This window comes from Eucyclogobius newberryi, unplaced genomic scaffold, assembly GCF_026437365.1.
Source record: "Eucyclogobius newberryi isolate DKJ021-1_F unplaced genomic scaffold, fEucNew1.0.hap1 SCAF_6, whole genome shotgun sequence".
Classification (NCBI taxonomy): Eukaryota; Metazoa; Chordata; class Actinopteri; order Gobiiformes; family Gobiidae; genus Eucyclogobius; species Eucyclogobius newberryi.
In genome coordinates this window covers 14,487,085-14,631,263 of record NW_027316278.1, presented here as the reverse complement: position 1 = coordinate 14,631,263, position 144,179 = coordinate 14,487,085, and the positions used below count along the sequence as shown (strand labels likewise).

General features: G+C 40.7%; 7 protein-coding genes across 10 annotated transcripts in view; 3 read left to right on the top strand and 4 right to left on the bottom strand.

The window, feature by feature from the left end:
* The window catches only part of klhl22 (kelch-like family member 22), a 6,928-nt gene extending 6,791 nt beyond the window's left edge, over positions 1 to 137 (top strand). For 2 of the 3 annotated variants that reach the window (XM_072433029.1, XM_072433030.1), the window contains exon 8: positions 1 to 137. This exon is cut by the window's left edge and continues 416 nt beyond it. The gene's annotated coding sequence lies outside the window, so the exon portion shown is untranslated. The other variant, XM_072433031.1, reaches the window with a different exon arrangement.
* Positions 138 to 7,201: 7,064 nt separating this feature from the next.
* On the bottom strand, positions 7,202 to 10,806 carry tbx16 (T-box transcription factor 16). Its single transcript, XM_072433972.1, has 9 exons — positions 10,200 to 10,806; positions 9,971 to 10,127; positions 9,764 to 9,866; positions 9,153 to 9,317; positions 8,849 to 8,995; positions 8,704 to 8,774; positions 8,526 to 8,611; positions 8,241 to 8,445; positions 7,202 to 7,669 (listed from the first exon to the last, which is right to left on the bottom strand). The coding sequence occupies exons 1-9, from the start codon at positions 10,213 to 10,215 to the stop codon at positions 7,231 to 7,233; spliced, it is 1,389 nt and encodes a 462-aa protein (XP_072290073.1). The 5' UTR covers positions 10,216 to 10,806; the 3' UTR covers positions 7,202 to 7,230.
* An 8,872-nt stretch (positions 10,807 to 19,678) lies between these two features.
* cabin1 (calcineurin binding protein 1) lies at positions 19,679 to 51,040 on the bottom strand. Its single transcript, XM_072432488.1, has 37 exons — positions 50,953 to 51,040; positions 50,763 to 50,876; positions 50,529 to 50,663; positions 50,264 to 50,444; positions 50,062 to 50,191; positions 49,820 to 49,969; positions 49,445 to 49,755; positions 49,205 to 49,364; positions 48,722 to 48,852; positions 48,431 to 48,648; positions 47,640 to 47,712; positions 47,374 to 47,561; positions 47,127 to 47,264; positions 46,157 to 46,345; positions 45,810 to 46,052; positions 45,240 to 45,393; positions 45,046 to 45,161; positions 44,773 to 44,931; positions 44,362 to 44,568; positions 44,139 to 44,284; positions 43,792 to 44,053; positions 43,202 to 43,372; positions 40,311 to 40,400; positions 39,996 to 40,156; positions 39,626 to 39,837; positions 38,381 to 38,437; positions 37,754 to 37,933; positions 35,841 to 36,235; positions 34,820 to 34,933; positions 29,876 to 30,039; positions 29,681 to 29,777; positions 28,951 to 29,604; positions 27,376 to 27,450; positions 23,639 to 23,903; positions 22,449 to 22,622; positions 21,754 to 21,956; positions 19,679 to 21,026 (listed from the first exon to the last, which is right to left on the bottom strand). The coding sequence occupies exons 3-37, from the start codon at positions 50,658 to 50,660 to the stop codon at positions 20,883 to 20,885; spliced, it is 6,444 nt and encodes a 2,147-aa protein (XP_072288589.1). The 5' UTR covers positions 50,661 to 50,663; positions 50,763 to 50,876; positions 50,953 to 51,040; the 3' UTR covers positions 19,679 to 20,882.
* A 1,463-nt stretch (positions 51,041 to 52,503) lies between these two features.
* LOC140347397 (neurofilament light polypeptide-like) lies at positions 52,504 to 56,171 on the top strand. The gene is made up of 6 exons (XM_072433831.1): positions 52,504 to 53,567; positions 53,860 to 53,984; positions 54,170 to 54,462; positions 54,529 to 54,570; positions 54,729 to 54,764; positions 55,072 to 56,171. Exons 1-6 carry the CDS (start codon positions 52,509 to 52,511, stop codon positions 55,284 to 55,286), a joined length of 1,770 nt encoding a protein of 589 aa, XP_072289932.1. The 5' UTR covers positions 52,504 to 52,508; the 3' UTR covers positions 55,287 to 56,171.
* Positions 56,172 to 63,821: 7,650 nt separating this feature from the next.
* On the top strand, positions 63,822 to 118,679 carry dock5 (dedicator of cytokinesis 5). 2 transcript variants are annotated; one of them, XM_072432444.1, is made up of 51 exons: positions 63,822 to 64,001; positions 76,804 to 76,887; positions 77,084 to 77,124; positions 77,193 to 77,248; positions 77,664 to 77,760; positions 79,187 to 79,335; positions 79,469 to 79,619; positions 79,784 to 79,926; positions 81,616 to 81,697; positions 82,435 to 82,564; positions 83,165 to 83,237; positions 84,482 to 84,624; positions 84,793 to 84,918; positions 88,804 to 88,928; positions 89,071 to 89,169; positions 89,361 to 89,433; positions 90,523 to 90,626; positions 90,868 to 91,048; positions 92,644 to 92,741; positions 92,871 to 92,960; positions 93,154 to 93,254; positions 93,389 to 93,523; positions 93,954 to 94,065; positions 94,627 to 94,697; positions 94,882 to 94,988; positions 98,683 to 98,819; positions 99,701 to 99,796; positions 100,700 to 100,798; positions 102,943 to 103,113; positions 103,229 to 103,329; positions 103,407 to 103,465; positions 103,715 to 103,869; positions 104,005 to 104,090; positions 104,354 to 104,510; positions 104,582 to 104,622; positions 104,864 to 104,954; positions 105,049 to 105,168; positions 107,414 to 107,503; positions 108,363 to 108,467; positions 108,741 to 108,882; positions 110,328 to 110,409; positions 110,512 to 110,596; positions 110,755 to 110,841; positions 111,984 to 112,160; positions 113,087 to 113,170; positions 113,259 to 113,396; positions 114,456 to 114,622; positions 115,269 to 115,401; positions 116,307 to 116,463; positions 118,128 to 118,246; positions 118,377 to 118,679. In XM_072432444.1, exons 1-51 carry the CDS (start codon positions 63,959 to 63,961, stop codon positions 118,476 to 118,478), a joined length of 5,595 nt encoding a protein of 1,864 aa, XP_072288545.1. In that variant the 5' UTR covers positions 63,822 to 63,958; the 3' UTR covers positions 118,479 to 118,679. The 2 variants fall into 2 exon arrangements, with proteins under 2 accessions (XP_072288545.1, XP_072288546.1); XM_072432445.1 differs by having other exon boundaries at positions 63,840 to 64,001; positions 77,064 to 77,124.
* A 6,485-nt stretch (positions 118,680 to 125,164) lies between these two features.
* LOC140347360 (uncharacterized) lies at positions 125,165 to 126,360 on the bottom strand. The gene has a single exon (XM_072433781.1). It carries the CDS (start codon positions 126,317 to 126,319, stop codon positions 125,333 to 125,335), a length of 987 nt encoding a protein of 328 aa, XP_072289882.1. The 5' UTR covers positions 126,320 to 126,360; the 3' UTR covers positions 125,165 to 125,332.
* Positions 126,361 to 129,864: 3,504 nt separating this feature from the next.
* vsig8b (V-set and immunoglobulin domain containing 8b) lies at positions 129,865 to 139,778 on the bottom strand. The gene is made up of 8 exons (XM_072432972.1): positions 139,760 to 139,778; positions 139,000 to 139,069; positions 135,061 to 135,230; positions 133,916 to 134,117; positions 132,871 to 133,023; positions 131,803 to 131,925; positions 131,541 to 131,679; positions 129,865 to 130,466 (listed from the first exon to the last, which is right to left on the bottom strand). Exons 2-8 carry the CDS (start codon positions 139,058 to 139,060, stop codon positions 130,238 to 130,240), a joined length of 1,077 nt encoding a protein of 358 aa, XP_072289073.1. The 5' UTR covers positions 139,061 to 139,069; positions 139,760 to 139,778; the 3' UTR covers positions 129,865 to 130,237.
* Between the last annotated feature and the right edge of the window lie 4,401 nt (positions 139,779 to 144,179).

Below are 144,179 nucleotides of genomic sequence, written 5' to 3'. Positions count from 1 at the left end.
GTCAACATGCTAGCTGCTGCTGGGCGAATGTCTTTAACTAAAGAGAAAATCATAAGCTTCACTGCACAGATACAAGCAGCACCTCATCTTCGAGTAGAGACACATTTGACTTCTGTTGCAGGGTGTGGGTGATGTTATATCTGCTTTATTTACATAACAAAAAAAAATGTTTTAAAATAGTTTTCTCGCATGTTTACTTTGATCGCCTTGTGAAAATGCAAAATTCAACTTTTTATTAACTTCCCATATTATGATTTAATCACTGATGCCTGACACTCAACGGTTTTATTTACTCTATGTTGCCCATTTTTTCTTCTTGTGTTATTTATTTGTGTTATGAAAATATGATTTTAAAATGACGTACTAAAAATTGTTGGCTATGCAAATATAACTGCAGTTTCTTTCACATGAGGCTGTATTAAGTGTCTCATCATTTTACTGTTTGATTGTTGTTGCCGGTTCTCGGGTCAGTTTAAGGTGTAGTAATGTAACCAGAGGATCGACACGCTATAAATGTATCATTTTACAAAAACAACTGACTTTTTTATTTTGTGCCTTTTGTCCCTACAGAATGATACTTTTAAGGACGTGTAAGCAGTTCTTTTACGTCACCATGTTTGTCATGTTATGACATGTCATAACATATTATTCATCTTTATCTTTATTATTAACACAGTAACACTTTTAGGTACAGTATCTGTACTTTACTTACATATTTCAGTGGATACTTTTTACTGTTACTTTATCAACTCTTCTATATTTTTAACTGGACCGAAATTCAGAAAGTAATGTCTATTTGGTTTGAGGGGTTTTTAGCACATGGTTCATGGTGACGTCTTGTGTAAAGTTTTACAGTTCATGTCTCGGCTTTGAGCAAACAAAAATTTACACATACATTTTAAAAAAAATATTTGAACTTTATGGACCAAAGATTTATATTTATATATATATATATATATATATATATATATATATATATATATATATATATATATATATATATATATATATATATATATATATATATATATATATATATATATATGAACCGACACCTTAACGTGGTGGAGGGGTTTGAGTGCCCGAATGATCCCGGGAGCTATGTTGTCGGGGGCTTCATGCCCCTGGTAGGGTCTCCCAAGGCAAACAGGTCCTAGGTGACGGGTCAGACAAAGATCGGTTCAGAAGCCTCTTATGACGACGACACAATCAAGGCAGTTCACGTCGCCCGGATCGGCGTCACCGGGGCCCCATCCTGGAGCCAGGCCTGGGATGGGTGCTCCATGGCGAGCGCCTGGTGGCCGGGTCTTACCCCACGGGGCCCGGCCGGGCACAGCCCGAAAGAGCGACGTGGGGCCGCCCTCCCGTGGGCCCACCACCCGCAGGAGGATCCATAAGGGGCCGGTGCAGAGAGATCTGGGCGGCAGTCGACGGCAGGGGCCTCGGCGACCAGATCTCCAGACACAGAGACTAACTCTGGGGACATGGAATGTCACCTCGCTGGGGGGGAAAGAGCCTGAGCTTGTGCGGGAGGTTGAGCGATACCGACTAGATATAGTCGGCCTCACCTCCACGCACAGTTTGGGCTCTGGAACCCATCTCCTCGAGAGGGGCTGGACGCTCCACTTCTCTGGTGTTGCCCGCGGGGAGAGGCGGCGGGCTGGTGTGGGCTTGCTGATAGCCCCTCAGCTCAGCCGCCACGTGTTGGAGTTTACCCCGGTGAACGAGAGGGTCGCGTCCCTCCGCCTTCGGGTGGGGGACAGGTCTCTCACTGTTGTGGCGGCCTACGGGCCGAACAGCAGTGCAGAGTACCCGGCCTTCTTGGAGTCCTTGGGAGGGGTACTGGACAGTGCACCGACCGGGGACTCCGTTGTTCTACTGGGGGACTTCAACGCCCACGTGGGCAATGACAGTGACACCTGGAGAGGGGTGATCGGGAAGAACGGCTTCCCCGATCTGAACCCGAGCGGTGTTCAGTTATTGGACTTCTGTGCTAGCCACGGATTGTCCATAACGAACACCATGTTCAAGCACAAGGGTGTCCATCAGTGCACGTGGCACCAGGACACCCTAGGCCGGAGGTCAATGATCGACTTAGTTGTCGTGTCATCAGACCTCCGGCCGCGTGTCTTGGACACTCGGGTGAAGAGAGGGGCAGAGTTGTCAACCGATCACCACCTGGTGGTGAGTTGGATCCGCTGGCGGAGGAGGAAGCCGGACAGACTTGGCAGACCCAAGCGCATTGTGAGGGTCTGTTGGGAACGTCTAGTGGAGCCCTCTGTCAGTAGGGTATTCAACTCGCACCTCCGGGAGAGCTTCTCCCATGTCCCGGGGGAGGCTGGGGACATTGAGTCCGAGTGGACCATGTTCTCCGCCTCCATTGTTGATGCGGCTGCTCGGAGCTGTGGTCGCAAGGTCTCCGGTGCCTGTCGTGGCGGCAACCCCCGAACCCGGTGGTGGACACCGGAAGTAAGGGATGCCGTCAGACTGAAGAAGGAGGCCTATCAAGCCACTCTGGCTTGTAGGTCTCCGGAGGTCATCGACGGGTATCGGCAGGCCAAGCGAGCCGCGGCTCGCGCTGTCGCAGAGGCAAAAACCCGGGCCTGGGAGGAGTTCGGGGAGGCCATGGAGGAGGACTATCGGTCGGCACCAAAGAAATTCTGGCAAACCGTCCGGCGCCTCAGAAAGGGGAAGCAGTGTCTCACAAACACCGTTTACGGTGCGGGTGGAGGCCTGCTGACCTCGACTGGGGATGTCGTCGGACGGTGGAAGGAATACTTTGAGGATCTCCTTAATCCCTCAGTCACGTCTTCTGAAGAGGAAGTAGAGACCGGGGACTCGGAGGCTGGCTCATCCATCACCCAAGCTGAAGTCACTGAGGTTGTCCGCAAACTCCTCGGTGGCAGGGCTCCGGGGGTGGATGAGATCCGCCCTGAGTACCTAAAGTATCTGGATGTTGTAGGACTGTCTTGGTTGACACGTCTCTGCAACATCGCGTGGCGTTCGGGGACCGTGCCTCTGGACTGGCAGACCGGGGTGGTGGTCCCTCTGTTCAAGAAGGGGGACCGGAGGGTGTGTTCCAACTACAGAGGGATCACACTCCTCAGCCTCCCGGGTAAGGTCTATTCCAAGGTACTGGAGAGGAGAATCCGACCGATAGTCGAACCTCGGATTCAGGAGGAGCAGAGTGGTTTTCGTCCCGGTCGTGGAACACTGGACCAGCTCTATACCCTCCATCGGGTGCTCGAGGGTTCATGGGAGTTTGCCCAACCAGTCCACATGTGCTTTGTGGATCTGGAGAAGGCTTTTGACCGTGTCCCTCGGGGTGTCCTTTGGGGGGTGCTCCGGGAGTACGGGGTCCGGGGCCCTTTGCTCAGGGCTGTCCGGTCCCTGTATGACCGGAGCAGGAGCTGTGTTCGCATTGCCGGCAGTAAGTCAGACCTGTTCCCAGTGCATGTTGGACTCCGCCAGGGCTGCCCTGTGTCACCGGTTCTGTTCATAATTTTTATGGACAGAATTTCTAGGCGCAGTCAGGGGTCGGAGGGGGTCCGGTTTGGGGACCACAGGATCTCATCTCTGCTGTTTGCAGACGATGTTGTCCTGATGGCTCCATCAAACCCGGACCTGCAACATGCACTGGGACGGTTTGCAGCCGAGTGTGAAGCGGCTGGGATGAGAATCAGCACCTCCAAATCCGAGGCCATGGTTCTCGACCGGAAAAAGGTGGCTTGCCCTCTCCAGGTGGGTGGGGTGTCCTTGCCCCAAGTGGAGGAGTTCAAGTATCTCGGGGTCTTGTTCACGAGTGAGGGAAGGATGGAGCGTGAGATCGACAGGCGGATCGGTGCAGCGGCTGCAGTGATGCAGTCGCTGCATCGGACCGTTGTGGTAAAGAGGGAGCTGAGCCGAAAGGCAAAGCTCTCTATTTACCGGTCGGTCTACGTTCCTACCCTCACCTATGGTCATGAGCTTTGGGTAGTGACCGAAAGAACAAGATCACGGATACAAGCGGTCGAAATGAGTTTCCTCCGCCGGGTGGCTGGGCGCTCCCTTAGAGATAAGGTGAGGAGCTCGGCCACACGGGGGGAGCTCGGAGTAGAGCCGCTGCTCCTCCACGTCGAGAGGAGCCAGCTGAGGTGGCTCGGGCATCTGTTCCGGATGCCTCCTGGGCGCCTCCCTCGGGAGGTGTTTCAGGCATGTCCCACCGGGAAGAGGCCCCGGGGAAGACCCAGGACACGCTGGAGAGACTATGTCTCTCGGCTGGCCTGGGAACGCCTCGGGATCCCCCCGGAGGAGTTAGAGGAAGTGTCTGGGGAGTGGGAAGTCTGGGAGTCCCTGCTCAGACTGCTGCCCCCGCGACCCGGCCCCGGATAAAGCGGCAGAAGATGGATGGATGGATGGATGGATATATATATATATATATATATATAACAAAACAGCCATACATGAAACCTTGAGCAGTACTTTTAAGTGAAACAAGTTTCAAAAACATATTTTATGTTTTTTTTTTAATTTGTCATTTGTGCAGTATTTGTTTCACTCATTATATTGACCTTAGACTGGGCTCAGTCTGGACTGCGTCTCTGTGTCTCGGTAGTAACTTTCATATTTACGTTCATCAACAACCAATCAATTGAAATACTCCCAACCAATTGTGTGTATTGACTTTGTTGACTTGTAGTCATGTTTTTGTAGTCTCTCTGAGTTCCTCTCCATTTGGCGCTTTAGTTTTATGCAGGTTGTGTCTAAAGCTTTTTCATGACCAGCTGTTACTCCCCTTCAGTCCTCTTTCACACTACAGTGCCAGCCCCAAAGCTCCTCTGCAGGTATAACCCACAAGGCCTTCTTCTGCTGCTGCTGCTGCTGCTGCTGCTGCTGCTGCTGCTGCTGCTGCTGCTGCTGCTGCTGACTGACTGACTCTGGACACAGAGGACCATCCCATTACTGGGTTTTATGTTGGACCTTTTCGCTCAGTATAGGGCCATCTTGGGGACACTTAACACAAAAGCCTTGCACTTAGATGTCCAACTGCAGCTCAATGTAAGGCTTTTTGTCCAGTCATTATCAAGGAAATTAAAAGCTCACCTTTATTTAGTGATGATGGACTTTAAAGTGTGAAGAGTATCTCGGGATTACTTGGGCATTATTTTTTTAATGACATTACTGAAACATCTTTCTAGACAACCTGTCCATTTCATGTAAAGAGCTCTATTTTACATGCCCAGGCAAACAGACACAGAAATATTATTATAAAATGATTAAAACTGTTTGTAGTCATACAGGGATATGAGCCTAAAATAGATATGGGCTTAGCATAGGGCAGGGATTATGTCCCAGCTGCATCACACTTTTTCTTATTTGTTTGTCTGTCAGAATGTCAGAATGCAAAATAGGAGTTTTGTTTCTTATACAGTGTTTATAATAGTTTCAATTATGTTTTTCTCAGCTCAGTTCACGATGGAGGCAATTTAGGCTAGGTATATATATATAGATATACATAGATATGTACCTAACCCATAGATAACACCAGCCTAAATATGTTGAGGTCAATCCCAAAGAGCCATTAAACCTCAATTAATTCTGCGCACAAATTGCAAAAGCAAGAGTTCAACTGCACTTGTGCTGCCAATAAGCTGCCTCGGCCGCCCTGGGTTGGCTGCTACTTGTGGCTTGTGCTCCTTTTGGGTCCTGGACAAGCTTCACACTCGTCTCCCTGGGCTGAGCAGAACTCCAGCTATCAACCTTTTCAGGACCAGAGATCTAATTGAACAAAACAACTCATTCAACACTTTCTGCCACCATGGATCTAGGATTTTAAAATAATTTAGTTTGTCTTAAATGTTTACACCAAGTGTGAGGCATCAAGTGTCTGAATAGGCTTCACACTCCAATTAAATAAAAAATGCATCTTTTTGCGCATGATCATGCCTGAAGTTAAGTACATCCTGTGTGGCTCAGGCCTTGGGTCAGTCCTCAGTCTTCTGCAGGATCAGCACTGGTAGAAATTTCAACCGAAGTTGGAAACCTTTGTCTAAAACTTTCTTCATATCGTCATGTGTAACTCAATCTCTTCATCTCATGGCCCTGATGCTCTTCAACTGGAGGAACACTCTCTACTCTAGATAAACTGCTCTTCATCTGCCTGGAGGAACTGCCTGGCCTGAACCATCGTCTCTCTTCCTGAGTGGCTCTGGCTTCACAGGTGATCTAAATGGAAGTCCTGGACCATCTGCAGCCGGTCCGTCCGTGGGAGCAGGATCTCTCCTTCACTGTGGTTCACCCTGAGGTTTTTACTTTTTCACACAGGGTTTTGTAGTTTTTCCTTGTCAAGATGGAGGGTCTAAGGACAGGGGATGTTAGGACATTTATCCATTTGCTAATTTCTTGTGATCATTGGCACAACCAGCCCAGCCCCCGCCCCCAGCCCCAGCAGGTCTCTTTACAATGGTCATTAGCAGCTCACACGTAACAAAGGCTGGAGGAGATGGCTCAAGCCACAGCTGAAAGACAGAGCAACGCCCCTCGTTTTCATGCTTTCTAAAGATCATTGAGATGGAGAAAGCAAAGTGTGTTGTTCTTTATGATGTTGTGGGTAAACATCAGCAGGTGAGCTATTCTTTGGCCAGCCGTGTCCCAGCCCCAAAGTGGAGCCATGAATTGTACCTTGTTGAAAGAGAGACAAATCCAGTTGGGCGATGTCTTTCTAAACTATTAATTCACAACTTTGTCACCAGAGTTAAAAAGATTTGAACACAGCCCGATCAAAGAAAATGTTTTAATACACGCTGTAATACAGAATCAAACAATTAGAAGACACTTTCCTCTTCATTATCTGAAAAGACTGGACAAGTGACTAAATCCAACATTGAAGTCTTCTTTACCGCCACTTGTGTCTCCATATGGGTCACGCATATGCACCAATAGAATTTTTTTTTTTTTAAACAATGCCATATTCAAATCACATCACAGGTTGCAGACAGACATAAATTGCACACTTAACTTTATCAGTTTTATAAAAATAACATTTACACCTGAAGTTGAGCTGAAATACTAAATAAATAGACCACAATAAGACAATCATACTTCATAGTAAAGCTCTCTGTTTGCTCCCATCATCCTGAGCGTGGATCTTCTGCTCCGTGCAGCCTCCAGCTTCTGTTGGGGACATGCACCGTCCACTGAGCCTCTCTGTGCAGTGTGAGCGTCTTTTCATTCAGTCTTTTCAGAGTCCATTCACCAGCACGAGTAGGAGAAAAGAGGGTACTGGCTCCATTCTGCCACATTGCTGTGATGGTAGCCAGGGTGCACCGCCTGTGTGGGGTAGTCCGCTGTCAGGTGGTGGGGCGCGGGGTACTGGGAGGGTGCTGCATTGCCCCACTGTGCCAGGGGCTGCTCCGCCGTGCTGTAAGGGTTGTAGATGTGGTGTCCGACCATGCCGGGTTTGCCAGCTGGGCCCATGGTCATGTTGAGAACCCCTGTGTTGTCCTGGGGTGGATTCTGAGGGGCACAGGAGGAGGAGGAAGCCACTATGTCTTGTGGTCTTGCGGCTTTGGAGGAGTCGTGGTCCGGGACAGTGGCGACGTCCGGGACTCTTGGTTCAAAGCGGTTCGAGCCAACGCTGCTTCTGCCGGCGGAGGAAGAGGGGGATGGGGACTTTCCAGGGCACTGGAACCTGAAGAGGGAAGAAAAAGTGGTTAGATTTAGTGAAAACAACACTAGGTCAGCGGAAAGTAACAAAGTACAAAAAGTAAAAGTAAATTATTTTTTTTAGCTATCTGCATTTTACAAGAGGTTTTTTTTTTTTTTTTTTACAATGGGTACTGGATTGTAAAGTAGAAAGTGACAATTGTCCTGTGTGTAAAGGTTTTGAGTTCAAACCACAGCTTTGGGCAAACAGAAACATATACATACAATTCACAAGAAAAATAAATACATTTATTTGAACTGCTTCAATTAACCAAAGGCCAACAAAATTATGTATTAGATGCCCTACATTTAACAGTTCTCAAAGTCTGTGTGAAATAGTTCGTTTTTAAAAGTTACTTGTTTAACTATGCATCAGATCTTTGAGCCCTTCCACCACAGCAGATAACTGTCTGCCAGAACTTGCACATTATATTTTTTCTGATCAACAGTTCTCTAAATAATACATTTTAACCCCATATATGAGAAACATAATTGAAGTCATATTTCGTGAGGACGTCCCCTTCACAGTATTGTGATGCATGGTTTAAAACATTCACCTGTAGGGCTGGTAGGAGGCAGGAGTCGGCACTAGCTGTTCTGCATTATACATGTCCCGAGTGTCTGTCCCATTTGGAGACTCCGTCCTGGTGCTGTGCTCCCGATCTGCAGCCCAGGGGGAGTAACTCTCCTCTTTCACACGGTCCTCTTTCCTTTTGTCCACCTGCTCACCATCAAAACCTACAAAGGACTGCCTGCAGAAGTCTGAGGATAGGACCAAGATTAGATCAATGTCCAAATACAACTAAATATTCTTTATAGTAATACGAGTTTGAGTCAAATACCTTGGCTTTCCTCTTCTGAGTCTCTGGCCAACATGTCCTTCGTCTTGGATTTCTTCTCTGCACTATCTGAGCTCTTGTTAGCACGCCTAAAGACAAATAACAAGGTTATTTATTCAATATATTTTGAAAAGGCCCAACAATTGTACCAGTACATGTTTATTGTGATGGCCATATGCACCTTTTCTTGTTAGTGCCTTCATCTCTGAATCCTTTGGCAAATGGGTTGTGGTCAATCTTGAGTTTTGTGATCTGTGCAGACAAAAACATGGTTAAAATCTTGCATGCATTAAAGTCATAATGGTTTACAGGAGAGGAGGCCTGACCCTAGTGTTTTGGTAGGCAGTGACTGCTGTGAAGGAGGTCTCTGGGAAGGTGAAGGTTTGGAACACGCTCCAGCGCACACTGAAGAGGTCATCAGCCTGGACAATGTGGAAGCGCGGGTAATACCGGTGCATGGAGTGCAGAATGATCTAAACAAACAAAAAAGGCTCAATTAGAAGTGCTCTATTTAAGGAGGATTGCATGGGCGTCAAATGATTAATTTGATGTATAATAAAACTGTAGTGGAAGTACATAGTCTGTCTTGTCTGTTTAAAATGGGACGAGTATTTAAACAGAGTAAATTACATGTCCGTGCTGGTCCAATGTGTTGTTGGTGAGCTTGAGCTTGAGGAAGGACACAGACTGCTTCATCCAGTGACTCCCGGGGGCTGGAGAGTCTGGGTGGAGGTAGGTCCTGCACGGCGGCTGAGGCTCCGCTTTGCCTGCCACCTCCCACTTGTCTTTATTCCACTAGAGGAAGCACACAGTTGGGCATCATTAGGCTAATCTGTCGTTGGAAAAAAAAAGTGATTTCTTCTGCTTCCCACGATGACACTACAGTAGACAAGGCAGGAGCTGAGAGTGATGGTTGGCCAGGGACTCCCACAGAGATAGGGTCTGGTACAGTGGGGTCCCAGCGGGGGATAGAAAAACAGGATGAGATAGCACCCCTTTGATGTCCACTGTCAGGACAAAGGGGGGCAAAGGGTGTCTGGGGTACCGACTGACCACTTGACGGCATGACTCAGTTCATTTGCAATAGTGGCTCAAATAGTTGTATTCATTTTTAAATTACTGGTAATACCGCTTTTTACTTGAATTACTATTTAACCTGTATTTGAAGCAACATTGAAAACTGTGTGCATGAAAATGACATTGTGGATATTTAAAAGAAGGCTTTTGTAACAATGTCTTACTTTATATCTGAATCCATCCTCAGGAACCATGTCAACCAGTAGAATATACTTTGCACATGGGATAAGGCCAGAGAGGTTGACTTTGCAGTGTGGAAACATCCGCCTAAAAAGATAAAGTCAAAGTGAGTTTTGCATCAGATTTATTTTTATTGAGACTTTCTTCAACTAAGCCAAATGTATTTCTGGTCAGCAGTTTGGTCATCTTACCTGCCAGGTTTGGTGATGATCATCTCAGTTCCTATTTCATGAAAGGACTTCCACAGCTCAGGGTCCTCCAGGGTCATTCTGATGTTGCCTTGGAGGTAGGCATCAGGGCCAGCAGCCATGGAGGGCGGCGGTGGGCCAGTGAAGTTGGGCTTAAGGTCTTCGAGACGAGAGAAATGTGTGTTGAGGGAAATGTTTCAACAAGCCAGGAGAAAAGGCAACGGTGGCTTACCTCGAATGGGCTGCATTTTCCAACAAAATCAATAAAATGTGAAGATGGACACGCAAAGGACAATCAGTAAAAGCATCCAAGTATAGAATTATCCAGATGGTTCGCTCCCTTGTAGATTCCTGGTTGTAGATAAAAAATATCCAAAAATCAAGTCAGATGTTGCTCACTGCCTGTCCTGGTGCCACTTGTGTCACAGTTGCTTGGTCCTTCAGGATGATGGGGCGACCATGACTTTTAAGGGGACTCCTTTGTGGGTGTGGCCAGCAGAGCCATTCCCAGGCTTTGAAGTGGCACATTGATGAGCCAGTTCCCCGCTGTGATTGGAGGGCACTGGAAATCAAAGAGACTTAACAGAGCCTTGATACCGTCCCAACAGGAAGGACCAACTGGAGGAAATGCATGTTTATTAACTGCTAAGAGACTTTAAAAACAAATATGGACCATGCACTTCCCTGATGCAGAGCCGAGGAGGCCCCTTAGCGGCACCACTGTGTGTGTACTTACCATTGACATACAGGCTTCACCAAACTGGAAACATTTAGTGGGTTTGTGCAATGATAGTGGTTATTTTCACAAATGTTAAAAAAAAACAATTTAAACATTATCAACCAAGTGATTAAAAAAAAATACATTTCATCCTAATCTTCCAAATTAGTATGTCATGTCAAATTAGTATGTCATGTCATTTTACATCTGCAACTATAGCCATTTCATCACAAACCACTAAACTATGTGCAGGCAGAAAAATATATACTTTTTAATATCAGAATAAAATGTTCATTTAAAATATAAATTTTTACTTTTCACTATATTTATTTTATTGCCCTGGATCAATGTAATGTGTATTTCTACAGAACTAACTACAGAATTAAACATACTTTCCCACAATACTTAATTCACGTAACACAGACATAGAAGTACAAAATATTATAATTTTATGCAAACAAATCTGCTTAATAGTTTTATTTTGACCATCAACGATCCTGCATCCCTCATATCTGATAAATGGCAGAGGATGAGAAAGTCAGTAAAGCCATAATGGTCTAATGAGTACATGCAGTGTATTTTCTGCAGGTGACTTTCACCTGGGCCTCCTGGGGCACAGCAGAGGTGCAGATGAGGGAGGGGTTGTGTATTGGTTGTCTAGACAGACCACTGCTCTAATAGATAATCTCATTAGGCCAGTTTCCCTTGAAGAAGCTGGTTTCTGCATGTGGAGAAAGTCCTGGCAATTAACAGCCAGTTAGCACCACAGGGACAAGTATGCCTTCTATGGGATGAGAGGGAGGGGGCGATAAGGACCTACAAGCGTCCTATCCACATCCAGAGCCATCTACGTCTGTCTGACCCGATCGTGATACTAAAGACCAAACAAAGAGGCATTAGCATAGAGATTTAAAGTATCTTTTAAATCATGGGATTAAGGTGTTTGTCATGTTTCTTTTTTTCTCATTTAGCCACATCTATGGTACATACTGAACACCTAGATATAAATATGACATACTTCATACAGTTTCTGTCAGAATATGGAATAAAAGTGTGGCCTTATTGTAGTGAAGTGGATCAGATTCTAGGATCAGAGTAGAGTTTATCAGAGTGAAACATTGTAGTGTCATACTTTATTCAGTTTTTAAAAAAAATCGTTTTTCATTCATTTTACAACCAAATGATTTTGAGTAAAACAAATATTTATATAAATATCTATTTCACATTTTTAAATATAGGTAATTAGCAATGTTTATTTTAACCCTGTTACTTTTGGGTCAATCCTCAAGGGCATAATGTGGTCCTACATTTGAAGCAGATGCTTTACAAAGCCATTTCAAGCATCAATAGTCCATTGTAAAATTGTCTGTGTGAAAGTATTGACTGGTTAAAACGTTCCGTCGAACAACAAAATGCATTGTAACACTGACATAATGGTGCACTTAAAGATGCAGAGTGCAGTGTTTATGGCCGAGATGTGTTAAAAGTCGTGATGCAGGAATCCCACTTTGCTGAGGGTCAATTCAGAGGCACAACTTTGGCCTTGAACAAGTGTTTTATCTGCCTTATGTGAACCAACTGTTGTCAGGGAGATATGAATCGCAGCTTCAGTGTGGCTTCTGACACTTGGGATGTAGCTGAAAGGATAGCATAGGCACAGGAAAGAAACGTTTAAAAATTATTTGTTACTGAACAAACAGTGTTTAACCAGTCAACTTTCTATTATTATTTTGTATTTTTCTCCAAAAAAATGAAAAGAGCCTTTTATTCAAATCTAAACTAAATCCTGATACTATTTGCCAATTCTATTAAATGCTTTGTCTGAAGTCTTCCATGTTTTAGTGATCTGCTTGATATTTGCTTTCCATGGTCCATAGGTCTTAATAACCACGACCTACGTACATTGCAAATGTTGTAAAAGAGAAGCTCTAAAATAGCCTTTGATGTTCCTAAAATTCTATTTCAAACAATTAATTTGGAATCTAAACTTGTAAAGGACATGAGTGGGGTGTTACAGCGAAGGTGTACGTTCCACCAGCAGCAGTGTCGACCCCATTACGCATCAGTCCCAGAGGTGACAGGTGTGACTGCTACACAGCCTCAGCACACTGCCCTGAGGGGGTCTTATGTAACGCAATCTGACCCTTCAGGGGGGAGCTACCTGGGAAAACCTGAAATAACCTTTTCCTAAACGTTCTTTTGGAACTTCAACTAATTACGATATATAAAATTGTAAATATATTACTTGAAGGGTATATAAAAACATTTGTAATAGTTTAATGTGCAGAGTTAATGTCAATCTGGCCCTCCATTTCATCCTGCAGCACCTGGACTCCCTGGGAACCTACGCCAGGATCTTGTTTGTGGACTTCAGCTTCACTAAGCATCCTCCCTGCTCTGCTCCAGGACAAGCTCTCCCAGCTCAGCGTGCCTGACTCCACCTGCAGGTGCATCACTGACTTCCTGACTCCACCTGCAGGTGCATCACTGACTTCCTGACTCCACCTTGCAGGTGCATCACTGACTTCCTGACTCCACCTGCAGGTGCATCACTGACTTCCTGACTCCACCTGCAGGTGCATCACTGACTTCCTGACTCCACCTTGCAGGTGCATCACTGACTTCCTGACTCCACCTGCAGGTGGATCACTGACTTCCTGACTCCACCTGCAGGTGCATCACTGACTTCCTGACTCCACCTTGCAGGTGCATCACCGACTTCCTGACTCCACCTTGCAGGTGCATCACTGACTTCCTGACTCCACCTGCAGGTGCATCACTGACTTCCTGACTGATCGGAGGCAGTGCATGTGGCTGGGGAAGAATGTCTCAGACACTCGGACTATCAACACAGGAGTACCACAGGGCTGTGTAATTTCTCCTCTGCTCTTCTCCCTGTACACAAACCTCTGCACCACCAGCCATGACTACGCAAAACTGATCACGTTTGACAGGTCTACTACAGGAAGGACCGGCTGGTGTCCTGTGCAGAGGCAACAACCTGGAGCTCAACGCCGAGAAGACGGTGGAGATGATAGACTTTAGGACAGTCGCAGCCCCCCCGCCCTTACCTGGCCCTGAGACTCCAGCACCGCTGTGGACTCCTCCTGCTCCCTCCATGGACACAAATAAAGTGTATACACTAATAAAGCACGCACATATTTTGTCCCTTAATTTTGTCTCTTCATGTAGTAGTCCAAATGAGGGGTTCTGATGTTTTTGTTGTGGATTTTAAATATTAATACGCTAACTGACATAAATGACAAATCATAATCATCATTGTCATGCTTTAATTTGCCAAACTTGTGTTAGTTGCATATGTATTTAGGTTTTATTACAGTTTAAAAGTGTGAAGCTATTCTAAAGTGGCTAAATTTGAGCCCCGGTGACATGAGTGTGCCGCGGCCTCTCGTCTATGTGCTTACCACACTTCACCTTGAGGCAGCGCTGTCCCTCGCTCCCAGGTGTCAGTGTCTGTAGCCATTTGCTTTAAGTGCACAACAGTTAACAGCTGCCAATATACAGCCAGGGCCAGGGATCAGACGGCTCTGCAACAGCCCCATAAAGGGCCCCCGGAGTGGACTGACGAGAAATCTCACACCTATCGCCCACACTAGCCATGCACCATGCCCTTTTGATGCTTAACTGGTCACTTTCAGGAGTTTGTGTGTATATTACATCGACTGCAAACCATCGACACTGAACATAATTGAACACAATAAGACTAGTCACGTGCCCACTGACAAGAAATGTTAAGTTTATGTGTAACATTTCTTGTGATAAAGCAATAACCTCTTCCTGAATATAAGTATGTTCAACAACTTCTCTGTAATAAATACCAATGATTGTCTTTTGTCCTTATCCCTCATAATTACAGGCCAGGGCGTGTGAATGAGCTGTGTAATTTATTTTACATTTGAATGATTTCAAACTATTTTAGTGCAGCCTAAACATATTTTTAAATGTAATATTTTTACTGCAGCAGCAGCAGCAGCAGCAGCAGCACATGCAGCACATGCAGCAGCAGCAGCAGCAGCACGTGCAGCAGCAGCAGCAGCACATGCAGCAGCAGCAGCACATGCAGCATCAGCAGCAGCACATGCAGCAGCAGCAGCAGCAGCAGCACATGCAGCAGCAGCAGCAGCACATGCAGCAGCAGCAGCACATGCAGCAGCAGCAGCACATGCAGCAGCAGCAGCACATGCAGCAGCAGCAGCAGCAGCACATGCAGCAGCAGCAGCACATGCAGCAGCAGCAGCACATGCAGCAGCAGCAGCAGCAGCAGCAGCAGCAGCACATGCAGCAGCAGCAGCAGCAGCAGCACATGCAGCAGCAGCAGCACATGCAGCAGCAGCAGCACATGCAGCAGCAGCAGCAGCAGCACATGCAGCAGCAGCAGCAGCAGCACATGCAGCAGCAGCAGCACATGCAGCAGCAGCAGCACATGCAGCAGCACATGCAGCAGCAGCAGCACATGCAGCAGCACATGCAGCAGCAGCAGCACATGCAGCAGCACATGCAGCAGCAGCAGCACATGCAGCAGCACATGCAGCAGCAGCAGCACATGCAGCAGCAGCAGCAGCAGCACATGCAGCAGCAGCAGCAGCAGCAGCAGCAGCACATGCAGCAGCAGCAGCAGCAGCAGCAGCACATGCAGCAGCAGCAGCAGCAGCAGCAGCACATGCAGCAGCAGCAGCAGCAGCAGCAGCACATGCAGCAGCAGCAGCAGCAGCAGCAGCAGCAGCAGCACATAAAGCAGCAGCAGCACATGCAGCAGCAGCAGCAGCACATGCAGCAGCAGCACATGCAGCAGCAGCAGCAGCACATGCAGCAGCAGCACATGCAGCAGCAGCACATGCAGCAGCAGCACATGCAGCAGCAGCAGCAGCAGCACATGCAGCAGCAGCACATGCAGCAGCAGCAGCAGCAGCAGCAGCACATGCAGCAGCAGCAGCAGCAGCAGCACATGCAGCAGCAGCAGCACATGCAGCAGCAGCAGCACATGCAGCAGCAGCAGCAGCACATGCAGCAGCAGCAGCAGCACATGCAGCAGCAGCAGCAGCACATGCAGCAGCAGCAGCAGCACATGCAGCAGCAGCAGCAGCAGCAGCAGCAGCAGCACATGCAGCAGCACATGCAGCAGCAGCAGCAGCACATGCAGCAGCAGCAGCAGCACATGCAGCAGCAGCAGCAGCACATGCAGCAGCAGCAGCAGCACATGCAGCAGCAGCAGCAGCAGCAGCACATGCAGCAGCAGCAGCAGCAGCACATGCAGCAGCAGCACATGCAGCAGCAGCAGCAGCAGCAGCACATGCAGCAGCACATGCAGCAGCACATGCAGCAGCAGCAGCACATGCAGCAGCAGCAGCAGCAGCACATGCAGCAGCAGCAGCACATGCAGCAGCAGCAGCACATGCAGCAGCAGCAGCACATGCAGCAGCAGCAGCACATGCAGCAGCAGCAGCAGCAGCAGCAGCAGCACATGCAGCAGCACATGCAGCAGCACATGCAGCAGCACATGCAGCAGCACATGCAGCAGCAGCAGCAGCAGCACATGCAGCAGCAGCAGCAGCAGCACATGCAGCAGCAGCAGCAGCAGCAGCACATGCAGCAGCAGCAGCAGCAGCACATGCAGCAGCAGCAGCAGCACATGCAGCAGCAGCAGCAGCAGCACATGCAGCAGCAGCAGCAGCAGCACATGCAGCAGCAGCAGCAGCAGCACATGCAGCAGCAGCAGCAGCAGCAGCACATGCAGCAGCAGCAGCAGCAGCAGCACATGCAGCAGCAGCAGCACATGCAGCAGCAGCAGCACATGCAGCAGCAGCAGCACATGCAGCAGCAGCAGCACATGCAGCAGCAGCAGCACATGCAGCAGCAGCAGCAGCACATGCAGCAGCAGCAGCAGCACATGCAGCAGCAGCAGCACATGCAGCAGCAGCAGCAGCAGCACATGCAGCAGCAGCAGCAGCAGCAGCACATGCAGCAGCAGCAGCAGCAGCAGCACATGCAGCAGCAGCAGCACATGCAGCAGCAGCAGCAGCAGCAGCACATGCAGCAGCAGCAGCAGCAGCACATGCAGCAGCAGCAGCAGCAGCACATGCAGCAGCAGCAGCAGCAGCAGCAGCAGCACATGCAGCAGCAGCACATGCAGCAGCAGCAGCAGCAGCAGCAGCACATGCAGCAGCAGCAGCAGCACATGCAGCAGCAGCAGCAGCACATGCAGCAGCAGCACATGCAGCAGCAGCAGCAGCAGCAGCACATGCAGCAGCAGCAGCAGCAGCACATGCAGCAGCAGCAGCAGCAGCACATGCAGCAGCAGCAGCAGCAGCACATGCAGCAGCAGCAGCAGCAGCAGCACATGCAGCAGCACATGCAGCAGCAGCAGCACATGCAGCAGCAGCAGCAGCATTAGCAGCAGCTTCAGCAGCAGCAGCAGCAGCAGCAGCTTCAGCAGCAGCAGCAGCATTAGCAGCAGCAGCAGCTTCAGCAGCAGCTTCTTCAGCATTAGCAGCAGCAGCTTCTTCAGCATTAGCAGCAGCAGCTTCTTCAGCATTAGCAGCAGCAGCTTCTTCAGCAGCAGCAGCAGCAGCAGCAGCAGCTTCAGCAGCAGCAGCAGCAGCAGCAGCAGCTTCAGCAGCAGCAGCAGCAGCAGCTTCAGCAGCAGCTTCAGCAGCAGCAGCAGCAGCAGCAGCTACAGCAGCAGCAGCAGCAGCTACAGCAGCAGCAGCAGCAGCAGCTACAGCAGCAGCAGCAGCAGCAGCAGCATTAGCAGCAGCAGCATTAGCAGCAGCTTCAGCAGCAGCAGCTTCAGCAGCAGCATTAGCAGCAGCAGCTTCTTCAGCATTAGCAGCAGCAGCTTCTTCAGCATTAGCAGCAGCAGCTTCTTCAGCATTAGCAGCAGCTTCAGCAGCTTCAGCAGCTTCAGCAGCAGCAGCAGCAGCAGCTTCAGCAGCAGCTTCAGCAGCAGCAGCAGCTTCAGCAGCTTCAGCAGCAGCAGCAGCAGCTACAGCAGCAGCTTCAGCAGCTTCAGCAGCAGCAGCAGCATTAGCAGCAGCATTAACAGCAGCATTAACAGCAGCATTAGCAGCAGCTTCAGCAGCAGCAGCTTCAGCAGCAGCAGCTTCAGCAGCAGCAGCACAGCTTCAGCAGCAGCAGCAGCAGCAGCTTCAGCAGCTTCAGCAGCTTCAGCAGCAGCAGCAGCAGCAGCACAGCTTCAGCAGCAGCAGCAGCACAGCTTCAGCAGCAGCAGCAGCTTCAGCAGCAGCAGCAGCAGCAGCACAGCTTCAGCAGCAGCAGCAGCTTCAGCAGCAGCAGCAGCTTCAGCAGCAGCTTCAGCAGCAGCAGCTTCAGCAGCAGCTTCAGCAGCAGCAGCAGCAGCAGCCACAGCAGTAGCCACAGCAGCAGCAGCATCAGGAGCAGCATCAGCAGCATCAGCAGCAGCAGCAGCAGCTTCAGCAGCAGCAGCAGCAGCAGCTTCAGCAGCAGCAGCAGCTTCAGCAGCAGCAGCAGCAACAGCAGCAGCAGCAGCAGCCACAGCAGCAGCAGCAGCAGCAGCCACAGCAGCAGCCACAGCAGCATCAGCAGCAGCAGCAGCAGCTTCAGCAGCAGCTTCAGCAGCAGCAGCAGCAGCAGCAGCAGCTTCAGCAGCAGCAGCAGCAGCAGCAACAGCAGCAGCAGCCACAGCAGCAGCAGCAGCAGCAGCAGCCACAGCAGCAGCAGCAGCAGCAGCAGCCACAGCAGCAGCCACAGCAGCAGCAGCATCAGCAGCATCAGCAGCAGCAGCTTCAGCAGCAGCTTCAGCAGCAGCAGCAGCATCAGCAGCATCAGCAGCAGCAGCAGCAGCATCAGCAGCATCAGCAGCAGCAGCAGCTTCAGCAGCAGTGAAAGGGCAGGGCTCACATTTGGTTCAGCCTCCTGCTTAGAAAAACAAACCTCCACGTTGAGCGTGATCGGCAAAGGAGCAGATGACGACTTCACAGCACTTCATAAGAAACTCCTGGAAGTGGCTAATGAAGACTAATGACTTCCCTCGTGTCACAGACTTCACACCGAGTGAAGAGGCCTTTGAGCACAGACTCAGTGTGGTCCGGACTGACCTGACAACACAACACTGACAGGAACCATGGCCAGGTTATAGCAAGGTTTAAATTCACTTACAAGTTAAAATTATAATTGTTGCCATTTTTACATAATCCTATATTTAGTATAAGACACATTGGTCTATTATTGCATTTAATGTATTCATTCATTTCTATTCTTACAAGTTTATCAGACCTGTATAAATTAGCTACTGAGAATAAACTATTTTCTTAAGGGCTCAATATGGTCTACGATGTCAACAGTCTGTTTTTTGTACTTGTACAAACTTATTTGTATTGTTCACAAAAAAGTGTTCATGACCAAGCTTGTGGATGAGGAATTAGATATTATGTGAATACGAGCCTTTTACAGGTCTGTTCGTTCATGTGTTTGACTGTGGATAAAAAGATATTTAGTTTTCGACCCTGAAAAAACGAATGTAAAGGATGACTAATGTGAATTGTTTATTTACTTATATATGTTTAGAATGTAAATGTCTTTATTGAAAAGTTCAACTAAAAGCGGGTTGTCTTTTGATGCACTATAACTTTTCTGATGGAATTTGCCACCTGCTAGTTTCCATGGAGATGACAATACTTTGCCTAGAATGTTCTGCAGTATGGCATTTTAAACCTATTCATATGGTTTTTAGTCATAGGTGTTTTGATTGTGAAAAATTCCCTTGTAAGACATTCTTTCTATGAGCGGGGACATCTCTCCACAGATCTGACTGATAATCAGGCATCCCCTGCTGCCTCCATGGAGATAGAACAGTTTGATATCACGTAACATTCCAAGCAATAAAACGTCTATGGCATTTTTTACAGTCTATTCGGGAGAGTGATCCCAGTAGAAAATAAACATGTTGTGAGTATTTGTATTTGGTCTGAAGCAGCACACAGAAGACCTCAATGTTTCTCAAATATATTTTTGGTTTGACATCTATTATGCATTCGATTGAGACAGAACAATCCTCACTGTCACTGCATACATCCCAGAAGCTCAGCAACAATAGAAAACTATTATACAACAAGAAAAATAATGACATATTCAGGGTCATAGTTTACAATTGTTATTCGGTGCCTTTTTCTACAAAACTATTTTGACAGCCTCCCAGAAACATCATGAGTAAACATCTTTCCATTTATACAAAACGATCAGTAAAAACATTCGTCTGTGTTCGCCGAGTTGGGCTTGAACTGATTCAATAGTATTTGGAGCGTATACTTTCAGTCAGTTCCTCTGAACCCAGGAAACGCAGCATCAGAAGAAAGGCATTGAACGACCTTTGAACTCTAACACACGCCCGTTACTCCAACCATTAAAGCCAAACAAAGTGGAAAAAACATTTGGACAATAATGATATGTACAGAGCTAATTCACCATCAACCACATCAGTCAGATCAGTGCTGGTGACAGGACTCATTCCTGGAAAAACTCTTGAAGCTACAAATGCACAAAAATATATGGGACAAATATTACAGGAGATACAGTGGTGTACAAAAACAGCCAAAGCGCAAGTGCGGACTGAAGAACAAATGTTGAATGTAAACATTTTAAATTTGCTACAGGTCGAAGAGTGGTCTTAGCGCTTCGCAGATGCACTCGAAATTCAGTCCTTATGTCATTTTTCCATCACGCTGAAACGAAAGAGTCCAAGAGAGTGGGCAGGTCCATGCTGCTGCAAAGATGATTCTATAGAGGCACCAAAACTGTGGTATATACCCAGAGATGGGGGGGGGATGCATGCCCCCAAGAACAGAGAGTTAAGACGCTCGCCTGATTTAATTGGACGCAGATATTAGGAGTGTGCCGTGATGTGGACAGTCCCGAAATCGGACAAAGAAATGCAGCGGTGTTCAGAGTGTAGATCACGATGCTTTGCTGTGGCCATTCGGCAAATAAGACACAAAGAGATGACAACCGATTCACAACATGAATATACTCAAACGTTTGCATGCCTAAAGTGTAAACGGTGCATCGAAGACTTTCTGGAAAATCAAATCATGTCATGTGCGGCGTCTATGAGAACTGCAATGGCTGCAACGGTCCGTGGGAGCGAGTTGTCGTGTCGGGCCGGTCAGGTGGGAATAAAGCCAGTGTGTGTTACTGCGGGGCTCAGATGTCCATGTAGTCGTCCTCCTCGTCCGACTCGCTCTCCAGGGACGACTCCTGGCTCGATGTCTCCTGCACCTCGAGCGCCGGCTGGGTCAGAGTGTCCTTCTTCACTGTGGCGGCCGACTGAGACGCCAGGATCACATTCTGTTCAGGAGCAGACAGCAGGGGGCAGTCTTCAGTTAGCCATTTGTTACGCTGCCCTAATGTACAATTAGACTTTAATATAACAGAATTGTATAATGAGGCATACTTGTTTTGAATTTGAGTATATTGGGGAATATTTTGATTTGAAAATGTGGTGTAAAAGGTCATCCACACCACCAATGCAAGAAGAAAGTCACGATAACAAATTTGAAAGTGCCATAGAAAGAAATCACGATAAACGATAATATTGAAGTAACCCAAGAGCAGGTTGATTCCAATAAATGTATAATAGCATTAAAAACATGAGCTACAACAAATAAATTACAGAATGAAACACTACGGTAGTAAGTTCGTGTCTATAATGAGTCACGTCATCAACCTTCTACAACTAAAATATTACTGTACCGCAAAGAAATGACCAAAAATGTCCTGCGTGAAAAAAAAGTACAAACAATAAATACTGAACACTAAAACAGTGTTCCGTGTATAAAAGTACAAGCCGATATGGTTGTATTTCATCTACCAGTTTCGTGTGATAAAACTACTCCTACAAAAATAAATAAGTAAAAATAACATAATTCTTAAATGGAAACGTACACAACGCATCATTGTTCAAAAGTCTTAGCTCTTGTTTGTACAAATGATAGCTTAATTCTTCACATACACTTCATAGAACTTGAATAATTCCACAAACCATTATAAAGTACCCTCGTTGAAGCGTCTTTACCTTTAGTCGGAGTTTGGTTTCCTCTGAGATGCTGCCTTTGGGGGAGAGCAGTGTAGGCGTTGGGGGCGTGACTGTGATCTCTGGGGGGAACTTTGCGACTGTGGCGGGGATGAAGAGCTTTGGCATGTTCGGGGGGACGCGGGAGCGAATTCTGTTCGGGTCTGGAAGCTTTGACGGGTCAATGCTGGCATACTGCTGCGGGTCTGAGGACACGGAGGAGAAAGCACATGTCTGAGGAGGAACACTCATTGAAGATCAGGCTGATTACCACACTGAACATTTCCTTTTGTGGCAAATACACATACGAGTAACGCATACCAAAGTGTTGCGGTGCAGGGGGAGATAAATTTAAAAACAAAGCCCTACAAAGTCCAGCTTTTTCTTATGAACCAGTAGATCTGACAATATTTGAAATGTTAGAATTCATCGTTTATTTACCGTTTTTGATGCACTTGTTTTTGTGTAACTTATCGGTTGACGGGGTCCACAACCTGCTGGTCTTTTGGAACGCTCCACAGCACAACATTAAACTCATCCATCTCGTATTTATTCAATGACGGGCATTTTTATAGCCAAGACAGACAATATTCCGGCGCAAAAACTCTGAACTTTGCATGTCGTGGCGTTGAAGTTTGCAGAGGTTTGTGTGTGAAGTTCTATAAATGCCGCCGTAGCGTTGGCTTTGTCCCACCCACCTGTACAAACTTGTGCGGTGCTACATGTGGGCCTCTCCTCACTGAACCAGGCGGCTGCTGTGGGCGCTGCCGAGTCCTGTCCCGGAGACACAGAGGCCAGTTTCATCTGCTGACACAGGTGGGACTCCTGCTGCCGGTATCCGAGGCCCTCAGAATGCTCCTCCCGCTCCTCTGCTGCATCAAACAAACCGTTACATACAGTTAAACAATATATTTTATTGTGGCGGGGGATGTGCACTGAAACAACAAATAACTGCCGCAATTAATAAACTTTATAAGAATTTTGGAGATTGTGGTTGTGATTTTTGCACGATTTACAAATAATTGAAGGCAGAACAAAACCAGAGCCTTTTACCGGATGAATAAAACTCCAGATTGATGAGAAAGTCAATATTTTATACTCATATTTGCATACAGCATAATTAAGCATTTTCAATCTGCATTTCAAAGATAAACATGTTACGAAAAATTCAAAAGTTACAAAACTGCTATGCCTTAGATTTACTCGGCACGATGACTGTAAGAAAATAAAATTGAATACTCACTGTGTTGCTAGGAAACCGTTACATAACAGAGTCACAGTGGGGCTTGACTACCAGTGTGGAGTATGCAACTGTGTATTCAAATGAGCCGACAGTATTTAAATAGAAAACGTGTTTCCCACAACACAGTGAGGCCAGTGTGGTGTTGGTAGCGATGGGAGATAATGAAAAGTGGTCAGATGGACTGGAGGCAGACCTGAGGCTACGGTGAGTCACAGAAAGACCGAACACCCCCAGGAGCACCCACTCGACAACCAACTGACCATTACTCATACATGGCATACAGTAAACCCTAGACTGTATCATTTAATACTGCTGATATAGACATTAAACAAACAAGTACAGCTTAAGTAACCACAATTAACTATATTGTATTTTGTGAACAGCATTTTGTCCGAGCAATGCTTTTTGGGGGTTAAAGCTGTACAAAAGACAATTTAAATTTGTATTTTTTTATCGATTGGTTTTGGCAAAAAAAAGTAAAAAAGAAAATGTCTTATTTTTTTTCTGGGCACAATTAAATGAAAACACGGTTTTGGATGCTGGCAGCACCTAAAAGGCAAACTAACACCCAGGGTCTATTATGTAACAAGAATAAAGACCAACAGAGCCCTCTGCTGGTCACTGAAGAGAGACAATAGTGCGTACCTGTGTGTGAATGGAAGGCCATGGCTGCTGTGGGGGGCCCCGCTGCTCTCCTGAGCGGCTCGTGGAAGCCCAGCGTGGGGGTCCTGGGAAGCTTGTTCAAGGGCTCATAGACCACTTTGGCTGGATCCGGAGTGGACAGGGGGTGGCAGGCGCTGTGGCAGCCGCTGTGGCTGAGCAGGACGGGCGTAGGCAGTGAGGCAGGGAAGAAGAGGTCTCGATGCTCCTTGGTGAACTTTGGAGTGGATGGGGCATCGGCAGAAGACGGCTGGAGACACAAAGGAGCAGAGTTCAACAGGTGGAATAAACCGGAGAATCCCACTGTGGCACTAACGTCCTTTAGTCAGTGCTGCAGAGACGTGATTACCCTGGTTCCAACGGCACAGCTCAGAGCGTGACCACTACACAATTAAACATCAGCAGTATTCACTTGAGTCAGCCCACTGCTGCCCTCCCCGACCGCTCTGAGGCGCAGCCTCGTGAGCTGGTCCTGCAGCAGCTTTCACCCCTCTACATTCTCTCTGAGCCACTTTCCTGGGTGTCCTTTTGAGGACCACTTATAAACACAAAAGCAGCACAAACAACCTGTGACAACAGCGCCCTGCTCCCAGCCGCTGTCATGGCAACGCAAAGGAGGGCCTGTAAAAGAAATAACAAATGTTCTCTGCATTTTCATCTGAAAATTAAAAGAAATTCTGACAAATAACCTCCCACTGTACAAGCAGAAAACAGATAACCATCAAGCCAACTGCATTCGACCACAAGCCACTAATTAAAATGATTATATTCTGCTTGACAGTTCTGTGCCAGTGTTGATACTGATAGAGATATCCACATTAGTGTGAATGATCTTTGACAGACGCAGTATCAACAGTGTTTGTCACGCTCCAGAGCGCTCTGCTGGGAGGTTCAGTCAAACCCAGCATCAGCCACAGCCTGATGAGGTGACCAGTGGGAATTAGCAAACAAGACAAATCAAACAGACCAACCACACACACACACTGCACCAGATCCTCCAGTCCAACAGCGAGCAGCGCCAAGTGTGCACACCAAACAGCTTTGAAGAATCCTGCCTCATGAATTAAACATCGCCAGTGAAAAACAGTGACAAGTGGGCCAAACCCTGCTCTTGAAAAAGACAGTACCTGAGAAAATACCTCTACAGTGACGAAGTCGGCATGGAGAAGACACATGGGGCGAGTAAAGTTTATAGTTTGCTCATCCATTCCTTTTTGCCCAAATGATGAAAATATATCACAGCACTTATATACAGTTGATAGTTGATCATGTATTGTGTAGCCAAGTTCGGAGCCTTCACAAATGTTAACTTATGTTGGGCATGTGACTAGTTGAGAACTTTGATTTTCTAAATATCATCAATATATTTCTTCATGCCATTTTTTCCCCAGCTTACTAGAAGCACTAACTAGGGTTGTGTTCAAAATATCGATATGGCAATATATCGTCACAGACTCCTTATGGATTTTTTTTTAATTAAAAAAATAACAAAAAAACTTTTTTCTTCTTTTTAAAAAAAGATTTTTGTGGCCCGTAGGCTTCAAACGAGGTGGAATAGTACTTTTGATCTGCTGTTTGTGCCGTGCTCCTCTCGGCCGAGGTGAGAAGGAGCTGTGGACCTGATCAGAAGCTGATCTGTGCAGAAGATGCTGCTGCATCATGTTCAGACCATGAAACATGCAATACTTTACTAGAATGTGTTCCTTATATTTCTATTTGGATCAGTTGGCTGGATGTATGAAGTTATTAGAGCATAATGGATTTATAAATAAGTGCTTTGTGGATAAACATGACATTTAATACATTTTCTTATCCAGAGTAAAAACATTACCCATCTGGTAGATTTTTAAGACCCTTTTTTCAAAAATGTATCGGGTTACGTAAAATAATGAGAGAATTGAATCAGGATATGTATTGTATCGTAACCCCTGTATTGGGATACGTATCGTATTGCGAGGGTCTTGGCAATATCCAGCCCTAGCACTAACCATTTGTGTTTTTACGATGGCCAGTTAATCATACAATAAATCAGTGAGATAGAAGATGCATTTTCCTTCAGCAATATTTTCTGAGATGGGGAAAATTGTGGCGACAGCCAGCTGTGGGCAGGAAGACCCCGGAGGACTTTGTGGGCTGCAGGCCTGTGGGCAGAAGGAGCTAAACCAAGTAAAGACTGAAAGAAGACAATAAGAACAGAGCTAATTAAGTATATAATGGCTCTGCCAGCTAATTGGATCAATTGTGACTTATCAATTATTGAACAAATGATGTGAACGATAGGCAGACTTTAAAACATGAGCTGTAGATACATCTATATCTAAATAAAGGCACTGCTTGGATTTGTCTGGTAATCAGTAATAAATGAGTAAAATTAGACAGTAGTCCTACCTAAAAGATTTTATTGTACCACATCATCTAAACAGAGCATTTCACTCTCAAAATGCTGTACTTCTGGTGAGTCTCTAAAAGCACAGTAGGAGGTAGAGCGTTTAGCTACCAAGCTCTTATGTTAAAGAATCAGCTCCTGTCCATGTTAAAGAAGCCGTTTCTTTCTTCTTTTCACTTAACAGGCTTAAAACGTTCCTTTTTGAAATCGCTTATGGTCTGGCCAGTTTGGAACAGAAACAAAAATCAACAGTTTCCCAGCTGCGCTGCCCTGGCAGCAACTATGCTGAGGACCTATGGCAGCTTGAGCACTATCCTCTGCTTCTGACTACTTTTCCCTTCAACAATATTCTGTATTTTACTTCATCTGTGTCTGTGTCTGCTCATGGCTGTTCACATGTTTTTCTCCTTCTTCCCCTCGAGGAGTGGTTCTGTTTCAGACACTGCTGATGCTGCTCTTAAATGCCCCTTAAATGACCCAGACCTGTAGCTCAGGATGCTTCTCATCTGCCTGGGGGAACTCGCTCTACTCTAGATCAGGGGTTCCATAAATTTTCAGACCGGGATGACCAAAATAACAGACTCCCACAGTAAAATGAAAGACATCTGTAATAATTTCAAGCCCCCCCGGGGGCCCGACCCCACACTGCTCTAGAGGAGCAGCGCCTCATCTGTCTGGACAAACTCTTATCAGCAAATGAACATCTGCAGCCTGTGCGTCTATGGGAGGAGAATCTCTCCTTCACTGTTCTTCTTCCTGAGGTTTCTACATTTTCCACAGTTTTGTTGTTGTAGTTCTTCATCGTGGAGGGGGTCTAAGGACCGGGGATGCTGGGACAGTAATACATTACTGCTAAATTCCCGTGAATATTGTTCAATCTGCTTCTCTATTTCATTGTCGCCCTTTGAGGCAACTCTTGTTGCAATTTTGAGTGTTACAAATAAAACCTTTTTTTTTTTTAAAGTGTCCTAGTCTACATACCGTTACATAAAGTTCCCCAATGATAAAGTAAGTAACGCCAGGTTTGGGTGAATTCATCGTTTTTCTCCCGCTCAAACATGCTCAAAAGCCACAGAGAGAGATAACGTGGGGGTTTTAAATTGAGAAAATATTAAAGCTATGGACTTTACTTATATGCTACAGTTGGCTAAGCGATGGTCCATAAACTGGAGGGATGGTGGATCAAAAAACAAACCCACAAAACAACCGTATTTGCTGTGGCAAGAAGAAAACAACCTGCAAACCCAACAAACTATGTAAAACATGCAAATTAAACACGCTTGTACAATGAGGAACTGGAGCACCACTTCAGTGTAATATGGATTAGAGTCTTTACCTGTCTTTGGGTAGATGTTGCCATTTGTATCTGGCAAAACTTCACAGCTTGGTCCAAAGCAACATCCTCATCGACCTGTCACAAAAAAGCCGGCAGAGAAATAGATTATCACTTAATTTGAATGTTTGAAAGAGCTTTAATACAATCCTCCATTGTGATGTTTGATTTAATGAAAATGGTACAAAACATCTGGAACACAAGGCAAAAGTCCAGTTCCTGTCCATCTCTATCAAATCTGGTCCATTCAAATCGACAATGCTAAAGCTGTGATATTGTGTGGAGGCACATTTTACAGTAGACATTAAACTAATCCACACAGCTGTTCATTTCAGTGGCATGTTAAGCACAATAAAGACACCCAAAATGTACATTTATTTATAACCTACATGTTTTTTATAACCCAGTCATTTTACAAAGCTCCCAGAACTATTGTCAACAAACCCAGGCCAAATAAAAAGGTCGGCAAAATGAATCACAACCAAATCCAAATTTTAATTGATGCAATGATTAAATTGCAAAGGCTGCAATTATATGGGTAATAAATATCTCTGTTTGCGCATGTATAAAACCTGCTACAACAGTAGAAAAAACTTCTACAAATGGGATTGTTGTATTTGTTCGGCAGTTTATATTTCTCTCTCAAAAAAAGATTAATCTCCAGGAAATGATTAAAATGTGCACTAAACAGAATGTATTTTGGCATTTAAATTTAATTTAAATTATGAATATAATTATAATTGCCATACTTTCTTAAAAATATTTCTTCCCAAAATTGTACATTGTTTGAGCCACAAGAAGCAGATAGTGGGGTTATATTCAGAGCATATTATTGAGAGCATGGACGAAGGGATTTCTATTGTGTAGGCATTCATTATTCATTACACTATCCATCTGATGGATAGTGCAAAGCACAAACTGCTGCTCCTGAGCACAGCAGCACAGAAGCCGCTCTCCAGGAGAATCCCTGGCATGATGAGCCATTTGATGACAGGAAACACACTGTAGCTGCAGGTGGCTTCTACTCTCTCCAATGTGTAAAAACCCGGCCCATCATTAAAAAGGCAACGTGTACGACCAACATTGATCTGGCGCTCAATATGGCTTCATAAGCTGTTGGCAGCTCTGCACCTGTGAAATGAATGCTACTGAGCACAGAAAATGTCAAATATATTTGCTTCGAAAAGACAGGACAAATTGTTTTCAAATACAGCCTAGTTACCAAATCAACAAGGAATTTATAGAAACTAAGGCCCAAAGTCACTGGGATAGGCTCCAGTCGCCCGCCCCCCGAAAGGGAACATGTGGTAGAAAATGAATGAATGAATTTACAGAAAATCAAACTACACAGAAGTGATATCACTTCTCCTCAAAAAGCTGTGCCATTGGATGAACGCGAAAGCACAAAAAACATGTTGCAGTGTTTGGGTGCCTACCTTCTAGTGGGTGTCATGTTACTCATTCTGTTAAAAGGGGCATTTGCAAATGCATTTTTAGAGCTTTGTAGAAGGAGATGTTTGGACATGTTTCTGCTTACAAAGCAGATACAGCTGGTGTGGTGACAGTTGATGGGATTACCTGTTTCATAAGCATGTATGTCTCTGACATGATCTTTTCTATGCGTCCCAGGTCATAGGTCACGACCTTCTGGCCTTGCTGCCACACTCGGTAGGCGTCGAGCAGGAGGGTTTTTCCAGACTCCACATCGTCTATGAGCTTCCTCTTCCGGTTGGGCCTGTGTGAGCCTGTTTGGTCCGGAGCAGCTGTGGCTTTGGGAGCAGAGGCCTGAAGCTGCTGTTGTCTGGAGCTGATGCTGAGCTCTTCCAGAGACAGCTCTGGAGCGCGGCTGTTGTCAGTGCCTTTCTGCTGAGGTTCTGCTGTGCTCAGAAGAATATCAGGCTCAGTCTTGTTGCCCTGAGAGTCTGCGACACCGAAAGTCCTTCTCCAGAGACCAGAATCCAGATCCATGGGCTCCTCAGGGGCCCGTCTCTGAGACACATTCCCAACGGCGTCCACCTTCCCTTGGTCGCCCTCAGTCTTACTCCATGTGTCAGAGGCCTGGGATGCTTCCCGAGGCCCACTGTCAGGGGCTGTAGTGCATACTCCTTCTGAGAGTCCAGGCTTCTTGGGCAGGCCATGTTTGCTGTCCACTGAACTGGCCTTGTTGGATGACTCAGTCGTGGTCATCTCCCCCATCGAGGGGGCAGCCGCTTTGGGAAGCTGCTCTGAAACCTGAGAGAGAACAGAAGCTGTCAAACATGAAGCATATGCATGCCAGACAAATACAGCAGTGTTTGCACTTCCTCACCCCTGTGAGACTGTTCAGGTTGTCCTCCAACACTTTAACTGTTAGGAAAAACGCTCTCTTGGCCAAGATCTGGCGATCAACATCCCGTAAATACTTCCTACGAGAAAAGCCAAATAGAGAGAGAGTGAGATTCAGGGTAATAAGGAAAACATTCACTCATAAGCTTTGAACCACAGTAAAAGTAAACTTTCTTACTTTCCCTGATCCGGGGTCCTCTGCAACATGAAGGAGACTTTCACCAGAGTATCGTGATCCTTTAGCTGATACAGCACCTCCAGCAAGAGGACAATGGATCGGTTCATATGAGAAGCAAAACTTCCTGGGCGGTCTATCTCATCTACTGGAATACGCCAGATGCCCTGAGGGTTGATAAAACAAAGATCCTAAGCATTAGCAGGCCAAAAGGTGAGAATCAGAGATACAGTACATAATACAGTAATGTCCTTAAATTAATTTACAGAATAAGCAGTTTTTCTATGATGGCATTTAAAACCATCCCTAATTTTGCACTCGACCTGTAAACATGTAAGCTGTGCCTCATTTTAATTCAATGGTGTAATAGGAGTTAAACATATGGCATTCAAAGAAGAAACTCTGAACTCAGGGATGGCACAGCCGCAGAGGAGATGGGAGCTGTAGTGCCTTCTCTCCGGGAACACGATAGGCAGCCTCATTAGAGCTCAGTTCAGTTCAAGCAATGCAACAGACCACGAGGCTGGCTTCCAAACGCATGTGCGCTGACAGTACGAGGGGGTTTTGATGTAGAAGCCACCTTTTCCTGTCAGAAGTAAGCTCTGGGCAGGTTAGCCAAACCTCGCACTGCACTTGAAAGAAATGTTGTGAACACAGTTGAAGTAGTCATGAAGTGGCACATGTTAAAGTTAGTATAACCCGTACAATTAAAACCCCGCACTGTAGCAGACATATTGGCCATGACAAAGCTTGAGAAAATCTTAACGCTGTAGTTGCAGACATTTTGCAGTGAATTAACTTTTGCCTTGATAAGAGTTGTTGAGGCCAGTGCTGCTGTGATGTGAATTTAGAAAAAATTAAAAATCCTCAGGACTTTCAAATGTATGATGTGATCGACAAGGGTAGTCCAGGTTTGAACTACTGGATGCACAGATTACCAAAAGCCTAACAGGAGCAGGTGCAGGGGTGGGCTTGCTCGCTCAGAAAAACATCTCAAATGGAGGAGAGTTGTTCTTCATCAGAGAATCATCCAACCACAGTAAATCTGTTTAGGGCCATGGCTTTATACAGATTACACTACTGCACAAGCTAAAGCAGATTTAAGACTTGAAAGACAACAAATGTAGGCATATTGTCTGTCAGTCTGTGCACCCTTTGCTCAGAGATGATCAACACTTTTAGTACCTTTTAAGCAAAAGTCATCTGGAGAATGACCAGATAAGTCAAAATAATGGAATCAAAAACCAGCAAGATCATAATATTTGTACATTTAATATAAATAAAGTGGACTAACCCTGAAAATTCTCAAAAGGTGTAAATGGAATTACAACCTAAAGAAAAGTGTTATTTAGTAATATGTTTACTTATTACTAAAGAAAATCTAACACATGATTCAACACACAAGTTAAATATTATCAGCAAGAATACTTTGTTGTTGTAATTCTGTTGCCGAGGATACATGTATCAAATGTTTAGTGTGTTATAGTATGAACCTCATGCAACACCTTAAAGAACTAGACACTACTACATGTCAAAGGGAAGAGGACTCACCATCACCAAAGAAAGCTACCAACAAAGCCTATCCGACAGTACTTTTGGACAGTTCCCTGCTGGCCGTAGTAGTCCCAATAGCCCTGGCAGTGCCTTCGCCCAGAGAGCCCCCCGCTCACAAGGCACAAGGCGCGTTGCATTTTGATGTTTGGGCAGCGAGCGTGGCAGAAGAAGAAGGAGAAGAAGGAGAAGAAGGAGAAGAAGAAGAAGAAGAAGAAGAAGAAGAAGAAGAAGAAGAGTGGGAAGCACAACTCCACACAGCAGAAAACCCAGAGAGAGGGGCAGCTGTCTCGGCGAGAGGGGCGTCAGCACAGGAGTCAGGCCCTATGAGCTCAATGTGCCGCTGACAGACAGGCTGAGCCGCTCCTCTGCTGCGTTCAGACCCTGCCATCTCAAAACAAAACACCCACGCACTCCAGCTCGCTTTCCCCTGACCCCGGAGTTCTCCCCCCCCTCCTCCCGAGCTTCTCACTATACGCCACCAACAGCCAATCCCCGCTGACCGGTGCCAGTCCATCAGCCTATCGCAGCCACGCAGGCAAACTCCCGCCTCTCCGTGCACTCCCACACAACGCACACGAACATGAGGAGAGTAATGAGGAAACTGCAGCACACAAGAGAAGAGTAGAGTGTAGAAGGAGCCAGGGGGAGGGGGAGAGTGTGAGCAACAGGAAAAGAACTGGCTCAACAAATGAACATGTAGGTACAGAGGAGCATGCACTGAAGCGCAATCCATACAAAGACACAGTATCGCATTACACACCGCTGACAACAACAACAACAACAACAGTGCTCACCTGCTTCCTCCCCTCAAACTCTAGTAGCAGTGTGTCCACAGCAACATAAACAAACTGGGCAAATGCACATTACTCCTCCTCCTGATTCCCGGTCAGACCACAGAATAACCACAGGATCAGATGAACGCCGCGCTCTTAAAAGGCAGTCAAGACTTAAAGTGACCGATGGCAACAGCACTCAAAAGCATTTCCACACAAGATATCAACTTCTTCAAAACATTCTCATTGGGCCAACACTCCTCCCACTTTGAAAGAACCTTCTGAGAGGTGCTCCACCTACTACGACACAACTAGATTTGAGTCATACATCACACCTAAATAAAGTCCTTAAGCAAACAATTTTGAGAAAGCTACTTCAAAATGTGAGTAATCTAACAACGTACCCTTTGAGAGGGTCAAATAGCTTATACGGGTTGTGTTAGTTAAATAATGTCTCGCGTTAACATCCATGGCATAAAGCTTTGTCTCTCATTTTGCTTCAAAGAAAGAGAGCATTGAGTGGGTGGAGGAATATGTAAGCAAGGGTATGTGTGTGGACGGGAGCACAGGGAGGTGAGGGAGGAGGACATAGGGACTCCTCACAGTGCAGCTGGGAGACAAGCATTATTACACAGATATTTTCCTTTTCAAATCCAGCCACAAAGCCAGGAAGAATAATGGTAAGAAAGGCACAAGAATAATTCTGAAATGTGTTAAAAGCAGAACAGTTTGTTCCTCAAGAGCAAAAGGAAGAAAACAATTTATGGTAATATGCTGGATTGGTACCAGATCACACAATGCAACTGCTGCAAGACATCCACGCCAGTGTAATGTTTCCCTCCCAAGCCTGGATAAAACAAACAGTTAGCGGTGAGTTTGTGAATTTTCACTGTGAATTATATTCTATAGTAGAATGACAATCATTGGATGCAAGAAGAGAACAGCCTTTTGTGTGTGAACAGGGCTCTAGTTTGCATTTTGACTGATTTATCAAATGTATAGCAAATCAGTTCAAATATTTACCGTTTGAGGTCTCAGGACATTTTCATCTTAGAATCTCATCGTGTCAACACAGAGACAGGAAAAAAGGCTTTCAACAACTTTTGTGGAACAAAATGTTGTGTTTTATTTTGTGTTGTGTTTTAACCATGAAAAAGAGAGCTTTTCTCATTGGGTTTACCCTGTATGAATAAATAAAAATAAATGAATGAGTTTGTGTGCCGTTATTGGCAAGGCGTGGTGTAAGTTATGGGGGAAAAAAAAAAAAAAAATATATATATATATATATATATATATATATATATATATATATATATATATATATATATATATATATATATATATATATATATATATATATATATATATATATATATATATATATATATATATATATATATATATATTGTAATTGTTGTAAATTTAAATTTAAAGTATAACATTAAACTATTAGAAAGGACCTCAAAAAGAGACATTTATAGGTCCATTTGAGCACATTCCTGATGCATTGTTTGAATATTTTTACAGTGATAATAACAGGTTTGTCATTCTCATACACAACGGTCATAACAAACAATTTATGGGAACTCAGGCGTAGCTGAGCGTCATTAGAAAAGGTGCTTTCCACAGTGCTTTGGAACCAGGACTGGGTTTGTACGAACAGTAAAGCTCCAACAGTTGGTGTGCGAAGCAGGAGCAGGTTTAAATCCAGAAGGGGCTCTGCAAGAACCCAGTGGGAGCCTCAAGCTGTGGAGCGCTCCTCCAGTGCTGGCTCACATCACCAATACAGTCTGTTAGCACAAGCACTCTATAGATACAGCAATTAGCTCTGCGCAAATTAAGACGAGCTAAATAAAATCCAAATCGTTTTAATCACCCCACTTAATGTGGCAATTTAGGCATTTGAGAGCCTTACAAATGAGGCATCTCATCACATGGCACAATTCTCAAAAGGCCCAAACTTGAAGATATGAAGAGTTACGTGGGTAAATAAGGACAGCCTAAGCTAAATCAAAGTGAAAATCAAGGCCCACAAGGAGGGAAATGATTAGCCTTGCTACAGCAATGTCAACTAAAAGAAGGTGGTCAATAAAAATGGGTTAAAATAAAAGTGGTTTTGGGGTCAGACCTACATCAAATGTAAATAGAAATTCACTGGATATTAACAGGGAAGAGGTGATTTGCTGCATTGATCCCAGGATGTAAAAGCCTATGGTTATCAAATTAATAAACTGTGTCTGGTAATTTAAAAGATGAATGAACCATTTATAGTACTCTTGGCAACATTAACACATCATAATCCAAATTTAGGACTAAATGTTTGAGTCCCATTGAGTTCAGTGCAGTGTGAATAATCATAGTACACCAATCAATCTACTTCATCAAGCTCACAGCCAATTTATTAGTCACAAATTTGCAGACGCACTTCAGTGCTTCTCATGCTCAGGCGCTTCGGCAACAGCATCTGGCAGAGTGGAAGTAGAGCGATAAAAGATTATTACTCATCTACTATCATACATGTGAAGCCGTCCCTATTACACAGTGTAGCTCTTCTTAAAGGCAGGCACGGGTGGTGACTTGTGTAGTGAGTGAAATTCTTAGAGATCAACCCCAGACTTACATTAAACAGGTTTGTCTTGTTTCGTTCACAGAATAGTCCTTGTGCAGGCATGTGCTTCAGCTGTTGCCATGAGACACTGCTTCCTAGCAACACATCTCGGGCCCATTGTAGGTTCTGTGAGAGAAATAAATAAATGAGGAGGAAAACATACATTTGGTTTGATCATTTTAACTTTACTAAAAGCCCGGGAGATTGATACGTTTTCAATGCACAAACAAAGATGTGTAAAAATAATTATTTTTGGGAGAATTTGCTCTTTCTCAGTTCTATTTAAGTAAAACCATTGACTGTAAAAGCACGACTTGATCCATAATGGATCCTTGCTGAACAATGTTTTTTTCCCAAATATGAATTTTAATTGAAATTATTTCAAACAGATGGGGTACTTCCTCTGTTCTAAATAATTTAAATAAAAATATATTTGGGAAAAAACATTCTTTTATACTACTAGCATCATCCTGTGTTCAAAAGAATTGACTTGATGTAGACGTCTAAAGTATGACTCATCACTTTTCCTGCTCTACTCCTTTATTTTGTGGAAAAGCCTTTTTTACATAACCTTTTAGGATGACATTATCTTGTGTTTAAATATACCAGTTACCTTTACATCTACAAAAAACATGATTAACCTAATTAACTCAAATAATAATAAAAAACAATTATTATTATATTTTTTTTACCTTTTTAACCATTATATTTCATTGCAGAATCTAAATCATGACAAATGTGAAATGTAAATGTAAATTGGCATTAGAGAAGTAGTTAAAGGCTGCATTAAGTTCTTAACAAAGTGGGTGCTAACAGAAGGATGCTACTGCAGTGAAGCCTGTGCCAAACTGGCGGAGAGCGCGCTGTGCTGCAGCCCACGCACACCTCTGCCCACAGAAAGCTCCATAGCCTGCTTCAGCAACTTCCATCACTGCAGCACAAACCCAGGCTACCCCAAAAATCCACTTATTGTACCAAGCCTCCACATACAAGAGTTTTCAATCATGTTATACATGGTGTATACATGACTCACCTGGTGTGTGTTGCTGTTACTGTAGAAAAAGGCCAAACGATAGAGACTTTTGTAATGTTGCGGGAATCGACCAAGGCAGAGGAACAGAGCGCTGACACACATCTCCACCAGCATCTTCCTCTGCTCGGCCGGGTCGGAGGGTAAGGCCTTGGGAACCTCCATCACTTCGGGAGGGGGCTCGGGCCTCTTCTTGTTCTCGCTCACTGGGGTCTGAGGGGCGGCGGCCTGTTGGGAGGTGGGTGGTTTTGGAGGGGTGGCTGGGACAGGCAGAGCAGGCACAGGGCTAATGTCCACAAGAGCCTTGGGGGCTGTGCTGTGAGGGACTGTGACCACCTCCACCATTTCCTGAATAATCTTTTCTTCCACCAGAATACAGGCGTTGTCACTGTTCAGAGCTGAAAGTACAATTTAATATAATAAACGTTTTACATTATACAGCGATAAAAGGCATTCAGATACTTGGTCATAGCAGTAAATTAGATGTGTGGTTGCTGCTACCAGGGTGTCATGGGTTCCATTCAAGCCCTCAAACATGCTTGCTGAATGTCTACCCGTTCTCTTACCCTTCTGCTCTACAACTGTCTTGTCAAATAAAGCCATCTCCATGGAGATGTATTCAAATGCAGTATTTCTTTCTTAACAAAATACCTTAAAAACATGCATTCTTACTCTGAATGGGGTCACCTCTCCACAGATCTGACCTTAAACTTGACCGGGTGGCATCACTTGATTGTCTCCATGGAGATAAATAAATCTAATGCCATACTGTGGAAAATTCCAGTCACTGTGCTGCTAGCACTGAAGTTTGTTTGTGTAAAGTTCAGCTCCTCTGTCTGAACTGTAGTCATTATACGGCTGAGGAGCATGTGAATAAAGCCCAACAAAGGCCATTTGTCATAATATAGGAATTGAACATAAACTTAAAACAACAGTAAAGGCCTATTATAAGATAAGATAAGATAAGATATTCCTTTATTGTCCCACATGGGGAAATTTCATTGGTGCAACGCAGGTAGATACAGAGGTAGATACAGAAGAACAGATCACTTATAGGAAGTCTGAAAAACACTTTCAGTAGAAGATCTCCTATAAACAAATAAAAACTCCCATAGACAAATAAATAAATAAATACCATTGCATGTGATCCCGACAGTAATTGCACATGAATATGTGTCACGACAGCACATAGATTGCACATGAATTTCACAGTAATTGCAAATACGACAGAATTGCACATCAGTATTAGGTTAGGTCAGTATTGCGCCGGGATAACGTGACGATCTCCGGGTAAGACGACTGTTCTCCGCAGTTTCATGAGTTCCTCCTTTGTGGAAACGCGGTACGGCGCCGGCCGGGGGGCGGGGCCGGAGCCGGGGGCGGGGCCGGAGCCGGGGGGCGGGGCCGGAGCCGGGGGCGGGGCCGGAGCCGGGGGACTCAGAGCCAAGACACATCGCAACGACACGACGAAAACACTCAATCCAGCCGAATAAAGTCAAAACAAGTTAATTTAAAGCGATTCCAGTGCGTGTCCCGATCGTTCGTGAAGTTCCTCTTTCATATAAACGTGTATATAAACGTGTACCGACGACACGCCGTACTTTAGCGCGGCCGGAGGGCGCGGGGGGGGGGCTGGTGGGCTCGCTCGGAGCTAGCTCACGTCACAACAACACAACGAACGCAACGAAAAACGCTCAAATCCAGCCGAAAAAAGTCAAAAACAGTTGAATTAAAAAACTATTCCAGCGCGTGTCCCTATCGTACAGTAAAATAGAAAAAATATACTAACTATATTTACAAAATATAGGAGATAAAGCACAATAAGTGTGAGAAAGAAGAGAGAGCGTTTACACCGGGCTGCCAGCTGTACCAGCGCCTTATGACAAGAACATGTAGTACTATGGCACTTAACATACTTGTTTCGTCTGATGTGGGCTGGCCTTCCTTCACTGGCGTCGTGCTCTCGGAGGAGGTGGAGCTGGCTTTCCCGGGGGCAGGTCTGTGACTGCTGTCTTGAGAGCTGGTGGGGTCCGTGAAGGCGTCCTGGGTGGAGTTTGAATCAGAGAGCAGCACCACCTCACTGTCCTGACTGCGCTCTACACATTTCAAACAACAAGATCATGCTGCCAGTTGGCCAACAGAACATATAAACATACAGATTCTGAAATCAACATTTTATCAGTTAGGTAGATTTTTATAAGCTCTAAGTAATTGTAATGATTGGGTAAGTGATCTGCTTTAGAACTTCAAAAAGATTAAGTTAAATTGTCATTTTCTGCAGGGGTATAAAAATGTGAGGCGAAATAAGACTCATAAATCCTTATTAGTCCAACAGTGATGACACATTCATACTCTGGTCATAATGAAGGGATACCATTTTGTACCTTGTCAAAACCATGCCACCAACAGCTCTGTTAATTGCTACTGTTTGCAGGCTTAGCAAAAGCAGAACAAGGTTTTTGAAGACTGTGGAATGCACAAACGTGTAAGCTGACAAAAACAAAAACAAAACGGGTCAAGTTGCAGGATAAGATGAGCAGTACCATTTTTGGAAGCCAGCCACATTGAAGACCTGGGCAGGCAGTAATCATGGTCAAACTCTGGGAAGGCAGATATGGGAGCTTGTTTTACCATCAAGCATTTTAAGAGTCAACAATTATTGTGTTAAAAAGCTAAATATGATACAACTCCCCAGAGAACCTGATTCAGACAAGCCCCTTTTGGTCAGGTGTAAAAATGATTCTGTATCAATGGCAGTCTGTAACTGGATGCACTGTTCAAAGTTATTCAAGCTCAATAAACAGCTGAGTGAATCAGGTCCTTATTAATCTGGTCACCTCGTGCTCTTGTGAAGACTCACCGAAAAGACAGTAGAGAACATAAATGTGCATATGAAGCTACAGTGTAAGTTACAGTTATTGCGCCAAATCTGGCCCAGCAAAATCCCCAGTGAAATTCTGAAAACAATTGAAGATTATTAGACATTACAATAAGAGGGGCTCCGCTTTCATAAGAAGTTCAAAGGTTTGAAAAAAGGATCTCAAAGGATTGAAAAAGCCTGACTTTTAGAAAACAATGATAGAATGTTCTCTTGCAGTGTAAACCATTCATCCCATTATAACCACATGCATAAATGGCAAAGCAGGTGGTAAAAGCAAGCAGGCACAGAGGTAGCAGGCAGGTAGGTAGGAAGGAATCTGGACAGGGTGACCACAGGCAACATGGGCAATATGACATGTGACATGGAGGAGACTGATCATTACCACCAGAGCACTACCAACCAACCACTGAATAAAATGTTTGCATCAAAAACATGCATCTATAACAAGTCGTTTTTGTAAGCAAATAAGCAAATCAAACCAGGTAGTTTGTCAGACTTTACAAATCTGAACAAACAAAAGTTGACTTTCTTTTGACATTTGAACAAAAGTTTAAAATTAATTAAGACTTATTTGCTTTATGTTCTGGCAAGATCACTCTGCAATGTATTGTATTAAATATAATTTAGAATTTTTTTCCCCTTGCGGGTGTGGATATCTTTTCCTTTTCACAAAGTTTGGAACCACCAAAAGGAGACTCTTAAATGAGGTGATATAATTCCTAGCCATATTGCCCATTTCACCACATCCCAATCACCCACTTCAAAGGGGGATTATTGTAACTGAAACCAAAGCCATTACGCATGGTGATTAGCGTTCTGTGCGCCCCCCCCTGGAGGCCATGTGTCCCAGTGCGGACAGAGCATAGGGCCTAAACCCCAGAGACAGTGTCTAGGCCTGGGACTGTACCATCGGCCTGCTGCTCCTCATGCCGCTGTTGCTGCCACTGCTGCCGTCGGAGTGTTTTGCGTTTGGCGTAATCGTGGTCAGACGGCGTGGCCACATAAGGAGGGGATGTCAGACCTGGAGTGGCTGCAGACGGGAGCGACGAGCTTAGCACATTTCCTATGCAAACTGAGGAGCTGTTGAAATCCTCATCTGCCATTGAGGCTGGCTTCTCCCTGGAAAGATGAAAATACTCCAAATAACTTCTTACTACAGAAGGAGTAATAAAGCATGAAGACATTTATAACTAGACATTTGATTTCTCCAGTTTGGATGCATTTACATGAAAATACAAAGTAATAATTGTTAAAATATAATCGATAAAACTGTTTACTTTTCATTGGATCTCGGCACACTGGGCATACTCTTCTCTTCTCCCTTTGCAAAGGGTCCCGTGGCAGCCTCCACTAACAAATTGAACAAGAGCTCATGATCCAGATCAGACCTGCCACTCTCCAAAAGTTTTAAGATTGTTGCGCTGAGCCGGAAATGTAGCTGTGAGAACAAAAAGTACAGGCTGGTGTATAAACAAAATAAATTAAACCAAAACTACATTATAGATTAGCTTTACATACAACTATAGCTAAATGTATATTCTTGTCAAAAATAAATGTTAAAGAATTCTATGAATGGACCATAGCTAGTTTACCTCAAGTGCCTCCATAGCCAGGTCAGGAGGATTGTGGTAATGGATTTTCCGTGGATACCTGGCAGCTTCTTCATGTAAATAGTTTGCGGACTATAAAATAAGACAGATGACAATTATACTTATGTGGCAAATTATTTGTACAGATCTAGTACCTAAAGCTGGGTAAGCACCTCCCACACAGATGGTATAAAAGGTGGAGGATTTTTGTGAGGAATTCAAATAAACATTTAACCTGTTTTAAAGTGAACATTTTGGCATTCTTTAATTGTTGTTTTTTAAAATTATTATTTCAACTTTTCCAACATGAAATAATTTTAAAACATTTGGAAAACAGTTTAAAACTTTCCCTCCTTTCCATGGCATTTAGGCGTTGGTGCGCCCTCTGCTGTCAGCAGCGGGAAAGAACAATGAAAAAGTAAACACGTTCCAGGAGGCCATGTAGACTACCGCTTACACACAAGCATCAGGATTGTTGAGTTCTGGGTTGAATGCTGATTCCTCTATTGTAATCAAAATATTAGAAATAAAGGAAATAGAAAAATGTTACAAAAGTTTCAAAAGTTAAAATATATAATTAGGTAAAAAATTAAGTAAATAGGAGTTAAAGCCGATGTACCCAATTTTCACACAGCAAAACCAGAAGATGATGCTCAAAAAGAACATCATTAATATTTAAATGCATTAATTTTCGGGGCGGGTGCACAGCTTTAAAACAGCTTTTTTCAGATGGCAAATGAAACGGGTGGACCACCCAAGCATGGCCAATCAGAGCGCACCCCTTTCAGATTGAACTGTCGGGTCGACAAGACATAAAATACTATAATATTAGATGCAGACAGTGCGCAGCGGTTTAACTTTTTGTCACAAAGTTGTATTTAGACTGCTCTCAGCAGCAGCCCGAGTTCTTCTCTTCCACACTTGAATTTTTCTGAACCTGTGATAATACACAGAGAGCAGCTCTCAACCCCCTGTGTCTTGCCCACTGATATTTACTTACTACATTTCAGCAATATTATTTTCTGAAACTGACACTATTTTGGCTCGAACAAAACAATATCCTCTGCTCACCACTGTGAACTGCAACTCTCCAAAAGCGACAACGCAAATGGGCCGGCACAAATCAGCGCTGCAGTTTTCAAGCCAGAAGTAAGTGAACTTACTTTTCTAACTTTTGTTTTACATCAATGTTGCAATTTAAGATGTCCAAGATACAACATAATGATTTATGGGCCTAGTAGATTAGAATTACATAGAGGAGAAAAGCACAATAGGTCTTCTTTAACAGGTTTTAATACAATAATTATTACAGCTGTGAATTTAATTCACAGTGAGGATCCCACGTGGGTCGCATGTTTATTTTGAGAGTCTCGGCCTGAAAAAGTTTTAGAACTCCAGAGGCCTGTTTCATAAAACTCTTTATGGTCTAGACTCAAATGGCTAAGTATGACTTATTTTGTTGTCATTTGAGTTTCATAAAGCACACTCACTCAGTCTCTCAGTCGTTATGGCAATTTAGACGAGAAACTTAGGCAGACTTAAAGGCAGGCAGAGTCTAACCTCTGGGTAAACATTGCACTTTTATTATATTACTCAAGAGCAAAAAAATATTATTTAGTTTATGTTGGGTCGTAAAAGAGCCCCAATATTTTTATTTATTAAGTTATCTATTTGAAATTTGTTGAAACACTTGTGTATAATGGGTAAAGATGAAGATGTCTTACATTATCTTGCATTTGTCGTTTGTTAATAAATCCTGTCTTGTATGTGAATTAAATTTGGGAGCATTTGTTCCATTCTTTTGGACATAAGTGAGGTGAATATATGATCGTCCACGTTCAGAATTACATGAAGTCTAAACTCAAATAGCTGGACATAATTTATAAACTACTATACATGAGCAGCACATTAGTGATAAAATAGGCCTACAACTTGTGCTATAAAGTTTGCCTGTTCATTTAATTCCTCTCCTCTTCTCGCTCTCTTTTCCCCCCCATCTTCTTGTGGTTTACCAAACATAGGTGTGTGTCTTTGTGTCTTTATGTCTTAAAGAGGTTTTGGTGGAAGTGGGCGTGTCCTCTCTTGTATTGAGTGGGGTTGAGAGGTTGGTCTGTCTTTTTGCTCCAGCCTCGCAGGCTGTCAAAGCTGAACTGAGACTGAGCTGAGCACGTCTGGGAAAGTCCCGAGTGAGTCTGGTGACACAGACTGAGCGTAAACACAGGAGTTAATGCTTAGTCAAGAGAGACGTCAAGAGAGACGTCATGCAAAACGTCTAGCTTAACTGAACAAATGTTATGAAACATCCCTCTGATGGCTCTAAATAATGTAACAGGTTCAACAGCTTTGCTTTAGGGTTAGAGTTTTATTGGCACATTGTCCCCATAGTTAAAGGTGGTATGGCCGATTTTTTTCAGCAAATTTTTCATCATATTTCCTCGTGGCGTGGATAAATCATTAGTCCTGCCACGTATCAATCATAAAACGCACCTACCGCTCACCTGCAGCCGCGTGCGGTTCGTGCCCACGTTTCCGCATGCCTAAGCGCATGGATCTATCATAATATAGCTCCCTCAGTGTACGGGGCAAAATGAAGACGGAGAAAGACAGTTCGAGCTGACGCAGAAGTGGACAGAAATCTACGGGAGACGAGCGATGCGATCCGTTGCGCTAATAAACAAACGCACGTGTGTGTTGTATCAGTCCGCACGGGGGAGTGGCATGTGCACTTCCGCCTGCGTTCTCAAATCGCCGAAAAATCGTCCATTGCGCCTTTAACAGCATTCTGTCACACTGCATAAATGTATAACAGTTGTGTAGTATTATACGCTATGCTGTAAGAGTATAATACTACCTACAATTGGTTTACATTTTATATATGCAGTACGCCCACATACCTTTTTATAAAGATGTAGATAGTCCACTGGAGGCTGCTTGCGTTTTTCTGCAATCTTTCCAAGCATATAGTGGATGAGCCACTCTTCCTCATCACTGTCACCCTCACAACGGGAAGCACCCCGAAAACACTGCAGTGATGTCTCCAACATGGAGTCTCGCCGTTCCTCCATCTGACACAAACACACAAGCATTCAGTGGAAGATCCTCAGACTGAAGAACAAGCAACATAATTTTTTTTTAAACACAAGTGAGAGATGACAGTGTCCGGATGGCATACGGATGAGATATAGCGAGCGAGAACTCTTTGAGCCGACTAAAAATACAGAATAGGCATAGAATTGTCTTCATGAAACTAGGAGTAAAGTTATGTGAAGTAAACTAAAGCTGCCTTAGATGATTCAAGGTTCTGAAAATGCAGATCCCAACAAGAGCTGATGTCGATGATGTTCTGATGTTATTGCGTGGCTATCACCATTTGATTCTGATGCCAATATTTACATTATCAGAGGAATGCCAAGCTTCTACACTACAGTCTATTCATGGGTGCAAAGTAAATTTCCGTATAACTTTGAGCAAATAAAAGAGTCACCTGTTTGACAACCTCTGAGGGAATTTCATTGCGCCACTGTTTGAGCTGTCGAGAGGCAAATGAGTGAAGAGCGTAAGAGATGGTCCCGTACTCGATCCACAGAGACAGGTTGGAGCGGTCTATCTCAAGGGCTCTCTTAAAGCAGTTAAGTACCGCCTGTGAGAGCTTCCATATGGGCACATCACTTTTTAATTCATTTGAGTTGAGTTTTTCTTGAATACGACTGGCCCTTGCTAAAGCCATACCTGCCCATGAATCAAACCTGAAAAAATATATACTGTCGTCATCTGAATTGCAATGAAAAACATGGTGAATTAATCGCATTGATAGAGGCGAATGTAAATAACCTGTTTGGACAAACGCATATGTCATGCATGTAGAACTTGATGGCTTTGGATTGCTCCTTGTTCTTGAAATGATAATCTGCCAGCAGGTAGTACATTTCATTGATGATGGGAGGGGCTGGAGGTGTATCCTCTGGAAAACCTGGGACCTTAATAATAAAAAAAAAGTTATCAAAATAGGACAGACATTTACGATTCAAGCGCCTCAAAGAATGCAGCCACTGACCTTCTCTTTATTGCCTTCAATGTAGGCAGCGACTTCATCCATATTCAGTGCTGACGTGTCACTGATGGGGGCGATACCAAAAAACCTCCTGAGAAGATTGGCCAGGTCTGCAGACACTGTACTTGCCTTATAACTATCAAACTCAGGCAATGACTTTGGTTTAAAATACTGGAACATTGAGAGGGCGTCACACCACATTAATTCCACCTGCAAGTACAAAAGGTCAAAGAGAAAAAGTGTCATCAGTTTCACTTGCATCTTTGTGTATAATATATGGACATGTTGATTTGAGAGCAGATCATTACATAACAAAAACACCAACTGTCAATGCAAAGAGACTACATTATAGAACACGCAACAGCTATTTTAAATCATGTAAATATCAACTTAAGTACGATGTGAATGAGTTACCTGTGGGCTAGAGTGGTCTTCGAGGTAGCGTGCTTTGCTTTTTTTACTGGGGTAGGCATACAGGCAGAAAAAACATTGTTCTAAGGCAACCTCCAATTCTTCTCTGTAGGGATGTGACTCAGTTTGGCAAGCAGCAAATTCTTTCTCCAAAACTCCAACCTACATCAAGATGAAAGTTTTCAAACATTTCTGCCTCATCTTGTGAAAAGCTGAAGCAAACCTTTTATCAAAAGTCTACGGTAGAATCAGAAGAAATGTACAGAAACAACTTACAAAAAATTTGAGAAGGGCACCATTAGAATTGCAACACACTGAGCGTCGCCCAAGATACTCATGGGCGGTATTCAGAAGCATCAAGGAGGACGGCAGCATGGGAGTGTCTGAGTCATCTGTAAGAGACCTGATGGTTACACAATGCAACAAGCATCACAACATGGGGACGGAGAGAAAACAACCAGTGAACAAACCTTCCTCATCCCCCATAGACAAATGTTGTCTAAGCATGCAATTAAAAGCGGCTTCCTCATGCTTGATAATGCGATACAAGATTATCCACGGCAGGACTGAGAAGAAAAATGGTTCCTTCGGGTCATCGGAAATGGCCATGCTGAGATCAATCAGCTGAAAAGAAAATCAAGGTGTAAATCAGGCTTAACATCTTTATAAATAAAACACATGTAGGAGTAGGTGCTAGCTAGTTTGATAGCTTTTCTTTTTTTATTCATTAATTTATATCAGAAAATCTGTTAAATAATAAAATAATAGAGGCTTGGGCAGCTATCCAAGTGGCTCTTCACCATTGTTCCTTGTCTGCAGTGATTAGAAGTGGTGGAAGGAATGAACATTTGTGCCCCAGCAACAGGTGATGCACATGGGGAACAAATGCTGACATTGAAAATTTAGATCGCTTCAAATTCAATTTCTTTACTGTGTGTTTAAATCATGACATTAAAATTGGCACGCATTAATCAAAACTGTGATTAATATGATTATTTTTTTGTTATGGATTAACATCACTGGCATTTAGTATCTTTTACCTGAATGAGATTGTTAGAAAGGCGGGCCATAGTGGAGAAGTGAGGGACATTTTTAAGCAGCTCTGAATCCTTGTTGAAACAAAGCTCTATGCCATCCAGCAGCTTCCCGATGGTGCAAACCCACGCTTCTTTACTGGGATTAGAAGTGGGTGATGCGGACATAAACTGCTGTAAGGACTCGTTAAGGGAGAGCTCACTGTACTCCAAACATTGCTGGTAGTCCTTCACTCTCAATAATGAGTTCTGAAACAAAAAGAGCAGGAAATGTGACACTTAACGGTACCAATTATGACATGTCATTATCACAATGTCATGGTAACAGTGCAGTGTTGGGGGGCAGAGTTAACCTGTAATAGCATTAGCTGAGCGGGTCGTTCTGGTGCAGAGCTCACAAACTCTAGGGTCTTGCTTCTGTTGCCATAATTAAGTGTGGGCTGCAACAAGAGCACAACAGATGCGTAGTCTGCAGATTCAAAGAGACGCTGGATCTCCTCCAAAGACTGACAGCGCTCCAAGGACTTCAGCCTCTTGTCAATCTGTTAATGGAGTAGGAAAATGTGTCACTCTAGTTGATTACATAATAGTGAATTATCACTTTGCGGTATTTTTTTTAATCAACCAATATGTTGCTTTCCCTTTCTGAAACAAACATTCTAGCCCTGGTGCCATATTCGAGTCTGGATAACCCACAGGCATCTGTAGTAGAACGCCTCCCCCCTCCCTCCACATGAAAAAGTGTTTTTTGTTTTTTGTGTGTGTTAGTGTTTATTTTATGTTTAAAATTAAATAGTAAAAAACAAAAAAGTTGTTTTTAGCCCACGCACGCATCTTTGAGGGTAGCACAAGGGTTAAAATAACTGTCCAAAAATACAAAATCCACATTGAAATGAATTTCTTGACTGGCACAATCCTGCGACAAGTTGGCCACTGTCCAGGGTGTACCCCGCCTAAGGCCCGAAGTCACTGGGATAGGCTCCAGTCACCCGCGACCCCGAAAGGGAACAAGCAGTAGAAAATGGATGGATGGATGGATGGCACAATCCTCTTCCTGAACTTTTCAGTAGACAAACCAAATTTTCTTCTTTCCAAATAGTACTACTATGTAAATGTTCTTTTTTTTTTTACTTTACTATTTCAATGTTTCTATCCACCAAATTTATAACAAAACAAAACGCAGAAGAAAAGAAAGAGAGAGGAGACATAAACCAAAATAAGCAGACATGTCATTTGTTGGTCTTATGACAGTAGGAACAATATTTGCAGACATATCTATCTGCAAAATATCATACAATGCATAAAACATTAAAAAAACCTGACCTCTTCTACTGAGATTGTTGCGTCCACGCGTAGATTTGGCAGGGTAATTGTGCAACACTTTCCTTCCGAAGCCTTTGGTTTAGTCTGAAGCCAGCTGAGGCACACATCGTAGCTCTCTGAAGCCAACTCCATATCTCCCTGATAAGAAACCACAAAACATCATAGGGTGAGACTTGGGTCAACCGAGTCAAGTATGTAACGCAAAATCCTTCCTAAAAATCAGAGAACAAAGAGTGGCAGTCCGTACCAGCAGGGCCAAGTAGCGTGCCTTGAGCCAGTAGACACGCGCCATGATGTCAATCCAGTCATCTTCAAACAGGTCCTTTTGGGATGAACCTAAGGCCAAGATTAACAAATCCCCTTGAAACTGCTGTCCGGGGAAATTAGAGTCTGCAGCTTCACTGCTACCACCGAGAGTGCTTCTTCTTGGTGAGACTATGAAAAAAAGATGCAAAACACACTGTGTGGACACAACTAAATATATATTGTTGGTGTCAATAAGCAACAACTGACCATTTTTCCCCTTACTATGTAACCACTGCTCCAACTGAAGCTCCATACATGCCAAACAGATAGTCAACATTTCCTGCAAATACAAGTTCAATGTCATGACCATCTTTTATAAAATACAAATGCGTTCCTAGAATTTTCTGTTGGACACAGAAAATTAAATTACACCTTCCACTCACCGATTAGTTGCAGAAGCCTAGATAGTCAAAGGAGACATACACAACAACAGATTTTTGAATTGTACAGTTTTAACATGACCTAAATAAATACATAAATAGTTGTCTTGATGGAATATTAGTCAAAAGATACTGGTTCATTACTTCATCATTTGAAGGCATAAATATAAAAGACACCTTTGTAAAAGCAATGGATTAATCTTTTGAAGAGTTTAATTGCTCAATCCCAGTGTATTTGAGAAATATTTCAGAGAAGAAATGTTTGTAGTTTTGTAGTGCTTCATAACCTGATGAACCAGTATCTTTAGACTACATTAAGAAAGTTTATGTATTGGCTTAGGTAAAGACAAATCTACTTTGTACAATGTATAATTGTTGTGTGTACATCTCCTGTGGTTCATTTCTGGATACACCAACCAATCAGTGAGCAGAAAGCAAGTATATATGAAAGCAGCAACAAAGTGAAATCTCAGGGAGGTCTCTACCTTGGATCAAAACATAGTCAATATGTCTGAACAAATACATTTTCAATGCTCAATGCAGTATCCTAGCACCTGATGATGTGTGTAAATTTACGCCATCGTGTCGAGGATTTATAATCCCAAATATTTAATGTACCCTGATGTGTTGGTTACTGCAGTCCCGGAGCAGTGGGTTGGGGAGACCTGTGCTGTGCTTCCTCCAGGTCTGATACACCTCCAGCACCACAGAAGTCAAGCCACGAGGCCAGTTCTGCAGAAACGTCCGACCAACAGCTTTTAGATAGCGCATTAACAGGTCAAGGATACCCCCATTGCTCATGCTGTTCAGAAGGAAGTTATGGACATCCTTTTTTTCTATGGATGCAAAATTGAATGTGTTAATGCGTCGCACACACAGCACTATGTACGGCCTCGTCACACTGCTTACCAGATTCCATGTATTCTATAGTGTCGACCTGCATGCAGCCACCCTGGATTTGCTGCAGATCGTCTCTCCCATTGCAATGCGCATCAAGATTACTCAAACTCTCATCATCATCTGGGTCAAACTTCTTTAGTCTAAGAGGAACCAACCAAATTATTAATTACATTGTCAGACAATATTATCTGAAGCAAAGGCTTTTGATAAAGTAACTTTGTCTGCAAGATGAATTCTCATGATTTTTGTGAGTTCACAAACTCTTGAGAATCCATCTTGTTAGGCTCCCGTGGTATTACATTTTGATACCAACAATGCTGCAGGAATGGACCAGTCACAGGGGAGCGTTGTGTTCTGGGCGGAAGCCAAAAATAAAGCACCAAGAGAACCGAAACAAAAATGGCAGTGCCCATGGACCCACTTCGGTCTGAACTCGATTCAGAGCGCTACACATATCAATCTGGCGCAAGCCAGAGGTTATTTGATAATTACCTGGATGGTAAATATTTGAAAAGCAGTTCCTGAAAATCTATTTTCTCTTCCTTTTTGCATTTAGTGTTTCGGACACGGGCTGAGCGCCTCTTTGCTGTGTCTGCATTTTCATCTGTTGTGCGCTTTCTTTTTTGGGGTTTCTTTACTTCCATTATCAAGGCTGTGGAAACATTACCAGATGGTTTTTTTTTTTAATGCGTCACTGTGAACACAAGAAAACAGTGGCAACTTTAAACTCACCAACAGATGGGGCTGCTGTGGAGGTGACCTCAACAGTAGTGAGAGTGGGAATGATCGTAGGTTGAGAGCTATTCTGTGGCATCATCACAGGTTCAGAAAAAGTAAGGGGTGGAAGAGAAGAACTCGGGCTGCTGCTGAGAGCAGTGGTTTGACTGGTGCTCACTGGACTTTTGGGTTGAGGCAGATTTTCAAGAAAGTTCGGGTCACTGTACTCAGACAAGTCGATTCTTCTTCCAAGACTTGGTCTAGGTTGTTCACATGTTGTCATATGTTTGTACATTGCTAGAAGGCTTTCACCCACATGCTTCCAACTAAAAAAACAAAAAGAAGCTCAATATTTTAAGTATCCTTTAAATAGGATAGGGTCATACTTACGAGAAGCAGCGAATAGGCTGATTCAGGACAAGATCTGCTGGTGGTTCACGATATGAGAGAGCCTGTCTTCGGCTCCTTATCTCTAAGGCCTCTTCTACAATAGATTTACGCTCCTCATCCTCAACTTCAACATAATGAATAGACATGTCACTGCAAACATGGGGAAGTAAACTTAATTTAGAGCAGAAAACAGAAATATATGCAGTAAAATAAAAGCATGGTCATTTTATGAGCTACTTCACCATTTCTTGAACATCTGAGTGGTATCTCTTCTCAGACAGGGCTGTTCCTCAAAGATCTTCTCCTTCAGCACTAGAGCTTTAGTGTAGCAGTGATCTTTCTCAAGTGCTTTAGCAATGAAGTACAAGCAACCTGAAAAGACCACATATAATGAATGTATTTACATAAACACAAGAAATATTTACGCAGAAATGTGTAACATACATGTGTAATCACAGAGTGTATATAATATAGTAATGAGGTTATCCAGACAGGGCCAATGGTCTGGGTTACAGTTCAATCCCTCTTCAAACGCATGGCGGGCTAAAGGGATACGAACAAGACGCACAGCCACCAGCCCAATCTTATACCACATGTTCACATCAGTGGAGTCCAGCATCACCGCCTGGAAAATAGGAAGCAAATGTTTAATATTTACAATCAATGATAACCATATTATGCTTAAATTAAAACTTGTTTGTAATTTGACCTCCAAATAAAAATCCATGGCTGTCTCAAGATCATCCCTCGAAGCTGCCATACTCGCTAAGTTTTTGAAAGTTGAATACTTCAGCATTAGACCAGGATGCTTGAGAGCCACTTTCTGATCCTCTGCTGGCATTGCCTGAACACGTAAACACAAAGTAATTTGATAATTAGGAGTATGCATGATATATTCATAATTATTGATGTTTTAGAAATTCAGGGAGCAGTCAATAGTTACCTCTTTAAGCAATGGAGTTTTAAGAAGCTCATGATAAGCTTTAGCGGACTCCTCAAACTTGTCATGTTTTTGGAGATCCAAAGCCTTATGATACAAAGCAAAGGCTTCGGCTTCCTATAAAATAAGTCAAGTTTATCGACCTTTTTAGACCACAATGACCTTATACATCTCCTTATAATATTGTTTGTACCTGAGCCTCTTTGGTCCGACTCTTTGAACTTTTCAAAGGGTCTTGAGACTCGTCTGTCGCTGACAAAGATGCATTTAGTGCCGCAATACGAATCTGGACAAACAACGAAAGGGGCACAAGAGTGCATTCATGACAAGAGTTGCATCACTTTAAAACAAACACTCATTGTAAAACACAATACTTATTATAATCTAATGCCACAGTAAATGACCATGAGTTCTTACCATTTTGATCCGTTAGGTAGCCGTTTGTGTCTTGACTATTTATCAGAGATAGTATCTGGAAAAACGCATAGGAACATTCGTCATTTCCATCCTTACACTCGGGGACACAGGGAAGGACATACAAAGAGAACAGTCGAGGATGGGATGTTTTCAAATGGTAACCTAACAATGTCAGCAATGTTCAAGGACAGCCGTAAAGATGGACAAATGATGACAACTCAAGACTAAATATACTTTTAGTTTGCGTTAACGCTAGCAGCATAGCACACATCTTCACCTGAGCTAGCCGCAATGTGAGGATGTACAAAGATATGATGCTTTATAACTTACTATTCATTGCCGATTTTTGCAACATTTATAGCATTTAAATCCACAAAAGAAACAAGGGTAAAATAGCAACATCAAGCCCAGCAAACACAACTTTGCAACTTCATATCTTCATCATATTCCTCTTTTATTTGTAACGCTCCGGAGCCACTTTGCGTCACCGACGTGACACTATGCAACGCGCTTAGTAACAAGCGGCACCCTGATTGGTCAAACTGTTGAGGATGTTTTCATCTAACCAATCATATGAGCAAATGTTAGAAACGTGGATACTTCAGTGGTTAGAAACTATGTTATCAACAGCTTAAGGCGGTTTCCTTCATAACATCAGGTTTAATTCATTACAAAGGACAAAAGTGTAACCAAGCATGCCGCCGACTAAAAAGTGAAATTATGTTTTTCCCTTAAATAGCATGCACACATATTGGTTGTGTGCATGCAAATGTATAACCACTATGGGGAAGACTTTTATTAAATTGTTGGATTGATATTTTCTGAAAGCTTTAATTTAATATCATAAGTTCTGTGACAACATAATTTGTATTATTTATTTATTTTATTTTGCTGCTGTGGATAAAATAAAAAGTAAATAAGCAATTCAAGCCCGTTTAGCCAAGGTGTAAAACATGGATATAAACATTTGGGAGTGTTCTGAATTCTGAAACATATTTTTATTGACACAGTTGTAGATGTAATAAAAAAAAATATCAATGACAACAACAAAAATCGGACAACAGGAACAGGTTTAATTCATTCCCATTTGTCCTCAATGACCCATCTGTTGCAGTCTCACAGCTCCATCACTTTGGCTTCGCCATGCACTCTCATCCTCGCCCCACCCCGTCTCCACTTGGCTGGGGATGGCTGGCTCCACCACTTTCTATTCCTTCAGTAAGCAAGCTTGCAGAAAAAAAACAGCTTACGTCACGGTCATTACAGACTTTATAAAGGCTCTAGAAATGCAGATACTCTGTGTAGTCTGGAGACGAGAGAGCATCTAAAATCATGTCTTCCCGTGGCTTTGACCCTTTTTACCTTCCCACTTACAAAAGAAGAGTGGTTGGGCTCAATGCAAGATATGATGGAGGAATTGGATCAAGGTCCACTTTTTCAAGCCACTCTGCACCCGTTTCATATGCTTCTTCGCGCAGAAGTTATCCCATGCACAGTCGAGTTATTCCGAGCTCGGTGTCGCTTTCTGCATCGGTGACTGCAGCTGTGGACGATTTACATCTTGACCAGGAAGCCCAGGTCAGCTCTGAGTTCAAGGTTTTGAGGACCCAAGAGAAAGCCGAGCTGCAGGACCTCAATGACCGCTTTGCCAGTTTCATTGACCGGGTGCATGACTTGGAGCAGCAGAATAAGCTTTTGGAGACAGAACTTCTGCTACTCAGGCAAAGGCACACCCAGCCATCCAGCTTGAAGGCCCTTTATGAGCAAGAAATCCACCAGCTTCACGCAGTGCTAGATGAAGCTAGAAGTGAGAAGCGAAAAGCCCAGGATCACAAGGACCAGCTGGAGAATGTGTTTCAAAACATGCAAAAGCAATATGAGGAGGAAGTCGTGGCTAGAGAGAACGCAGAGGGGCATTTGATGGATTCCAGGAAGGGGGCAGATGAAGCAACATTGGGGCAGGCTGAGTTGGAGAAGAAGGTTGGGAATCTCCTGGATGAGCTTGACTTCTTGAAGCGTGTATGTGAGAGCGAGATAGCAGAACTCCAATCTCACATCCACTTCTCTGCAGAGGTGACAGTGGAAATGGAGGCGGCCAAACCAGACCTCTCTGCCTCTTTACGGGACGTCCGACTCCAGTATGAGAAGTTGGCCCGGCACAACCTCCAGTCAGCTGAAGAGTGGTTCACCAACAAGATGAAAGTGATGACCGTGGGGAGCGCACGTGACACAGAAAGTGCCAGAAGTGCCAAAGATGAAGCTAGAGATTATTGCAGACTTCTGAATGCCAGGTCCCTGGAGATAGAAAGCTGTAGGAAAATGAACCAAGCACTGGAAAATCAAATGCAAGAAGTGGAGGAGAAACAAAGTGCAGAAGTTCAAGCACTTCAGGTTAGAAACAAGTCTTGCAGCATATAACACCCTCAGAAAATACTACATATAAATACTACTTAACATTGCTAGACGGACAAACCCAAGTGCAAGCCATGTCTAAGTTGGATTATTATAGGTCTAAATCAGATCAGATTTAAACCAAATAACACTATATAATAAAATGTAATGTATGTGAAACCAAAATCATATTCTATAAATCAAACTCTATAGTAGGTGGTTGATGTATACAACTGTCAAGGTTGATCTTTTATTAATGTATAATGCAATAGCAATGTCTTTCTCTTCACAGGATACAATAAGTGTATTGGAGGATGACCTCAGGGCAAACAAAGCTGACATGGCTCGCTATTTGAGAGATTATCAGGAGCTGCTGAATGTGAAGATGGCTTTAGATATTGAGATTGCTGCATATAGGTAACAGAAACTAACTAAATGTATCCTTTTTAGCATCGATCAAACGTTTGCTTCTCTTTCTTGTTGGTTTGGACAAATGTGTGTTTTTTTCTTACTACATTGCTGGTGACCTAATCCAAAAAAATCATTGTAGTCCTCGATATCTTGAAGAACACCTTGCCAATGTGATGTACTTTGTGTGTCAGGAAGTTGCTGGAAGGTGAAGAGGGCCGTTTGAATGTGTCTGCTGCTCCTCACAGTGTTTACTCCCAGGCCATGTACTGCAGCCCCTCATACGGCCAACCTCAGCTCCGCTCTGCCTCTCCTCTCCGTATGAGCTCCTCCCGGTGCTACTCTTTCACACTTTCCAACGAGGAAAAAATATCCGCCAGTCAGGCACAGCAGGCAGAGGATAGCCCACCCACCGAGCTCGAGGAGGATGAGAGGGAGGAAAATGAAGAAGAGGTAGTGGGTCCAGAAGAGGAAGGAGATCAAGAAGGTGGGTTCAATCAATATTTAGTTTGGATATATTTTTGACACTGGATATTGACTTGTTTCTGTTCAGAGGAGGCCAAGGAGGATCAAGAAAATGAAGCAGGGGATGAAGGTACAATCTATTTTTATTAGTTAATACATAAAGCGGAAGAGAAGGAGCAGAAGAGGAGGAAGAGGCTGGAGAAGGTACATGTTAATGCTGCTAAAGGTTAAATAAGATGGGTTGTTGTTAACACATCCAACTTAATTATTTTTGTTTATCTCAAATAGAAACAGAACAGACCGAGGAAGATGTTGATGGGGAAGGTAACTGGTTTGTTTTAAACAGTTTGTGTTGCATAGTGCCGCCCATATTCCAAAGACCAAAAGCACAAATTGATTAAATCAGTGTGAAATACTGGTTCATAACAAATGGTTTGTTCTACATAGTTCTTTATTATTTTTACTCCACCTCTTTTGTATTGAATTGTATAATGACAATAATAAGTAAGGATGGAAAAATATAATGTTTAATCTATAGTAGTATGGTCGACTTGAATGTGCTCTAATGAAACCCACTTGAAACTGATTTGTGCCATGTTTCTTAGCAATCTTTGTACTTGTGTGGATTTAGAAAATGTAGATGCAGAGGATGGATCCAATGATGGTGATGATGAAAAGGGAGAGGATAATGGTGAAGAGGAAGGAGAAGATGAAGAAGAGGAGGAGGAAGGTGATCGACAAGAAGAAGAGGGAGATGAAGAACATGAGGAAGAGGAGACAGAGGAATCCAAAGAGTCTGTGGAGACTGGGAAGAAAATGACTAAAACAACAGATACAAACTTGTAATTTTTCTTAGCAATAGGTCTATACATTATACCAGTGATTCTCATGCCTGGCTTTTCAAGAATCAGTGTAATTATTACAATGGTCTAAACCGCAACTCGACCAGAGGGCTCTCAAATGTGGCTATAGCTTTACCCCATGCACCAGGCTTATGTTGGTTTATGGTGTAATTTTGGTTCCAGACTAATTCATTGGTGTTTTGAACTATATTCTAGGACAGTTATTATTTTTGGTGGTATTCAGAGTACAGTTACTTTTCTAAAATTAGAGGAATACATTGTGGTATTTGATCATGCAATTTTGGCACTGACTTAGTGAGAAAAATAAAAAAACTCAGTTCTGATAGTGAGTGCATGCACAATTTATCCTTCTTTAATTTGTGATAAAGTTTCTTTTATCTTTTAAATCTGTAACAGTGAAACAAAAAGCTGTTTTAATCCTATGTTGTGTTTTCACAATAACATAATGCCACTGAATATGAAAATGTATGTATACTGATTTGACCGTTACAATATTCACATATCCCTGGCTTAATAATAACGAGTTATCCACATTTGTGTAGCTTTTGTGAAAATTAACCTTGACAGAACCTCCTTGGATCAAAATAAAGCTATAGCACAGTTTGACTTGTTATAAACTTTACATTTGAAACGTCCTTGTATTTGCCCCAGTTTAAGAACCACAGTCTGTACTGAATCTGTTCTTCTGTGCAAAAGCGAATGAAATAGGCTTGTTGAGTGATGGCATGAAACACCCTTTTGTGTGCACAGTCCTTCAATAGCAACTGATCAATCAATGTGCTTCAACTCTTAAAAGAGCTGTCTCGCGCTATAGTCTTGGGTGCTATTAATAAAATGGTACATCAACATCTAATAAATCTTGACTCCATTTAATTTGTCTTCGCTTTCATTTATGCCTTACAATACTGATGCTTGAAAAGATATATGTAGTACTCATAAATAATATTTATAATAATTCTCCTAAAGTAACATAATGTTACATTTTTGAGACATGCCAACATAATAGAGGTTAATGGAATAAAAACAAATGGCAAGAATTCAAAAGCTTGTAGCAGTATCCGCATGAATAAATCAGTTCTCAACTGTGGCCAAAAGCACAGCAAAGCAGTCGAGTCAGCGTCCTTAGACTGTTTACCAAACCAATCTGTAAAATGAGAATGCATTATTTTGCACATATTAGCGACCAGAAAGGGCAACTTATAGAACAAAATTGTAAATTAGCTGCCATATTGCGCTTCGAGCTATTCCCCCCCCCCCCCCCCCCCCCCCCCCCCCGAGACAAAAGAAATGGGTGGTCTCGATTTGAGCAACAGTCAGCAAGTCGTCTTTGCCCTGATGCTATACAGTGTCTGGGAGATCACGGCGCTGACACCAGTGTTTTTTTGCTTCTCCCACATCACTGTCCATAAATCACCGAATGTACACTGAGCCCTATGACTAAGCTGCACCAAAGGAGTCTGGCTAAGCATCAACTCTGGCAAGAGGACGGCAAGAGACAGAGACAGAGGGGAGCACATTTCATTATTGCATTACAGAGAAGGAGAGGGGAGGTAGAGTGAGGATACAGGCAATGCACTAAACCTTGATGGAGGATGGGCACATATAGGCAGATATACCAGGGGCTTCCTCTGGGCAGCAACACAAAAAGACAAGCCGATCACGTGGTCCATGAACCTGTAAGCGTGCCAAGTTCACTTCAAAACATTTCCCTTGGTACCAATATCTATAGAGCATATGTTTGCTCACAACGTGTCACAACAGGTGGTATGATTGAGACGCAGCTGATAATTGATGTGATTTTCAAATGTATCCCCCTTTTCAATATTTCATTGCACGTTGTATTTGCATTGGCTTGCTTGTTTCCTCTCCTTATGACATGCATAAAGCAGTCTCGCTACATCAATAGAATACGCAAAAACACAATGGACTTTTATGAGCGAAACCCTTGTGTTTGCAGCGTCACAGGGGTAATCTTTGTGCCTGATCCAAGCTCCAAATTGAAAGGGAACAGGCAGTGGACGATCCTGAAGGGGCATAAACCGTTTTGCTGTCTTAAACCTTCTACAAGTCAATAAATAATGCAGCCCCAATTCAAAAGACACTGTGAAACATTGATTGAAGTGTAATATTTGTTATACAGCAGTGTTTATCCTCCACTTATTTTGTACTGATTTGTACAATGTCAATAATGAGTAAGACAGATGGAACAAATATCATTCTGTTCTACTTGAATGTGAGTAACATTGAATCCATTTGCACCACATTTCTAAAACTTGATACTTAGAGGATTTAGAAAATGAAGACCATGATAGTGACAATGACGGCGGAGAGGACAGGGGTGAAGAGGAAGATGAAAAATGGACAAAGGTAAAAGGTTCAGAAGTTTCCTCACCTATCAGATCTCAGGAGCTAAGCCAGGTTGGCCTTGGTTACTTCTTGGGTGGGAGATAGCAGGCGCCTCAGTGGGGCAGGAGTGGCATAATGTATGAAAAGATTCTCAATAACGGATATAATAATTTGGCTAGTCGACTACTAAAATAATAATAGTTGAAAACCTAGTAACAACCCAAGAATTCATTATTGTTTGGTGATGGTCTGACAGTAGAAGCCTCCATTGCAAGTGTCTGAGCTCGCCTCGCCCAGCAGCCACAATATCGTCTTTCCTTTAGTTGCTTTGTGTTGCAACAGTGAGCAATTCCAGCAGCACTTTAATTTTTGGGAATTCTACTTTGCAATACATTTACGCTTGCACATCCCTTTAGACTTGTGTCAGATGCAATAAAGCAATACTGTAAAGCAATACTGTAAATGTTTTTAGAAAGGTCCAGTGGCACAAAGATAATATTATATAGCTTGTATTTTAGTACAAGAAAATTTAGCGATGTGCCAGCAAGAGAAAACTCATACGCAGGTGCTCAAATATGTAGTTTGTGTTACTCGAGGGAGTCCAAAATCTGTATATGCTGTGGAGCTGCAGTCCCCAAATGAAACTAGCTAACTTTTACTCAATATTTTGCATTTGGTTCCCTTTCTATTATGTGGAAACGTTTTAAAAAAGACTGAGATATAAATCCCAAGTCTATGTCTCTTGTGGGAACAGCACAACTCTATCTCTGAAGTCCAAGAGAGAAACATCTACAACTCTGCAACAAACTAAACAAGAACCTTGCTCACATTGGCATTATGTTTTCATGAAAAGGTAAAATACCTTATCCAATTGTGTTGTTCTGATATTGCTGCAATATATACAGTCTTTTTAATAAATGTGTAGCACAATTTGTAGTACAATTTATAACATATTTCTGTATTAAAATACTACATTTGACCTTGATGAATGTTGTGTGCATCACAAAAAATCATACATGCAAAAATTACATTGTTTATGTCACATATAAATTACCTGCACATTTCAGGCAAAGCAATAACATTCCCAAGGAATGTTCCACAGTGCACCTTTAAGAAGCTTCAGCAAGATGATTTGTCAGAGCAGAACAAACAGGAATGCATTAAAAAACGAAATATATTTGTACAGTCAACCTTGTATCTGCAACTGCACAGCAGGACTTATGACTTTCCCTGCTAGCATACAAATATGGACACTAATTTTCTCCAATCTGAGAGGAAGTCTGAGTCATGTGCTACTGTGTTCTTTTGCCCATATCCTGACCTTTGAAGTGAGTACCAAGCTATTATTGAGGCGTGCTGTCGGAGAAAAGTGTGGAAACAGGCAGTTCCAGTCGCAGCTCTTATTGAACACAGACTCATAAACCTGGAGCTTAATGTTTTGCAAGTCTCAAAAATGGATTAGACCTTCACCTTGAGAGAAGCATTTGTTATTCTTATGGACCCTGTTTAATTGTAGGCAAGAGTGTGCACACCCCCAGAGAGGCCATATTGGATTCTGTCCAGACTGTAAGTATGATGCTGGAGTTTGCCTTTTGGGAGGTGACACTGCCAAGCACTTTGTCTGCGCTGAAGAAAGCACAGGTTTTAGATAAGACTTGTGGCTCCCTCTGCTGATACATGCAAATGCCTAATTACAACTCTGAACAAGCTGTCACACTGGCCTAAAGGCAGGTATTAACAAATGACCTTCTATTTGCTCTAGAAATGCATTGGTGGAAAAAATATGAGACAATTTAGCAACTCTTATGTTTGATGTACTACAAGAAGAGGTGTTTCAGAGGTAGATGGTGACAAATGATGGAGCCTTGGGCAGGTAATTTTCCATGCATCAAAGGCTGGAAATGTAATGCTAGACTGAACCTCAATGGATCACTTCAAAAGAACTGCAGAAGGCTACAGTGGTAATGTAGAGGATGCAAGATTCAAGTAAATGACGATTCCCTCAGTGGTTGAGGATATGGGACCAAAAGTGGCATATGGAAGCTGAATAAATACATGATTTTGATCACAATAAAATATAGATTATGGTAGTCGTGAAATAATTTAGGATAAAAATAAAATAAAAAAGATAAGATAAGATAAAAATAAATACAATGTAAATAATAAAATGGGTGACAATATAAGAACTTCTGAACCACTAACCACGAGCATGACCTACTTTAATTTGGCCAAATAATAATAAATAGAATTTGAGAATGTAGTCTTTTTAGACACATCACATAAACTGCTGTACTTAAACCAGATTTAACCACATTTTTGGATATTTACAATGAATCATTTGAGTCTTAATGACCATTCACAAACAGCGTTTTCAAGACTGTATTTCAAGTGCTCAGAAAAGTCTAAGACATACTTATGTATTGCAAAATGAACATATTAATTTTATTTTTTTCATTTGAATGGGCTTTTGGACGCTCTACAAAACGTGATGAAAATGAAAATGGTTGAGTACTAATGATATAAGTCTTCAAAAACAAATCCTACATGAGCGCTTGTCTGTGTTCAGCTGTGGTCCTTTGTTATGCACATGCTCGTTCTGTTACCTGTGGACAGGCATTCTGACAGGCAGGTGCAGGTGAGCTGGAAGTGGAGGACCAACTAATTTGCCTCTGGCATGGCGTGGTCCTGGCAGGCTACCCATAAGCCCATTAGGCCATATGTCTGCTTTTGTCTCGAGAATTGAACACCTCAGTGGGGCAGGGGACAACATGCAGCGCTGGAAACCCTGCCTCTCAGACAGCTTAAGAACTGACTTTCACAATAGGAATGGCACAGTTCAACGAGCTTGGTAATGTCAAGACATAAACCAATGCTGAAGTTTTTATTCTTTACTCTGGATCTATTCTCGCTTCCATTTTTCCAGCACATAAGCCGTTATCTCATTCATATGCCTGTGCAGTAAATGTATTCAAAGATGTGTAGAGGGCATATTTTACAAGATGCTAAAACTTAATTCACCAGACCTTGCACTGTCCGATGGCATGCTGAGAGGCCCTCAGGCAAAGTAAACAGCATATTTACAGATCAAAACACTTCATGGGTCTTCCAACAATCCCAAGACTTGCACGCTTCTTCCCTTGTGTCCTGAAAGTGTGACGAGTAATCCGTTATGGCACCCTTTACACCATATGCACCGTTGGGCAATATCCTTTTATGTGTTTAATGTTGCAGGTTCATGTTCTCTTGTGACAATAGCAAAAGATGAAGCAATTGTATTTAAAGGCTTTCACATTTAGTCATCTTTTCTTTTACAAATATCCAGTACATTAGAAACAGTGTGAAAATGTACTCTACGTCTATATCGCAATGCACAAGGCTTAATATGATAATACATAAATGTAGACTATATGTTAAAAGATGATTCAGAATATGACGTATACATCACAAAAATATTAGCCTGAACCTTAAAGGACTAAAAAACCTTTACATTAAATTTGTTGGACATTCTAACAATCATTGATGTAAATGGAACAAATGTTTCTTTTGATTTGTTTTCTCTCCTTGGTCTGGGTTTGTTTGCATTTTTTAATAAACGGGTTTCTAATTCTAAATTCAAAGCTACATTAATGGACTGTCAAGTTAATTTTGTATGCAATGGCACAAAGCCGTCAGGTGATGGCAACCTTGCATTCTTTTTAACAGAATTGATTGTTGTAATACAGTCAATAGCTTCTCCTTTTTTTCATTATAAGTCTGCAAAAGGTTGTCTTTTAAAAAAAAAAAGCCACAGATACTTGCAATAAAATGTTTCCTACTCTGTATAAAGACATATAGATCAAGGCTATAGCTCGGTAAAATGTACCGGTAGGTCATTGAATCAAAAGAAAAAAACATCTAAAGTAAAGAGCCTCTCCTGATGACAATACTTCTTGGCTATATGTCTATATAGGAGTGTTCAAGGGCGTTTTTTCCCCATCACTCACCATATTATAGTCCCACCCCATAAGCTTTCTGTGACAGTCACACGTCAAAAATGAAAAAGCATAAGAATATACTGTCGAATAACAACATCCAAGAAACGTCTTGTTTTCTTCTAAAACAGTGTCCGGATAAGTACAACTGATTTTTTTTTTTTTACAATGAAACACTCCTCGACAAATGAGGGATTACACCAACCAACGCACAACATTATTGACAGCACCATTTGGCAGCCTGGCCAGTGGAAGGAAAGAAGAAACATATGCGGACAAACCAAAAGTGCACAACCAGAGGCAAAAGCTGCAGCACAAAGACTCATTAAAGCATGTAACATCAATATTAGGCTAGTGGGCTTTAGTTTCAGACTGTCTTCTATTGTGATTGGCTTACAATTTGAAGAAAAATAATATAAGCCTGCTCAAACGCAAGGTGATTAGACATTAGTATGCTGGGGTGAACTTTCATAAGCCTAAAAACACCAACAGAAATTAAGATCAATCAGGCCGCAGCAGAGGTCAGAAATACTGTGCGCATTCAATTTGACAAACCACAGACTGGCAACTCAACCATATCTCAAATTAAAATCAAAATTAAGTTAATATAGTATATTTATGAATAAGTGAATTGTAGTGTGAAGCTAAATGTCATCTACAAATTGTATTTTGCCAGTGCATATGACAGATTTTTCTTAAACGTAGTGAACCTAATTATATTCCTTTTTCTTTATGCGCTTGTCTGACATGAGGTAGGGTAAGTTCTTGTGGAGATGGAGAACTTTTTTAAAATGTAAATGACTAGATTTAGGTGTTTTCCCCCAAAGAATCCATCACAAAAGCAGGACCTAGTGACAAAAATGAGGCAGCTGCACGCTGACTGCATGTAATAATAAAGTATTTTATTCCTAGTCAAGCTGCAAGTAAGCGCTCTGATTGGCTGCCCTTGGGTGGTGCCCTTGGGTGGGCACGCACCTAAAATGAATGCATAATATAATCAACAATGTGCCATTAGTTAGACTGATATTAATACGTACTTTCTCATGTGGCGGTGTGAACTATCAGGTACCCCGCTGTAATCTATCAAAATGCATACAAATTGCACATTAGTTATTTTTTGACACAATATTATTCTGCTCAATAGGCCCTTTTCCCGAAACCGACCAGCTAGTTCCGGTTGCCTTAAAACTGTCGAGCTCCACTTCCTGCTCCATTCATTGCTTATGGATAAGTCTTATTGAAATAAATCAATAATTAATTGAAAAAAAGTAAGAGTGAGTTACAAATGGATAATCACAGGCAACAAATGAAGGTTATTTTGATGTAAAAGTAAAAAATAAAAATCGTAATAAAAACACAAAATAACCTTAGGACTTTTATGTACCATGAAAATACTTCACCTGGGGACATCTAAATGTTTATAAAAGTAAGAGGTTTTGTCTCTAAGCTAATGCTAACATACAATTAATGTAACCACTAATGTACTAACACCACAAACTTAACTAATCTGTTTACACTCGACTTTGCATTCTTTCACTTTTATATGTTTTATATTTGTTTTATGTTTAAGTTAATGCATGTAATGTATGTAACACTTACTTTTATAAAGACATAGGTTTCCTCCGGTGACACATTCACCTTGTAAGTCAAAGTCTGCCAGTGATTATCAATCTATAACTCACTTTCTGCAGTGAGATCTTTTTCATTTTGATTGTAGAGTACATCTTATCTGAGTAAGACTCAGATAATCCCACAGAGAATGAATGAAATGAGAAAAGAAGACCCGCACTTTTACTGCCACCGGAACTAGCCGTCAATTGTTGCGTGTTGCGAAATCTCAGCAATTTGGACGGAATTCCTTAATTATTTCCTACATTTTTCGACTTTTATTCCACATTTTCTTCACATCTGCCACTTGACTTTCATACATATTTCATGAATATTCACGCATCAATATTTATGCATGAGTATTTATGCATAAATATTTCCGCACTTTAAATAGCTTACATTCCATGGAAATTTGGGAGTTTATCGAAGGACATTTTCTACCTTCTACCAGTGGAGACAACGAACTAAACAGGTGCTGTGTGTTTGCATGATATTCTAGATCCATGGTGTTTGCGGGTGTTTGCGGGACAAACGGGACAAATGGATGTCGGTTTAGTGGTTCACGCCTATCCCGTCTTTTTCACGCACCGCTCCTCCTCCTCCTGCAACAACACAAGTCATGATGGCGGAACTGTAGCACGTCGGGACGCTCCGGAGTGTGCACCGCCCGTCCTCCTCTTCTAACAAGTGTACATAGTTATTTATTCTTCAATCGACACAACTTTCCACCATGACCCGCTGGATTCCCACTAAAAAGGAGAAATACGGAGTCGGTGAGTTGCCAGTGTTGAATTAATCGTTTGGGTTTTCGCTGCGTAAAGTTTTACTCCACTTGTTATTTCTTATTCTTCGGTGGGACTCGTGTGTGGAAATGTGTGTGCAGCTCTTCATCATGTCTGTAGTAGTGTGGCGTGGACTGGGAAAGCCGCTTTTTCTTGTTTTTGTGCCTCTAAATACGTTTTAGCGGAGGAAAAACGGTCTGATTACATTGTTTCCATGTGCACACAGTCTCTGAGCTGACTTTTTAAAGTGACAAAGTAACTAATGTGTCCTTATTTGCCTGTAAAGGTCCCTCTGAGCCTGAAGGTCTCCTGTTGACTCCTCATGGGAGTCACTGGGAGATAAGAATGTGACATTTGCATAGTCAAGTTCAGTTTGTCAATTGTCTGCTCAGGAATTTTAATTTGGTGCACTGTAAAAAAAACACAAAAAAAGAGAGAGAAAGAAATCTAAAATCGTTTCACACTTTTCTTTTCTTTTTTGCGGTAATACATTAAGGCCCAAGAGTTAAAACAGAAAACAAAACAGGGCTTGTAATATATATTTTTTATTTTTTTCTGCATTTTCATTAAATCCTGATGACATAACTGTAGCCTACTGTGCCATTTTATGATGCCATTTTCACCCAGACTGCACGATATTGGAAATGATTGCGATATGTGATACTGCGATATCGATATTATAGCAAAATGTGAATGTACATTTTAGACTCATTATTTCAAATGTAGTAAAACAAGTCTTTTCACTCCCTGATGTATTAGTCAAAATGTGTCAAGAAGTAAAAAAAAAAAAAATGTAAACAGAGACAAAACCAAGACTAAATCGGGGATGATTTACCCTGAAAACCATGAATAAAATCAGTCCTTTTCAACCTTTTTCCTTAAAATTGCACAAGTGTGTCAAGTGTAGGAGAGCTGACGTTATTGCGATATGTTTGTTGCGATATCCGTTATGACTGGAGTACATTTCTGGACTGCTCTGCACCTTTATGTGCTTGTAATGATATCTGCCAGTGCTCCACCCTCAGCCGTGTGGAGTCTATGAAAAATGCTTTCTGGTTTGCTTTAGTGACTTCATACATAGCAAGTTCAGGCTGTAAAAACTAAATCAGCTCTAGGCTACACACTTTTATAGACTTTTTACCCGGTGCGCACCAGATGTGGTCGGTTCTCAGGCAGAATGCAGGCTATGTTTGGGGATATTTTTGGATGTTTTTTAGGGCTATAGATGTCTTCTAGATGTACAGCTTAGATCTCCCACTGCCATTGACACCATGTTTTATAGAACATTTGAATGTTTTTTTTTAACCCCCAGTATTTGTTGAATAAAATAAGAAAATGGCATTATTGATTTAAAACAACTTGTTAGAAAAGGGTCCATTGACTTCCTGTTCAAAACTGCTGAAGTGATAAGCCCCGCCTCTTCATAGTGACAATGTAGTACCTCATACTAGATTATGTCATGTTTTTTTTTAACTCTACATGTATGAGCTGTAGTGTTGTCACAATACTAAAATCTGTGTGCGATAATAGACTCGTAACTCAATACCAATTTATTGATAATAAACAATAGACAATAGATCGACATTTTCAAAATAAAATAATAGTACTTACTTTAGTAAACATTGTGGTCTTATACTAGTTGTGATAAAGCTCAAGATTGTTTTAAAACTGTTCGGGAAAATTCGCATTTTGTCCCGTTTCTGATTTGTTTTGGAGTCGATACTTGTTTAAATGAGTACTGATACTAATGATACTTTTTGACACCCCTACTGAACAGTGGGGCGAGATAGGGGCTAGGTGAAAACAGACAATTTTGGAGTATGACTCAAATGCAGTACAAAGCAGTATTACTAAAACATAGGGCTGTGCAATGACAAACCATTCAATTACAAACATGTTGTAATCAAAATACAATGAATCACCTTCTGTTCAGAATCCTATGCGATAGTTCTGACTCCAAACTTAGAGCAAAGACACAAATGTAATAAAGTGGTACGATTAAAGGTTGAATGGACGATTTTTTTGGCACAAATCTAAGTCTTATTTCCTTGTGGCGTGGACTGCCGATTAGTCCTGCCACGTATCAATCATAAAACGCACCTACCGCTCACCAGCAGCCGCGTGTGGCTCGTCCCCACGTTTCCGTGTGTCTAAGCGCATTGATCTATCATAATATAGTTCCCTCAGTGTATGGGACAAAATGAAGACGGAGAAATACAGTTCGAGCTGACTCAGAAGAAGACGGAAATCTACGGGAGACGAGAGATGCGATGTGATCCGTCGCGCTGATAAACAAACACACGTGTGTGTTGTATAAGCCCGCACGGGGAAGTGCTTATGCGCACTTCCGCCTGCGTTCTCAAATCGCCGAAAAATCGTCCATTGCGCCTTTAAGCATTTGGGGTTTTTTACATGTGAAAATGGAAAAGCCACAGATCTTTTGTGTTCTTAAATTGGCTCGGGGTAGAGATGTTTTTGGTTGGATTGGTTTATTTGGTTTATCACTTAAACCAATTATTTAAAAAATAACAAACAAGATAAACAAGACCTAAAACAACTGATTAATGCAAGTTGAGTTGATCTAAGGAAGTTTCCTAAGGTTGATACTAAAGAAATGTCCAACTTTACCTCAATTCTTCTGAGGCGTTCAAACTAAAGTGTCACAGACATGATCAATAACATATATTAAGGCTTCACTTTTACAGGTTAATTTTGACAGAATTGAAGCAATTGTTTTGCCATAATTAAGCAGCTCTACTAAAACTTGCATTAAAATACAACACAGAGTAAGCTTATGATGATAAAACACTGTTATTACAAGCATAAAAGCTCATAAAAGTAATTTTTACACAGGGTCCCTTTCCAATCTTTGGTGGATAAGAGAAAATATTCACTCAATGTCTTTCACGTGACCTTGTTTTTCCGGGTGTTTTGTGATAATCCTTTTTAGATGCATTTCAAATTATTGCACATTTTTGTATGTTATGCCGTGTTTTTTCCTGCCTCATTCACCTCAGAAAACGGCACAGAGAGTCACTTACCCAGTTCTTAATCCTCAAAATGCCATCAGACCCTGTACAAGGTCTTGGGTTGTAATCCGATTAGACAAGCCAGGGATCAGCTAAAATAAGGGCAACTACATTTTGGCATGAAAGAAAAGATTGTAAGTTGTCTGATAACATCTCTAATATCGGACTAGCTAACAGGGACATTTAAATGAGACATATCCTGGTTATAGTAAGCACCAACATAATACCCGGTAATTTTCATATTCTGGAGTGCAGCAGTAGAAATGTAAATTGAGCAATCAAATGTCCCCAGGCTTAAATGTAAGTGAATTGTTGTGCTTTTAACTCCGCACAGCGTCACACTCTGCGCTCTTTGTGGTACTGACTATTTTGAAGTCACTTTTAAAATCATCTATAGGGCTACAACTTATGACAATTTTGCTAATCGATCAGTTTAGTGATTATTATTTTAGATTAATTGAGAATTGTTTAGGATGCATAAATCATGTGAAGAAAATATTTGTATTAAGTTTGAGCCAGATGAAGCTGAAGTGAAGCCATCTGAGGATCTTGTTAGAGTATAATGTCATTGACTAAACAGTGTTTTGATCATTTTTATACAATTGCGGCTCTTTTTGAGTCATAAAATGTCTATTCTCAACTCCTGGCCTGTTTTGTAACCTATGTATAGACCAGTTAACGACTAATCGAATACTACATTACTTGACTACTATTTCAATAATCGATTCGTTACAATTATTTGATTAACTTGTTACAGCCCTTGTTATCTAATGGCTATTTTCAATTGAATCCTTGTAAAAAGTAAGAAGAATCAAAAATAACAGTTTAGACAGTTTAAAAAAAACAATGCAAACACACACACACACACACACACACAACCCTAACAAAAACAAATTGATAACCTTAATTTGTATTCATTCATTAATTTATTTAACAGGACAACATACAGTTACATAAAGCCAGCGGGCAAAGACGCTCGTACCAGAGTATTACTATGAAGGCTAATTTCCATCTCCAATCCTTTTTAAAAATGAAGAAGGATAAACGGTTACACTTACACAATCACAGTCATTCACTCACACAGTTTCCCTTTCACTGCCAAGCAGCCACTATGTGTATCATTACACATAGTGATAGTACTAATCATTACAGTGATTAGCTATAAATGGCTGTATACCGCATATATAATATACCGTATTTTCTGGACCATAAATTGCACCTTTTTTCATAGCTTTGGCCGGGGTGCGACTTATACTCCAGAGCAAATTATATGTGATATTATTCGTTATTTTCACACTGGCAACTGCATGGCTGTTAGCGATGCAGAGCAAGAATCCTTTACCTCCGGAGTTGGCGGAGTTGTTTAAATGTGACTCAGGAAGAAGAATAGAGTAATACTAATGCTTTGGTAAACGTGGTAGCATGTTCTTTATGCTGTAGACATCTGAATAACTGTTAATATGTTACTTTAACAAACCAGACACAACCCGGGAGATGAGAAAAAGGGCTTACCTCTGGCCTAGTAATGCTAAGGTAACCCACGGAACAAAGAACATTCAAGAACATGGACACACAGGCCCATCTAGAGGCAGCTTCTTCTGGTTCTGGTCGTATGAATGCATTTCACAGTTTGGCTGATAATATCATCTTAGAATGAACTCCAACACACAACTAGATAGATCGAGAACAATCATGTCTAGCGTCTCCATCTGTCATTGACACATTTGCATATTCCAAATTCACATTTATCTGTATAATTATTTGGTCATTAAATCGTCATAAACCACATTTGGTAAAGTGTTCATTCATTTCCAGAAAAGGGGTAAATGTCACGGTTACGTTCTCACAAACCTTCAGATTAACAAGCAAATGTATTATTAATTAATTAATTCATAAAATGAATGAATGAATGAATTAACTAATTTAGATATTTCATTATATAGTTGTTAAACGCATAATACAGGATGGTGCACTACATAACTCTAATAAACTCTAATAAATGTGATGTTTGAAATCTTGATCCAATTCTAACGGATATCAACTTGTCACCCTCTTTCATAAGTAGGAGGACATGAATCACAATACAGTACTTGAACTAGTAAAGAATCCCCTACATTATCAAAGTACATATTACATATATTGCCGGAGTGTGTACTAAAGCCCTCACTCAGTCTGTGCACTCGTAGCAGAGCTGGGAAATAATGCCAAAAATGAATCAAGATTTTGGTTTTGAAATGTACAACTTTACTAAACTAGGGATGTTACGATAACATGCACAATACAATTATTATTCATGATTATTGACACAGAACAAAACAAAAGAGAAATCCTTTTCTTTTATTCCAATACTGTTCCCAGTTTCATGGAAACTTTCTAAATACAAAAGTAAAGTTATGTGCCACATAAAAGCACCGTACATTTAGGTCTTCTTTTTGGAGTGCATTGAAACGACTTCTAACTTCTAAAATAGTCACCATTATTAGTTTTAACTTACTACCTTTTATTTTATGGATATCAATAATAATCGTAACTACAACATAATAATTGTGAAGATTTTAGATGCAAAATGAAATGGTTTTAATTCAATCTATAGTTAAAATTAATTTAAAAGACAACTAAATATAAATTACTCTTTTTCCGTCTGTTTTTGTCACATTTACTTTATTTTTGTCAGACAGTTCAGTTTCATAAAGCTGATCACAAACGTGAGAAATGGTAACCGGTCAGACTAGAGTAATAATTGCGAATAATCGTTAAATCATGACGTCACAATAATCGTAACTCTAACATTTGACATCGTGACAGCCCTACTTTCAATATAAATCTCCTGAACATAAACAGACTTTAAATAATGCTCATTAACCATAACAGAATAGTCCTAGACTTCCTCCAAAGTCTGAACTCCGCTCCAAACCACATGCTTTTCCGGACAGAGGTTTAGCTGTGGAATTCTTGTTGGAAAAGACCCGAGCTGATCATTGACAATTCTTTATTAAAATCCAATTAATTGCAGTATGTGCATGTAAAACTTTATTTTTTATAAGACAAATTGATTGCAGCTGTAATGTGTACTCTTACAGCATTACACCTCATTACTGTCTAGTGAGGAGATTGGATAAGCGGTTTGAGAACCAATCAAGAAATATACACATACAGCAATTTCACATCATGCAAATAGATTTTGTAAACGGCATAAATAAATATCAAACATTTGGTATCAGTAAAATGAATCCTCTTTCGTTCATCATTTGTGTCGGGTCATATGGGGACACACAGCAGTTGTGTTTATGTACTAAATTGTGCGGTAGTCTGTTTTTATAACCAACATTACTTGCATCAAAGTGAATCAAAAGGCTCGTTAAGCGTCAGTGTGACATGTTTGTGCCGGTGTCGTTGTACGAGTTTTACATCTGTCCAGACGTCCAAACCACTGTCCTTCTAGCTGTTACATTTGCAAAATGTGTGATCATTTCAATCCCACAGTGGCAAAATATTGCAAATTTCCACTCCTAAGGTTTGTGCTTTTGAAAACTCAAGTGCAGCTTTATATTGTCTGAATGACTTGATTGAGTTTGTCTGGTTCCTGTTGTCCGTGTTGGATAACAGGCCTGTCAGAAATTTCACAAATCAGCCGTCCCACCCTCCCCCTTTTAATAATGCCTAATTAAATCACATATAGCATGTAATACGATTCTGTAATTGCTTGTCGTATAATTACACTGATATATTCTATGGGGAGCAGCTACCAGTCATTCAACTCATAAGGACTGACTTAACTTATGCACAGTACCGTCACAATAACTATATCGATCTCTCTATCAATAAATTGTACATTTTGGCGCTCAATATTACCATTTTTTACATTTTCTGTGTATTAAAGTGGAGACATTTTAGTTATATTTTTGTAATATGATAAGCTGTAGAGCAGGGCTATTCAAGATAAGGCCCGGGGGCCAAATCAGGCGCGGGGGCCAAATCAGGCGCGGGGGCCAAATCAGGCGCGGGGGCCAAATCAGACCCGGGGGCCAAATCAAGCCCTCCAAACGATTTTAATCCGGCCCACGACAAATATATTAAAAATAAATAGATCAATAAATAAATAAATACATAATGATAAGGCTGAGCAAAATAATATGTCTGTTTGCCGTAACCCGACCGACCCGCTATGAAACTAGCCGACTGGAAAAAAAAAAAAAAACTGCATTTTGTTGACAAAACTTCAAAATCTTTTATTTTTCAATTATTTCGCCGACTCACCAACCGGTCTTTCCTGAACCACCGTGTTACACGCTTGTAACGCACCGCAGAACACATGTGCGTCTTCATTTTCAGTCCTCCACATGCTTCTGTTACAAAGCAGACCATAGATAGTAGTCGTCATATTGCTTTTCAAAGTTAGTTTGCCCTTGTCGGCGCCACTGACATGTCCATAGTAATGCCAGGCTCTGTCAGGGTGTGAAATTTGACTTACGCAAATGCATTCTGGGATTGAAACACGGCCAGCAGCGTCATCACAGCAAACATGGCGGCGCCCGTGTCCCCTGCATGTTCCCCCCGCTCGCCTTAGCTACCAAAATAAAGGATAGCGGCGTACAAAAGGTCGATTGAAATATCATAAAATTGTGAGATTTAGTCTCCTGATCGGGTTGATAGAGACGTTTTTTGTCATTGACTGTTGAAGCCTGACCCCTGGTGGTCACTCCGACTCAAATGACAAAATTTTGATCTTTTTTTTTGCCTTCAAAGTAAAAAAAATAAGAATTTGCCTACCGACCGAGCCAGATGAAAAATGTTGACTCGGGTTACAGCAAACAGGCAATTTATTTGGGGAGCCTAATGATAATAATAATCTTGTTCACTGGTTTATTTCTTGGTTAACACGAGATTAGACCTGGTTTTGATTTGGGTTTGATTCTGGGTCAAACCTGACTGATATGACTCTATTCCTAGTTTAATTCTGGATCAGTATTGGATGGGCAATGTAGGTAAATATAAGTTATTTTATTGTATTGACTCAATTTATTGAAACGGTGTTTGCTATTTAGCTTAACCCAAAATTGTATTAGTGGCCCTCTGGAAAGTGGCCCTTCCACTTTACATGAGCAGTCAGCAGCCAAGATGTTGCTTTGGAAATGTGACCACTCTAAGGTCACTGCTGCTGGGGCATCTCTGTCTAATAAGCAAATCAGTTTGGCTTTCCTCTCCTCTTAGATCTCACTGATAACATCCTGGTTTGTTTATCGTCCAATGTCAAATGTGATTATTGTCTGATGCTTTAGAGATTGGTGCGACCTTGTTCCCAGTTTGGACGGGCTTGTACCATTTCTCTGTGATCAATTTGATTCATCCTCTTCTCACTGCAGATAAAGGAGTGCTGTGCAGTCGTCTTTGACGTTTTGTTTTTACCACAATCCTTTTGAGTTAAAGATGATACCATGCCAATCTATAATTAGGTTTGAAGCTAAGAATTAAGTACAGGAAATAAACTATACCCAAATACTAATCAATAAAATTTGAATGTGTGTCAATTTAAAAAAAACAAATAATTATGGGAACCTTTTCTTCTCTTGATTTTTATCGTAACTAGTTTAAGACCACATAGTAATATTATAGAAAGTACAGTTATTTTGTGCTAAACATTAAATTACAGGTAAAATGTTTTTGGTCCAAAAGCCTTGTATCAAGCCTTGTAGAATTGACATCCTTTCACAGTGATACACTTAGTTCTGGGGTCCCTGATTTTCAAACTGTGAAAGGAAGAAGGATTTATATCAATCTTATCAGTAACTCTTAGCTCTCACAAACATTTTGGCACATTACTATTATGGCAAGGCAAGGAAACTTTATTTGTAGAGCACATTTCATACACAAGGCAATTCAAAGTGCTTCACACAAAAAATCATTTCAGTCGTATGCACAACTAAACAAAATTGTTTTTAGCTTAGATTTGGACATTGTCAGAGTAGAAGTCTCACATCTTCAGGAATCTTCATTGTGCACATGCATACATTTTTTGGCTCCTCGCACAGCTTTAGAACAGCTTTAGAACAGCTTTCTCAAGTGGAGCACCCAGCCTTGCACAGCCTCTCAGTTCTCATCCCAAAGTGTATAGTCACGTACGGCAAATGCTTCTCTGCAGTCTTTTTGTTCAGTTCAAATTAAGACAAAACCATGGCAAAATATCCTTTATGCTCGTTTAGGCTTGAACATCAGAATAAGGTTTATGATTTATAGATAACCTATAAGGACTTATTAGCTGGAGCGCAGTGTAAAGTGAAGATCGTTTGGAGCCGTCTAGACAACGGGAGAAGGCAATCTCCCGGTCTCCTGTGGTCCTTGTGCTTTGAGATGCCCAGCCCCAGGATTTGTCTCTCCCCAAAACTTTAATTGAGCTGCTTTCACTTAATGAGTTGGGTTGAAATTCAGTGCCTCTTTTTCCCCCAACACATATTTTATCCTTATTTATCATACAGGCTTAATAAACTTTAACAGAGTTTTTATTTATTCATTTACTTTTAATTTTGAGTCAGCTGTGAAGTATGTTTTTCTTCTGTGTTTGTCACACAGAAGATGCTCATATAAAGAGCAGGCAATTATCTAGCCTTAGGCTGCATTTTAACATAAGTGCCAATGAAGAACTAATTGCCTCTTTTTAATGAATGGATTTTGGCAGCTCTCATCCACTAGGAAGTCTATCAATATTTACTCCGTCTAGTCATTTGCATACCGTATTAGTATGCAAACTAAAAGCTAAATAGTACAAAAATACTCCTAATTAGGGCTGCAATTAACAATTATTTTGCTAATTAAATTGTTGATTCCCCCATTGATTCATTGGTAGTATATTGCCCATAGCTCATTGCCATTCAGTTGATCAAAGTTGATTTACAATGCTGTGCATTATTCTTTCACTGGTGGTATGCTACTTCTGTAGCCACATGTGCCCTGCGGCAGACTGACAGCAGCGAGGCCATCTGCGTCATCATCCCTTCCCCCACCCACTAATATCTCACTCTCACGCCACAGTCATCCAAAGGTAAAGTGGGTGAAATGTCTGTCTTGTCTTACTCAGCCGGTTATTATCTTGTCTACTTCTGTATTGTAATCTAAAATGCTCTTACTTTGTCTAGAACAACTTCACGCATTCTTGAACTCTTTCAAAGAGAAACTTGATTGGAAATCTAACAGCAGCAAATGAGCTGAGTTCTTATCTCTGTGTTTGTTGTCCAAGCAGCACAGATAGTGTTCTTCATTGCACTCTGCCATGGCGCAGAGGGTTGCTTTATGTTGAGACAGTGTGACATCACAACCTGCTCCGCTCAGTACAACCTGTTGGCATGATTCCAGCACAGACACGTTGAATGGGCCATTGTCACTCTCTAGTGGCAGATGTCACTTCTCCAAATCATTTAGCTTTGGTCACAAAGCTGAAATGATTGTCTGGTTAATAGTAAATTATTTTAAAGTAGGTTAAGGTTAGCCCCTAACCCAGAAAGTTGTTGTTTTTTTCAATAAAATCATTCCTCCTCCATGACCGTGATGTAGATAAAGATTTTTCTAATTTCTAAATTACTACAGATTCAATTTCCTCTTATCAAGGTTCCTCTTCAGAAAAGCATCAACCAGGCAACATGATGTGCTGACTGCTCGGCCACTGTGTTGCTGTTTCTTTTATTTTACTGCCTTTTTTCTTCTTTTGGCCGATTCTGGGAATGATCTGTCTACATCAAGTGCAGCGGGCAGCACACAGTAGCAGAGCGTGCAACAACTAGGGCTCACTGTTTAATTCAGAATCACAAGGTTTATTGCCAAATGTGGTTTATGCAATTATTTTGTTGAACAAGTCAATCATGCACTCTTAAAATTAGAACAATATTGGTTATTTGCCAGATTTTAATGCAGTGAAAATTCACAATATTTCTAGGAAAAACAAAACAAGAAACCCACCCTTTTTTTCAATCCTAAAGTTTGCGATTTGATCCAAGCTCTGACCGGTGCATTCTTTCATACTGTCATCCTGTCATTGTGTCTCACTCACTGCTCTGCCTCCAGTTTATGCATGCGGCAGGTGTATGAATGAGTTTGTAAAAGAAAATGTGACAGCAGCTCGAAGTATCCTATGGCTACAAGCTGATGCGTTTACATGCGTGTCTCATGCTTGTTAACATTCATGACATTAGGCATTATGAAGAATGTGTAGCAGGACTTTCCAGATCATGCATTGGTTACACAAACTCTTGCCGTTTCCCTGCAGAGTTGTCTGTACAGATGTTTTTATTGAAATTCTTGAAAATAAATTCCCAGCACAAAAGAGTGAGTTGTTTGCATTAACTTTTTAGTTTTAAATTTAGGTATTCAGGTGGAGGTGCGATAACCCGAGCCAGTTGAAGCGTGCTAGGAAATCTAGCCTCCAGCAATGCGCATTATCGCATGCAAGTCAGGGCAGGGCTGCTCTTCAGTTCCTCTATCTTACTGTGTGGCTGTGTGCAATTGCAGCAGCCCGGAGTCATGTCTAAGACCTTTGTTACTGTATTGTTTGCCAAAGTTTTTTTTTTCTGTTGCGACACCCAAGGACTTGTGTGTACCTTTGTTATCTGGTGTCATGTCTTATACCTTTAACTAACCTGAGTCACAGACATGACGAATTTAAGTCTGTATACTTGGCACAAGGAGGAGTCACAAGTGGGAACAAAGCCGACTGTGGTCAAAGGTTGCTGTGTAAGAAAAGAAAGCTTATCTTCTTGCTTGACTGAATAGATTTTATTACTGATAACATTCATATCAATGCACCACAACAGCTATGTAGGAAGAGTCTGCTTTTTATGTATTGTTTGTCAATGTATCTGTTTCATTGTTTGACTAAACAATAATGGCTGAGTTTAGTTAATTTGGACTTTAGATTCAATAGCATCCAGGAAGGTACTGTGGACAAGTATTAAAGTTAAAAAGCTCAGTTTTGGGTCAAGAAAGAGCTGCTGTAAAGTTAAATTAAATGTCAAGTTGAATGTCAGCTTTGTTTCCCTTTTCCCTACAATAAAACTAAGGCACATAAACGTTCCAATTGGTCCAAAGTCAGTCAAATTTGTCCAATCTCAAGCCATTTTTTTTTAACTTACTTTTGTCTCTTAGTTGGGTTTCTTTCTATTACAACAGATCGAAGTTTGTCCTGGGTGTGCTTACCTGTACTGTGTGTTCGTAAGCAGATACTCTTTTGTTTGTATTTTCATGAAGCACCAGTCCAAAGTCAGAATATGAGATTTTTGTATGTGTGCTTTTTCAGAACAACTGATTTAGTTTGTGAATGATTTATCTACCTTATTCTTCTGTGATTTCTGAACCAAGCTGCTCTTGACCCTGTACCAGGCCAAAGTTTACACTCTCTACCGCGGTCCGTTTGCTTGAATATTAACGACAATCTTTAGCCATTTGTTTCAATAAAAGGTGGCCGGAAACCTTTATTCCACTGAGTCTTTCTCAATCTGGAAACATTACATTTAAAGAAGCAATCAGCCAAAACAAATAGTTCACATGTGCAAATTGTACCGAGATTACAGAAGGCTTTGTGAAGAATTTGGTTTCCAGTGAGGTGATCCAAAAGCTTGATTTTATTTCATACAGCCATGCTCCTCTGTGTGGTGAGTAATTGAAAAGGGATTTGGGGTGTTTCTTTACCCACTGGACTACGAGGAATAACTTTTTAGCTCCCGGTGCGTACAGTCTGTTTTTAAAGTCCATGTAATCAGACTTTTGTTCTTGTCTTGCAGCCATCTACAATTATGATCCGAGCGGAGACCACGAGCTGTGCCTACAGGTGGGGGACGCGGTGCACATACTTGAGAAACTGGAAGGTGAGTGAACACCTAACAAGCCTTAACGTGCCTGTTTGAACATGCTTACACAGGAGCTAGGCTGGAGGAGTTGAACCAAGCAGCACTCTGCATGCCAGGTCTAATCATGTAAATGAGCATGCACTGTGCCACATTGCCCTTTTGACTGTCACCCGTTGCATCCTCTGCTTTTCAAGATGAATCTCTATCTCCACAGGCTGGTACAGAGGCTACACACTACGCAAGAAATCACACAAGGTAGTGTCATTAGCACTTAATTATTGTAATGTACCTTCCACTGTGAACGTAGATCATTGTCTCCACAGGGCATTTTCCCAGTTTCCTTCATCCACTTGAAGGAGGCCACAGTCGAGGGAATTGGGTAAGAAATATGTTGCAGACAAACACTTTATTTTCTTTTATACAAACTACACTCTATTTTCTTACTTTACAATAATATGTTGATATAAAAGCATGCAGAAGTTAGTTTGGAAAAGTTTGGATTTGACAGAAGTAACTTTGTATGTGAGGGATTAGACTGACACAGGGTGAGATAACAACAAACAGCTTTCATTCATAATTCACTTAAAATTGGTTTGCTGGCCCGCCTCGTCGTCTGTCAATAACATGCTGCAGTTGCAATTATCATTGTTGCAAATGTCTTTTTTGGCGGTGTAAGGCGGATGATTTTGTCTATTTATCATCAATATAAATATCCCACTGTCTAAATCATATGGCATCAACTGTGAATGATGAGCTACAAGTCTAATATCTTATTCTGTTTTTATGGACGTCAGCCAGCAGGAAATACTTATCCCCGCCGACCTCCCGCTGAAGCAGGAGCTGGGGGCCACTCTCAGGGAATGGGCGCAGATATGGCACAAGCTCTATGTGGTATGTTGTTCTTATCAGCTGTATTTAGTTAACATGCCTTTTCACCAAGGCACTGTACCTCTAAGCAGGATTAGAGGCTAGAGAGGTAAGTGCGGGGTGAAACTTTGATATTCTGTGCAACGAAGCTGGTTCGCCCTCTATCAAAGTAGATCTCTGCGAATTGAATTTGAACTGCTAACTTGCTCCGGTGCAGAAAAGAGATCTTGAGGATATAAAGGGGCTGTATACGTGCTGCTGGTCTGAATGGGAAGGAGCAAAGGGGGATTGTTTGTTTGATTAAAAGATAAAATATAAACACATGTAACTTTTACATTTACTGGAGGCTACACCACTAACTATTCTGCAGAGAACCAACAGTAATGTGGCCCGCAGACACCACCATAATTGCGGGTGTTTAAACAAGGCTAATGTGTTGTGCATTTAAATTGTGTGGTGTCTGTTATCAATTTTAACGCTTCTCTTTAAAACTATTTCCCTCTTGCTGTTTTTTTTTTATTACAGCTTATTCTGTGGATACAGAAAGGGATGGTCCGATAGGAATGTTTTTGAGCCGATGCCAATATCCTGAGTGTGTTTTACTGTTGGGGACGATAACCACTACTTTCACTTTAATACAAATAATAACAAGCTGTATTATCTGGGAAATGAAACTATTTCTGGCATGATTTTGCAAACATACAGCCATATTTCTTAACCTAATTGATCTGTTCAAAAAGTCAAATCTGATGCAGTGAGGTTGAACTCCATGGGCTCACACAGTCTGGGGCAGTGCAAGAAAAAATATCGGTGCCTGTATATCGCCTCAATGTTTGAGCGGTGCTCAAATATTGATGAAGGTGCCATGCCAGTGGAGTTTGTCCTGCTTTAGTTCTGGTTTAAGCTCAGTTTCTTGACGTAGACTTTATTTGGTCCCGATCCAGTCCAGGTTTAGATCTAGATTTTGACGTGTTTGAATTCATCCACCGTTTATTTGACTATAGACCCTTTTAAAATACTATGTTATCAGAATGTTAGATTCTGAAATGTAGGCAAAATTAAATAGACAAAAATATTTCCAATGAGTGATTGACATGTGAGATAAATACTCATGTACCGGTACTAAACTGTTTAACACATAACAAAAATATGCAAGTTTTCAATTTCCTGAGTTGAAATGTCAGTCGATTTGCTTTTCTACTAGGAAAGATAGAAACAATAGTATTTTCTTATTTTTGAGCTGCACTATAAGTATAATGTGGGGTAAAGTATATCATTTAGCTGTTGATAACTATTGTAAACTATTGTATCTTATTTTGTGATGAGTAAATCAGTTTCTTCATTGAAATCAAATTATGTGCTACTTCACATTTGCCTTAAATACAGGAGTCCTTTTCTTATATCCATTTTGTCAATTCCATTGAAGTGTGTGTATCTGTTTATCGGACAGGCCAACAAGACTACCCTGTTCAGGAATGTTCAGCAGATGGCCTACAGCCTCATAGAGTATCGATCTCAGATAGTGTCGGGAACGCTGCCCAAAGATGACCTTGTGGAGCTGAAGAAGAAAGTCACTGCAAAAATAGACTACGGGAACCGGTATAAATGCTTGATTCTCTCCAAAAGAAAGCTTAAGGACATAAAGAGCATTGTTACATTTTAAATGCTTGAGTTGTTGTGGAGAGTTGGGCTGTGTGAACTATTTTCAAAGTGTATCTTTTGTGCCGTGCAGGATTTTGGGTTTGGACTTAGTGGCACGAGATGAAGCTGGAAACATGTTGGATCCGGACCAAACCAGTACAGTCAGTTTGTTTCGGGCTCACGAGACGGCGTCGCGAAGTGTGGACGACAGGTTACAAGAAGAGAAGGTACAGCTACTACTACTACTACTACTGGTCAACTCACTTTCCTTTTTTTTCTGTTTATTATTTTTTAATGGCCAACTCACCTTTAAATGAGATGATTGTGTTACGTTCTTGATATGGGCTTTGTTTCTATTGTTATACCTGAACATTACATTTTCATTTGCTTCTTTAAGACACGGAACCTGGAGAGCAGGCGTCAGACCCTGTTCAGCACCGTGCACACCTACAGTCTCCTCATGAACCTCAAGAACTTTGTGTGCAACATCGGAGAAGACGCCGAGCTCCTCATGTCTCTGTACGACCCCGACCAGTCAGAGTTCATCAGGTCGGTAGATGTCGCTGATGTGCTCTTGGTTGAAGTTAAATAAAGTAACATCAAAGTAAACATTGATAAACTAGTGTTTATAAAGGACCTACTTCTTAATAATGGAAGTAACTCTTATGTACCGTATGTTTAATATTCAAATAAACTTAGCCTTGTCATCTGTTTTAGCTTATTCTCATTATATTCCATTTATGCCATGATTTTGTATATTCCTTCCTGGACCAAACCTCTAAATTTATCATTATACACAAACTCCTGACTCCTTTTTTCAACAAAGAAATCTTATTAAACTCAAAAGCGTAGGGGTCAAAAATGACAAAATCATTATACAAACTAAAGGGGAAAATACTTTGCTTTAAAATGTGACTGGCGATTCAGTGAATAGTGCCAATAACTATGAAGAGTTGTACTTTTCACAGTATTTGCACAAAATCTGCAGCTTACACATTTCCGTGATTATAATCTTCTCCACGGTCAACACGATTACCCCCTCCTCTCGTACAAAACACTTCAAAGATCCAAAGTTGGGTTTGCTTTAGCAGATAAACTCGAGCTGTGAAATCCTTTGGGGTTTAGTTTGGAGGTTTAGCAAATTGCAGTGATTTGTTTGTAGCAACCAGCGGCGTTTGACACGTTAGACCACGCCCATCACACACTGACTCCCTTTTCTTTCAAGACACTATCTCATCAACTGTCTTTACTTTGTTTTTATTACCGGTATGTGGTGCCAATTACTACACAGCTGGGTCCAAAACAAAAGATTCAGGCCCCGATAGCAACCATATGCTTGTCATTGTTTACCTTTGTATAACAACCAGACAATATATTCCACAGCTATTAAGAGTAATTATTATGATTGAGCCGGCATTCCTATCACGTATCTCGGCTGTTTAAAGTAGCATTTTCATATTAGCAGTCTGTGCTGGAAGGCTACTCTTTTAGGCATCATTAAGGCTCTGCTGCTTCTGCATAGTGGGATAGGAAAACAGTCTGTGTGAGCTCGACTTGACAAAAAAATGTGTCAGCATAAACCGCAAGAGTGTTTAAAAATGCTTCTCTGTGAATACGTGTGTGAAGAAGTCTCACCCGGAATCTTCAGTCCTTGACAAACGATTGATTCTTAAACTTTCTTTTACACACTGAAATCTAATTTATACAGTTTATTAAGGCACAAGTGCATCACTAATGGGCAGTTTGAAGCGGATTCGTAATGAGTGTCTCTCGAGTTAAAACGTGCCTGAAATACCGCCGCCGTGCTGTGGCGTTGTGACGGATTTTAAGGAATGTAAACTAGCAAAAATGTATCGTACAACAATCAGTTACAACAATTGACAACGGTTACTAATGATGGTAAATATTGAAGTAGTTTGAGAGCACAGCCCTTCGTCTCAATCAGTGCTCTTTCCACTGAACTATGATATCCATTTGTGTCATTGTGTTTATAAAGTAATAAATAATTCTGTGATCTGAATTCTCTTTGATGTAAATCATTTTGAACAATTTACTAAAAAGAACAATGTAGTGTCCTCAGCTCCTCTTATTTAGCATAATGTTATCTTCTTTGCACAGTCTGTATGTGATCCATAATGTTTGACAGGCAGTACTACTTCCAAATCCTTCATTTTGTATTTTACTCGACGCTTGCACATTTGTAATATCTAACTGCGGGTCATATTTAAATTCATGCAGCGAGAACTTCCTGGTGCGATGGGACAGTACGGGAATGCCTAAAGAAATCGAAAAGCTCAACAACCTGCCTGCCCTCTTCACGGTAACTGAATCCAAAACACCCTCTGTACGCTCTGCTCAGGATTTACACAATCCACAAAGTCTAAAACCTGTGACAAACGGCATACATTGTTCCTGGATGGCTGATAATTTAGTGGAACTTTTCAACGCAGGACTGGCATTCAGGGAAATCTGAATACATTTGCCTCTATTATGCTGTTTTTAGCCAACTTTTTGAAAACACACCATTGTTTGAAAACTGAGCGTGCCTGTAGGAATTACTGAGCTGAAATGTGATCCACTGAATCGGTAAATAACAAATGTTTTGGTCTGTTTATTTAAATGCGAATTTGCAGATTATTGCAAATATTCAGGTTTATTGAATTATTCAAACTTTATTGCATTTCTATCGAAGTCTGCTTTTATCGTAAGCCACAACAACTAATCACAACAACTAATTCACTTTCTTCTGTTTGGGTGAAATATCCCAGAAAGTTCAGGCCTTGTATGGGGTTCACTCAATGTTAAAACTTGGACTCCCACTGATGGAAAACCACACAATATTCCTTTGTAAAATAAAATGAATATTTTGCTCCCCTTGCTTTCCGCTTCCCTCTCATATTTAGCTGGGCTGACTTTTTCAAAGCACTCAATATCTTTTTCATCTATCCTCGTGTGAATGAACCCAAATATTCAGACTGTTCATTTCTTGTATGTATTGTAGCATATCTCCTTTAATTTGCCTTAATAAATCAACTTTTGCTTGTATTTGGTGCCCAGGACTTGAGCAGCAGTGACTTGATGAGGCCGCGGCTCTTTCTAGTGTGTCAGATCATTAGAGTCGGCAGCATGGAGCTCAAAGAGGGCAAGAAATCCACCGGAGGACTGCGGAGGCCATTTGGTGTTGCGGGTGAGATAATATTTGTTCAAGCAGTTCATTGTGAATTCAGCCAAGTCCCTAATACTCTGACGAGGCTTTCTGTGGCAACAGTTTTGTCATTTGTGAAAAAGTGTACAAATTACAAGTGCGTGTGCTGATGGAGCCCGAAAGAGGTCAGTGGAACTTTGTGTACATAGGCGAGGATGTATCAAATGTGCCAATATGACTTCTGGACATGTCCGGCAAAGCAATACCAAAGCATACCCTCCATCAGTTACGCAGGGCACATTTTAAGCAGCAGCTTGGGAAACTCTTTTCACATACAAGACTTTGTTTGATGAAACCTAAACAGACTCAATCCAAAGTTTGCACAAAGTCTAAAAGTAAAGGGAAATGAACATCAATCGTAGACTGGAAATACCCTTTATGTGGAACGCTAGAGTGGATATTTTTAATCATGTTCAAAATGAAAAATGTCAAACTCCCAATTTGTCACGTTGTGTTGTGCCAAGCAACAAGTAAGTGGCATTTAACACCCAGCACACCTCTTTCGGCTCATCTCATGTGGTATTTTTATACATGGCAGAAAAGGTGTGTCATGGGATTAACTATTTTTGCCTCTGTTTGCAGTTATGGACATAACAGATATCGCCCATGGCAAAAGTGATGATGAAGAAAAACAGCATTTCATCCCATTTCAGCAGTGAGTCTTTTGATGTAGTTTCACTTAACATAATTAATGTTGGTTTGTAGTAAAGCTAAAGTGAGTTTGTTTGTTTGGTTGTTCCATCACATCTTTGCAGCAGATGTAGCCGATGTTTTGTTGTCCATGACGAATTCTAAAATCAAGACTTTTGTCTCTTTCAGTAGATTGTGTTTTTAGCAACTGCGAGAGGAAATTGATAATGTATTTATTGAAATGTTAAACCACAGACACCCCCATTGAGGCCAAACTTAACCACAACCACAGTCAAACTTGTAGTTTTCAGTGCTTGACATTTTACTATGACAGCCCGCTTTTGCCCAGAAGGTTCTCTTTGCTGAAAATATTTATTTCACAATTTTTACCATGTTTTTGTGTGTTTTTTTTGGGGGGTTAAATATCACACCTGGTCATGTTTCCCGACCATGACTATTCAAGACATGTTGTTCTGAGTGGAGAAGTCTTGTTCAGCTTTTCAGTCGTGCCAAATGCATTTGAACTCTATTAAGTCTGAAAGAAAATTTTCCACAGGCAATCATGAACAGAATAATTATACAAATGAATACAAAAGGTCATCCAAATTGGGTTTTCCATTGAAGGCAGGAAAAAAAATTGTCTTTACAACTGAGCCAACAAAACAAGATGGCCTTGCTTATTAAGCATTCTGCACATTTCAAAAACAAATCCCCTAAATATTACTTTGTGACATGCTTCTCCTCGGCCCCCACACTCTGGAACACTTTACCCAGTCATCTGCGACTGCTGGACTCTCTGGATGTTTTCAAATTCAAAACATACCTTTTCAAATCTGCACATTCACTGTAACCCACTGATTTAATTATTATGTTGTCCTTGGATGCCGTTAAGGCGCCTTCAAACAAAAATAATTATTTAGGTGTTGTTTCATGAGTTATGGTTAAATTATTACTGCTATTATTATATGACTATGTGCTCTATATGTAACTAGACTAACTAAAAATAAGAAACTTTTCGCTTGGTAATGCACTCGTCCCAGATTGAAAACCCTCTTTAAAATGCCAGATGGGAACTCGAAGTATGCTGCATTGCTCCCTTCTACTCAGTTTACGCATAAGCAGATGTACACTATGACAATGACACGCCAGAACATCCTTAAAGCATTTCTAGGTGCCTTTCTGCTACTTCGCGGACCATTTGTTTGTCACCTGTCAGCGGAGTTGGCAGCTGAATTATGCTTTCTCTCTGTGCCTTCTCTTCCCTCCCAGGATAGCAATGGAAACCTACATTCGTCAGAGGCAGCTCATCATGTCCCCCCTCATCCCGTCGCGGGTTATAGGAGAGAATGAGCCGCTCACTGCCGTATTCAACAAAGTCATTGCCACTCGGGAGGTCAATCACAAAGGCCAGGGTAAAATGAAGTGCTCACAGACAGTCGGCGTCCCCTGTGATTTCTAGCCAGGGCGACTCTAATTTGACCTTTTTGTTTTGAGAGGAATAGATGATGTGTGTAAGGGTCCACAGGGTGTTGCCTTTGCAGTGTCTGGCTCATTGGATTTCTTTACATGTTTGCTGCCAGGGCTGTTTGTGACCCTCAAGCTGCTCCCGGGAGATCTGGCCCAGGTCAGGAAGGACTACCCTCACTTTGTGGACCGCAGCACGGCTATAGTGAGGAAGATGGGCTTCCCGGAAATCATCCTCCCCGGTGGGTTAAGCTATTGTTTGCCAAACACATATACAAGAGTTTAGACAAGGGAGGAAATGATACATCAATCTGATGGACACAGATTGAATATTTTATCTGTTCAGTTTTTGAATTCTGACTTTTTTTTGGGTACCTTTTTGTAATACATTTATCTCAATTAGAATAAAGAATGCATAATTTAATTAACTTTTAGTTCTGACAACATGTCTTTGTAATTCCTCATTTGTCCAGGAGTGTTGCAAAGGATTTTCAGACAGAAATTCCTGTTCATTTTAAATCGGGCAACACTTTAAGACAGGTTCATTCTAAGGACAAGATGCCGACACAAAACAGAGCAATGTAGTTTATTCTATTCAATGCAGTGCAGAAAGTTCTGTTTCAACATCATTTGTTTTACTGTCCCCTGTACCATGAGTTACGTAGTAAATTATTTTCAGATTTATCCCTGTTTTGTCATGACAGATGAAGACAGAATGGCGTATCTATTTAAAAAGAGTATTTTTAAGTGTGCCAAGTACCAGTATGTGTTAAAGTCCTGGGAACGTCAGAGGACATTATTTGTACTGTGAAATCTGTCTGGTTATTGTTTTTTTATGTGTCTTATAAGCCCATGTGGACTGGGCACCTTTCACTTGCCCTGTGCATCTTCATCTTAAAACCACAAACCTCTCCTTTGAGGTGAAGATTCTAAGCAGGAGAAGAGATGATTTGAAAGAGGAGTTAAAGGGGCCATGTTTGTTAAAAAAAAGAGAATCCCGATTCCAACTGAAATGAAGGTTTAAGTTTCAATACCGGTGATATGCAACAACATTTTGAAGCCAATGGGCATCGGCCCTGGCCAGTCAGATGCTAATCAGGTGTTCATCTGTTATGAGGGAGCTATAGATGGCTAACAATATGATTTCTATGACCCAAAGGGGCTGTTAAGGTAACAAAGAAGATTGATTTCATGGGAAACTTAAAACAATGCAAATGAAGAGATAAACAGGACAGGCGGTGGGCGTAGGATGCACCGTTCTGGTGCAATAGAGTGTTTACCGACACGTTCACTGCACACGCTGTGTGAGGTCCACACTCCAGTCGTGTAGTGTGGACCTGAGACTCTATAAACACACTCAGTCCAGTCGTGTAGTGTGGACCTCAATCTCTATAATCACACTCAGTCCAGTCGTGTAGTGTGGACCTCAGACTCTATAAACACACTCAGTCCAGTCGTGTAGTGTGGACCTCAGACTCTCTATAATCACACTCAGTCCAGTCGTGTAGTGTGGACCTGAGACTCTATAAACACACTCAGTCCAGTCGTGTAGTGTGGACCTCAGACTCTCTATAAACACACTCAGTCCAGTCGTGTAGTGTGGACCTCAGACTCTATAAACACACTCAGTCCAGTCGTGTAGTGTGGACCTCAGACTCTATAATCACACTCAGTCCAGTCGTGTAGTGTGGACCTGAGACTCTATAATCACACTCAGTCCAGTCGTGTAGTGTGGACCTCAGACTCTCTATAAACACACTCAGTCCAGTCGTGTAGTGTGGACCTCAGACTCTATAATCACACTCAGTCCAGTCGTGTAGTGTGGACCTGAGACTCTATAAACACACTCAGTCCAGTCGTGTAGTGTGGACCTCAGACTCTATAATCACACTCAGTCCAGTCGTGTAGTGTGGACCTCAGACTCTATAATCACACTCAGTCCAGTCGTGTAGTGTGGACCTCAGACTCTATAAACACACTCAGTCCAGTCGTGTAGTGTGGACCTCAGACTCTATAATCACACTCAGTCCAGTCGTGTAGTGTGGACCTCAGAGTCTCTATAAACACACTCAGTCCAGTCGTGTAGTGTGGACCTCAGACTCTATAAACACACTCAGTCCAGTCGTGTAGTGTGGACCTCAGACTCTATAATCACACTCAGTCCAGTCGTGTAGTGTGGACCTCAGACTCTATAATCACACTCAGTCCAGTCGTGTAGTGTGGATCTCAGACTCTATAATCACACTCAGTCCAGTCGTGTAGTGTGGACCTCAGACTCTATAATCACACTCAGTCCAGTCGTGTAGTGTGGATCTCAGACTCTATAAACACACTCAGTCCAGTCGTGTAGTGTGGACCTCAGACTCTCTATAAACACACTCAGTCCAGTCGTGTAGTGTGGACCTCAGACTCTCTATAATCACATTCAGTCCAGTCGTGTAGTGTGGACCTCAGAGTCTCTATAAACACACTCAGTCCAGTCGTGTAGTGTGGACCTCAGACTCTCTATAAACACACTCAGTCCAGTCGTGTAGTGTGGACCTCAGACTCTCTATAAACACATTCAGTCCAGTCGTGTAGTGTGGACCTCAGACTCTATAAACACACTCAGTCCAGTCGTGTAGTGTGGACCTCAGACTCTATAAACACACTCAGTCCAGTCGTGTAGTGTGGAACTCAGACTCTATAAACACACTCAGTCCAGTCGTGTAGTGTGGACCTCAGACTCTCTATAAACACACTCAGTCCAGTCGTGTAGTGTGGACCTCAGACTCTCTATAAACACACTCAGTCCAGTCGTGTAGTGTGGACCTCAGACTCTCTAAAACACACTCAGTCCAGTCGTGTAGTGTGGACCTCAGACTCTATAATCACACTCAGTCCAGTCGTGTAGTGTGGACCTCAGACTCTCTAAAACACACTCAGTCCAGTCGTGTAGTGTGGACCTCAGAGCCTTTATAAACACACTCAGTCCAGTCGTGTAGTGTGGACCTCAGACTCTATAAACACACTCAGTCCAGTTGTGTAGTGTGGACCTCAGACTCTATAAACACACTCAGTCCAGTCGTGTAGTGTGGACCTCAGACTCTCTAAAACACACTCAGTCCAGTCGTGTAGTGTGGACCTCAGAGCCTTTATAAACACACTCAGTCCAGTCGTGTAGTGTGGACCTCAGAGTCTCTAAAACACACTCAGTCCAGTCGTGTAGTGTGGACCTCAGACTCTATAAACACACTCAGTCCAGTTGTGTAGTGTGGACCTCAGACTCTATAAACACACTCAGTCCAGTCGTGTAGTGTGGACCTCAGACTCTCTAAAACACACTCAGTCCAGTCGTGTAGTGTGGACCTCAGAGCCTTTATAAACACACTCAGTCCAGTCGTGTAGTGTGGACCTCAGAGTCTCTAAAACACACTCAGTCCAGTCGTGTAGTGTGGACCTCAGAGTCTCTAAAACACACTCAGTCCAGTCGTGTAGTGTGGACCCTCCTTAAGGTGCAAACCTGTGCTTAGCTTGTCCTTCTCTGATCATGGAACCTTTATAAACAGAACTAACATGAACTTCACCAGTTGTAGCTATGGTTGCTTTTCTATTGGATTCACCCTCAACAGTAATCTGAAACATTCATGTTTGATATTGACCCTTGAACAGCCCAGAGAGTGGCAGTTTTGAGCTGCTCAGATTCCTGCAGGTTTTGTCCTTGGCAAACTGCTACAAATGTAGTTTCAAACAGCCACTTTGAATACAAATCTCAGAGGAACCTAATAAAGCTCAACAGTAACAGTAACCGCCCACCAGTCTGTTCTGAAATTACATTTTCCATTAATGTTTCTCAGAAAAAAAGTAATGTTGAAAGTTTGAAAGGTTGTTCGTGGCTAATTAACCATATGGTAACTAATGATCACAAGATCTGGCTTATCATTGTATCTAAAATCTGTTCCTGAAACATTATTCTCCACAACATTTTAAAAATATTTCGCTGAAGTTTGAATTTTTAATGTGTTTTTTGGACTTCTCTCATGTTCTCTCATATCTGCTTGGCTTCCTTTTAAATTCCTATTGTTTGAATTTTTCAAAAAGTCTAAAAAATATAAATAGATTTAATTTATTTGCCATCTTTTGCTCAGGAAACGTGAGGAACGACTTTTATGTGACGCTGCTGCAGGGAGAATTTGACAGAGGCAAAAAGAAGACCCCTAAAAATGTAGAGGTCATACTGACTGTTCATGATGATGATGGCAATCCAATGGAGGTAAAATTACCACATTTCTCCTCTTTATTTACCTATCTTTAGGAAATTGACTTTTCTCTAAATGTTGTTCCAGAAATGAAATTGATCTGACTCTCATCACTGTAAAATGATGGATTTTCTTTCTTCTATTATTGTTTCAAAGAAAGCAATATTTCCAGGAGCAGGTTATGATGGCATCTCAGAGTATAAGTCTGTTATTTACTATCAAGTGAAGCAGCCATGCTGGAATGAGACTGTTAAGGTACGTTTGCCTTAAATGTAATCCCAATGTTGTCCAATTAGATTTTCATATGGATTTACGATAGCTTGGTGTAATGAAGTAATCTTTGGAGGAGAGATACTTGTGCTACCCCTGCAAATATTTCTAAAGATGACATTGCTTTTCATATGCACTGTAATCCTCTATTCCTCTGACTTCTGCACTCTTGCCAGGTGACTATCCCCATTGAAGACGTATGCCGCTGCCATCTCCGGGTGGTGTTCCGCCACCGCTCCTCCCAGGATTGTAAGTGACTTCAGGATGTTGTTCGTATTACCTGTTTTTATTCTATGTATATGTTCAGTGTAAGGTAAAACTGCTGGTCAGTTTAAAATGCATTGGACTCTCTGACATTATCTATCAGGAATAATTAATAAATGAACAAAAACATATATTTTGGTGTTAAGTGACTGTCTTCTGAGTCCAGGAGTGTTTCCACAGACCTGTACCCTGTCAGATATTAAAATCCTTGTTTGTAGGCCTTTTTCTCATGTTTTTACAGCATAGAAGAGTACAATCAGGGAGTTTGCAAATAATAAGTAGTTTTTGCATATCCAACAGTAATGATAGTCTTAATTATATTCGGAGTAATCCGTCAGCTGTCCTTGAATGTTCTATTGTAGAAAAAAATCTATTGTATCATTTGGACTCTGGGCAAAATCTGGTTCACTATAAGGACAAGATGCTGTGACACAAAAACAGAGCAATGTCGTTTATTCCATCCAATGCAGTGAAGATGGTTGTAAAGAGCGGTACATAGGTGAAACTAAACACACACTTCACAAGAGGCTTCATCAGCACAGAAGACATGCTAATTCAGGACCACAGAGCGCCGTGCATCTTCATCTTAAAGCCAGTATCGAAGTCAGTGAGGTGAAGATTCTTTTTCTACAATCGTAATCATAATTGTAATCATAAAAATGAGGATGATAATAATAATAATGATGTCACTAGTCAATACACCTCTCTTTTCTAAGTACATATGCCAGGTTAGACTACCCATTTCACTAAAACATAGGTCAGATAAATAGAGGATTTGATCATTTTTACCCCCTGCTTGGACATGAGCAGCAGATGTGACGGAAGTACAGGTAAATCATAATTAGCAATCATAGTTTAAAAAAGGGCCAACATTTTATTCCCGCTGATAATAAGATTAATATTCATCACATGAACGATCAAACCAAACAAAGGATCCATAAGAGGAACATGTAAACCTATCATTTGGAGTTTAAGAAAATGCTTTTTTACTGGATGGTACACCAACTTATAAAGCGGTAACAAAGTGAAAGTGACTCTTACATTTTGCATCTTTTTGGTCTTTGAATTCTTCAGCTCGGGACAAATCAGAAAAGCCCTTTGGGATGGCCTTTGTAAAGCTTATGCGAGTGGATGGGACCACTCTGAAAGATGGCAGGCATGAACTTGTTGTCTATAAGGTACTGTACAATTTTGTGGCATTTTATGTTGTGCAAAATGTAATTCACAGCTTTAATTTTTTCATGAAGTAGGAAATGTTTATTGCGCTCATTCAATTTATGCCAAAATCTTTGTCTTGAATAGCTGACAGCAGGTGGATGGATTATGCATGAATCTCTCCTTAAATCAATACATATTAAATTAGATCTACAACAATCGATGTAGTACACCATCCATTGCTTCTATTATGAATTTCCCTAGATTGACGGCAAAAAGTCTGAGGATGCAAAGGTTTATCTCGGCTTGCCAGCGACGTGGGCTGATGTGGAGGAGAGCGAGAGGCAGACGGGGAAACAGTTTCACCACACAGGAGCCATTCCCGTGACTAAAGACAGCTTCCAGATCGCGACTCTCACCTGCTCCACTAAACTCACTCAGAACGGTAACATTTAGCAACATGTGCATCATATAATCCTTAAGCTTATAACTCTCAGAGCTGCAAAACATGGTTACATCTACATCTTGTACAACTATCCGGTTATTTTGTAAATTATAAATTGTTGATCTTGAACCTAATAAATGTATTAAGATCAGTCAAATATAACATCACAAAACATCTTTTCAAAGCAGTGGTAATAAGAAATAAACTCTTTTTACGTGCAGCCCTCCCACAGGTCAAACTCAACCAGAGCGTTCCAATGTAGCGGTCCATTAAAGTGGGATTTCATGCGTCTGTCCCAAGTCCTAAAGTCCTAAAAAGCAGAGACTGTGGAGTCCAATTACTGTGTTCAGTTTAGGGATCCTGGATGATGCAACAGGTGTGTGCATTTTTGCGTCAGGCCTCTACTGGCCATCTGGAACACCAGTTTTCCCGGCATGCGGCACCGTGGACTTTATAACCTGCTGCATGAGCTGGGTGAATAGAAGGCTGAAATCAGACATTATTAGACCACTAGGTATGTTTCTGAGACCATAAAGATAAGTTCCACTGCCCAATCTTCACACCAGTTTTAATTTTATTCGATAGATCTCATATTTGTGTAGTTTTGTTTGCTTTTAGCTCACTGATAATGCCAAGTATTAGCAATTCAATTAAATTCAATTTATTTTTACAACACCCAAAATAAACAGCAATTGCCTCGAGGGCAATCTAAAATACACTAAAACAGAAATGCAGTTCTATGTTGGCGCAAATCCCCCCAGTTACATATTCATTAATAGAACGTTGATCTTTGCCCACTAATGATATAAACTGACAGTTTAAAATTAATTTAATTTAAGTTACAAAATTGTCAGATAGGGGGGCTGTCTACACCAAAAAGTCCAGGGTGGATTTTTCCCCTCCCAGGCCAGCCCTGCATACATTTTTTCTCAGAGTTACGTTTTCATGGATTCCCCCCATATGCTCCTCAATCCACACACTTTGCATCATTATAACTTTAACTACCTACCGGTACTTGGCTGTAGCCTACTTCCACATACACTCTTGGAGCGAAGCACACTTTTGCGCCCACTGTACTCTTATTTACATGGTTACATCAGCTTTGCGGTAGAAGTATTTTCCAATAATGAAGCAGATGCAACACGGCCACAAATAGCACATGGCATTTAAACTACTTTAGATTCTCTGAAGCCATTTGCAGGTGATTTTAAATTGTCCAACAAAAACTGTCTAATCTGAATCTAAATATGTTTTTTTATTTCATGTAATCCACATGCATCCATATCTTAATGTGGGACACTGTAACTTCAGCAGCTGCTTCCTAAAAATGCATTTTTCTCCCATAGAAACATAAAGATCAGCCAGGAAAGATTCCAATCGTGTACTTTGCAAGATTTTGACAGCTCTTACAGAAGGATTTGTTAGCATTTAATGACAAGTTTTTTAATTATTATTTTTTATTTGAAAAGATCTAGTTTACTCCCAAAGTTTTAAAGCATTCTCTATATTTCGTCTTTGGCCTTGATTATTATTCTACTACATAATATTATATTATTATACATAACAATATATATTGTATGATGCTGTGTCTGCAGTGGATTTGCTCGGCCTGTTGAATTGGAGGTCAAATCCTGAAGAGCTGGAGCAGAACCTGCAGAGACTGATGGAGGTGGAAGGAGGGGAGATTGTCAAAGTAAGTGGAGGACTTTTTTATTGGAGCTTTAGATGTCACCATTGTGTCTGTAATGAATAAATGCGATATATACTGTAATGACATTAGTATTTTGAATGTTTGCGTAAATGTTTTCTATGCCATCTTCAGTTTCTCCAGGACACACTCGATGCCCTATTTAACATCATGGTGGAGACCTCAGAAAAGGACACGTATGACACCCCGGTGTTCAATGCCCTGGTTAGTTTTCCTCCTCTTGTATGCCTGGCCTGGGTGACCTTACATTTTTTGTTCGAATGCAATTTTCAGACACATTTTTAATGTGAATACTTCTGATGTGTCTTGGTTCAATCTTGTGAATGTGAAATATGTTTTCACTGACAAACACACCTTATGTTCAGAGCTCTTAACTTGAAAGCACTTTTTATTTTAGGTTTTCATAATCACACTTATTGGCGACATAAAGTTCCAGCATTTCAACCCGGTCCTGGAAACCTACATCAACAAGCATTTCAGTGCCACTTTGGCGTACATGTGAGTCTCCCATAAATGCTTTTTTACTTTTTGATTACAAGCCTTCGTGCTGCTTTATTTTTTTGCACATTTTCTCTCCCCCCTTCCACTTCCACTCACACTGCTGACAGACCTTGATGCTTGACTCATTTCAGGAAGCTAACTGGGGTGCTTAACTACTACGTGAGCCATGCAGAGGAGCCTGTTCTTACTGAGCAGCTCTACGCTGCGCTCAAAGCATTGAAGTACTTGTTCAGATTCATTGTACAGTCCCGGGTCCTCCATCTAAGGTAACGCAACACGCAAGCTACTGTATACGTTTCTGCTTCCTGTTTTTTGGTGAGGAGGATGCTGTCTGAAGTGAGGAATGGAAACCTGTATTGTGTAATTTGTTTAGAGACTTGTCCTGGATCAAAACTTGAATATTTTCACAACTTTTCAAAACTACAGACTGAATTGGTTTTATTAAGGTTCCTTGCACACTGATCAATTATTAGTGATTTAATATCAATAATATTTGATAGAAATAAATAAATCACTATGAAACATAATCTATTGCCAATTCTTGCATACATACATAAATAAATACATACATACATACATACATACATACATACATACATACATACATACATACATACATACATTATGGTATTCTAGCAATCTCTGCTTAAAAAGCCTGCGTGGTTGAGTTCAATGTCATTGATTTTCTTTTCGCAGATTCTATGGAAAAAGCGAAGACGGAGATGCTTTTTTTAACTCCATTCGCAGCTTGTTCCTCTCCTTCAACACTCTGATGGACAGACCACTGGACGAGGGAGTCAAAATAAAGGTTTGTGAATGTGTGAATTAGTAGTGTGGTCTCTTAGGCATTGACAATGAAAGTCTTTTATTTCGTTTTCCCCTTGGGTTGTTTTAGATTATCTCTCACATTTGCATGCACAAACCTAAAGCTTGGTAGTGCGAGTAATTGTGAGCAGCCTTTTCATTTTTCTATACATAAAATGAACATAACAAACATCCTTATGTCCTCTGAAGACTCACAATAAGCTCACCTGCTGCTAGCTGTTGCTTTGTCTATGACTGTTTGCAAAAGACTGCCTTTGTGCACAGGTCTCACTTTTCTTACCACTTATTGGAGAAAAGGAGGGAAATGGCTTGAACTCAAATAGCATGTTTTGCCCATGTCTTGTCTTTCAACAGCTACAATTTAACCTCTATTTCATCACAGCTTTCTATTTGGCCTCAGATTTTCAAAGTAATGAACAAGCAGCCTGGCTCAGGCAGAGTTAATACTTTTTTTCTGCTAAAAGATGTTTTACCAACCACCCGGTGGCTGAGTTGCCCCCTGTGGTTTCAACTGATGAGACTTTTTCTGTTGTTGCACTTTCAGGGGGCAATATTGAAATACCTCCCCACCATCATTAACGACATCCAGAGTGTTTTTGATCCCGTGGAGCTCAGGTAATTCCCCAGAGAAAGCGCTTAGCAAGAAATGATAATTGCCTGTCTTGTCGCAAACATCATATTTACTTCTTGTTCATTTGGGCTCTATTCTCATCCCTTGCTGCGCCGCTTATTAGTCTTACTCAGCGATAATTACCACCTCCAAAAGATATGATGAATACCTTGTGTTTTTCCTCGGCAGTGTTCTGCTGGCCAAATTCATTGAAAGCATTCCTGACATGCAGCTTGTGCGTCAGAAACTAGGCTGCATGTGTAAGATGGTGGAGAGTGACCTTTTCAAGCAGCCAGGTAGGAACTTCTCAAAGCTCTAAAATACACATACTGCAATTCTACACGAGAGGCGGAGAAAACTCCAGTCTACATCGCACTTAGACACAACTTTGTCTGGTCGGCCGTATTAAAACCACAGGCTCAGTGTGCTACAATGACCTTTTAACATGCCTCTCTCACTGGGCTGTGATGTAACAATGTGTTTAGTAACTCATTACATGCATATAGAAGCAAACTGCTTACAATCATTGTTAGAATTGCAATTGTGTTAATAGTCAGTTGAGTTGTTGCTTGTTATTACTTTTTATTTCACATTATTGGCTTTAGTCTGCCCCGCTCAGTTTCTTCTCTTTTTGACACGAATCGCACTTCTGTTGTAATCGCACTTCTGTTGTAATCGCACTTCTGTTGTAATCGCACTGTTGTAATCGCACTTCTGTTGTAATCGCACTTCTGTTGTAATCACACTGTTGTAATCGCACTTCTGTTGTAATCGCACTTCTGTTGTAATCGCACTTCCGTTGTAATCGCACTTCCGTTGTAATCGCACTTCTGTTGTAATCGCACTTCTGTTGTAATCGCACTTCCGTTGTAATCGCACTTCTGTTGTAATCGCACTTCTGTTGTAATCGCACTTCTGTTGTAATCGCACTTCTGTTGTAATCACACTTCTGTTGTAATCGCACTGTTGTAATCGCACTTCTGTTGTAATCGCACTGTTGTAATCGCACTTCTGTTGTAATCGCACTTCTGTTGTAATCGCACTTCTGTTGTAATCGCACTTCTGTTGTAATCGCACTTCTGTTGTAATCGCACTTCTGTTGTAATCGCACTTCTGTTGTAATCGCACTTCTGTTGTAATCGCACTTCTGTTGTAATCGCACTTCCGTTGTAATCGCACTTCTGTTGTAATCGCACTTCCGTTGTAATCGCACTTCCGTTGTAATCGCACTTCTGTTGTAATCGCACTTCTGTTGTAATCGCACTTCTGTTGTAATCGCACTTCTGTTGTAATCGCACTTCTGTTGTAATCGCATTGTTGTAATCGCACTGTTGTAATCGCACTTCTGTTGTAATCGCACTGTTGTAATCGCACTTCTGTTGTAATCGCACTTCTGTTGTAATCGCACTTCTGTTGTAATCGCACTGTTGTAATCGCACTTCTGTTGTAATCGCACTTCTGTTGTAATCGCACTTCTGTTGTAATCGCACTTCTGTTGTAATCGCACTTCTGTTGTAATCGCACTTCTGTTGTAATCGCACTTCTGTTGTAATCGCACTTCTGTTGTAATCGCACTGTTGTAATCGCACTTCTGTTGTAATCGCACTGTTGTAATCGCACTGTTGTAATCGCACTGTTGTAATCGCACTGTTGTAATCGCACTGTTGTAATCGCACTTCTGTTGTAATCGCACTTCTGTTGTAATCGTACTGTTGTAATCGCACTTCTGTTGTAATCGCACTTCCGTTGTAATCGCACTTCTGTTGTAATCGCACTTCTGTTGTAATCGCACTTCCGTTGTAATCGCACTTCCGTTGGAATCGCACTTCTGTTGTAATCGCACTTCTGTTGTAATCGCACTTCTGTTGTAATCGCACTTCTGTTGTAATCGCACTTCTGTTGTAATCGCACTGTTGTAATCGCACTTCTGTTGTAATCGCACTTCTGTTGTAATCGCACTGTTGTAATCGCACTTCTGTTGTAATCGCACTTCTGTTGTAATCGCACTTCTGTTGTAATCGCACTTCCGTTGTAATCGCACTTCCGTTGTAATCGCACTTCCGTTGGAATCGCACTTCTGTTGTAATCGCACTTCTGTTGTAATCGCACTTCTGTTGTAATCGCACTTCTGTTGTAATCGCACTGTTGTAATCGCACTTCTGTTGTAATCGCACTTCTGTTGTAATCGCACTGTTGTAATCGCACTTCTGTTGTAATCGCACTTCTGTTGTAATCGCACTTCTGTTGTAATCGCACTTCCGTTGTAATCGCACTTCCGTTGTAATCGCACTTCCGTTGTAATCGCACTTCTGTTGTAATCGCACTTCTGTTGTAATCGCACTGTTGTAATCGCACTTCTGTTGTAATCGCACTGTTGTAATCGCACTGTTGTAATCGCACTTCTGTTGTAATTGCACTGTTGTAATCGCACTGTTGTAATCGCACTTCTGTTGTAATTGCACTGTTGTAATCGCACTTCTGTTGTAATCGCACTTCTGTTGTAATCGCACTTCTGTTGTAATCGCACTGTTGTAATCGCACTTCTGTTGTAATCGCACTTCTGTTGTAATCGCACTTCTGTTGTAATCGCACTTCTGTTGTAATCGCACTTCTGTTGTAATCGCACTTCTGTTGTAATCGCACTTCTGTTGTAATCGCACTTCCGTTGTAATCGCACTTCCGTTGTAATCGCACTTCTGTTGTAATCGCACTTCCGTTGTAATCGCACTTCCGTTGTAATCGCACTTCCGTTGTAATCGCACTTCTGTTGTAATCGCACTTCTGTTGTAATCGCACTTCTGTTGTAATCGCACTTCTGTTGTAATCGCACTTCTGTTGTAATCGCACTGTTGTAATCGCACTTCTGTTGTAATCGCACTTCCGTTGTAATCGCACTTCTGTTGTAATCGCACTTCCGTTGTAATCGCACTTCCGTTGTAATCGCACTTCCGTTGTAATCGCACTTCCGTTGTAATCGCACTTCCGTTGTAATCGCACTTCTGTTGTAATCGCACTTCTGTTGTAATCGCACTGTTGTAATCGCACTTCTGTTGTAATCGCACTGTTGTAATCGCACTGTTGTAATCGCACTTCTGTTGTAATTGCACTGTTGTAATCGCACTTCTGTTGTAATCGCACTTCTGTTGTAATCGCACTTCTGTTGTAATCGCACTGTTGTAATCGCACTTCTGTTGTAATCGCACTTCTGTTGTAATCGCACTTCTGTTGTAATCGCACTTCTGTTGTAATTGCACTTCTGTTGTAATCGCACTGTTGTAATCGCACTGTTGTAATCGCACTTCTGTTGTAATCGCACTTCTGTTGTAATCGCACTTCCGTTGTAATCGCACTTCCGTTGTAATCGCACTTCTGTTGTAATCGCACTTCCGTTGTAATCGCACTTCCGTTGTAATCGCACTTCCGTTGTAATCGCACTTCTGTTGTAATCGCACTTCTGTTGTAATCGCACTTCTGTTGTAATCGCACTTCCGTTGTAATCGCACTTCTGTTGTAATCGCACTTCCGTTGTAATCACAATAACAAACCGTTGGTTTAAATTAAGAATTAGGGAAAAGTCCTGCTGCTAAATATGCTATAAAATAGATTATAGATAGATTTGGGTAAAGTATTCAACAATCACCAAGTCAACAATGCATTGATTCTTTGGGCAGCCAAAAAATGGCTTTTTAGTCTGTGTAGAAGTTCTTTCCTCCCGAGGTCGGCTGCCCTGTGTTAATTACTACAAGTGGAAGGAGGAATACGTTGTGTGGCGCGCTCCGGCGGGCTTCTGGAATAAGGGGAACACATTACTAGACAACTTTTACTCAACTCAATATTTCTTTGCGACTCACTTTCTTGAGTGATACCATAGGCATCCCTCAAAATGGTAAAAGAAGTACGGTAGTAATATATTCTAAATGATAGATGTTTGCTCTGGAGGCAGAGTACAAACCTAAAAGATAAAAAGTGTAACTTTTTCCTTTACTGCAGACTGTAGGGATGTGTTGCTGCCTCTCCTGACGGACCAGCTGAGTGGACAACTGGACGACTACTCGTGCAAACCGGACTATGAGGCCTGTGTCCAGCTGCTCAGCACCGTGCTGGACCATTTGGACCGCAAAGATGTGGTGAGTGTCTGGGAAAAACTAGGTCATGGGTAAAGGAAACGGCTCTGTTCACTTTAAAATGTGAACATGGGGAAAAGATTTTAGATAATCCCTGTGTTTTTTTGGCTTTACTCAATATGTTCAGAACAAGCTCATTATTTTAAACATTTTAATTAGAGATTATACAGTAACCTAATTTATGTTGAATGGTAGATGATTTGACGCCTATTGTACAGCAATCTTGTTGCAACGGTGTGTAGCAATCACATGCAGGGTCGTTAGCACCGTGAAGGTGTTGCAATTAATGTTCATGTTCTGTCATTGTTCATAATTTAAAAACTAAAGTAATTTCTTAATTGATTGGGTTCAGTGTCTACATAAATAGCTACACACAGTTAGTTACGGTAGGAGAAAATGTTGAGACACATCATCCACCTTGTCTAAATAAATGTGTTATGTTCTTTGTGTTAGAAACTGTATGTTCAGAATTTCAATTAGGGAGTAGTTCGAGCTGTCGTACTGATCTTAATGTCAGATCTCTTTGACAGTACACATTCTGTCTTCACACTGTAAAACATAAACCTGGCTTCATGTTAGTAAAGCTGAGTAAAATTTCAAATGTATTTAGTTTTAGCACAAATCCTCTTCCAGTAGGTTTAAAAGGCTCAAAAATGGCAGCCCTTTTTGCAAGAAAACTAAAATAATTACACTTGATTTACACTAGTTTGGGCATTCTGTTTAATTTTGATTTCCTATTTAAAATCTGAAGCTAATTTAAGTACAAATGAGATTCAGGGACTTGTAATAATAAAGAAGACGGATTTGCTATCTCTCCTCTTTCTGATGTTGTGTGTGGCACCTCTGCTCTCCGCTGATCCCGAGTCATTTGTGTCTCTCCGAAGGGTCCCACCAGAGGGCATGTTCAGCTAATAATGGATCGGCTTCTGCGCAGGGTTAACCGCACAGTCATTGGCATGGACAGATCCTCCCCACTCATTGTAAGTCACTTTTCAACTCAGAAATGCCCTTGACGGCTTTCAACCGCCGCATTCATTTTCATATTAATAAACAATAAGCGCAATAGGGAAAGTGCCACCTTAATGCATGGAACGACTGAAACACAGAACGGGAAAGTGGCTACAGCAGTAAATAAACAGTGTGAAGTTTTTTACAGATCAAAATTGGAATGTTTGAATCAGAAGAAGCTTTACTGCCAGGGCCGCTGGTCGGTTTGTAATTAGTTGTTACTCAAAATCTGGTTAAATATGAATAATGTATCACTCAATATAAAAGATAGACAAGACATAAAACATAAAATAGATTGAACCGAAATTGAAATATTTTTCCACACAATTCAATTGACTCCAGATTAACATGAAAACAACACATACGGTACATTATATGAAGACAAAATTATCAGTCTTGAGCTTTCATGATGCATTTTTCATTATTTTACCTTGATACTTCCATACATGTACTATTGCGTTGAACTATTGAGTTTTACATTTAAGACCTTATGAAATTTAAAGACTATGCCAATTATAAAGTACTTCAAATAATCTTTACAGCTAAATAAAATACTCTCTGAATGAATAAATATGTCCGTGTGATTCAAAGATGCTTTAAAGGCTTATAAACGTGTATAAAGTAAATTGAAACATATATTGGGCACACAAAACATCCGTACTTATGTGTGAGGAAATGTGATGAACAATGAATACATTTAACTGAAAATAAAGCATTAACAATGAATAGATAAAAAATGTTGTAAAATATAAAATTACTTTTAGTAGTTAAAAGACATGTATAACACCATAAACATCTCAGAAATGCTGCTGTTTTTTCCTTTGTCAAGGGGTGATGTTCTATTCTGAGCTAATGAAGCATATGTCTCTTGCCAGGGTCACTATTTAGCTTGCATGACGGCGATCTTGAAGCAAATGGACGACACGCACTACGCCCACTACATCAGCATCTTCAAGACCAGACTAGATATTATTGTAAGTGATTCTGTTTCCTGCTTCATTTTGTCCAGAAACATCTCATCCATAACAGACGGTAAACCAGCCAAGCCACTTAAAGCTCCTTACAGAATATTGATTATAGACATTTCACACACCGGATTGAGCGGACATAATGAGGATGTTAGTGGGGGGCCCTCCATTAGAAAGCATGAGGAGATTAGGTATCCTGACATGTAGCGATCATGTGCTCCAGTAAATTCCCTGTGGCTGTCTCTAAAGATGGTGTTTGGAACAGGGCCTTTGTATAGCAATATTTACTACTCCAGGTAATTCAGAACGGTTCAAAGAAGGACGCACGTCGTGACATGTCGTGTAAACCATGTAAACGCTCACGTCTGATGTGAATAAGCTGGTTGTTTGCACTTGTGCAGGTTAGGGAGGTCAAGATGAGTCAGTTCATCGATAATCGTGATTATTCAGGTCACAATTTAATCGTAAGGACTCAAAACGAATAACTGAGACTATTTCAGAGGCAAAATAAAGTCTTTTCAATTCAGTCTGTTTTTATTTATTTCAGATTACCCCTTGAGATGAATCATTTCCTTTTCAAGGGCGTCCATGTTTTCCAAAAACGTACAACTAAAATGTCTAGTGCTTTTTATGTGGCTGACGTTCAGACTGATTTTCATAAAGGTTTTCTAAAGCTGGTCACATACTGTTGGAACAGCTATGTCTAGAATGGGAGGAAATTAAGGATTTCACTTTGTGTCCATAAACTACAAATCAGTTTTGTGACATCCTGGTGTCGATCATGCAAAAATGAACTGTCACCTGGTGTTGATGATGATCAGATGTCTTAAGGTTAAGCAAACAAACACACAAAATCCCATCAATTATTAAGTAATCAGATTATTCAGAATTTTACTGGCCATGTAAACTAACCCAGTGACTGACTTCAAATTCAATCAGTCTTCCTTTCAGACCCATGTAACCAAATGATGTAGTGTTACTTGTATAAAGCAGAAATCCTCTTGCATCCAGCGGGTTCAGGCGGCATGTCAGGTCTGTTCTTTTATGTTTAGCAAAGATGTGATTTCAGTCCAAGAAGATCCGTTTTAAACTCGGTGACGGTAAGCCAGGGGAGATATTTTAGGCCACGCTAAAGTAGTCTCACGAACAGCTCTTGGTTTTCAGAATTTACTGAAGGTGTCATGCAGCTGGTGAGCAGACCATAAGTAATGTGGGAGAAGAAAGCCTAAATGTACCTCTAGGTCTGGTGTTGGTGTATATTTTTCAGACTTGAAAGGATTTATTTGTATTACATTTATTAGCTACAAAAAGCTGTATGTTTTCAAAGATGGAAATGTGTAACAAGGCGTTCTAAGTTCTTTTCAATGGATGTTAGACAGCTTTGTAAATACTCATTCATTTAACATAATCACTTTTAATTTACCAATTTCACACTTATTTCAGGACTCACTTTTATCCTTTATCTTTTCATAGACACTTATTCAGTTGAAACGTATTGTCTGCTGTTGATATTATGGAATCTAATGAATCAGGCATAACATAAATCTGATAATGGCAAAAGTGAGAATGTGAGCAAGTTCAACACAGGGCGGGACAATTAATCTGATTTTAATCCTGATTCAGATTCAGTGGTGTGTAATCCACATTTAAGTCAGTGACGGCATGTTGTTTATAGCAGAGTTCAGACTTTGGAGGAAGAAACTGGGCTATTTTTGGTGCTTATTAATGTGTGTACTGTTTGTTCTTTTGTTTTTCTGATTTTAACCCAAATCCAAGAGAAAAACAGATTATGAGGATTAGAACAGTTATTTTCTAAACTAAAATAACAACAAAAACAAATGATTGTCAATTGTGATTTGTTTTTCATAGTTTGATTTGAGCCTTATATTCACCTTACACATATTTAATTGTTTAATCGCACTTCTGTTGTAATCTTCTGTCTCTGACGACATTTTTTTGCCTTAAAAGTCTCTAGTTTCACCCACAAACTCTCAAAACTCGAGGGGCAAGATGCTCTGAGAGATGACTAAACATGGGAGGGGAAAACGTTGGCTGCACTTGCAATGCGGAATCAATTAAACATTCATTGTTGTTATCGCTGCTACTGTATTTTTAATGTTGTAGTGTCTTAATGTTGTTTTTGCCCCCAGGACTTCCTCATGGAGACCTTCCACATGTTCATGGACCTCATGGGTAACGTGTTCCCTGCAGACTGGATGCTCATGAACCTGGTGCAGATGCAGGTGTTTTTGAGAGCCATTGTCCAGTATTCAGACGTGCTCAATAAGTTCTTCCTTGACCCGGCACACTTTAACAAACAAGTAAGTCGCGTCCTTCCCTGTCTCCGCAGAGGTTATTTCTCACGAAAGTGGCTACTCAAAAGCCAGTGTTATGAGAAGGTAATTATGATATTAATATTTCATATGCTATTCACAGCTGTGGGATAACTACTTTCTTTTGACCGTGGCTTTCATCACACATAAGACGCTGCAGTTGGAGACATTTTCCCAGGAGAAAAGGACGAAGATAGTGAACAAGTAAGCGCTCTTTTGTACGTATAGATGATTTAGGTTGGTGCTCAATCCAATGGTGCTTTAATTTGAATTTGTTTCAGATATGGCGACATGCGGAAGATAATGGGCTTCAAAATAAAAGAGACGTGGAATAATCTCGGTGTGTGCCATCTGAATATAACGTGATTATTCACACAGAGTTGGTGAAATTGCATATTTTATTCATAGTGTCATAGTGTTCATAGTTCATAAGTGTCGCAGCGAAAGAGCAAGGCTTATTTTATTGGTTGGATGCTTTTGTTTACCACTTTATTAAATTTGTCTGCTGTATGTTGTGAGCAGGAGAAAGAGCTTATTGTCTTTTAAAGTGAATGACATTTCAGTTACATTATGTTTTGTGTTTCCGCAGGCCAAAACAAAATTAAGTTTATTCCAGCCATGGTAGGGCCCATCCTGCAGGTCACTCTGGTGTCAGAGCCTGAGCTCAGGAAAGACACTATTCCCATCTTTTTTGATATGATGCAGTGTGAGCACAACTTCAGCCCAGGTCGCACTTTTGAAAAGGTAATGCCTGTCTTCTTCAGAGGCTCAGAAACACTTTGGTGCTTTTGTTTCAACTCGACTTGAGTATCTGCTGGCTAAATGTGACAGCTGTGATGTGTTTGATAGTATGTTTTAATTCCCCTCTTAACTCTGCAGTTTGAGAACGAACTAATAACAAAATTGGATCATGAGGTAGAAGGAGGCCGGGGAGATGAGCAGTACAAAGTGCTGCTGGAAAAAACGTAAGTCATGAAACACATCACAATGTTACAGTTCAATTTGCTGTATTAATGCCTTCACCTCATGTATTGGCCCTAAAAACGCAAGACTTTGAGTCTGTTAGTCCTTAAAGACACAACTAGACATAGATGGTTTGTTAGGATTTTGTGAAAAATACAATCAAAACTGCTTATGTTCACAAAAGAAAATCCCAAAGCAAAAATCTCTTTTGATGTCAGTAAAGGAGAGTGTTTTCCTTTGAGTTTAAAGCAGTTTTTGTGCTCAGGCTGCTGGAGTATTGCAGACGCCACAGATACCTGTCACAGTCGGGAGAGGAGCTGGCTCTGCTGCTCAGCAGTCTGCTGGAGAACCTCCTGGCGTATCGCACCATCACACACGATGAAAGTCCTGAGCATCGGATGAGCTGCACTGTCAACGTGCTGGTATGCTGTTCACCACTGACATTATGTTTGTGCGAAGATTGTATCATTAATCAGTGATTTGTGTCTCTCAGAATTTTTACAAAGAGAAGAAAAGGGAGGACATTTACATCCGGTGAGTCACATTATTATTATTATTATTATTATTATTATTATTATTATTAAGTCTTTATCCATAAAATGTGTCATTTTCTACTTTAGAAGTTATTTAGGTATTGTTTACTTAAATTGTTTATTTACCTGTTAGATTTCTACACACAAGTTAAAACCTTTAACTTTATCGTCCAGTCCTGATATATTAAATGCCATGTCTTAAATCAGGGTTAATTATCAGTATCCAATCCATTGTTAACCAGGTATTTGTACAAACTGCGGGACCTACACCTGGAGCGTGAGAACTACACTGAGGCAGCATTCACTCTGCTGCTACACGCTGAATTACTTGAGGTATCCGACCAAAAATCTACCGTTTTTAAGCTTTTATGACCTCCATTTGCACCATTCTTCAAAACTGTGTCTCAAATTTGACTTTCTCTCTCAGTGGTCGGACAAACCCTGTGCCCCCCATCTGATACCACGTGATGGACAACATCAGTGGACCCAACAGGAGCTCAAGGAAAGGCTTTTCCAGGAGATCATATGTTATTTGGACAAGGGCAAGGTAAAAGTTTACTCCCAGCGAGAAAGTAATGGATCTCCTCTGTCATGGCGGACTCGCTTCCATTTCTCCAATAAATGGCAGTATTTTTTACAACTATAGACAGCTTTGGTATAATACATATTAAACAATAAGGCAGAATAATAATAACCATATGATGAACATGCCTCTTCTCTACATTTACTCCCTGTTAGCTGAAAAGAGCTTATTTGAGGAACAAACTCGTGGCACATAAGTAGGCCAAAGATGCCCTGTGTAAAATGGTGAATCGTGGTTTATATAAAATGTCCCCCCCTGGTCAAAGTGGGATCCATTGCACATATCTTTCCACTTCAGATAGTATAGAGGCGCAGTATTCCCAAATCTCCAGGGTGCAAACATGAAGTCCTGAAAACATGAACGTACAGCGCACACACTTCACCCGGGACCAGCTTTCATACATCCAGTTTTGAAGTTGATCTCCAGAGAAGCGAAATAAGATACTGTTGACTTTTCGGTTGTACTGTCATTTTTACAGCTGCTTTTACCATTCTCAAAAGGCGCTGATAATATAAATATGATATTCGTAAACCTAAAGCATAGTTTATTCCATAGTGATACATTTTATGAAAAAAATTGCTCTTCGTGTGACAAAATTGGTCACATTTACTTGGAATAGGAAAAATAAGAGACATATTTCATGTACAGTCCCATTTTTTTTTCGAAGTTGGAGAACTATTGTATTACGAATGTGAACGTGTATTATTTGAATACAACATGACAGACTGACTTACCGGTAGATATATTTTTGTTACAATGTTTCACTTACAATAGGTTGCGTTCATGTTCTAAAATTCTTTTCACAAATTCTTTATACATTTAAACAAAAGCGGACAAAGACCTTGACGTTAAACACAGACATTTAACATTAAACTGAATCCTACACATGACATGATTACGACACATTTGAGACATTACAAAGAAAACAGAGACTCAGTCAGTGAAAACTACAGTAAAAAAGTTTTTTAAAAGCCCAAGAGATCAGCTATGGGTGCTTGACCTCTTTGTTGTCAACTATTTTCTTAGAATGTTTTTAAATATTGAGTAGTTCTGATGCTCAGTGTATTCCATATCCATCTTCCATCTCGTGCCACATTCCATAATCTCGTGCCTCTGATAGAAACCACCATTCGGCTGCAGCGAATGCTCTTTTTACATATAAAATTCATTGGGTGTGGAATGGCAACTTTAAAAATTAGTCCGGCATCCCAAAACATTATGAAGGATTTGTACAAAAATCTTTCACAATAAAACAAGACTTGCCCAATCTGTCTTCTAATTCCAAGAGACAAATCATTACAATGAGATCCCCAATGGTCTGAATAATGAAACCAGTGTAGTAGAGAAGTGGTTTATAGAGAACTGGAGATGCTTGTATGTGCTTTATAGATTGCTGGAATCGTGATATACTAATGTGCCTTTTATAATGGTAATGTTAGTCATAGCCCTAAACTTAGTTAGAATTGTATTGGCATTTTCCAATGTGCTGCAAAAACATTTAAACACAAAGCGGCTGGTGCTTTATCTGCACTGTAATATAATGTGCGATAGGGAGAATATCTATAAAGTAAATAAACACATTTTCCCCTCTTCATTTTTAAGGACTGCAGATGGAAATTAGCATTCTTTGCAATAACCTGGTACGAGCATCTTTGCCCTTTAGCTTTATGCAACTGTAGTTTGTCCAGTTAAAGGCACAGTAATGAGCGATATTAATTAAGCTCAGTTAAAACAATATGGATTCTAAAGTGATGTTGTCGGTGTTGTTTTCATACTTTTGGATGTGTTTCAGTGGCTGTTCTACCCAAGTCCAACTGTTGCTTATACACTTAGGTCAAAAGATTTGCCATAGAAAGAGTGCTTCACCCTGGATAATTTGAATTAGATGGTATTGCATCTTGTTTTTGTTCATTTCATCAACTTTCCAACGTTTTCAAATTGGAGTTAGAGGATAATCCCACTCATAAAACCCGTGTTATATAATAATCCAAAGTCTGTCTTTTTCAAACTCATAAGCCAAATTAAATGGGAGAATATCCTCATTGAAACCTGTGAATGTTACTTGCAGCTCCACACAGCTACAGGTACGGCTTTTGTTTTCAGATTCCTTTTTTATTCGACAGATGGCACAGTCTGGCTACGCTCCTCCTGAGACTTATCTCCGGGATTTACAAGGTCTCTTAATTCAGCTGTGCACATGTCGTTTCAGATGTGGGAGAAGGCCATTGAGTTGGGCAAGCAGCTGACCAAGATGCACGAGAGCCACATGTTTGACTTTGTGGAGCTGAGCCGACTGCTGGTTAGTGCTCATTGTAATGTCATTTAGCCATTTTAGAAACACAATTGTAGACGGCCAGAGGATTTGCTTTGCGCACATCAGTAAAGGTGCACTATGTACTTTTTCTGGTGGAGGTTTTTCTTAAGAGACACTAGATTTAAGATTGTTTTTCCTATTCACCTGTAAAGATATGCATTTCAAACTTCTGTTGTTTACGCTCATAATCATGTAAAGACTTAATATGGACTTAAGGCATTTTATGTTGACATTAGATACAATTTACAGAGGAGATTTTGGATGTCTTATATAGTTTTTCTGTAAACTTGATCTAACTGAACATGTGCACACAATTTCATATTTTGCCTCATTTTTTGACATGACATTTTAATAAATCAGGGTTAGAATTAGATATTAAAATGTTTTTCTGTGTCAAAATTGGTGAGTTCATGAAGCTTGGTGTGTGTAGATGCTACTTAAAAGGCTGATCTTTATGTCCATACGGGATAAAGATGCATTTTTAAGATAAGATAAGATAATCCTTTATTGTCCCACATGAGGAAATTTCATTGATGCAATTTAAAAAACTGCCTTTGACATTACAAGTTTAGGAGCTGATTGTCTCCAAGTGATAGCCTGTATGTTGAGAGATATACATTAAAAAAAAAAAAAAAAAAAAAAAATACTGGATAAGCCAAGCAAAGCAACAGCATCTCCATGGAGTCAAGTTGGTTGCAGACCCATCTTACATAATAGTGCACCTTTACAAAAGGAAATTCTAGAGCCATTTAAGATAGTCAACTTCTTATTTCATAGACAATGAAAATGCTTATTGTTTGTTCTTATCTATATATGTTTTTTTTTTTTTTTTTTTTTTAAACAGAAACAGCAAGCACAGTTCTACGAAAACATTATGCATGCCATGCGCCCTCAGCCGGAGTACTTTGCAGTGGGTTACTATGGGCTTGGATTCCCTTCTTTTCTCAGGGTAAGCTCTTCTTTAGTTCAATCCGCAGATGATTCATTTCCCTCACACACATGCACTAACACAAGCTGCCTTTTTACAGAAAATACTGTAACTGAAGGTCATTGTTTTGAGTGGACTTGTATTGATTGGTTTTGATGACACTTGTCTGTACCAGCAGTAGTAGACAAAAGCATTTGACTGCTGTTTCATTACCTGTGCATTGCTGAAATACTCACACTGAACATCACACTGGATCCTGACAATTGTGTGACATTTAAAAACCTTTTACTTCAGAATAAAATGTTCATCTACCGTGGCAAAGAATACGAATGGCTTGAAGAATTCAGCGTAAGGCTACTCTCCCAGTTCCCCAATGCAGTTCGGATGACCAGCACTGCGCCCCCTGGAGACAACATCTGTAACTCACCTGGACAGCGTATCCTTCAATTATTCATTTGTTTTGTTTCTGTCACTAATGTTGATGTTGCTACTTTATCAAGCCTTTACACAAAGTGATCTTCAGCAGAGCATTCATGTGCGACACTTCAAACTGTTGGCCAAGTCAGTCCATTCAAAGCGCCTCTAGAGTCGACTGTAGAGTCAGCTGAGGTCAGGTCTTTTGGCTTCTGTTTGTAATTGTATAAAGACATTTGGCAGGAAGATGGCAGCAATGTTAACAGTAGAAAGCTATTCCAGTTGTTTGATTAAAAAATGCAGATGCTAATAATACAGATCAACACAGTGAAATATGTTACTGTCTTTGTCATCTTAACAGAAGAGTAGTAAAAGTGAGTTCACTTTGTGTTTTCATTCAGCATCGAACGCTTAATCCAACACTTTACAAAGTTATTAGTTCATGCAGCAGTATTTACATCTGTGTTAAAGATGGACGCCATGTGGACAGCCTTAAGCATCTTGAGTGGTTGAAATGTGTCTTTGCTGTGACCCTAATATGTCCACGGAGATCGGATCTGAGAGGTTTCACGGGCTAAATGTATTCTGATCTGTATGACCGCAGCATTGTCTTTTCCACCACCATGGTTAAATGTCAAGTGACAAGACAAAAAAAAAAATGCAAATCATCACAAAACTTGCTGTGTATATATATTATATAATATATATATATATATTTTTTATATATATATATATATATATATATATATATATATATATTTATTTATTTATTTATATATTTATATATTTATATATTTATATATATATATATATATATATATATTATATATATTATATATATTATATATATATTATTTATATATATATATATATATATATATATATATATATATATATATATATATATATATATATATATATATATATATATATATATATATATATATATATATATATATATATATATATATATATATATATATATATATATATATATATAATATAATTTGCAGGGATATATACACAGGGATACAGTCGGCTCATTTGAGAATACAACGTTAATGTTATTATGCATAGTCCAAGCCACATTTGCTTTCATGTCTTTTTAAATGCATACTAACAAGTCCCAAGACATTTTATTAGTTCAGAGATCAAGCTCAGACAGTTTAATACAACTTTCTTCAAGCAACACATTTATTGCCTTTTATTCACTGTTGATTGCTTCGTACAGTTTTTATAGCGGTAAACGTTACGCTATTACATGCTTTATAACGGTCTGATTGTGTCACGAAGCAGCTCTATGTCCCCAAGACACACACCGTCTTATGGCACAATAAAGCATTTCTTCCCATACCTTATTAGACGTCAGCTCTGTTCACTTAAGCATTGTTTTATGATGAATTGCTATACAGTGAACCTTCAAAGTCTGTTTCACAATATTGGGTTTTGTCCTTAGCTGAACCTCAGACTTGCAGAGTTTCACAGTGAAGCCTGCTCTCTCAGTGCCGCAACAGTTTAAGGACAAGGGAGTTCCAGAGCAGATATTAAAGTGGGTACAAGACTTAATGCCTGACATATTTTCTGGCAGATCTTACTGATTTTATGTCTTTGATCAAATCGCCAACTCACTCTTTTTTTGTTACTTCTGCAGCTATTACAGAGCAAATGAAGTGGACCAGTTTCAATATTCAAGGGCGTTCCAGAAAGGCGAAAAAGACAAAGAAAATGAATTTGCTGTAAGTACTGTTTTCAACTTTACTTTATTTAACCTGAGTGATCCCAACCCTATAACACCCCCAAATGTATAAACAAGTGTGTGCACATGCAAAAAGATTGATAAAGGCACTTAAATATTGCTGACATTTGTTTTACTGATATTAATTCTGCTTTTCAGACCATGTGGATTGAGAGAACAACATACATTACTGCTTATAGTTTCCCAGGGATCCTCAAGTGGTTTGAAGTTAAATCCGTTTCTGTGGTAAGGAAACTGTGATTTATATATTTATAAGTTTGCAAAACCAAGAACCAATAAAAAGTTACAATGGTATACTTGACTAACAACATTCACAACATGGTAGAAAAGGTTTCAAAGGTAGTGGTATCTGGACAATGTTTTAGAAATGGTCATTTTCAATCTAAAGCTACTGGCCTGAGGAGCTACAATTAACCAGATGACTGTCCAAACATCTCACTTTCTACAACACTGTCCAGATGACTATCTTTAAAACCTTTTCTACCATGGACAAGTCGGGCAGTTTGATGGTTACACAGACTAACATTCACCACATATTTTGTATGAAAAACACTGGCTTATTTTGACTGTGGGCTGTGATGGTTAATGACTTTTACCTGAACAAAAAGCAACGAGCAGACTGAACAAAAAGCTTCTTAAAGTATTTCACCCTGGAGAGACAAAGAGACCACGAGAATGGACTGTTTAGCAAGCTTTATTCGTGAGTTATTTGGCGCTCAGACCCCGGCGGAAGACGTTGCAATCATGGGCACTCCATGATCTATTTGTATTAGATGTCTCCCCCCGGAGCCTGGAGACTGGTGGTGGTAGATGTGAAGAGAAGGTAGAGGAGGAGCTGGGGAGGTGGTGGGTCGCAGTACGGTTTGAGCGGCCGAGCCATCTGCCTGAGGGCTTAAATGCGACCGCCTGGTGCTGATTGGGAGCAGGGAGGAGTCACTTGAGTTGATTGGGGATGAGGAGCAGGTGCGAGGGCCATGGTGCAGACGCCCCCTGACCTTTCACCCTCCTTCTTGGCCGGGAAAAACTGCATAACCTCTTTGGGATAAGCGCAGAAACCTGGGAGAGTCCATGGTGAAGTGAGGGATCTGACTCTCACAGACAGACAGGCGGGCGCCCGCTTGAGTGCGATGATGGCGCTGGGGAGAGGGGTCCTTCTATGGTGGCCTTGACGTAGATGGGTGGAGTTAGGTCTTCCAGGCTGACTTTACGCAGGCTTCATTTGGCATTGACATCTGACATGGCACCTTACATTATTTTTACTTTACTTATTACATTCTCAACACTGAACACAGTTTGCAGAATGTCCAAGCTGTTAAACTAAGAGCTCAATGTGTGTCTAATATACTAACAGTGCGATCGTTTTGCAGGAAGAACTTAGTCCTTTGGAGAATGCCATTGAAACCATGGAGTCGACCAATGAGAAGCTGAGTAACCTGGTGCAGAAGCAGGCCTGTGACGTGTCGTTGTCCATCAACCCTCTGTCCATGATGCTGAACGGTATCGTGGACGCCGCTGTCATGGGGGGCCTCGCCAACTATGAGAAGGTTAGATCCTTTCTTTCCCAGCATGCACCAGGGCAGATGGAAGGCTTTCACTCATTTATGCCAACAGTAAATACCCGCCTTTATGTATGAGCATGGGGGAGAAAATGTGATTTTATTTTCAAAGTTTAGCCCCCACTTGAACTTAAGCATATTGTAGTCACAGTACATAGCATCATACATAGCAGGCTTTTATCGAGTGAAGGTTGCTGTTGCTCTCAGCACGTCCTTGAGCAGTTTGTGTTATAATTATTTGTGCATTATTATTTCTTATGGTCCCCGTAGATCGACTTGACCTCTTCATTCAACCCATTCTTAAACCAGTGTCAGGAGCAGTGGTCAACCGGCTGCAGGACCTTTGTCACCATTATCAAGCTAAAGGATTAGCCCACTGCATATTTTATGTTTTAGGTTGTTGTTGTTGTGGTTGTGTTACTTTTAATGGTTGACAGCCAACTGAAAATATGCATTTACCCCCACCTCCTGTAGTTGTACGTCTGCAAAGTATGTGTTTAGCGCTATACAGTAAAAACAAAAAAAAGAAAGAAAAACAAGGAGAGAGAGAAAGTGAGAGAAAAAGAGAGATGGAGAGAGAGAGCTATGTTGTGGGTTGAAGAGTGATAATAAGGTTCAGGTCACTTCTGCTTTGGGATGCTGCATGTTTTTTCTGGGCTCAAATGTTAATTGTCAACCTTTTGGATTTCCAAGTATAAAAATATAATAGAATAAACATATAATCTGTATAATTTTGATTACTAAGAGAATAATAAGAACAGCTTTTCAATTATCTGTTCTTTTTCCCCCTTTAAATGTCTCCATGAACACGGTGCCGGGATTCTTTGATTTGACCATTTCGTGCAGCATTACCGTACTTGCAGCCACGATCAAATGACCAAATTCCTCTGTTTGCCTGTTTCTTCCTCCCGTAGGCTTTCTTCACAGACGCCTACATGCAGCAGCACCCTGAGGAGCACGAGCGAATTGAAGTCCTCAAACACCTCATTGCCCTACAGGTAAAAACGTCTTCTCTCACCGTCATTGCTCATTGCCAAATTGGAGCATTTTTTTGTTGTCATACTCGAGTGCTCGTCCTCTCTCCAGATGCCTCTCCTGGCTGATGGTATTCACATCCACGGGGAGAAGGCAACGGAGCAGCTCAAGCCCCTTCACAACCGTCTGGTCACCTGCTTCCAAGAGCTCCGGGAGAAAGTGGAGAGGCAGTACGGTATTGTAACCTTGGTACGGTGCCAACTGCAAACTCAATTTAACCCAAAGGAGGTGCCAGCTTAAGCTACTGGGCCCCTCGCCTTTCTATCAAACGCTTCTCATTCATGCTAGAGTGTACATTACATTAGAGGAGAGCCATAAATCTTTCTTTAGCCAGCCCTTTGTGCCCCTCTGTTTCACCTGTCATTGCGACCTCCTCTGCCAAGATTCACAGTGGATTTTTAATCACAATTGATTCGTAAAATTGCCCATACCCGAACTAAATTGCCTTTTTTATTAAGTAGAAGCCATAATGTGGTGACACAGGCGCAGGAAGGGCTGTCCATTCAGGCCTACCTCAGTCCCAGTATGCGGCTGATTTTAATACTAAGGGGGTCTTTTAATTTCATAAGCACCATTGGTTTGCTGTGACATCCTCTATAAAGGAACTGTTGAAACTGGATAATACTGTAATTAACTATAATTATCACTAACTAATTTAATCAAACTCTTGTGTGCTGCTGAATTGGAAATTTGGAACCTCTTATCGAAGCTCATAATCTTGATATATAGTAGAAACTTGAACAAAAAGTCAATCTACTATTTACATTGACACAAGATTTACAGTCCTGTGCAATTTATGAAAGATTGTGATGTTTTTGGGCTCAGTATTTATCATCATGCGCCTTTTTTAAACATAAATCCCGTACTTGTTTACTAGTGGATAACATGACTCATGACCTAAATTATAATTCTATTTTTTATATCAAAACTGGGCTTCATTGTGCTTCATATTTATTTCAGATGTTATTATGAGATAGATGTTATATATTATGGATTAAGATTGTATGAAAAACAGAAGATAAGACAATTAGTCCAAAAAATGTACCAATTCTGAAAAGGTGTTTTAATAGTTTTGATCTTTTATTTAAGAAGCTATTACTTTGTGTTAAAAATTACACCCCGTCGTCTGTTTTTTTTTGTCTTTGTAATGTCAAAGTCAGTGAATCATTGTAGATCATATTGGTGCTGCCCTTGCGCCTCCTGTGCCAAGCCTCACAGTTGAAGTTTAATCCCTTTTGTGCACCGCAGCCCCACTCGCTGACGGAGAGGAAGCCCACTCGTGTGGGCTCAGCGGTGATGCCCTATATCCACTCCTCCATCCTGCGCCGCATGTCTGTAGTGTCCACCGTGTCCACCGCCTCCTCGGGACTGTCCAGCTCCTCCTCTGACGGGCCGTCCTGCGTCTCCTCCCAAGAGTCAGACACTTTCCTTTTGTCTCCTTGACATTTTATTTTAGAGTTTGAGTTTCTGACACTGCAGGGAATAGTTTCATCACACTGACTTTGATAGAGAGCACACAATTGAAAATGCAAGTACACATCAACTATGAAAATGCAACCTATTATGAACAAATAAAAAATAACAAAATTCTTGCAACCAAGGCTGAGAGACAATGTTATGATCTCAAAGCAATCCATGATTTGCTTTTTCGGGATCATTTATCATTTAAAATGATGGTCCAAAGAACATCAGTTTCATTTATCATTTAGTCATTCAAATTATATTCAGTTTAATCCATATTGGTTTTAGAAAAGAGTTTTTTTGACTGACAGATCCTTTTTTACTGTCGTGTTGTACGCTCTTGATGCATTTACAAATTATAGGTAAGAAAATGTATGTAGCTTAAGGTTAAAATAATGTAATCTCTGCCTTTGATAATGACACAGCTTTAATGCAATGCTTCATTTTGTCTCGCTCATGTGTAATTTTAAAGTCCAGAAAGCCGATTTCTATTCACTCCAGGGAATAGTTTTTTCATACAAAACCTGCACTCTTGACGAAAATCCCTATTCTTGTCTTGATCGTTTCCTGTTTGCATCTTTCCTTTTTCATGTTTTTCAGCTCCTTGCTGTCCCGTGCCAGTGATAGTAGGGCTTCTCTTTTGTTGGAGGACAACAGGATCGGACGGAGGAACAGAAAAGAGTGGAGCGTTAGCAAGTCCCAGGTTCTACTCGAAAAGATGGACTCAAATGAGGTGATGCCAATATCTCAACGATGTATAAAACAATGTATGTTTTATGGAAGTTATTCTAGCCTTTTTTATAAATGAAATGTTGTTGTTTTACTTCTGCGTGGAGGAGAGTTATGTCCTGTATCCCAAAAGCTTTTTCTTGTAATTATCACTGACTCCCAGGGGTGTGATTTGATTAACATCTAATTTAAATACTGTTAATTCTCATGAGGCTACCAAACCTTGAAGAAATGTAAGATAAATCTTTCATAGCCAAGTACAAATCTAAGTTGAAAAGGTTTAGTTTTTTGTATTTTGGAGAATAAATGAGTGATCAGGACTGTCATTGTTTCTGTACAAACATAATGTATTTAAATAACATACATAATCGATACACATAGAAGACACCTCTCTTCCTGTGTCAGGATTTTTTTAATCTCTGGGAAGGGTAAATGTAGGTTGCTGAAAAGTGTGCCTAAGTGTTATTAAAAAAACATACATACAGCCACATCACAGTCCACTTATCTATTTAAAAATAGATACAGAAATGTGTTAAAACATGCCTTTAAACGTATTATTTGAGGTTTAATTATCAGTCAAATGAATCACAGTTGCACTTGATACCCTATTTCATTTTAATTGTAAATAGTCTCTTTTTGTATATTTTTTTTACTACTAACTATATACTTGATATTCTTATTTAGCATATCTTCCAAAAAACATTGACATCTCAAATTTGGTGTATTGCCCACCTTTAGTGTTAATAAGTTATTGCTCACTGGGGAGAATAATACACTTCGTCAGCTCCAGAAGGGAATATCCAAGGGAAAAGGATCACGATGCAAAATAGAGTAATTTAATTTGCACCAAAATCCAGTTCTGTGACTCATTTGGGATTTGTTCTAAATGGAAATGCTCTTTTGTTGCAGAATCCTCCAGAGAAGCAGCCAAGACCCAAGAGTTTACAATTGGGCGACCGGCGGCTGACACTCTCCCTTTTCCAAGGCAGTTCGTCTCAGCTCAGTCTGTCCAGCCCCCTCAGCCCCATCAGCGCCTCTCCTCTGCCAGAAACGCCACGCAGCTCCAGTATGTACAGTAAATGGATCACTTTGTAGCAGTTTATGGGATTACTTTGCTTCTATGTGTCCTACGCGGTGCTAGACTTATTCAGGGATTCGGCATAACAAACACTAACTCAAATACTGTGTTTTTATATTTCTTAAGCACTATAAGCAACCCAAGAAAAATATTTTAGCCAACTATAGTACATTGAGACTTTTAAAATACATTATCAATCAAATAAAGGTATATATTTGGTGGCTGAAGGCTTCTAGAAAGAGAATATTTATGTATAGTGTATTATTGAGTTTTGATTTAATGATGCTCTTTTTGTTTGCTTTTTAGTGTCTATAGTTCAGATAACAATTTTAGTTGTCAAACACAGTACAACTAAGATTATTTTCATAGTCGACGAGTCATGATTAGTGAATTAATTGTTGCAGTAATACAAATATGCTTTTAGTTTGAGTACTCAGTTTAAATCTTTTTGTATAATATTTACAAAATTGTTAAAGATTCATGCGTAGAAATACATAATAAGGTACCATAATGATCAGACAGGATTTATTAATAGAAGACAAATGCAAGATAACGTAAGACTATCCTTACACGTAATGACTCATATACAAAGGTGGCAGAACGAATCTGTGATAATTAGTTTGGACGCTGAGAATGCTTTTGATTTTGGATTTTGTTAGCTTGCCTTATTTATTTAAATTGCTGAACAAATTTCAAATTGATTGATTGATTACTTATGAATAATATTGGGGCTCTTAACAATGGTCCAACATCAAGAATTAAAATCAGCGGCCACTTTACAGACCCACTGACTCTGGAAAGAGGGGTGAGACAGGGCTGTGCTTGTTCCCCTCTCCTGTTTGCTTTGTAACCATTGGCCCATTATATTAACAATCAAAAACAATCCATTGTGTCACAACTTATGGGATGGAACATAACATTTTATCTTCGATATTTCGGTTTGATCCTCCATAAAGTTCTATCAACAATTTTGCAGAAAAATTATACCCCTCTTTTTACTACTATAAAAAAGATATTTTTTGGCCTGCAGGCTTTATTAGACAGGACAGACGAGTGAGAAATGGGGGATGAGAGAGAAGGGAGGACATGCAGTAAATTGTCAGAGTCAGGATTTTAACTTTCATTCCCAACCAACAATCTCAAGATTTGTATGGCCTGGAAAAAAACTCGTATCCAGTTCAAAACTCTACAACTGTCAGAAAAGGAGGTTGGGGTTTACCGTGTCTGAAAAATGTGTCACAACACCATGTTTAAGTGCCTATTATTCACAGGGAAATGCTGGAGAAACTGGACCCCAAGAAGGCAAACCACAAGCATGTGTTTTGGGACTGTCCCTGTTGCTCAAAAATATTGGACTGAAATGAACAGAGCTACAGACTATTTTTGACCATTGCCAATTTCAGAACTAAAATAAATGATATGGAAAATATAACCAGTGTTTAAAAAGTAAAAAGCAATTGACAAAGTGTGTTTAAACATTAATAACCAACACCACCAATTCTCAAAGTTGTGAGTACATGTTATCTCTTATACAAAACACTCCTTGCTCACGGTGTAGCAGTAAATCCTTAACATTAAAAGAGTGTGATGGTTCTAATCTAAATCAGGTCACATGCGGTTTTGAACCTTTCATTTCTTCTCTTGTGCGGTAGGTTACTCGTCGCTTCTCAGTGATAATGACACCAACATCACTGATGCCCCAGGGACCCCCCCACCCATGCCTCCCAAAAAGCACCCGCATGAGATTGACATCCCCGGGTTTCCTACAGAGGTACGTATGCCTGGGAAAAAAATAATAATAATAACAGCAGCCTCCAACGTATGCATATTTAATGACACATAAACGCTAAAAGATTCTGGTTTGAAGTCCTGGGATGAACTTGCGTCTTCTCTCTCCACAGTTTTCTCCTCCGTTACCAACGAAAATTGAGAGCAAACCACCTCCGCCACCTCCCAAAACACGGAAGTCGATGTTCCCCACATATGAGCACAGCCCGCACTGAGGCCGTGGCAGTGTCCAGACGACGCTGGAGCAGTAGCTGTAATTAAGTCGATACACTCCATCAGAGTTTTGCTGTTTGCTGTTTTTTGAATGACTTTCTTTGGAAAGACGTTGTTGTCATGAGTGTACATTTGGATGAACAAGTTTACATACAGTCCAAAATACTGAGAAGTCTGAATATTTCAGTTCAGTGCAAATTAAAAAAGATTAACAAGTAGGTTTTTTTGTAATTTGGCATTAAGTGAGAGCTGGATTTTGTTCAGAATTTGCTGCCTGCTTGTCTGCATGGAGATGTTATGGCTTCACTTAAAATGTTCACAGTATGGCATTTAGGGCAGTCATTTAGACGATTAATCGGTCAATGGCTTCTTAGGCGACTAAAATTTGTTTTAGTCGATTAATTATTTAGTTTCAATTATAAGGACTTAACTGGGACAATAGCAGAAAGGAAAAGGCATTAAGGGAAGATTTTGGAGTCAATGATGAGTTTAATATGACTTTTTACATAAATATGCACTGTTTTCTCGTACTTTTCTGTAATAACATGTTATTTCGGACTCCCGGGCACTTTTCCTGTAAGTGCAGTTTAACTCTGATTAAGTTTGAAGCTTTTCCCTCTTCCCTTTTAGTCGACTAATGGATCCACAGAACACGTCTTTAGTCGATTAACAATTTCTTTATACGTCTACAGCCCTAATGGCATCCGCGGTGTCCACCCACTTGAACCCAATAACATCTCCGTGAAGCAGAAGCAGAAAAATTACCTTTTCAAATTCCAATAACACATTTTATCACAATCACATAAATATATAACTTTGAATTAGAAATAAACTACTGGAATATTGTGACTTCAACGTATTTAGTAACTGCCTTGTATTTATGGTACTAAAATTGTATTCTGATTGGGTTGATATATAAATGGTCCTTTTTGAGAGTTTATGCTGAAGATACAGTTGTTTTTTTTACTTTTAGGGAACATAAATGATTGCAGCTGCAGTCGTGTGATATGCTTTTTCCCTCTGTACTGATGCAACACTGGATGTCCCGTGTTCCTTCAAATTCTCTGGCATTCCACTTGTGCACCGGCTGCCTTAGTCGAACAAAAGCAGGGAAAATTGTACAGAATGTAACCGCGTTGGTGTAGACATCAAACGTCCTCATTTTAATACACACTGGATGACTTTAATGAATGTTTTTGCAGATTTTTTAAACGCTGTCTTTATGAGCCGAACACTGCTTGATGCCGACTGTGTCTCTGTAGAGTGGTTTTCTATATATTTTTATATAAAGACTCGGTAAGGTACAGGATCTATTTATATCTATACCTTTGCACAACCAGATGGTACAGAAACCAGCATCAATTCTACAGACCACGCTATATTTTATTTTTGTAGATGGAATACATGTACAGATGGCTATGCATGTGAGAACATTGATGTGTTTATTAAGCTGTAAAATTAGATATATTTTATTTAGATGGTCTTTTATTTAGATACTATTTTACGGGAGGATTTGACTGCAGTACAGCAATTATATGTTATGAACAAACTTTATTCCTACTGAGCTCAAATGAATAAATTGTGGAACAAAAATGTGTGTCTGTTTGCTTATTTCAACTGTGATTAAATTGACCAATTGGTCAACGTCATGCTCTGAGTGAGTTGAAAAACTATTTAATCAATCAAAGTGAGCTGTTAAGAAGCAGATGACATTTGTGAATTGTGTTGAATAAACAATAATTCTAAAAATAAATTCCTCATAACCCACGTCTAGACACTTGATAGTTGTCAAGATGAAAGGGATGTTCTGTATTGTTTGTTTGTAGTAATACAATTATTGCTAACTATTATTTAACTTGCATATTTGTATTGAAAATTAAAACTTTCCCTTAACAAAAACTGCAATTGAAGTCCCTGATAATATGAAAATGTACTAAAATCTTTAACATATTTTCCCAAAATGATGATTTCAATCAATCAACCTTTATTTCTAGAGCCCTTAACAACACTCAAAGTGCTTCACAATACAAATCAATACTAGGCAGTACAAAACCTGAAACGAATTAAAAACTACAAAATGAAGTGTCACTACATTGCAGAGTATTAAAAGCCTGTCTGAATAAATAAGTTTTAAAGTATTGGTGCCAAATCTGAGTCTCATTTCCTCGTGGCGTGGACAGTCGATTAGTCCTTGCACATATCAATCATCTCTTCCATCCTACTGCACAGCTGCAGCCTCGTTCTGGATCCTTCCCAGGATGGTAGCACGTTTCCATGGTTGCGCATGCGCGGTTGATATACCGGTGTGTGTTTAGTGAGTTCCTTCATTGTACAGTGCAAAATGACCACAGAGAAAGACTGAGTTCGAGCTGACTCAAAAGAGACAAAAATCTGCGAGAGATACCATGCGATCTGTCGCGCTAATAAACGCACGTGTAGCAGCGGGGCTGTTGCGTGTTTCCGCGCGGGGGTGAGTGTGCGCATGCTCACTTTTCAAAAGGAGACAAACAGTCGCTTGAGTTCTGAAATCGGAAAAAAAATCCTCTATTATTCCTTTAAGCCTAGAATTAAAGAGGCTAAAGTCTGTGATGGTGCGCATGTCGGGGCCGGGGGACGCATGTCGGGGCCGGGGCAGTTTTTTCCAGAGTCTGGGACCAGTGACAGAAAAGGCTCCATGACCCCAGTGTTTGAAGATCAATTCTATAAGAAATGGGAAGCCAATGGAGAGCAGAAAGAACCGGGGTGATGTGATGACGTCTGGGTGTGTTGGTTAGAAAACGCGCCTCAGCGTTCAGTCTGAGCTGGAGGCAGCTGAGGGCGACAGAGACAGACATAAAGTGCATTGCAATAGTCTATTTTTGAGCTGAAGAAAGCCTGAATAGTCCTTTCAAGGTCGGTGTGATTAAAAAAAGAAAAAAAAAGGCTTAACTTTAGCTAAAAGACATAATTGATAAAAACTTGAACAAACCACACAATTTGTTTGTCAAATTCAAAAATTGTTGTCAAAAACAACCCCAAGATTCTTTAGGGTCGGTTTTATCATGGATGACAAGCACAAGCACAGAATCACTAAATAAAACATACTCTATCTTCTTATCATTATCTAGGAATGTCTGCAATACAATCAGTCAGAGATTTAAGAGCATCACTTTTGTCAGGAAACGCAGGTAAGTAAATCTGCAGATCGTCTGCAAAGCAGTGAAATGCTAAACTGTGTCTGGCTATAATTGACACCAGTGGCAACATATACAGAGAAAACAACATGGGGCCCAAAATAGAGCCCTGGGGCACTCCACAGAGAAGCGAGGCAGCAGAGGAGGACAGGTCCCAAATCATGATAGAAAAGCTTCTGTTGTTCAAATAAGACTCAAACCATGCGAGTGCAGTGCCACCAACATCATTTTTAAGATGAGATAACAGAATTGAATGGTCGACTGTATCAAAAGCTGCCGTTGAGTCTAACAGAACTAGGACAACGGTGCACGTTGCATCCACAGACAGGGCAATATCGTGCACTTTCAGTCCTGCAGATCCTGTGCTATGTCGATATGTATGATGTGTGTATTTTAAAAACCTATTAACAGCAAAAGTGTGAGAAAATGTTCAGTTTTTACTCCTCAAAAGCCCACAGTGACACGTTATCAGAGGAAAGCACACTTTAAGAGGTTGTTTAAGAGTCATGTCTTTAGCCGTAATCTGGAACACAATGTCTCTCTGTGTGCTCTTGTCTGAAAGTAAAGCTCTGTGTTTGATTGGTGCACTAGGCATCTCTATGGAAACACCGTCTTATAGGCTTCTGCAGGTGAAATATGATGGTATTATTAATCTGTTTGCGCATGTTCTTTCCTGCTACTTTCTGAACGTAAAATAATTTTGACTTTCTCAGGTCTAAAAGTTTGGCCATTTCTCAGATGCATTGCTAAAATGTCATAACGTTTTGTCTTTTTAATATTGTGCACCAGAAGCACTTTCAAACTTTGAAGATTTTAGAGTGGGATGAGACTTTTTCTTTCAGGTATAATGGAATTAGTTTAAAAACCATATGCCAAACCCTTATATACTACACGATATCAAGCATTTTGAAATGAAAACATCTTTGTTAAATTCACCCACACATAGTTCATAATTTGTCTACGGTGGCTTCTAGCTTCTGTGCACTTGTTGAGCCAATATTCGACTCACTCTCAACAATGTTTCTCTATTGAAGGTAATATTGACACACATTATATTAAGACATTATTATTGATATGTTTGGATCTTCTTTCTAACCGTTTTCACCATTCATTGTTCATTGTTCATTGTCTTCCACAATGCTTATATTTTAAACAACATATTAATACTAGAAAGCAGGTTAAAACTCTACTTCATAAAACACTTAATGGATTAAAAATACATTACAAGTAAATACACTAAACATATACAACAAAACTAAAAACTTGACATTTTAGAATTTGTAAAACCAGATTTATTTGCCTAAATATAATCACCTGTACTACTCAAGTTACGGTACACAGAGAAATACACACGGGAAGAAGAATAACAGGCGGGACATTCATCTCTGAGACACAATTTGAATGCTTTAATAATTAAGAATATTTTACTTGAGTGAGGAACATAAAACGTGCCTATCCAACACTAATAACATTTGTATGGCTTATTTAATAGTAGCAGAATAATTTCTTGATGATTTAAATGTAGGTAGGGCTATTATTTATGTGATATTATGGGGGGTCGTGTAATCCAAGACTCTTCTGGAAATTAGACACATTAATACGTCTAATTTCCAGAAGAAGAAATAACATTCTTTTCTCCATGAATGCTGTCACTCCCATTGGCCTGATCTTTAACCATTAAGTAATCTTCTTTAGAAGTTGTGGAAAATGTGCTTTTGGGGCAGTGTCCGTGACACTAACTTTCCATCATCAAAGGATAATAATGCCTTTTCCCGGCCCCGGCATGAAGTGGATTACTGCATCATTGTACTGCGCATACTTTGAAGCTCACTAGGTGGTGCCAGAGGGTGATAATATGTATATATAGATATACACATATATATACATATATATATATATATATATATATATATATATATATATAAATAAAAATATGGTTAAAATGTTACTTATGATAGTTCTTTTTAAAGTTTGAAGAATATTTAAACAAAGACATAAAGTCTTTGTTTTTAATATTCTCAATCAATCTGAATTTTTTTATTTGGTCTTTCTAAAAATTAAAAATGGCTTTAAGATATTGATTTCATGAACATAAACTATACAGACTGTTTTTACTGACAGAGGAGCGAGTGTGGACTCTTCAAAAACCCACCCATAATTGACGACTTCACATGACTCGATCTCGATCTGTTGAGCTTTGATTATTGCCCAACTCTAATCCAAAGGGTTTATTTGTTTGGACAATCGTAGTGTGGATGGAAAAAGACATTTGACAAATGACAAGGGCTGGAATCGACACCACAACGCTGCAGTGCAACCACACAAGTGCAACACCCTTAACCATTGCATTGGTCATTTGCTTTATTACTCCATTTTGTCCACCATCTTATAAAATAAAACTCTCAAGCTGCTTGATGTGTTGTACATAAAAATGAAGCTGTAACCCACTTATTTCCAGTCAAATCAGTCATTCTGGGAAGCATCAGGGTCAGTTTGTACTCAAAACCCACAAATAAAAAGTACCCTAAAATAAAATGGAAAAATGAATAGGACTTTTATACGGATTCACTTTGCTTTATTACAAGTCCCTAATATTAATTCTTAGGGAATTTACCTTTCAAGAGAGAATTGTCAAAACCCAACAAATGCTAAAACTAGTCTCAATCAGCTGCAGTTTGAATGAGGCTAATTTTTTCAGGCATTTTTGGAAAACTAGGCCCTACGCCAGAGGGTTAAATGTTTAGAACCAAGTGCCATTCTTTTTAGACATATTTTCATTGGTAATTTTTGTAGCGTACAAGATAAATCGGCTTCTCAAAGGATAAAATATCACTACTGCCCAACTGCCACCTTATTATTTAGTGTACCTGCCTTTCAGTTGAGTCATTTTTGTCACTAGACTGGCCGTAACAGTAGCAGCTCACTACACACAGCGGCCTCGGCACCTCCAGCTTCCTCTAGCCTCTGGCTCTTTGTGGACGACTCGGAGGAACTAGCATTTCTACCACTTCTACCTTGTGGTCAAACAAAAAACAGACTTCAGGATTTGTGCACTTTCTTGTTTTATTCATACACTCAGTACTTGCAGCATGTATTTTTCAGTATTTCTGATGGCTGCCTAGTTACATCATGTGCAGTATGCTGATGTATTTTACCCAAAAAAAAAAAACACCACTGTATACGTTTTTATTTTGTATATTAAATATTTACAGTGCAGTCTTAGAAAACATTCCCAGAGAGTAAAGACAAATGTAGACCTATATATGTACAAGACATAACTACAAAAGAGAGAATAAAATCTAGGATATAATTAAATGCTCCTTGAGCTTCTTAGCTATTGTAAATAACAAAAGGAAACATTTTATTTACCGATTGTTAGCAAAGTAGCTAAGTAGTATAGAAAACGTAATTTAAGCACTCTTTATTTGCTTGTCATCTCAATGAAACTTCAGAAACGTAGCGTATTGTATTGTTATGTCACACAGCTTTACTGTTCCCTGTCTCGCCACGCTCTGCATGACATTACTCTTGTTGCCTTCAGCTGATCAATTTAAAAGAAAAAATAACCAAACAAATCATTACGGAGATTGCTTGCACAAAGATACAAATTGCCCACTGTTTTTAGTCGACTTGCAATTTGGACCTCCGATGTGTAGCACAAACAAAGCAAAGGCATTGACGTTTTAATTTCTAATTTTAGCTGGAGAGCGTCTTTCAACCTTTTGTTCAGGAACCTTCAGACAAAGGAGGCAAGGGTACTCGTCAACCCCAGTGTTAAATTCATGCAAGAATGATTTCCAGAAAGATGTTTTCCCATGGATCAGCACCATAGGGGTTACAGTGGTGAATATGGACGTGAATAAAAATGTAAGCATTATAGCATTCTCATGATACACAGCTATTTGGTAATTCACGTACAGATCCACTACGAGGAAGACAAGAAAGACTGTGACAAGGGACAGAGCCATTCGAATAACCCGCAATTGCGACCCCAATTTTGGCCGGCGAGCTCCATTGGTGCTAGCTTTCATGCGGCGCAAATGGGTCGCCAAGTGGACAGAAATGGAAATGCAACACTTAATCATGAGCAATCCTGGTAACACATCGGCCAATAGCAGAGCCATAACTTCATAGACCTTTGCTGCAAAGGTCTCGGGGGTTTTGATGCCGCAGTCTTGATTCACTAGTGTTTTGTTGTGTGTTATTTCTGACTGAAACAGAACCAGAGTGGGCACGCAGACGCCAAACGCGCACAGAGGGATGAGGATGACGCCGAGGGTGACGTGCTGGAGGATGATGGCGTGGACAAGGGTGTAGCAGCGATTGGGGGTGTGCACTAACTTGGTGCTGTAGTAAAAGGTGAGAAAGCTGACATACCACACAACGGCGAATTTGCAGCCGGAGACTAGAACTAGCAGGAGACTATAAGGCAGAGACGGGATGAGGCATTCAGTGTCGATCTTGTCCATGGTCATCCAGAGGTAGCAGATGAGCTGATGAACCAAGTTGGCCCCGGATAGCGCCACTACAATGGTTTCACTGGGGGACCACTGCTTTGTATGCTGGTAGTGAGACAGGCTACTCAGCAAGATGAAGAGGTTATAGAACACCGTGGAGACTGCAAACAAGCCAGTTATTATCCAGATGGCCAACTTACTCGTGCCCAACATGTTGATAGTCTTTATCCTGGCGGCATGTGTAGTTTAAAGCGTAATGAGGAGAACTTACGCCTCGGCAGCCGGTGTCTCCTTTTGATATTCCCTGTTTGTGCAGTTTTCAGAGAGATGACAAGATGGTGAGACTTATGCACGCGCTTTCCAAACCAGACACACACTTTGGTTGCCTTCAAAGAAAACAGGGAACAGAACAAGATCATTACATTGTTGCCAGCTATAACTGTATCTCAGTACAAATAAAGACTCAATTTAGTTCTGGATTGCTGCTTGTTTAAGTCTTTCTTTAGTTTAGTTTTTGATTTTTTTTTTGTCATGGTTTAAACTTTGTTTTATTCCCTGTTTCGTCTTCGTTTAGTCCTGGTTTTAGTAAATTTTTTGTCCGATTATTCAAAATGTATTTCTAAATTCCTGTATTTTACCCCTGTTAGACTCACAAATGAAGAAAACTGCACTAAATCTATCTCTAAATACATTGCCGTTGTTTGTTGATCTTACAGCGTGTTGAATGATTCAATACCGTTGTTGGCTTTGGCAGGAGAATCCCCTGTTTTGTTTTGTTGATCCCAGCATTAATCCTCGCCTGAAGAAGTCTGAGGGAGGTGAACAGCACAAGGTGAACTCCCTGAATCCTGCACCGCTGCTTGGGAAGAGCAAATTTATACAGCAGCATTATCCCCACATTTGCATCGACCACAGGTATTGGTGGCGTAGGCCCATTTGCATTGACCCTAATTATAAGCACATTAAGCTGCATCAAATATACAGGGTTTTACTGGTAAACATAGTATAAACTGACTGTGAGTAGTAAGAAAATACTAATGGTCTTTATCTATAGCAATAATATAGACGCATGATTATGTCTGAACATTACAGTCTATGGTAGTAGTACTGATATTGGTATTGAGGCTTTTCCTTGGTTTCAAAATGGAGTTGTACATTTTAGTACTGGGATAAAACTATGTACAATGTAAAGGCTTAAATCATGTTTTAGTCTTTTTTTCCTGGTGTTGATTTTTTGATTTATCATTAAACTTTGTTCAATCCTGGCTTGGTCCTGGTGTGTTAGCTATTTCAATCCTGGTTAAAAATAATGTTTATTCTCCAAATCTACATATAACTCATACTATTATACCATTTAGACATCATTTAAAACAGATATTGTCTGTGTTTTTTTTATCTGAATACCATTTTTTATCTGTTATAATGCAGCCCTTAGAGCTGAGCCAGAGCCAGCCAGTTTCTGCCACAGACCACTTTAGACCACAACAGGAAAATGGTTCGGCCACACATTTACAAACACAAGCCACCGCCGGCAGCACAGGCTTTTACCTGATAAGGAAAGCCAATCACCACGAATGACCTTCAGACGCCTGGTCATTATAATCCTTATCACTCAATCTGCAGTGACACTCATTCACTTTGTTCACAGTTCAATCATGTATCCATGACACTTATCAAGAAGCGTTGTACCGATCTGTGTATTTTTGTTGCAATATTGAATCATTAAATAAGCTCATATTTTGATCAAGTTCTTCCAGAAGCCTGTAACTTCTGGTGTTTTCAGTTTAGAAAAGTTGTTGGTTTATGGCCTGCATAATCTGCCTCACCTCGTATGAAACACCTTGTCTTCATAATTCTTTCTTATAAGTCTTTGTGTGAAGTCTGATGCTGTGAAAGTAAAGTGCTATCACATCTTCCACTTCAAAGCCGTCACCGTTGTTCAAATTTGAGAAATACATCCCATGGACATGAAAATAATTCATTTAATTATTATATTTATATTTAAGATTTATTTAATTTACTCAAATCTATTTCTCTGCAGGAAAATTTGGTGATGTTTATAATGTAACATATGTGAACACAACGGTTACCTAGCAACCACACAGTAAACAAGGACCAAAAACCACATAAAGCCGGTGTTAGGCATGTGGGTTCCCTAAGCAGAAGTGCTCAGTGGTGCCCCCATGCCCTTTACCCACTTGGAACGTGTAAAAATACACAGGGGTTCGATGTCTGTTGTACAACCTTCAGGTGACTATTTTTGATGTTATTATTATATATATTTTTGTAAATATTGCATAAGTCACAACCCTAAGTGGGATCTGGGGGCTCTCATCCAAAAAGTATTCTATTTTCTGTATTCTGGTGCAGTTTAATAGTAGTAGTAGTAGTAGTAGTATAATATTATTAGCAACTCATTATGTTTATTATTGGGCCCCCCACAGTCCCTACATTTCCTTGCTCTGCCCCTGCTGAAGTGTCACCTGACGCCCTGTTCCTGCTCTTCTGCAGAACAGATCCAGGATCTAGAAAACATTACTGCCTGCAAACTATTAATGCTTTCTGTTACATTTATGAAAGCAAGATTTAGACGGTTGTAAGAAGAGGTTGAACTTCTTTGACTTTGTGCATTTTCGCCGCGCCAGCTGACACATGTTTCATTCTCTTTATTTCACGGTTTCTAATTGAATATGAGGCCAATTTTCAACACCTTTTTGCTATTTGTGATTTGTAAAAATGTGTAGTTCTTAGCTGTGCCCGTGTCTGTTTAAACCGTGGCTTGTGTAGCTGCCCCTTCATAGAGAGAGAGGCAACGCTTGAGTTCAAGTTTGAATTGATAAAACTAAAGACAGACTATGCCTACAGAAAGCTCCTGTTCAACTGTAAAAGGAACAGTGCAGCTGCAGCACAAATAGCCTCTGTCATTCAGTCCAAACCGGGTCAGGTTGGTGGCCTTCAGAGCACTTCATGCCCTACACACTGCGTGTTATGCGCTGAATGGGGCCAGCGGCACTGGATTTGACAAAATAATAATAACCGGTAAGATAACGTGTGTATTTCGTTAAATTATTCTTTTGTGTCAATTTCTATGTATAGTTGCTTATTGATGACAGAGGGATTTAGCTGTAGAACTCGTCTCTACTTCTTCTACAATTGCGTCTGTAGCTAAGTCCTGGTAAATCAAAGTTCAAAATTCACAGACAAAAAGGCGAATCGTTTCATAATCTCTTTCATATTAAAATAATCCCTTTTTGAAGGTACAGGATGCACCAGAATGCACCTGTATTTTTGGTTTCGTACAAGCAATTGCTTAGCCTCCATTTACTCTGATTCCTCATAAACAAACAAGGCCCTCTTGGATGCAGGAAGGAGCAGCCCTGAAGGCGGCTCTGATCTGAATGTATTACTGACCTGGACCACCGGCTCTCAGCACCTGCAGCAGGCCTTATTAATGCAGTGCACCTTTGTATGTGTTACACCGGTGCAGGGGAGCGCTGGGCCATAGGCATATATAGACTCACAGACTCTGTAGATTGTATATATGTGTGCAGAGCGCTGACGCAGCCCGGTGCCTCTGACACCGGCAGCTAAGGGTTACCACATCAGGTAAATGTAACACAAGCACTTCACAAGCTGCTGAAAGCTTTGCAAATCAAGGACACATAAGAGTACGGAAAAGGAAATTTTACAGGACTTTGCTCTGCACCTTCTGTCAGACTCCAGTTTGACTGAAAAATAGAAATACTTAGAAACCATGATCCATTTGTGCATCTGAGTGCCATATGTTATTTATTTGAAAGAAGAAAAACGAAAGAAAGGAAAATACAAAAAAATGCAAGATTCACAATCACTCAGTAAAATGAATTAGATATGACATTACACCTACTCTATACATTAAAATACTGTATTATCCAACGCTCATTAAAAGCAAAATATAAAAAGCACCAAACTATTTACAAATTAGTTACAGCAACAACAAAAAAGGTAATACCTTCACGAGAACTATGTAACAGACAGTTGGAGCCATTTTAACTGCTGTGCCTGCAAACATTCTATTTACAAATAAGAGTTCTATATCCATCTCCACCGCTCCATAGTTTAAGTCTGTCAGTAAAGTCCTCCGCGGTGCCCTCACACGGGGTATCCATATGTGGGGTCATAGTTGAGTGACTGTGTGTTTTTGGGGATTCCGTTGGAGCGCTGCGAGTCCCTGATGACGTTGGGTGGAAACCCGCTGACACTGGACTGGAGGCTCCTCACGCTGCTGTACTGGACCCCGTGGTGTGTGTGGTAGCTCAGGACGGAGCGCACGCTGGTGGCTCTGCTGGTGGGACGGCTCTCTGGGGCCTGGGCGTCCTCTCTGAGAAGGACAAGCGTGTAGAGATTAGTGTTGGTTTTTATTAGAAGGAAAAATGGAAAACAGTTTACAGCACTTAAGTAAGGTCAAACTGCCTGAAAACGTGGATAAAATTAATGAAAGTACTTATCTCGAGGGTAATGGCTCTATTGAATCTCTTTTCAATTGTGCATCCATCTATGGCCGTTCTAATAAATGGCTCTGATCACTTTAGGACAAATACTTTTTGAAAAACACAATTATTCTCAAATAGTCAGCAGAATAGAAAAATTTTTGAGGGTCAAATCCTTCTAAAACTATTCACAAACTAATTAAGAACTAGACCAAGATCACATGGTCATCTTAGGTTGAGACACTGCAGCCGAACAGGATAAAAACTTAAATTATGCAAATATGTCAAAATTGCACATATTGTGGACATTTAAATTTAAATGAAAAGAGCCAAGTTTAAATTTCTTTCATATTAGAAACAAAACATGTTCAGAGAGAATTTTCTCTTTTGAGGAAACATAGTCCAACTCAAAATGTACCTAAAATGTCCTATATTGCGTTTCTATTTTCTCCCCCTATTTTTTTCCCCACAAAACTTCTCCCTCTGTATGTTCCAATGGAATCGTGTTGATTTCAAGATTGTACAGTTTGGCGTGTGCAGGTGCTACTTTAAGCATTGATCTTTATAAAAAATGCATTTGCATATTTAAATCTATGGATGAGTGGATTGTATGAAACAATAGAAACAAATTAGGAGCAGATTGGACAATTGTGTTGTTTCCACATGAAAGCCAATGTTGAGAGAGCAAACTGACCATAAAATGAGTTTTTCCTGTCGTTTCTCACCTTAAATCCAATCATTTAAATAACATTATAATTGATATGTTTTTGATAATCATTGTGGTATGAGTTTAAAGCCTTTTCTTTTTGTTTTTAATTACATTTCAGTATTAACACTATTCAAAAGAAAGCCTGTTTATGTTTATTTCTTTAGATCATCTTGTTTGTGAGATGTGAAAGCTGAAGTTGTAACAAGAGTTTTGTCCGATTGCACTAAACGCAAAGGCCCCGGTGGTTCGTGCTCACCTGACTTCATTTGCTTGCTCTTTTTCATATCTCCTCTTGTTGCAGCAGCAGATGCAGAGCCAGATGAGCAGCAGGAGAAGGAGCAGGAGCAGCAGGGCGCCTATGACGGCCCCCACGATCATCCCCACTCTATTGGTCGCTGAAAGAACACGCAGAAATCGCATTTGTGAGCACAGCATTTAACACGTTGTAGCTGCATCGCACAATAACAGCAACAGAGGAAAAACAGCATATTTAGAGACAGCAATTAGATGTGACTTACGGTTGTACGCGCGCAGTACATATTTACACTGTCCCGACCCCACGGCGTTAGTCACCGCACACGCATAGGTCCCGACGTAGCTGTCTGTGTGGTTCTTTATCAACAGCTCCCCGGTGGAAGAGTCTTAGTGAGAGAACACACAATTCATAGGGTGTTCATGATGGAGCCGTGCAAGGTTAGCCAGGTATTGAAAAGGAGCATACATAGAAAAAGGGAGACGGGAAAAATAAACATTTTAAATTAGAAGCAAGGTTTTTTGATTTTTATGTTTTTGACTGAAAGCAAATATTCTTCTCTTTCAGGGGTTGACATTTCGTTGGGCCACAAGCGTCCTCTCACTCACAGTGGTTGATAATGAACTACATCTAATCCTTTTGTGAAGTGAATCTGTCCTTGAAAACGCTACTTCAGACCAACTGCATAAAAGAGATCGGGCAATAAAGAATAATGTCCTTAAGCTAAAATGTACATAACTGTCCAGAATCCTTATTAAAACAAAATTGATCGTCATTACCCAACCAGATCATCATATTCGCTCCTATATTGTTGTTGTTTTCCCTTATAGCAAAGTACAGTTTTATAATCGTTTCTTAGACATCAGAAACTTAATATCAAAATTATGTTCATATTGATAACATTTTTAGACGGTCAGAAATTGTAATAATTATCAAGATTATTGTTAATTGCAATCTTTTTGGCCGTGATAATAATTGTGATGCAGAATTTTAATATTGCCAACTGCTCAATGCACGTATTGTGAACTTATTGTGAAGTTTACAGTTTGACATAAATAAGCTGTAAAAAAAATGTTTTTTACATGGTTTTCTTCTTTTGACACTGAACAACAATCTTTGGAGTAACTTCAAAATCAGAGCTGCTTCTGACAATACATTTAAAAAAAAAATTCAAAACGCCTCTATGGGAACTTTTGTGTTCTGGCGTTCTTGTTCTGTGACATTGAACTAGAAATAAAAGTGTTATAACTTTGACAAATGATACCTCAGTATGTTATGTTCACAAAAGCACATATTCACCAGATCAGGCTTACATGAGTTTCCTTGAGTTTACCTTGGGTGGCGGCGTTGGGCATGGGTCCTCCTGATTCTCTTGTCCATGAATAAGTGATGGGTGTGGAGCCCTGTGAGGACTTACAGCGCAGAGACACGGGGCTGCCTTTCTCCTCGCCGCCCTCAACCCAGCACTTTGGTGTGGACGGCGGCACTGAAGAATATAAACACATGAGACCATCAGAAGGACAGATTTTATTTATTTATTTATTTTTTGCATTATTGGATGGGACAGTATAAAGAGCAGGGGAGACATTCAGCAAATTGTCAGAGCCAGGAACTGATCTCAAAATGCTGACGTGGCACAGAGGCCTCCATATGTGCCCCAGCTCAGACCACTCCACCACCGGGCAGCACAAAAAATATGATTTTCATTGCGTTAAAAACATGATCAACTCATTTATTTATTTATTTGTCTATGGGAGTTTTTATTTATTTATAGGAGATCTTCTACTGAAAGTGTTTTTCAGACTTCCTATAAGTGATCTGTTCTTCTGTATCTACCTCTGTATCTACCTGCGTTGCACCAATGAAATTTCCCCATGTGGGACAATAAAGGAATATCTTATCTTATCTTATCTTATCTTAAACACATTTTTAGTTGCATTTTTGAATAATATTGAGTACAAAACGTGAAAAACCACAGTCTGCTTGTCGTCAGAGCGCTGGTCAATGCAATTGCAGATGCAGCAGTGAGACCCCTGTGCCTGGGGTTTTAATAAACTTGCTCTTTAAATAGACATGGCAAGAATTGAGTGAATTACATTAAGTTCAAATACATGTATAAAAATGTACTCATAACGTACAAACACCAAACTCATCTACTCAATTACAGTACCGTGTCATAATTAAATCAGAGTTGGAATCTCCCCAGCTTTCTTTCATTTCGGGTAATATATTATACGTCATCAAGCAACAAAACAAAACAAATACATAAAACCTGCTCGGTGCAATTACATTCCCAGTGGCAGGTATCGTGACGACCGACTCAAAGCAGAGACTCTGAACAGGTCGGACCTGAAACAGAGGCATGTCCTGTCACTCACCCAACACCACCAGAGTGACTTTCCTTGTGTCCACGCCAGGTGCTTTCTTCACTTTGCACTGGTATGTGGCCGTGTCTTTAGCCTGTATGTTGGACAGGGAGACCGAGGCGTCGCCGTTCTTAGGGTCTGCGATGAACTTGAGCCTGTCCTTGAGACCCCAGGTGCCGTAGTAATGCGTACTGCCCCCCGTGTACGACAGGATCTGGAACGCACAGTGTTACACATTCAGATGACGTAAGGCGGGTGTTATTGGCGTCTTCAAATGTGTGACAGATATTTCACATCCTCATCAGAGCATGTCGGAACTGTCTTGACAATATCCCTGTCTGACAGATTTATATGTCGTCTGTGTCGAGGTGTGAGCACTGTTGTTTTGTGTTAATTTACTTTCGCTAATGCGGTTATGCCCTTTTCTCTTCCCTGGGATAACCTCAGCAGAGAATCACATGTTTGTTTGGCACAGATTTAAGGGCTGAAAGTTAAAATCAAAAACTAATCTGTTATTGATGTATTAGTTAACTAGTTTAGTCATCAAAAATGGTTATCTGCACTATAAACAGACTCCAACACATGCCATGGGCAGAAAGAAGAGGTTTATGACTTGGACAAAGAAAGAATTAAACAAGTACAGTTAAAGTTTTTGATTAAAACCTACTGTTTTTACACGTAACTGATCAATTAATCCAAAGAATAATGGATAGATTAATCGATTATCATAGCTAGTTGCAGCGAGGAATGCAACGAAATCGAGGATTATTGTAAGAAGAAACATCACAATATAACGATAATCCAAGAGTATCGACAAGTCAATCATTCATTTTCTTTCTTCTAATATATTACTGTTCCAATAGTACATGACCAGCTTTATTAAATCAATAATAAAGTAAAGTTATTGTGACATAAACTGCCAGGAGTACAGATTAAAATGACAATACTTTGCTTCTGAAATGGTCACGTTTAATTCGTTTTTGTGATTTTTTTGGAGCTTGAAGAACCATCTCTAGTTGCAACAGCTTTATAAGTTCTTTCTGAGGCAACATTTCCCAGTCATTATTCTATTTACATTTAAATTAAACATGAATATCTTGAGCGTAGAATGAAAACAGTTCTTATGGTGCTTATACAGTAGGTTGGGGGGGTCTTACCAGTGAGTCTTTCTGTGTCATGTCTGGACTGAGATTGGACCACTCGATGTCCAGCTCCCCTGTGTCCTGCGCGCCCGGTGAGAAGGTGCAGCCCATGGTGACGGTCTCCCCTTGGGCTTTCTGAATGGTTTGAGGCCCCGTCGACGTCACCTGCATCGCATTTGTGACCCCTGGACAAATAAAAGCTCCTGTCACATCATATTATAGAATGTATTGTGCAAACACGGAGGTCGAGATTATCGCAAATAGAATCCTGAAGGAAAATGTTTCAAGCTATATCCAAAAACACATCTAAATGTAAAGAACTTTGGCTATGTCTTTGTCCGTTTATTAACTTTATTTTGCCATTCGGAAAGTTTGATTCCATTAAGCTGGTCGAAAACGTGAGGAATTTAGACAATGGCAATGAAAGGAAATTAAAGATTTTTTTTTTGTTTGTCATTTATAAGAATCATTAAATCGGGATGTTTTTCTCACAATAACCGATGTCAGAAGTGCTGCGTCTGAACTTGGATACACTCTATATTGGGAAAGTTTGGAACAATAAGAGCTACATAATAACTGCAGTCTGCCAGTTGAAAAAAAAGTCGCAGTTACAAGAGCAAAAATTGTTGTCTTGCCTTCGCAACCGGTCTTTTCCAAACTCACTTACATGCTAAAACCTTTGTACAATTCCCACTTCTTACAGATCAACAGGAAATTATGTGTTATTTACTTCTGTGGCCATGCATTATGTCATTCTGAAAATGGCAACAATGTTTTGAAAAATCTGTAGCGCAGGAAGGACTCGTGTTTATTTTGGTGATAAAATTGGAGAAGTCGGATTGACATGATGCGGGGGTAAACATGACAAAAACTAAAATGATGCAGCCAAAGTGAGGATGCTTTTTAAGTTTAGTGAAAGAGTGTTGATGTGAAATGGCGGTGGAAGACTGCAGGGAATTCAGTGCTGATGCTAAAATATACACATTGGCCAAACGAGAACATGAAATAAATTAATTTATCTTTTTCTGCTCTTCTTAATGCCATTCACGCTTTGGGCCTGTGCACACAAACACTCCGGTGTGAAGTAGGAGAGCTGATCTGAGACTAATTAGCTTCTTAATTCATTCTGAGTTCGCAGTAGGAACCCAAGTAAAAGTAGTGATTTGGGCTGAAAATTGGATGCATGCTTATCTAAAACCCACTAGGCTCATTAATTGTTTTAAATATAGGTGTTAAGGATAAAGCTGGGCATGTTTGTTGAAATTAGATACAGACATACAGTTAAATGTATGTCGTGACACACCCACATCCAGTTATGGTTTAATTACAGTTTCAATGTCATCAGCAGCAGTTTGTAGAGAAAGGTCTCACAATAAACGTATAATGCATTAACAGCTGATTCAAGTTCCTGTCACTATTGAAGAAAAGTGTTCTAGCCTATGCTGTATTTACTGGTGTCGCTTACATTTTACAGTGATTGACTGTTGACTTTGTCTTGAGCTTTAATATGTTTGTTTTTATGTTGCCTGTATTGTCCAGAAGGATATCTCTGGATGTATTAGACACGGCTGCTTACGAAGTAAAACATCAGGGGATTAAAAACAAACAGCAGATCAAACCAGAATCAACAAGCAAAGCACGACACATTTTTTAATTTAGGTTTTGTTCAAAATAATAAGGGACCAATGAGCCCTTTTATTTTGTAAGGGTCATGGAAATAAACAAATGTGATTGCACGGTTCGTTTGAGTTTGGCTCGAGGTGCTGTGCAAGGTATTGTGTATTCTGGACCCCAGGCAAATATTTATTCACACCTACCCAGATAATAATGATAACAATAATAATGCCTTGGATTGTATTGCTCCTGCCAAGACACTCAGGGCGCTTTACAACGCTTTACTCGCCACATTCACACACAGTGAGTGAATCCTCTTTCATACATCACTATAGGCCACGGTTTGGGGAGGCCTGGCTTTTTCAGATGGGGTTTTTAGTTCATGCGTTTCTTTTAAACCCATCCATTGTTGTGGTCCAAAAGCAAATGTGCTTTGGTGATTTATCTGCAAGTACCAAGCTTGTTTGTACGTCGTCCTGGGGTTTCCAAAACAATAGACTGACTCTAATGGAACGAAACATCACTTCTCTCTGCCACACCTATTTCCTCTTCTGTTATACCCACCTAATGTTGCTGCACCATATTTCATGTCACAAACACCCAGTGGTTCATCTGTATGTCTACATTGAGCTATGCAGGCCTGAGATGCACAAATATTTACTCTGAGGATTCCCCGCCGGGCAAAGCAAACAAATGAGCTAACTGGCCGATCAGCTCGGTTTGAAACAGGTATTCAAATGTGACACTGGCCTTAGCCATTTGGCCGCTAAAAATGTAAACTATTTTAACTGAACAAACTGCCCCACCCCTAGTTTACTTGGTCTCCCTTGAAAGCAGATCTAATTATGTAACTCAATGGTGTCTCTTACGAATGAAACTGGGAGTGTCAACTGTCGACACACAATCTGCCAATGATAAATAAAAGTCTATTAGCGCTGTACATCTTAAGTCGTTTAGTCGATTAATAGGTCGATGGCGTCTTAGTCAACCAATATTAGTTTGAGCTGACTCATTTATCTGGACATTAAAGATTTGTATGTGACAAGAGCCGCTTTGTGCTGCAGCCTCTTGACCAGGTCGGCGTTGTAAATGAGAACTGTCTCTCAATGGAGCTGCCTGGATAAAGAACAGATACATCGATAAATAAAAGAGTAATGCAGAAGACATGGAGTGAGTCCGCTGAAGATTTGGAAGTAAACTATAAATGTAATATGACTTTTTGAATATCCGTGTACTTTCCTGTATAAATGTCTGTTTTTTGCATGAACTCTTAGTCTCGTCTTGGTCTTGCGAGTGCCGTTTGGATCAGATACATAGAGATACTAGTGTTGAGAGCTTATGCCATGCACCCTAAAGGGAATTACTTTAGTCGACCAAAAATTGTCTTCTTTCGACTACAGCCCTACCTAAACTGACAATGCTAAGAATTTCTGTCATTAATTAGAAGAGGAATAATATACTCTACTCTAGTCGCAGTAGCAGAAAGAAGTGTAGTATGGTAATTTAGTAATGGCTGTAGGCTTACATTAAAAGTGGTAATAACCAGAGTGGGATGCAGTTGGTTTAATATTCAACAGTAAAGTGCTGTTTTAGTTGCTCTATAGAATGACAAAGACAAAACTTCTCGTAGTTGTAGTTAAAGATAATAAGCGCATCTCCACAAAACAAGGATAATCTCCCTTAGCACCTAATCTGTCTTTAAAGCTCTGCCTGTCCCCACTGTGGGCATTTGATTTAATTTTCCGAGCGTTTTATGTTTTTCTTATATAAACTCGTGCTGCTTGGCGGGAAGCCTGACACTAATTCCTCTACTGGGGACTGTAAAGTCTCTCAGGCTCTTTGCTTTTGAAACGCTCCAAGCAGTTTGACCCTCAGCAGCAGCCATAGCAGCAGAAATAAAAGTTTTTTTAAATGATGCAATGCGGGGAACTTGTCAAATGCACCTATATTAAGTACATGGTTGGGTGACCCTGTGCTGTGTAATGCAGAGAGTTTTAGAGGCAGGGCGAGTCAGACTGGCCCTTTTGCCTCACAGATATTCAAGGTGCTGCTTCAGAAAAAAAAGGTCAAGCAAAACCAACGTCTTCCATTTAACTATCACAAAAACATGTTTTCTACATTTAGCAAACCAAAACTATTCAATGTATGAAATGCTTCTGCTCTACCAAGACTTTCTACTGTCAATTACTGCATTTGTTTAGTACATTTTAAAGTCATTATTAGGAAAAAACATTGCTGATGTGTACGAAAAATGCAATTAGATAAATAATTAACCCCATTTTACAGTATTCTTTAGATAAATCTTTGCCATTTTTGGTGCTAGAAAAAGAAAAGACTTACCTGTGTAAAGTAGAGCCAGAAACAACATCGCAGCGTTTAACTTCACATTTGAAAATGCCATTTTAAAAACCTAAGAGAAAAAGCACGGTGACAGTTTAGACTTTAGTATTCTTCTTTTTTTTTAAAGATTCAACTTTTAACATCAAAAAGGTTTCAGATCGAGGCCAGAAGCATTTAAAAAAGTTGCTGAACCATCTACATTAAAAAAACGTACTGTATGTGACACTATAGCTCTGTAAAGGTCATGGATCATTTTCACAGGTCAAATGTCACCTTTTATTTGAAACTACTCAAACTTATTAATGTATGGGTTTCAGAACGATGAGAAGTAGGACTGTTGCCATTGTCATAGCCATTAACAATAAAAATAAAAAAACAACTAAATATTATAGCATTTGAACAGGAGAAAGTTAGTGTCCAGATGTGCCAAACGACCATCGCGATTGGCCAAAAGAATATTAAAAAAGTAAACAACAACGTGATATGCTGCTGGGTCTTTACTGGAACAAAAAAAGAAACATTTATCACACTAAGATATCAGAATACCTTTGGAGATTTTAAGATGAATGCTAAACCTAAGCATTGGTTTAGCATTCATCTTAAAATCTCCACTCGATGACTGTAAAGTCTCTACATGTGATGACACAATGTCTTTAAACGGCAGTGTAAGGAGCAATGTGACGTTTGCAGGTTCCATAAAAGAGGAGCTTGGTCTTCAGATCCCTTTAGTATAATGTTAAGTTGAAATAAGTAAACCTACCTTAATGTTGATGTGAAAAACAGCTGTAGAGTAATAATCCCAGGTGTTGAGTGCTGTTGTGTTGGAGTAAGACTTACTGTAGGTGAAACTCTGGAGAGGCGACTTGGGCCCCACCCTCTTTCGGAGCACAGTTCATGTGGAGGTCACGCCCAGTCTCTCACACCAATGAAACTGCTCTGTTGTTGACTGTAGATGTGAAGAGCTGGGCCTTAATGTAATATGCAGATAACCAGGCTAAAAATAAACTTGTTTAGGTTGTTTTTTTTTTAACTCAAAGTGCATTTGGCAGATTCTCATGTTTTTCCCAATCATCACTTTGTTTGCTGTGAGAGTCCCTGTGGTAAATATTTAACAGAAGGTAAATATATCACTCATCTCCCTCTGTCTTTGTCATCAACAACAGCGACAGCTCATCGAAAATGCAGAGGATTTATGAAAGAATAAAGAGGTTATGAGGGGTCCTTATTTGTCAAATCATACCTAATAAGAGTGTAATGTGTAATTTATATGGATTTTGGCCCTTGTTTACAGGGTGGTTGCTAGGTAACAGTCGTAGAATTACCTTTGCTCATTTCCAAAGAGGAAGTAGGCAAGTTTACAATTCATAAACAAGGCCATTCAAAGTCCTTCACACAACAGGAAAAAATGCATGGAAATACGGAATTCACAAATCATTTTAAGACATAAATGTGAAGAATGCAAAGAAAATGATTTCAGTCATGTGCACAGCTAAACAAAACAGTTTTTCCCTTAGATTTGGACATTGTCGGAGTAGAGGCCTAATATATTTATAAATAGTAACATTATAAACTCAACTCATGTGTCATGCGTACTTTAAATACTAGTTCTTCTCAATGTGGTTTCATAGTAACGCACTTCTAATTAGTAATACCAATCAAAGTATTTTTGTTTTAAAATCTTTATGCTGTACAAACTGAGATCAAATTGATTTTATATGTATGTATATATTAATTATTTACACATACTATTCAAATGTAAACGTGACTTTATTCAGTTTCACCCATTATTTTCACTTGGATAAACAACAATCTTGACGTGTCACTTGAAAACAATAAAACAAATTGTATAAAAAATGTAATATCTGCTCTTAAATATGTCGAAGTACCTGTGGGTGAAAAAGATTGGCAGTTGCATACATTATTCTGCAACAGGGATCATTGCAATGTTATTTCTCCACACTTTTACGGTCCCGGAAGCTGTCGGGTTACTCAGTCAAATAAACAACTGTGTAATTAAGTCCCACGACGTCTCCCCTCTTTCACTGCAGTGCTGCTCTTGTGCATCGGGTGATTACGCTTCAATCCAACCCTCTGAAACCTTTAGCCCACACATTTTCACACGCACAGACTCCTCGCTGTGTCACACCCTCCTGACACACCTTAAAAACGCCTTCATTGTTGTTGCAGACGCACAAGGAGCAGTATGTGCATTTGTTTTCTCGTGCCAAGTTAGTGACAGGAGCTGGAGACTGCAGAGTGCGCCGTCTGCTGCAATGCCCGCTGTAAATAATGCTTTTATTAGATGATTAAACGTATTGAAAGGGCTGAACTCTGCAACAACTTTTATCAGCTATGAATGATTTGCAAGGAGAGGCAGCGTTCAGGCTCCCTTCCTTTGTCAGCAGTGTGTAATACATCTGCACTTGATTTGCTTTTTTCAGTCATTTTCAAGCTTTTCATGACAAAAGGACCAAAACCTATTGCCCTCTTTTTTGGACAAAAAGGTGTATAATACAAGGTCCAAGCAAGGACACTGTCATTCTATCTTTCTGGCATAATCACAGCAGTAAAAATCACTTTGTCGTAGTGCGCTGCAGCAGTAGTGGTAGTCGTAGTAATAGCAGGTAGTGATTGTAACAGAGGTACAGATTCTTCCCCCAACTAAACTAGAAGTAAACCTGACATTTTTTGACAAATGAAGAGAACAACACAAAATCTGTTTTCCCTTCTCATTTACCCCCTTTAAGTTGTAGAAGTGATTTATGCACAATCTCACTGCTCGTTACTTACGTTGTTCACACACATATATATGAATAATAACCATCTTCTCATTATTGTGATCTCTGGCAGTCAGCGTGGTTTGGCAGCGCAGCATTTTGATGACATTTACAGAAATCGCAACCGGAAGTCAGCTTACTGCGTCTTTTATCATGAAGTTGTTTTAGATCATATTTATATATATATTTAAAAAGTCAGAAATATGAAACAATAATTCATGTACGTCATAGATTATAAATACATAGCAGAAAAAGCAGACCACAAAACTGCTCCACAGTTTGAGAGCCATGGGCACAATTCATTGTTAAACGTGCCAACAAAATCACCACAAAATTAAACACGACAATTTAGTTATTAATGGGTAAATTATTCAATATTGATTGTTATAGAGCCTACAGGATGTAAGCGTAGATGTTGCTCATTAAGAAGCTAAGTGCTGGGCTAATGCTACACTGCCAATATTATTCATTAAGATGATGAACAAATGCTTGAGGAGGGCTAAGTGAATTTACAAGCACTTGGCTGTTTTCACATGCCTCTCTGTTGGCTTCACATCACTAAATCCATACAACCAATGGGTCTGCAGAATGTCATCAGGCATGAGGACGCTGGACGCTGGACCAGCAGCTGCCAAACCAGCCCCTATCCACTTCCTCCTACAAGAGAACACAATGAAGTACTGTTAGAGGTGGACACTTTCAACAAGCAGAAGCTTGGACTGTGTGTTTAGTTTTAGAAAATTGACACCTTGCATTAAAATGCATTTTGTAATTAATAATACAGTGTATTTATATATATAGATATATAAAAGCACTTATATATTCCGTTACTTTGTCTAATCAGAGTATTGTATTTTTAACACTACATTGAGTTGCATTAAATAGGATTAAAACAGACATTCACATGCTCTCTCACAAGTCCTAGGATCGATTCCCTTCAGTGAGACTTAATAACATCAGCTGTCAAGGGACAGCTGGAAATGAGCTTGAGCTACAACCTGGTACAAAGCATCTCACTTGATAAGGTTCATGTGCTGTATATTGAGCCCTGTCTTAAATAAATAAAGTAATTTAACTATAGGAGCTCTGTTTGAAGCCTACATTTTATGATCTAATACCACAGGGTATTCTGCTCATATTAGAAAAGTTACTACACACAAAAAGTAGAAAACAGTTCAGTTGTAGTCACATAGAAAGAGAAGCTGTACAGGAATACAATGACTAAAAATTAGTACTGGTATTCTGAATGCATGCACTCAGTTACTTCCCAACTCTCGTGATAGTTGTAGTATCAGTAGAAGATGTAAATAGCAGTGGTTTGTTGTAAGTTTTAGTAATTATCCATTATAATTAACTGTCAAAGCAGCAGCAGCAGTAGCAGCAGCATTAGCAGTAGCATTAGCAGCAGCATTAGCATTAGCAGTAGCAGCAGCATTAGCAGCAGCATTAGCAGTAGCATTAGCAGTAGCATTAGCAGTAGCAGCAGCAGTAGCAGCAGCATTAGCAGCAGCATTAGCAGTAGCATTAGCAGTAGCAGCAGCAGTAGCAGCAGCATTAGCAGTAGCATTAGCAGTAGCATTAGCAGTAGCAGCAGCAGTAGCAGCAGCATTAGCAGTAGCATTAGCAGCAGCAGCAGCAGTAGCAGCAGCATTAGCAGTAGCAGTAGCAGCAGCATTAGCATTAGCAGTAGCAGCAGCATTAGCAGCAGCATTAGCAGTAGCATTAGCAGTAGTGGTAAAGTTTTAGAAATGTAAAGATCGTACAAAGGTTTTCTCATGGTCCAGAGAACACTATCAAACCAGAACAAGTGTGAACAGTGGAGATGTTTGCGTCCCTTTGACCTGCAGCTTTTCTTCCTTTTACTAATCTAATTGTACTTTAATGATCCTTCTGAACTGTGCTCATGACAAGGGGCCTGAACACTTTGCTTTTTTGCATTACAGCCAAGTGTTGTCATAACCTCATTTATCTTCCGCACATTTGGCAGGAGGCGGCCTAATCGCACCACGGGGGAATCAAACAAAACACCTTGACAGATGTAAACAGGCTCGCAAGGGAGGCAAACAAATGACCAAGAAGCTCTGCGAAGGAGAGCGAGGAGCGGGAGGAGGGCGAGGGTGAGCCAGCAGCCAAACTGAAATAGCTCGTGACTCACAGTGTGTCAATGCCAGCGAGCCAGTTAGGCACATATATTCATCTTTTAAGGTGGAGTGCCACTGGGCTGAGGATGGCACTATTGGCAGAAAATGGCTCAGCAGTCAGTCTGCCATTAGTCAGAAGGTCAGAAGTTTGATGCAGTAGCACAGAGGTTGTAGTAGTTGGAGAAGAAGTACAGTAGTTGGCGCAGTAGCAGTAAAAAGCAGTACTATTATGTTACATGTTCCCTCGTTCACATTCATATTA

Coding starts and splice junctions, on each gene's coding strand:
- tbx16 (XM_072433972.1), bottom strand. Junction 8,446..8,525: donor CTCAGAAGAGGAAAGCCAAG/GTATTTGACTCA, acceptor TCCTATCCTCAG/ACTTCTGCAGGCAGTCCTTT. Junction 7,670..8,240: donor GCCTCCTACCAGCCCTACAG/GTGAATGTTTTA, acceptor TTCCCTCTTCAG/GTTCCAGTGCCCTGGAAAGT.
- cabin1 (XM_072432488.1), bottom strand. CDS start 50,660: ATGCCAGCAGAGGATCAGAAAGTGGCTCTCAAGCATCCTGGTCTAATG. Junction 47,265..47,373: donor CACGCTACTTGGCCCTGCTG/GTACGGACTGCC, acceptor GTTTCTTATCAG/GGAGATATGGAGTTGGCTTC. Junction 39,838..39,995: donor GTGCCGAGATCCAATGAAAA/GTAAACAGTTTT, acceptor TCATCTTTCCAG/GGAGAAGCCAGCCTCAATGG.
- LOC140347397 (XM_072433831.1), top strand. CDS start 52,509: ATGTCTTCCCGTGGCTTTGACCCTTTTTACCTTCCCACTTACAAAAGA. Junction 54,571..54,728: donor AAATGAAGCAGGGGATGAAG/GTACAATCTATT, acceptor TATCTCAAATAG/AAACAGAACAGACCGAGGAA. Junction 54,765..55,071: donor GGAAGATGTTGATGGGGAAG/GTAACTGGTTTG, acceptor GTGTGGATTTAG/AAAATGTAGATGCAGAGGAT.
- dock5 (XM_072432444.1), top strand. CDS start 63,959: ATGACCCGCTGGATTCCCACTAAAAAGGAGAAATACGGAGTCG. Junction 90,627..90,867: donor ATGAACTTGTTGTCTATAAG/GTACTGTACAAT, acceptor GAATTTCCCTAG/ATTGACGGCAAAAAGTCTGA. Junction 114,623..115,268: donor TCCTGCGTCTCCTCCCAAGA/GTCAGACACTTT, acceptor CATGTTTTTCAG/CTCCTTGCTGTCCCGTGCCA.
- LOC140347360 (XM_072433781.1), bottom strand. CDS start 126,319: ATGTTGGGCACGAGTAAGTTGGCCATCTGGATAATAACTGGCTTGTTT.
- vsig8b (XM_072432972.1), bottom strand. CDS start 139,060: ATGGCATTTTCAAATGTGAAGTTAAACGCTGCGATGTTGTTTCTGGCT. Junction 134,118..135,060: donor TGACACAGAAAGACTCACTG/GTAAGACCCCCC, acceptor TGTGCGTTCCAG/ATCCTGTCGTACACGGGGGG. Junction 130,467..131,540: donor GAGCAAGCAAATGAAGTCAG/GTGAGCACGAAC, acceptor TGTCCTTCTCAG/AGAGGACGCCCAGGCCCCAG.